The 144,179-nt window shown below is 43.0% G+C and overlaps 1 protein-coding gene across 2 annotated transcripts; it reads left to right on the forward strand.

Annotated features, from left to right (window-relative positions):
* The first annotated feature begins 30,312 nt into the window (after window positions 1–30,312).
* On the forward strand, window positions 30,313–99,718 carry JAG2 (jagged canonical Notch ligand 2). 2 transcript variants are annotated; one of them, XM_061376483.1, is made up of 26 exons: window positions 30,313–30,625; window positions 30,881–31,204; window positions 56,485–56,539; window positions 62,951–63,205; window positions 64,241–64,301; window positions 75,094–75,224; window positions 75,608–75,727; window positions 76,722–76,835; window positions 77,690–77,803; window positions 78,383–78,496; window positions 79,045–79,091; window positions 79,939–80,112; window positions 82,410–82,560; window positions 82,809–82,973; window positions 83,573–83,686; window positions 85,052–85,165; window positions 85,536–85,649; window positions 86,507–86,623; window positions 88,482–88,509; window positions 89,512–89,597; window positions 91,103–91,216; window positions 91,429–91,544; window positions 93,148–93,393; window positions 93,832–93,963; window positions 95,003–95,159; window positions 97,408–99,718. In XM_061376483.1, exons 1-26 carry the CDS (start codon window positions 30,545–30,547, stop codon window positions 97,878–97,880), a joined length of 3,717 nt encoding a protein of 1,238 aa, XP_061232467.1. In that variant the 5' UTR covers window positions 30,313–30,544; the 3' UTR covers window positions 97,881–99,718. The 2 variants fall into 2 exon arrangements, with proteins under 2 accessions (XP_061232467.1, XP_061232468.1); XM_061376484.1 differs by lacking the exon at window positions 78,383–78,496.
* Window positions 99,719–144,179: the final 44,461 nt, after the last annotated feature.

Consider the following 144,179-nt stretch of genomic DNA (forward strand, 5'->3'; position numbering starts at 1 on the left):
TTTGGGGTCCTTCTGTCCACAGCACCTTTCTCTACAGAGAGGATGTAGCTGATACATCTTCTAGGTCCCCCCTTTCAAAAAAGCACAAAATAACACTGGATTTGTCTCTAGGCTGGTCGATACTCTTATGTAAAACAGGTGCTTAACCCCTGAGGGCTCTTCTTTTGGCTCAGAGCCTCAGGATGTAGAAGCCAGATTAAAAAAAAATAAATCTCCTGATGAAATATCTCTGCTGGACTGGGGACCCATGATAGGAGTATAGGGCCCCAGCCCCAACCCCAGATTGCCACGGGCAGCACTGTGGTGTCAACCCATTTCGTGACTTGATCTGTCTCTGCCATAACCCATTCCACTTTCCAATGGCAGCTGAGGCTTTGGTGCTCTGCTTTTTGCACATACCAATACAAGCCCTCTGGGTATTAAATCCTACCTCAGGTACAAGTCTTTAAAAATATGTATCAATAAGCACCATTTCTGAAAGCCTACTGGAATCTGCAAAGCTGCTATTGTTGAATTAGAGATATTTGAGGGGCAAATAATAATAATGATAATACTATGTCTCAAATGGGCTGTTTAGGATAATGACTGTTCCTTGGGCTGTCATTGCAGGCAGGGCCCCACGTGGCAATGTTCCCCAACTTGCCCTATCCCCATGTTTGCTGGAGGCCATGGGAACATTTGGAACCAAGGAGCCAACTGTGGGCCACAAACAGCAGAGCATGGCACAAAAAAAGAGGGTGTGATTTAGCCCTGCAGATGTATTTTTAGACTTTCTATTTTGAACTACTCATCTCTAGCACAACATCTGTTGGATCATTTTATAGCTATGATATTGTTTACTGGTGACCAGCTGACACTGACACTGCAGGGATTCGGTAATAGTATTTTTTTCTGTGTAGATGTAGATACATGTTTCTGGAAGCAGTGGGGACAGGTAAAAGACCTGTATTTAAATACGACAGCAAAGGGAATAAGTTCTTAAAACAGTAATTTTCTTGCTACTTGTAGGATCATCTACTCTGTAAAAGACAAAAGAAGCATGCTATAGGCTAATGCTTGCTATTCAGAGATTACCTTGAATTTGATCCTTCTGCTCAACTGACTCTGTAGAAGCTGCTGAAATGGTCATGTCCGAATGCCACAGAGTCAATTAATCTGGGCTTTGAGGTTGGAACTCTTGTTCAGGGCTCCATGGTTTCGGCACTGTCAGCTGCTGTGAGAGCCTATCTGCAGGGCACATGAAACAGAGGAGTAAGGGGGCTTTAAATGATAAAATTGTGGATTATTCAACAAAAATGGAGGGAGAGGGAGGGAGAGAGGCATAGAGGACAGGTAGTTTCCATAAGAAGGGAATCAATCCAGGCAGAATTTCCAGCAAGGCACATTTAGATGCAGTGCGTAATGGAGATTACATTGATTTTCCTCCATTTACTGTAAGGTAACTGTGAGTGAAACTGTAACAGGAAACTTAGAAATGCTCTTCACAGAAGCTATATTTAGGCAGACACACTGACATGATACCACTGAATAAAATAAACATGCAGGAGACAACCAGTCCTGAGAGACTTTCAGCTCCATCCGCATTACATGCAGCAAGGCGAGTGGATTCTCAAGTCAATCTATGTGACCTTTACAGTAGAAACATACAGAAAACCAGCAGGCTGCTGGGCCACAACCTGTGTAAGCTGGGGGCATCTCACTTAAACATGAGGGTTTTGCCCTTCCCTGCTAAAACAAAATGCCTGCTAGATGGCCAGAGCATGGCTCCTTGGGCTGCTGCTCCCTTTTATGTAACAGGATGATTTACGGCTTGTTGTCAACAAGAAAAGAGCAACAATTTGTTTGCTGTGCAGTTTGCAGGAGATGAGTTTTCTCAGAAGTCTGGGTGTTTTCTGGAATTAGGGGGCAGCTGCTTCTTTAAAGCTTCTGGCATCGTCTCCTGCATGAAATTAAGCCGTACACCAGGTCCAGCTGCCTGGTCTCACTGATGCCATCACAGTGTACGCAAGGGCCTGATTTTCCATGGGGCATCCAAGGCTTTACCAGTTGCCTGTGCTGAATTCCCTATTGCTCCTTTATCACTGGCAAAGGGCACCTTTCCCCAAAAGGACAGCTCCTAAATTCCCAGGGAAAGCGAGCAGCCCTGTGCCCTGAGGCTTTGTTGGATTTTAGGTCCTGCTAGGATCTTCCCAGAGCAGCCATGGAGAAGTAACTTAGCTCCCCTGTAAGTGCGAGCAATGATGCTTTCCCTCCTCACAGTCTGCACGTGACACACGCTATGTAAATATTTAGCATTTGAGCCAACTAATGCTTGCCGGAGGGGCACAAGTGAATATCAGATCTGCAAACATTACGTCCAGGAATGCAGCAGAGAACATTGTTTATTTTTATGAGCTAAGTAAGTGCACACCTTCTCCCCTTTGCTGCAAAGGCTGCTCTGTGATGGGAGGGAAAAGTATAAATGTCTGAATGCTGTCCCAAACCGCACCTTATTCCTTCTTGCACAGCATCCACATTGAAGTTAGCCTCAGGCATTAAGGATGAGATGTGAAATTACCTTCCCACTAGGCTGGAAGACCTCAGGGTACCACCACGACCACTACCCAATAGCAGGGGAAAACAGGGAGTTTCGGCAGGTAGCAGTGTAACTCACTGCTGAGGCTCTGAAGAAATGGGTGTCAAGGCCAAATACCCTCAGACATAAGAAAGCAAAGTCAGAGGATGCTGTGGGGCAGGCAAGGTCTGCAAAGGAGGCACAGGGAGCTACGCCAGCTGGTATTTGCCATGATCAATGCTTGAGGCTACCTCCTGAGCAGCTGGGGAATAAAGATAATCCACACAGGCAGAGGGTATATTTCAACCCAAGAAGGTGACCCATGTAATCTACTCTTTGTTATCAAGCAAACCCATTGTTTCCCATCTTCTGGTTTATAACAAGTGCCAAAATGATGGATTCATTTGTGGGAATAAGCCACGTGAAATCAAGCCTTTGTTTTAGCATACCTAGGTTATGTCACTTCTCTGTGCATTAAAACAGGTTTTATCTATCTACCCACCAGAAAATAAATTTACAACTCTTAACCCAGATTGATTGCTAGGTTGGGGGGTGGGTTGCACAAGTAATGCCTTGCTCCATTTCATGCACGCACTTAATATCTGGTTACATTAATCATACAAAACTGATTGCTAGGTCATTTCTTCTGCCAGGCAGAGGCAGAACCCTCTTGTTCCATGGTTACAGACTGCAGAACACACTCAATGCTGAAGCCACAAGCTAAGATAAATATGTTGCACAGATATTTCAAACATTTGCAATGGCTCGAAATCCAACTGTTTCCAGGATGAGTTTCTGTATGAGTTTCACTTGTTACAGACAAGTGTCTGTAAGGCACATCTAAGGCTTTTACCATGTGTAAGCTCCACCTTTCAGATGACTCCTGTGCTAAACCAGCATGAGACATCTACTGTAAAAATCTGCTGCACAACAATTAGATGTGTTTGCTGGTGCCACTCATCCTCGCTATATTTAGCAACATGAGCACCAGGTGGGCCAGTGAGGGCTGACCTGCTGCAAGTGAGACCATGGGTGATCTCACTCCCCTGCAGCCCAATGGTGTGAGAGGGGAGGAGGAGGTGTCAGCAGAGGCCAAGGCGAACAAAGGATGTATGTCACTTTTCAGTTATTCTGCTGTCTTTTTTATCATTTGGTGTAGGTCACAGGGAGGCCACTGGCCAAGGCAGAGACATCTCTGACACCTCGTTGGGGAATGCTTCTCCACAGCATCAGTAGCTTGATCCAAGTGGCACCCGCTCAATAGGAGCCCATATGCATCAGTGCAGTTGGAACCAGTGGCATCTTTGAGCAGGAGAAAGAGCACAGTCCAGCGGTTGCACTCTCAAGAGATGGTGTGATGGGGCACAATGCTGGGGGAGGGAATTGAAGCCTGGAGAAGGGTGAAACATGCATAAGGAGCTGTGGACACAACGCAAGCCGTCGAGTGCCATCTGCTGCTATCTGGAGATCATGTTAGCTCTGCGAAGGGCACGACACTTAGGGGTCTGCCTAATATGGAAGAAAAAGCAGGAATGAGCTCAGTGGTGCTGCATCTGATCTCGCAGGCTATGGGCAAGCAAGGAAGGGGTCTGGAAATTGTATAGATCCACTAGCTGGCTCAGCACAGCCCTGATGCAGAGTGCAGCCCTGCCCCTGCTCTGGGGAGAAAAGACTTTCCAGGTGATGTTTTTCTTGCCACCAAACATTAATAACGTGGTGTGAGGTCCTTGCAGTCAAGCAACTGCTGCCCTTTGTCTTCCCACTGCAGAGCTCTCTGGGGTGATGTTTTTTGCTGCTGTGGCTCATTTTCATGGCCCTCGCTGACACCATGCAGGGCCTACAGTAGCAGAGAGGCCAGAACAAGGCTGGCGAATGACTCACAGGAGCAACGGGGCAGCTGTGACTCCCAAAATAGTTGGGTTGTGCCATTTCAGTCCCAGTAGGCCAAATCCAGCATCTATGTGGAGCAATCAGGAAGCTTTTTGGGCAACGTTTGTGGCTTGCACAGCATTTCCTTGTCTTCTCCAGGTGGTTGGAGCTGCTGCACCAGGGGACCTGTGGCCCACCAAGGGAACTTCAGTGCAAAGAGGGTGTGTGACAGATGGTTGCCTGTTCTCCCCTCCCATAGCTCACAGCACCCCAAATCATGCCTTAATCATGACAGAACCCCCCCCTTGCCCACGCCTGACTCAAGGAAACAACGCCTTCCCTTGACTTCCTCCTTGACCTCTCCCTAAATGCAAAGTGAAGTTCACCTCTGGTGTCTGTGCCTTGTCTCAGTGCAAGGTGAGCTGTACACACAGAGCTGAGGCTCCTGAGTTACTTTACTCTCAGACAACGCAAGATCTGCAGCTTTCAAACAAACGCTTCAATGACTATTTCATTGCAGCATCATGTGCGTGCGGCCCCTCCTGTCATTCCTTTAGGAAAGACTGACTCGGTTAGGAGGGTAGGTTCATTTGTCAGTGGTGTAACAGCTGCAGTTAAACACAGTTCTGCTCCCTACCGTGCAGCTGACCAACTTGTCCACAGGCCTACCCTGATCGTCTGGCCACGATACCATAACCCAGTCCATGCAGCACTCAGCACTGAAAACAGTGATTTCTTTAGAAATACGGATACATCACAGAAATAATGAGGCAGTTTCTGGGTGAAAAATGCTTTCTTTTCTATTGCCAGACTCCCCATGACCACTGCAAACCAAACCCCTTTCTTTTACGAGAGGCAAAAGAAACAATACAAATTGCTGGTTTTTCCACCTAGGAGGGGTTTTGGCTGCTATGAGCTATTTCACAGTGCCATTTCTGGGACCCCACCAGCAGCAGGAAAGCTTTGGGCAGAACCAGTGCTGTGGATGGGGGATGCGGGGTGCTCGGTACGGAGGCAGGGTGGAGAAGGCGGCACGTGCCATGTCTGCCAGCAGCACCTGCTCGCATGTGAGTCACCTGCGGGCGGGAGGCTCTTCAGAGAGCATAAGAAGGAAAGCAGATATTTAAGAAATTAGTCACAAGTATTATGGCTCAATCAAGAGCTCCTGGAGGCTGCTCCGGCCACCCGGGCTGAGACGAGGGCTGAGGGGTCTTGCTCAAGAGCATGGCTGGCTCTCAACGTTCTTGTGCCTCTCCACACCTAGTCCCTTGCCAGCACCAGGGAAACCCTCCTGCCATGTACCTGCCTGTGCGGCATCTCTGTGAGCCAGCCCAGGACGATGATACAGATGGAAAATAACAGGGAAGGAGAAAAACAAAATAAATCACAGAACAACAGAATCATTGGGGTTGGAAGGCACCACTGGAGATACACTAGTCCAACACCCACCCTGCCAAGGCAGGGCCACCTAGAGCAGGTTACACATGAACATGTCCAGGTGGAGTTTGAATGTCTCCAGAGATAGACAGCCTGCTACAGTGCTCTGCCACTCTCAATGTAAAGAAGTTCTTGCTCATGTTGAGCTGAAATTTCTTGTGTTTTAGTTTACGGACATTGATCCTCGCCCTGTCTATGGGCACCACTGAAAAGAGTCTGGCACCATTCTCTCGGCATCTAATAAACAAGAGGATTTTCCTCACAGCCAGATCACTGCTGTTGTCTTCACCAGATCCTGATACCCTCCTGCAAGCATGGTTAAGAGGATGGAGCAGGGCAGAAGCAAGTTACTGGAAGGGAGGAGTGGGAAGGGTTGGTTCGTCTGCAACTCAATGTGTCTGGGCTAATGACCCAGAGATGGGCCACTGGCCTGGGTCGGTGCATCCGTACCAGGTGTCACACCACCCCGTACCACAGCAGTACCTGGGCCACTGTGCTGAGCCATGCAGGCATCACTTTCAGGCCTTCAGTCTCCAAAGGAGACAATGCAGCAGTGGCTTCCCCTCCCTCACACTGCCTGATGCTCCTCTAGTTGTTTGTTGTTAACAGCAGGTCATATATCTATTTATTAAGACAACCTGAGTATCACTACAGTACAAACCAAGGGAACAGAGGGATGAGATGCTAAAAACATTTGCATCTTAATGCAGTTCACACTTGGAAACTAATTAGGTCTCCAGTGCAAAATGGACATTGAAGGTAAACCAAGTGTATCTCCCAAACAGGAGAATAAGGATTACTGCATGAACAAAGAAAATACAGACTTTATCATCTAAACATAAGAATTCAGAGATTGAAACTGCTTTGCATTAATAGCTGTCTATTTAATTTCAAGTACTGACTGAGATATACCCTACTAATAGATAGGAAGAGAGGACACACTGCTATTAGTAAATTTAGTTGAAACATTTCTGCTGAGACATTTTTTCTAGCAGAAACAGCAATTTTTACATTAAAAAGCATTTCTCTTTCCATAACAGAAACCCAAGTTTTCCTGAAGAAAGCCAAATACTTCAATGCAGCTAAAACTTCATTGTGTCAGAAAATATCTTAGTTGGAAAAGGGAAGGAAGAGATAAGGAGAGGATTTTCCTAGTCCACTGTAGCCACTAGCAACTTTGCTGCTTTGATATCTTGATTTCATGACCTCTAATAAAAAACTTAAGCTAGAGACAGGGAAAAGTCCCAGCACAATGAAGTTATTTTTTTTCCATCCCTACGAAATGCTTCAATAAATGTTTAGCATAAGGCAAGAAGTTCTGATAAGAGATATTGCCAATAAATTCCCAGCTGTATTGGGGTGTAAACATAAAAGACAATAAAGAAAAAAAAAAGGTAATGATTTATGTTAGGAGCATTCAGGATGGAAAAAGTAGTTGCTATAAACAAAACCAGAGGTTTGAATTAGATCTTTAGTTTGGTTAGCCCACCTACTTCAGTCTAGCTCAGGAACTGAAGGCAGAGTCTGGCTTTTTCAGTGTATTTCTACCATTTGCATATCAGGTCTATGAAAATGTATTATGAAACCTAAATTGTTACTTCTCATCTGTTGCCTGAATGTGAACTCTTTGCACAAAGAAGTGAGACTACATGGCCACATTTCACTTACAGTAAAATGAATGAGAGCAAGGAGGGAATAAAAGCCACCAGCAAAACCCACTCCTTCTGTTTAAAATTATAGATGTAAGCAAAGAGCCCAGGGAGCAGCCCATATTAGGCAAAGTGCAAGCCTTTCTTGTAAAAAGTTTGAAGAATTGGAAGCCTGCTGTCCCCACTTACAGTCATCAGTGCACTTGTATACTGCAAATGAAAACAAGAGAAGATGCAAGGATACCAGAGTGAAAGGAAGGGCTTTAAACTCCTCACTGTAGGGACTGAGGGGTGGATGGGGTGATGAGACGTGCACAGAGAGAGATCATGGGGTCACTCCAGCTTCAGCTTGATACAGCCAAGCTGGGGTGAGCATTGCTGCTGCACTCTCTCCGCAACCAAGAGGGGACCTTTTGGCCACTCTCCCCGATAGAAAGGGCAGCTGCAGGGAGATCTGCATCCTGGGGGTTTATCTACATTGCCCACCTCTGCGATTGAGGTAGTGGTGATGAGCCATGCTCAGTCCCACAGTTGATGGTGTTTTGCTTGGGAACCCAGCAAAGAGCACACCATGCTCCCAAAGCACCATCAGACAGACTGTGTGCACCTACAATACAGTACTCTGCCTGTGATGACAAAAGAGCTTGTTTTACCACTGAGAGCCTCACTGTACGTGACAGTGCTGGGTAATCTAGCTAGGACATTGCAAGTAATCAAACCTGTTCGAAGCATGATGTAACACTATACCTGGGTCAGGATCCCAGGTATGATTTTTGCCAGCTCTGTAGCTGAAAATGTGCTTTCTGGTATCTGGTCTCTATCAAGCTTCAGGGATCAGATTGGTTTATGAACCTGCTTATATTAAGAACAAACAATTTATCACTGCAGATTTTCCATGGAGTTGCCCTGATGTTGTTCTGGTTTCACAGCTACCTGCTCCCAAGAGCTTGAACCATGACCCATGGCTTCTGGGAGCTGTGCAGCCTGTGGTGACCCTCTGCATACCTCTCCCTCCTTCTGACCCTAAAGTACACCCCAAATCTGTCATTTTCAACCTTTCTTTTTATTATTCCTATAATTCTTTCTGTGAAGAGTCTTCAATCACAAACATTGCATGAAGGGTGCTGGTGGATAAGTTGAGCGAGAATGGTACTCTCTCTACCCTTTGCACACAGTTTTTTTTCAGTGTGTGCCATGGATTTTGGGTTGGTTACACCACAATCAGTAAGGTGTGTTTGTCTCCAGATAGACTCCGCATACCATACAGTATGTTTAAAATTGCTGCATCGACAAATCAAAGTAAACAACCTTCTCTCCTCTGTGAGATGATGAAAAACATAAATTATGTAGTCTTTAAACAAATGGTAAAGAGTTTCCTTATTAGGCTTCAGGGTCCTGTGTGTGTATATGCCCACTGTAAAATCCTTGTCATTCCGGGTCTGTAGGTCTGTATAATGTTCTTCACAGGTTCAACTGAGTGGTCAGCATACCATGCTTGGGCTTGGGGATTTGACATAGACACACACACATCATGCATATATATGTATTTATAAACTACAGTGAAAAAGTTAAAATCTCTGCTGCTTCTTTGCAGAAATTCTCTTGTGGGTGAAAGCTTGCCTTCCTTTCAGTTTATTTCCTCTTCCATTTACCTTCCGTAGCATTTTCTCCATTTCTTTGCTTGTATAGAAATGTCTTCTACATTTAACCTCTTACTTTACCAAGTAAGATGCAGGCTGGGGACATAACCTTCTTCTTCCCAGCCATGTAAGCTCCGGTCAACCTCCATCTCCCTCAGACGATGGTCACAGTCACATCCTCACCCACTGCCCTTCCCTGCCCACCACCTTCTCCTGGCCACAGCCATAAAAGCACCTGAAAACCAGGTAAGATCTTAGTTCAAAACTGAAAGAAGACATTGAAAACACTGAATAAAAATGTATCGGCAGCTTTTCTCAGTCTCTCCATAGCAAGCTGGGCTGTGGCAGACATTCGATGTGGATGAGCTTCCTGGGGGCAGTGCTTGGATAGGGCCACGAGGTGCTGTGCTCACTGCCCCATGGGCAAGGGACCAACCTGCAGGAAATGGCTCCTTTGAAACAGGACATTGCTGTGACCATCAGCTATCCCAGAGTGCCTGTGAGTATGAGAATCACAGCACCGGCCTTCCCTGCATAAATAATTTTGCTTAAACAAATAGCATCTAGTTCATTGTACTTGTTATGGGACATATCTTGAATAAGGCAAATACTGAGGTTATCAGAGAGATATGTCTTATCTAAGGCAAATGGCAATTTTTAGGGGGGTCATCACTGTTGACTGATTAAACATGATCCTGATGGGCTGCCTGGCATGTACTTATCCACAGATATGCCTCACTTCTTCTGGGTAGCCTTTGAGAGCAGGAGTCCTGATCTCTTGCCCAACTTCTATTTCCCATGCAATTACCTGTTATCTCAAAGCAAATGTACAACCAAGGAGGAGAACCAACAAGAACTTTGCAAAATGGGGTGCTGAACCACAACTAGGCCTCAAAAGATTAGAGCAACACAAATAAGGAGTGTGTGTAGCCAAACGTACTCACTATCTCACCACTCCAGCAATTCTCTATCTCCTTTCTACAGCAGCTTTTCACCCCACCATGTTGCTGTGTCTCGTTGGAGATGTAACTCACATTAAAAGCAGAAAATCTTTCAAGCTACTCTGAGTCAATGAACAGCCATCCCAGGACCAAGGCATGAAACTGCAATCTCTGACTGATCTTTTTCTTCCTTCTTATTTCTCATGGACTGATAAGAAACTGTTAGTATCTTTGAAACTACAAATGGAACTGGAAAACCAAGTACTGCACAGGTAAACCAGATGGATTAAGGATGTCTTCAACTACATAATCACCTCAATTTTCTTGCCCCATTGCTAACAGTTGCTCTTTGCAGTAGCTGAGCAGTTTGCTAGCACTGAGGAGCCCACCAGCATGATTTCCCAAGAGAGCTGGTGGCATTGCCTCTTTCTGAAAACTGGAAAAATAGGAAACCAGGATATTAAGGTCAAAATTGTCACTTTTCCAATTACTAGGAGTGCTCAGCTTGAGATTTTTCTGAATGTTCTGTGTTTTATAGCATGAAGCAGACTCTGTGGTTTAAACATAAAGAGTTTGCACTGGCTGTGGGCACTCAGACATCTGGAAATCTGAAGTCAAGTGTTAATCCAGTGCTTGTGCCCTTGCAGGCCTACTGAAACACAGCCAAGTCAATGGGTATCTCCTATGTCTCCCCTCTCTTCCCTTCTCCACTGCATGCATACATGCATGCTCAGCAGACCCATAAAGGGACAGGAGAGACAAAAGAGCAAACAATTGTTGATGTCCAGGGACTTCACCCTGGCTCTGCACGGGGAAGGCTCTTAGGTGCTATAAAGCATGGTAGAAATATATCACAGTAAAGTAAGTGGATGTCTCATACAGCACACATAGAAAATGAGGAATACACTAAAAAATTGCATGTGAGCAATTTGTGAAATTTGCAGGGTGGGAGGTGCAGGCAAAGACAGTTTCTCCAGCCTGGTGTTCAAACACCCTCCTTAGACCATCTCTTCTCCCTCACCACCTGCTTTCTTCAGCAGACAATGAAAAAGCCCTTCTAGAGCCCTGTGTGCTCCCACTGGAGCCCCCAGCCCTTCCTGGAACACCAAGATTGAGAGGATGGAGGGAGGTTGCATGTCACATGGAGGGAAAGAGTCTCACACCTTGTCTTACAATCAACCGAGTCTCCAGCCATCTGAATTTGCCTGGAGTCCAGGAGCAAAAGAGAAGGAAATCACCTCTGTCACTGCCATTGTGTGGGTTTGCCCTTGCACCCTGCTTGGCTGCCCATCCCCAGCCTGTGGGAGAAACCCTGGAGCACAAGGGATGTGAGCACTAGGTGGTTCACCATGCCATAAGAATATTGGCCATGTGGGAGATGTCCCAGCTGTGTGCTGAATAAAACCTCGACGAGATGGCACAGGGTCTTGACTGAAACCAGCCTCTGAGTTGAATTAGGGAAACAGTTTTCATTTAAATAGGCATTTTCTAAGGTGATGAGCAATTTGAAGGTGGTTTTTGGCTTTGATTTCTTAGCACTCACTGCAGTTCACTGCTTTTTAAACCCCCTGGGGTAAGACTATCCACATTTTTTCCCTGCTTTCATCACTACCAGTCTTTCATAGTGCCACATAATTTTTATCTGATTACTCTTGTCCTGCCTGATGAGAATCCCCTGGAGTTTCAGCCCTTGCATCCTCACCCTTGACTTTGAAGCAGAAAAGTGGGAGGAAAAAAGGCATCTCATGCAAGGAAAGCCAGAGATAAGCATTTAAAACTACACCATTTTACCTGAGTTGAGATTTTCTGACATTGGTAATTCAATGCAGTTTAACATAACATTAGGGACCTACCTCATGCTTCATTTACCTCACTGAAAAGCCAGAATAAACCCATTCTATTTAAAAGGTATTGGAGGTCACCAGTAGGCGTATGAAATCTAGGCAAATTTACATGATGTAGGAGTCCCCAGCTTTTCAGCCACAGTGTAGCTATTAAGTGAACGATCAGCGGTTCATTATATTAATGTTGGCATGCAGTACAAGGTAGCAGATGACTGGGTAACACATTTCAAACAATCGTTGTGAATCAGATTTAGCTCATGCTTTCGTTGAGGGCTGCTCACCATTATCTCCTGTGGAAACCATTTCAGGCATTAGCTGCAGAGGGGCATGTACTGAAATGCTCCATCCCTATATATCGATAGGTGTAGATAGAGCTGGAGCAGGAGGTCTATGATCTGCACACCTGTGCCCAGTAGGACCAGGCTGGGCACTGCAAAAAAGCAGCCACTACATGCACCAGCACAGCACTCCTTCAAAGCCCCATTGCTGCATCTCCTAACCAGGGTGGAAAGCACTGCCCATCCCCACACTCCCAGGACAGTTCGTGATGGGGCAGGACCAATAAATAGATGCTGTTTACATCTCCACTTCCTCCCTCTAAATGTCAAAAGGATTATGTGATATAGTTTGCTTTCGTACGCAGTGTTTGTGAAGTGCATCCCACATTTCCTGCTCAGTTTTGCCCATGCATGCACTGATTGTGTGGATACTGCCTTATCTTTATCCCAGCTAAGCTTTTTTATCTGGACTCTGCTGTTTATTGCTTAATACATCCCCATATAGTCATTTGGCAGCTGAACACATGCCTTGGGAAAGGAAGGAAAGAAGTAGAAGGGCACTTACAGTAGATTTAGAGACTTATTACAGTAACCAGCAGTTTGTGCCAGACACTATACAGATAGAGCATTGAATAGAATTTCAAAACCTACCAAAATCCAGAAATTTTAGGCTGATTTTTCTGTTATTTCTGTATCACACATTACTGGCTCAGAATGCTATTTTTCAATGTACAGACCCATACCAATACTACTTTTCCACATGGATAAAAGAAAGACTTTGAGCACAAGCACACAAGTCTCCAGCAGAGACTTGCAGCTCTGCACCTCCAAACAGCTCCTGGGCAGTGGTAGTGGCTGGACAAAGAACTCCCCTGAGCACTCAGGGAGGAGGAGCAGTGTCCATGACCCAGCAGTCTGCCATGGAGAACCACTAGTGGCATTTCTTATCTCTTGGCTAAAGCTGCTGGTGATCACAATTTTCATTTCTACCCATTCCCACCTCCCATTAGACCAATTTGTCCCCTGCAGCAAAGTGGAAGAATAAAATAGTTATGACACTGGTACATGCAGTCACCTCAGTGACCAGCATACCCAGGCGTGCAATGCAACTCATTTAAAAAGTCAGTGTCATGATTTAGAGGCATTATGGCTTTTTCTTTGTTTTTCTCTCGTCCCTCTCTCTTCATTCCACTGGGTTTTTGCCACCAGAACTTCTGGCTTCATTTCTGGCTTCCACCACAGGCAGAAGCACCCAGCTCTGGCTGCTGTGCTGCTCAGCCTGAGCCCACACCTGCACAACTCCTGGAGCAACAACATGCCTGTCAGGGACTGATGGTCAGGTCACAATGCTCCCTCCACATCCATGGAAGGACTTCAAAATAGTGTAAATGTTGCTGTGCCCAGTATCCAGGTCCAGAAACATGGCTTACAATCCCAAAGCAGGCACCTGGCCTCTCCAAACTGCTTTCTGACCAGGAGTTGCTTGCAGGCAGCAGGGCTGCATTGCTTACACTGCAGATTGATGTCCAGGTTGCTTGATTCTGAAGTCAGTTGTGCCAGATCATTGAATGGATAGGATAGTGAGAGTGTGGGAGCACCAGGGAAGCCTCTGGGGTCACTCTACAGTGACACTGTTGTCACGTCTACTGCACTGGCTGAGTGCCAGCTGTGGTCTGGCCATGTACTGTGTTTTCTTTATCTCCCAAAAGCTGGATGCAAAAGACAGTTCTCCAGACACATCACCACGGCTCCTTGCTTTCTTTTCCCCAGAAGGAAGTAGGCAGCCAGGGATTGGGCCCCTGGGATGATCCATGCTGCAGAGCTGGGCTTGGAGCCCCTCAAACAGCAGCAGTGCTTGGACAAAGCAGCTTCATTCCATCTGCAATGAAGACAGCCTGTTTGCAAATCTGGGTTTCAGCAGGTTTAAAAAATTCCAAAGTAAAGATATCCTGTGATTTAAATGGGACATATCTTACTTAAACACTCATTTGGGAAAGAGTTTAGCTCTTAATCCTCCCTTCTTGAGCCAGAAGGGAAGGCTCAGTCCCCACCGTTTTCCTCCAATTGTATATCAGCTCTGAAAAATCATTAGACCCTTAGCGAAGTTTAGATGGGAACATCACAAACTCCTTAGAAAAATAAATTTGCTTTGACTGTTGTAAGCTAATTGGGGATTTATTTTCCTTAAAGCTCCTAGCCTCACCTTTTCAGTGTCTGGATTGGTTTGACTGGGATTCAGAGAGAGGTCCAACATTCAACCTGGGCTTTGAATAGGATCCCACAAAGCATGTGCTTCGTTCAGACCTCAGATGTGATGGCGAGTGCCCAACAAGTGAGTCAGTGAGGTTCTGTAAATCTGTTTATCAGACAGCAACAATCATTTGTGGAAATGTCTTTTGTAGCAACAGAAGAGGCTATTTGATGGTAGCACTGACTAATGTAAATGAGGATTAATTAATGTTTTCCTGCAGTGATGTTGGCACTGATAGCGCCTTATTCATGTAATTTAATTTCTATTGACAGGCTGCTAATGGAAATGGAGAGCCATGGGTGTCTCTTCCATCAGGCACACTCTGCCACAAAAATAATTCTCCGAACTGGCAGTTGGACTCATTCATCGCTGGAAATGTGAGGCAGTAAAAGAGGACGAGTCAGAAATGGGAAACAAAGGGACTTACTGTCTGATTTGTAGCAATCAGATAAATCTGGGGCTTCAGGTCTGGTTTTGCCTCAGCTGTCCCTGAAGCCCAGTTGCAATTCAGCTCCAAGTCATGGTTGTGCAGCTTCACAGTGGGAAAGGGCATATTTAAAGTGAGCATGGGGATGTGCAGGCAGTCCCATAGCTCAGGGTTTGGGGGAAGAGAGGCTCAGCTCCTGACCTCCCCCTCACTTGCAGCCCAGCACTGCAGCCAGGGTAGGAAGGGTACAGCAAGGTCAGTGTGCACCAACTTGGGTCCTCCCCTCCCCACAAGGGAATGCTACATGTACAGATGCAGAGCAGGCCCTACTTCGAACGGGTGCCCCAGAAAGCCACTGGTGTTACTCCAAAGCAGTAACCAGAAGTGACTGCTGATGATCAGGGTTAGTTTGAGTCCAGCAAAAGACTCAGGTGGGTACCCCTGTATGAACCAAGATGTTTTCTTCTGGTGTTCAACTCCACACTGCTTCCAGTTGCTCTCCTTAATGTTTTGAGGTGGAATTAGGGAACTGCAGTTCATCAGAAATCATGGAATTAGGAAAGCAGAAGTAATCTATGAAAAAAAAACCCCAAACCCCACCCTCTTACCTAGCTAGTTCATGTTCAAAATCCACATACAAATATTTTTTTTCTGCTTAAAGTAATTAATTTTGCACATTGCTTACTTCTTGAGAAAAGATACACTTTCTAAGTGTCCTTTTCTCCATGGGAATTAATGATAAATTTCCAAGGAACAATGATTTTATACTGTGCTGAGGAAGCCTCACACAAGGCTGACTGAAAGGTCCTCCAAGTGATGGGGATTAACCACCCCATCACAGCCTGACACATGCCATCACCTCTCTCCTTGCAGAACTGAATGGCAGGAAACCATCTTTCAAATCTCTGTAACTTCAAGCCCCACCAAATGTCTGAATGAAGAAATTTTAACTGTTGAAGGTCTTTCATAGGATCATCCTGAAATGCTCAAGGCTGTGTTTTGGGTCATAATTGCACTCGTATGATAGTAGGAAAATACTTGGAAATGTGACATGTGCCTGGTCATAATAAGTGGGAAGGCTGTAACAAGAGCAACATACCAATCTGCCAAGACCAACCAACCGAAGCACAGCATCACCCCTCTGAGAGGAAGGAGCAGCCAAACCAAGAGCCCCCTGGCCTATAGCTGCCCAACAGTCCTGCTTGTCCTCACCTGTAAGGGCCTGCAGCTCTCCTAATCTGATCGCCCATGCACATGCTCATCATTAGCATTTGCTTAATCCCCATACCTTCACTGAACTCCATCTTTGTCCTTTCAAAGGGAGAGCAATAACCCCTGCCCTGCAGGTATGCTGCTGCTATCTACATTCTCTAACTAAACAAGAGGCTCTAAACATGCTTCTGCCGTACTCTGCCCTGCTCTGCAGCAAGAGTTGCAGCACCTTGGAAAATGAAATCTTTGTAATCTAAAGTCAAGCACCAAGAACAGAGGATTCTGAAGTCATGAGGGGCTGTGGTGTCCAAATGAACCCCAGTGTACACAAGGTATGGGTCTGGGTTAGACCAGCTCTGCTCAGGGCTGCACCCCTTGGTGGCGGCAGCAAAGCTGTGGTGGCCAAGCTTACACAAAACTTCCCAAGATCCTGGTAGCTGAAATCATTGCTGCATCCATTCACATGAGGAGCCAAACCCATTAGAATTCCCCCAGGAAAGCACCTGCTCCTGGCTGGGGTACGGCAGTGTCCTCCATCCCTCTTCCCACTGGTGCTGAAACAAAAATAACTGAGGCTCTTCTTAGCCAGGAGGTGAGGAGTGGAAACAACTCATCAGCCTCATGCTCAGGGCACCCATAAGGAATGCACTCTGCATTTAAAATTAAATAGGGGCTGAAAGAGTTGGGGTACCAGGGACAAGACTGCAGGGCTTTCCTCTTCCTGCCATTAAGCAAGGCCAGGCTTGTATGGAGATATAATGTCCCTCATCAACAAGCTCACATGGTCAGAAAAAAAAGGCAGGCTTTCTCATCTAAAAGCCCATTTTTGGGTTTGAAAGAGAAGCAGCAGTCCCGGTCTAGGGACACATGAGCACAATTAATCAAGTTTAACTTTGCTAATTACTTAAGCGAAAAGAAGGGTTAGCACCTGCACAGGGCAGAGGGCTATTAGCAAAGATTGGAAAAAATTAATTACTGCCTAAGGACGGCAAAGAGGTTAGTTCAAGGTAAGGCCAGAGGGAAAGTGTAAATAAAAGCCTGTAGAGACCTTGCTTTTTGCAGTCAGCAGAGCTATGGAGGCTGGTTTCCAGGCTCCCCTTTGCCCTCCCTTCCTGCAAGCACCTGCCTGCACGAAATCCTGATCATCCCACCTGTGACTGGGTATCTATTGTGCTCCCCTAAAAGGTGAAGGGGAGAGAGCTTGGACCCGTCCCTCTCACAGAAATGCTCTAATTAGGAAAGCAACTCTAGCTCACCTCTATTCCCTCACCTGCCTAGGACAGGGGCCTCAGCAGCACCTCCAGCCCCTTTTTATGGGGATGCAGATGGGGGTTACACAGTTTGGCTTCTCTTTCTTTTTTCAGCATCTGACAGCACCACGCTGCGCCTGCTGCCTGGATCAGGCCCCTGATTGCCAACAACATGCCAGTGGTGTTCAGGCAGCAGGTAAACAGAGGCAAGTAGGAATTCCTACCCAAACCACAGGTTTGCAGAGAACATCTGGGACAGTGGACAACACATCTGGGTGGTGGACAGAAACTGCAGCTGTGTGCTACAGTATGTTTGATGCTCAATGCTCCCAGTTTGTGCTCTGGCCATGCCTGCACCTGTCCCTTCTCTGGGGATTTGGCTGTGCTGGGGACTCACTAGCTGATCTTACAGGGCTGCCCTGAAGCTTTGCTGCCAGGGTATATGCATGGGCAGTTTGCACTCAGTGTGCAGCACCCATGGGACACCACAGCTAGGAGAGCTTCTGCAGAGACTGAGCATTGACTTGCTCCTGCCCGAGCAGTGGTGGCTGCCCAGCAGCATCCTTGTGTAGGCCCTGAAAGACTATCAGACTGACAGGCACTGCCAAGGAGGTTGGGCAGCTCTGGGGTGGGCAGGAGAAGTTTGACCATGGCTGCTTCCTCCTATGTTTATCATCTATATCCTTTGCTGAACGTAGCTTACAACATCCCTGCACCAAGTTACGGCTCACTGGAAGCATGGGATTGCTCAAAGGCTGGCAAATGCTGCACTGCTGGAACTGAAACAGTTGCACAGATAAGGGGAGGTATTTTGTGGAAATCACTTTTGTTATGGGATTCTGCATTTTGGACATCAACATACATCTTAAATACCACCTGCACACCTTTGATCCCAGAGAGGCTGAGCACTGAGCTTCTATCTGCAAGATTCCTTCTTTTCCACTTTCCTACCAATAATTTTGGTGTTTTTATTTTCCCTGTGCATTTGCTGCTTGCTAAGTGTATAACCTCTGTGAACACGGTCACTTAGACCCTCTGCCCAGTACATGTGACGAGCAGGATTTATTTTCTGCTGGATCCATCAAGACTACCTAGCAGCATGTGACAAGCATGCTTGATGATCTTCCAATAATAATACCATACCACCCTACATCTTCAACACTCCTACCCCACGCAGGCGTTCTCTATCTGTTTCATTTGCAGAACACAGTAATTACTTGTTTTACACATGCAGATACCAGTGGCAGCCCAGCATTGTTCAGCTCACAGTGTTTCACCATTACTCTCACAGCCTGAGAGGTAAACAAACAGCCTACTTAATGAGTACCAAATTCTGTCAGTGCAGGTAGTTGCTATGGTGAGAATTCCCAGCGCGGTGCTGCAGCCCTTGGTCACTCCAGGAAGACAGACATGTGCGTTTCGGATCACAACACTCTGTTTACTGAGGTAGGTCTGAAACGCACCGGAGGGGAGGGGTGGAGGTTGCTGGAGCAGGGAGTCTGCTAACGAAACTGCCAGAAACAAACACTTGCAGATGGGAAGATTTAGGAATAATCAGAAAACCAGCTCGGGTCAGCAGCACCGGATTCAGTGCTGGCTGAGAGCTGTTTAGTTTCTGTTGCATTGGTATTTTCAGGGCAACCCTGAGTGTGCCAGAGCACAAAACCCCTCAGCACAGCAGCTAGCACAGACACCACTAAGCAGCTGCAGATGGAGAAGTATCTTGCTCTTTCAGCCCTCGGGGAAGCCTGCAGAGGAGATGAGCAGGCAGATAGCACCTTGCTTGATCTGCCTGCTGCATCCTCGTGAGGAAGACTGCAGGCTCCAGGGCTGTCAAACAGTCAACTTTCACTTGGTTTGACAACAAACTCACTTCACATATATGGTTACATTTAAAGAAATTAAGAGGGGGAAAAAAGAAAGCTGTTGGAGCAAGTAATGTCCACAGATGCTTCCTAGAAGTAGAATGTTATTCTGCGATCTGGCACCAACATTTTAGCAGCCTATAAAAGGTAAAGTTGGTACTACAGCCAGCCATTTGTACTGTACAAATAAGAGCTGTGAATATATTCTGGAAGTAATGTCAAACAGGACCAGATGGGAAATGAGCAGCATTCATTCTAATTTAACAAAGACAGCTAACCCAGAATATGCATTAACATGTAGCATTTTTCATCTGCCTCCATTCAGAACAGATTCTCAGTATCATTTCCAAGCAAAGGAAGTTGAAGGAATACTTACTCCTTGGTGAATTACTGTTCTCTCATAATTGGAGAAGTTTGGCATCCAAAGCTAGGTGTAATATGTTTTGCCTGGAAATGTATGCAAGGACACAATACACCCACAAACCCCTGCGTGTGGGCGCACAGCCAGCTCCGTGTGTTTTGGTCCATGCTATATGGATCCAGGGTTTCGGAGGCCCCGGGCATGCTGCTGGCCTATGGAGAGCGACTTCATAGGGCACGGCAGCGAGGGGAGGCTGCACCAGCCCTATGATGGGTCTGACACAGGAGCTGGGGGGGATCTCACTCCATGTGGGACTCAGTTTGCACATTAAAGTAACAACGGGTTTGATTCCCTGTTTCCTTGCATACATACGTCATATCTTGTGTGCGACATGCTTTGGACACACAGTTTGAGGCAGCTACCAAATTCTAGATGTATGTTTTAAAATGCAAACTCATTTTCGGCTTTCCAGGACTGCATTGAGTAAGGTGAGCCTGTTTGAAGGGAGGGATCCCAGAGTACAATAAAATGGAATTTCTACATCGGTTTAGTAGAACCTCTGATCCTATTTTTAATCAAAGCACCATTTCCATTACCCATTTTCTATTTTCTTAAATATTTAGAAATAATAAGCCACAGAAAACAAGCCACATTCTGAACATTTTTTGTCAGCATGAATTCAGTATTTTTACTCAAAATTGTTCATCACTGGAACCACTCTCAACTTCCAAGCTCTTTCTTGTAATATTCCTTTTTTTGAAGTCCATAACTTCCACAGTTCCCACAAATCTTCCATGCCTCCACATTACAAAAACCAAAGTTTTCTAACATTCTGCTCAGTGGAGCTCTGCATTTAAAACATACCATTTATGTATGACAGCAGCGCAACTTCAGCACACAGTTAAGGAACCAACATCAGCTCCATTCCAGAGCACTTTTCCTTTGTCTGGAAAGAGAGACAGACACAGCCTGCTTTCCTTTGTCTGGAAAGAGAGACAGACACAGGTCCTGAAGCTTTTTCTCTGCCGTGCTTTCTCAGGCAGGCCCCAGGCCAAATCCTGCGTGGTTAGTGGCCCTTCCTGAACTGAGCATGGGGAGCCCTGCTGCAGAGCCTCTCATTTAGTAACAGCAAATGGAGTGAAAGCCTGAAAACCATTTGAGGTCAGACGAGATGACCATCAACTTTCCATCTGACCTTGAAAACCTGATCAAAATGCACAGCTCTGACTGTGAGTTGACACTGTACACAAAATGCTTTTTGTATGACTGAAGCATTTGGTTTAATGGATCTCTTCATTCCCTTAGCTTTTCTACACAAAAGCACATTTGGAGCAGCTACATGTAAATTCTGGTCAGTGATCTGCACCTGCAGGGCACAAATCCTTTCTCTCTCAATAATATCTACAATACATCCAGTTGGTGTGTGAAGAAGCCACTTTCAGAAGCAGAATTGGGATCTCCAGGTGAAGGCTACGCCGTAGATCCCAGGGACAGATGTACTGGCCTGGCTCAGTAGAGACCCGGTACACCAGAGACAGACAAACTCCAGAAGCAGATGCCAGCTAAGGTCTGCAGCCAGCACCAGGTCTTTCCCAGCAGACTCACCCAAATTCTGGCTCCCCCATCTCTGGGGTTCTAACCCATGGGTGCCTGCACCACTTCAAGGGTCACCGCACTAACACATATGTGCTGTGTAATTCTCCACGAATAAGATACAGCAGAGCCCGCTGAAAGCAGTGTCAGCCTGTTTCACGCTTTGTCACTGCTTCATGTGTTAAGCAAGTGCAAAATTGGCTACCAGTGAGAAGCGAGGTACACACCCTGAGGCTTGCTTGTTCATGGCTTTGAGAGTTTATAGAGCAATACTGAACAATGTGAGACTGCTGCTGTGTGAGCAGGCTAGGACCATCATGGCCAGAAACAAAAATGCAGGCTGAAAAAAAATCTTAACCTGCAGTTATGTGCTGTATAATGCACCAAATCTTCTATGCCCCACAAGCATTTTTTTCCCCATGCTTTCAGCCTCTGCAAAGCTCAGGTGCAGGTTGTATCCTATTCATTAGGGCTGGAGTAATGACTCACAATAGCTCCTGAAATCACTATCCTTGCTGGCTAGGGAAAAGAAAGCAGCATGAATCTTTATAGGCAAGAAAGGGAGAAGAGAGATTATTAGTCTTTCTCTAAAATCCTCCCTCACTCCTCCTCTCCCGGAACAAATACACTTTTTAAAAGGCTTTTAAATAATCTCATGTTCCTTAACAAAATTACAGCAGCAGTTTCCTCTTTCAATAGCACTCTTCTTAGTAATCTTGTTTTAGCTACAGGTTTTGATGGAGAGTGCTGGTAGATGAATCATCTGTTGCCCCTCTTGCTTATTTTGCCTGGCTCCAGGAAGAAGGAATTCTGTTTCTGAGCAAGGTCTCTTGTTCAGAAGAGGAAGCTCTCATTTATGTCTGCTTTTAACTAGGAGTGATAAAAATTTTATTTGAATGTTTAATCAGGGCATGAACAGATGAATTGTGAATGTGACTGTGATCCAGCACAATGGATGGCATGGTCCTAGCTCTGAGACACTTATCTCAAATTAACTGAGCTGTCTTCTGCAAGCTAGAGGTCTGCTCCTGCACGTTGCCTTCTTACAGAAAATACTGGAAAGGACTGGCTGAAAGAAAAATCAAAGCCTGACAGATCTGAGTGTTAATGAAGACAGCAGCACAAGTGTTTTAGTTCAAGAGCTATGATGTAGATGATCCACTCCTCTGACAACCTCAGCTATACAGAAGCTCAGAGATCATTTTTTTTGAAAGAGATCTGAATTTATTTATCAAAGTATAAGGTGCTGGAGGTGCCAGTGAGGAAAGAGAGATTGCAGGACCTTGCACATTAGATCAAATTATGAATCAAGCAGCAATTCAAATTAATATAAATATATAGAAAAAAAATCAGATCTCCAGCAATGTTGTAGCTACTGGTGTTGTTTTTTGTTGTTTTTTTTTTAATAAGATCTGTGTCACTGTGTAAGTGCATCACCAGACCTTTTTGCTGGAAGAGCTTCTCTTACACATCTCCGCTACTTAGGCTGGACTAGCATGAGGCTCACACTAGAACATCACCAATGTGGTGTTCAGCAGTGCCATGTACTGCATTTCCTTAGGTCTGACTGCTTTATTTCTAAGCACGTTGTGTTAGAGTGGTCTTTATGTGACAGAGAACCCTAATAAAAAGCACTTCCTTCCCCTCCAGCATTGGGTAGCTTTTCTAGGTGACCATAAATGTGGATAGTACCAGCTGAGGATGCTGCTAATCCACTGATGGCAAGCAGTAAGTATAATTTCAAATAAAGAAGACTGAATTATAGCTTGAAATACCATATTTTCTGTCATCTTCCATACTCTCCACCTTACTCACATTTAAGTTTAACAAGCTGGGAGCTGGTCAAGGCCAACCACATGGCTAAAGTGGTAAAATACATGTCTTTGTATGAAGAGAAATGTACCATTATACCTATGTACATATGTTTGATACCACGATACATTACTCCTTAACAATTAATCGTATAGACAGATGTCTGCTTTCCTCCCTGCTCATCGAATATATCCCTTCCACAGATGTGGATACTTTACTACGTCTTCCTGAATTCTGCTGCCTCCTCTTAGCAGGACCACAGTACCTCCTGGTCAACAACAGCTCCTGCTCTGCCAAGTGGTCCAGACACGAGGGGGATGTCAGGCCTCCCTCCTCTGACAGCAGATTATCCAGGATGTCAGTGTCTTACTCTGAATCTAGTTTAGGATCCGATTAGAATAACTTCTAACTGCATCTTGGATAATTTCCCTATGAATTTCCCATGGGAATTAGAGATCTGGCATGTTGGCAGTTGGCTAGAAACAACATATCCAGAGTGAGCTTTGTTAGCATTGGTCAGACTAGTTCATGTATAAAAGAAGGAAAGGAAAATTCCTTCCATGAATAAAGCACTAGCTATTTTGGTGATGAGTGGCATCAGCTACTTATAACTCTTTTCCTGGAAGTGAATGCATGGCTGTGCAGGTGGTATCACCAGGAAAGTTTTTATTTGCTTGAACCTGGATATTCCAAGTAAAAGAACTGGTGGTCAGAGCTGACATTCAACTCACAAGACAGGAAGAGCATCTCTGAGCCCTGACCTGCTGCATTAATGCAACCAGCATCCTTAAGGACTGTTTTCAAAATTGACCAGGTAAATAAAAGCATCAAGTATTTGGGCAGAGCCATTATAAACTAGGGGAAATACCTTACTTGTAAGAAAATCATTGGAGTGATGCTGAAGAGGGTAACCAGATGAAATAATGCAAACAGCATAAGAAATAAATAAGAAGAGATTAAAACCTTGATACAAAATCAAAATGAGAGCTAATTTGACTCTAAGCAAAAAGAAGGAACTGCTTATAACATGCAAGAGGAATGCAGCTTGGGTGAGAATGACCATGAAACAACAGGGTTCACAAGTCACAGGAAAAGAAAGAAGGAGAACAGCAAAATAAATACAATAGACTTCCAGAAACCATATTTCAAAAACCTCATAGAACTGTTAATCATGAGAAACAAGTCTCAGAGAAAACAAAACTCAGCAAAGATTGCAGCACCTTAAAGAAACAATGGTAAAGACATCAATTCAAACAATCCCAGCAGAGAAGGGAAAGCAATGGCTGTAAAGGAAAATTTGCTTAAATCATGACCACTTCATTGACCTCTAACACAAGAAATGGCATATTAAGAAAATGTGAACCAAATTTACTTGCATGTGAATGTAAATGCACAGGCTGAAGATGTAGGGACCAAACAAGAAAAGTCACGATGCAAAAAGAAATACAACCAACAGGTGGTATTTCAAGAAAACATAAAATATGTTGTCATTGGCATGAAGGCTGTGGAAGAACTAGCCAACAGGGAAGGAAAACTGGTAATTCATGATGTGAAGACAGTGAAAGTATTTGCCTTTTTAACTTAAGCCTCCAGTCAAAAGACCACTCACACCCAAATGGTTAACACAATTTGTGCCATGGATGGCAGAGGAAGATCTGTCTAGAAAGAAGAAAGAATAACTGAAGAATATTTCCTGTGCTTAGGAATATTATGTGCTTAGACTGCTTGTTAAAGCAATCTCACTGCTGTTAGCTGCTCTCTGGACCCCATAGAGAACCAGCAAGGTGTCAGAAGACTGGAGAAGGGACCCATAATGGCAGCAATGCAGTAACATACATTATCTGACAGCTAACCACTAAAACAGGTTATCACAGCAAAGGAATTCCTACTAGGGGATGTTTTTAAGAAAAGGACGGATACCCATCTGTTACGCAAGAAGCAGGCACGATTTGTCTTTCCTTGTGTAATGGGATAATCTAGATAATCTTTGGATAGCCCCCAACCTTATTTTCTGTGATTCAAACAGGAAAGCCATAGGTAGAGGGTTTTTTTTGAGGCTGACTGAAATGAAACTGAAGAGCAAAGGTTGGTTGTGAATAGTGGATACAGCATTATTCAGTCACTTTTGAGAAGCCTTCTCAGATGGGTTGTCTTCTGAACACCCACAAAGAAGGTAAGCTGCTATGAGAGCAAAAACTTCATATTAAGGGAGTGAAAGAAATCAGGTCAGCTGAGCTGCTTTCATAATTGACCACCACCAAGTGACCAGTTAACACATCCACCCTCACCCCAAGTGTTAATGTTTTAGGCAGGGTGGTGATCAGCTAGGAGGAACTCTCAAAGAATGCATTCAGTACACCTCCTTCATTTTATTAATACTGCTGCCCTGTACAAACTTTTTGGGCCAGGCTCAGCATATGCTTCTGCTGGCAGACCACCAGGCCCCAGAAGCAGAAATCATGCCAGGCAGCAAAGTTGAAATGATAGGAAACCACTTTTTTTCTGCTCTGGAGCCCACAGAGACTAGTGCCAGCTCAGAGCTGGGCAACCACTGAAAGAGAAAAGGGTGGTGCCAAGATCTCATCTCCTTTCCTGGCACAACTTCCACTGAGCATAACTTTACTTTCCTAGTAGTATTTGGGAAAAAAACAAATATCATCATTACCTTATGCCTCCTCCGCTTGATCTTCTATTTGGGCTGTACTAGCAGCTCAATCTTAAGAGAAATTGCTCACAGATTTTATACTGGAAGATATTTTAAAACACCACCTTTGCAGTTCAAGTCTGCTTTGCTTCCATGAAGAGCACACACATGCATGTACACATTCACTGAAAACATTACATGAGCCATACAAATCCAACAGGACAATTCAATCAAGAGAGAAGACAGGTCTCTAACCCTGCCAAGTCTACAACAAAGCTCAAAATACCTTGCTCCAGCCAAATTCCACAAAGAGAGAAAGAAAAATCTTTCTCTTCTGGTTGCCCTCTTGCTCTCTTCCTGAGCAGTCTTCTCCATTCATATTCTTAGTCCCAGCCCACTAAGGCTTCTCATGGAGGAGGAAAGAGAGAAATTAATTCTTCACAGCTGGTTCTGTCCTGCAATGCCTTGCTTTAAGGACAGGCAGCTGTAGCCTTTCTGGCCAGAAAGGGAGGGTTAACTCCTACCCTGCCAATTTTCAGATGGACAGCATCCAAAAGGATCTTCTTGCCTTTCACCTTCCCAAGCGGACACATTCTGGCCTAGGTAAATTTTATATATTCCCATATCCATACACATACTGACAAATGACATTCCCATACCTCTGCCGTCTCTAAGGCAAATGATTAAACCTTGCTCTTTCCTAGCTGCTATGATCCTCTGGGGATATTTTATGCAAATGATTTAATGGGCATACTTGCAAAGGATTTGTACACAGGCATAAACTCTAGCATAAGCACACAGCCAGAGCACAAAAGCAAAAATGCTGGCCCAGAGGGCAGGGAATGAGGAGGCGTGGCATGCCGGCACTCCACCCTGCCTGAGACTAGCGGTGAGCACATCCCTTCCCTGCCAGAGGGACTGATGTTCTCCGGTCACATCCCTTGTGCAGGATGAGTAACTGCTGACTGCAAGCTCAAACTCTGGCTAAAGTCAAACATGAATTTTCTCAGCCCTATTTCCACCACTCTTTCATGCACAGCCCTGATTCCCACTTACTACCATCAGCAGGGATTGCTGAAGAAAGAAGGAGCAGCAGCTGGAGGATGGAAGAGAGCAGCAATAGGAGGATATATATGGAGTTTTAATCTAGATCTTGACAACCCTTATTTTGGTGGGGAATGAAAGAATAGCACCTCAAAGCTTGTGTTTGGCATAGGGAATTTAATATCAGTTTCTCCTGAGCAGCAGGCAGGTACCCGCCTGCACAGGGCTGCATAGATGGCCCTGTGACCCAATGCAAACAAACATGGACCCTTCTCCGAGGAAGGTGAGGGGAAGATGAACTCAGAGAATGGCAGGAAGAGTCCTGGACTCACCCAATGGAGAAAGGACAGCTGCCAGTGTGGGGAGTAGCCAGATGCAGGACAGGCAGGAAAGGCAGCAGGTTGTATGACAGCAGGCTGGGCTGCAGGTGTGAGTGAAAGAGGAGACACGTTACACTTGGCAGCCAGGACCTCCAGCAGACCTTGGAGAGCACAGCTGATTGGGAATGAGTTATGGAGCCAGCCGCCTCCTGCATGCTTGCTCAGCACGGGGAAGCCCGATCCTGTGAGCTGTCCTGCGGCAGGGGTCCAGAGCCTGGGAAACGCTGGAGAGCAGGGGGGAAAATCCTGCCACTGCTCTCCTGGACACACAGGATGGCCTGTTGGAAGTGACCAAGGCAACATGCCAAGGGCTGTGCAGGACCTTTTGCTTTTCATCCTACCTAAGTTCATCTCCCTTAAAGGGTTGGTGGTAGGCAGCCCTAAATGGGAAGTCAGGGACCATGCTGGAGTGGTCTGCTTCTCCTTGGGGGTGGTCCTGCAGAGGCAGTTTGATCGACGCTGTCCAAGCTGCGAGGGATGGCTCCTTGTCACCTGGCTCAGCATTCAGCTCCAGATCTGGCCACCAGGCTTTTGTAAAAAGCTCAGAGTTCATAAGTTAAGAAACACTTTTCCTGTGTTTCCTGAAAACCATCTCTATCTGTGCATAACTCAAATTAAACAACTTTCCATATGTAAAGGAGAATAGAATGAAAGTCCATGACACTTAAGAAATAATAACCACAGTGAGAGAACTAAGGAGTTCAGGCTGAAAATGGGGCTGCAGCACCAAGAGGAATAAAATGAGTACTTTCCTGAGCAGAGAAAACGCCTGGTTCACCTCCCCTCTCTGCTCCTGTGAAGTCAGGTTACAGAAAGAAAAGGTGTCTTAAAATGGCACCAGAGTTTTTGAATACTGTAGAATATTTACCAACATGAAACCAAAGCACAAAACCAAGATGGAGTGTGCTCAAGGTAACAAAGAAATTCTGTGATACTGCAGGTAACCGAGCTCGGCTTTGTAGAGACTGAGCATATGCTGTAACTACTGGATCATCTTTCTTTGGTATTACATTTGCTTAGCTTGGTGATAAAAATATATCCTCCACAGGGATATTGACCACATAATGCTGAAGGTAGATTATGAGGTTTTGTTTGTTTACGATGGTACATGCAAACAAAATACCTGTCTTGCAAAATATTTTGGCTGCTATCCATTGCAAAATAATCAGACAGAAAGCTTGTCTAAGAAACTCCTCTTCACCACCAGAAAAAGTAATTTAAAACTAAAGAGCATTTGCCTGTCCATTTAGAAGCCAGCAAGCCATGCAGCTGGGCAAGAAGATGGGCCCAGCAGAGTTTCTGATTAGCAAAACACAGCAACTTTAAAATAACACCTCAAACCAAGGTAACAGCCCTCCCTCAGCTCCCCCTCCTTTTCCTTTGCCGCCTTCTAAAGGTGGTTGTAGCAGAGGTTATCTTAACCAAAAGAAATGCTTGAATGAAGTTATGTTGGGAGGCACAGTTTCAAAGACAGGACACATAAAATAATTAAAAGCAATATTCACTGTTCCACTTCAGAGAGCTCCTGTCTGAGCTCAGGAGGGATGAGAGGAAAATAAGAGATGCTTCCCAGAGAGCAAGTAAGGTGAATCAGAACAGCAGAGGGGTAGGATCAGGACAGTGGGGAGTTAGGAAACTGGAGCAGAATGTGGCAAGTGGGAGATGAGGGTGGGGAAGGAGAAACAGGTCTGTAGGTGGGAAGAAGGAAAGCAAAGGGAGAGGGGCGGACAAGAGGATTTTGGAGAGCGGCTAGCCAGCTGGCACACATATAGCAGCTGCTGCTGTGTCAGCCTAGGAGAGTAGCTGCAGCTGCACGCTGGCCATGAATAGCGAAGGAGCAGCGTGCCGGCTGGCTGCTGGAGAGACGGGAGGCAGCCGGGGCGCTGAAAAGGCAGGGGGAGGCTCTGTGAAAGGTTTTCTGCACAGGGGAACATGACAGCCCTTTGATTTTTGAGCTGTTTGTTCTCCAATTGTCCACTTTGGTGGGTAATCAGCACTAAACAGTTAAACAGGGAGGGGGCAGGGAAAGAAACAAGGCAAACTTAGATCCTAAATGCGGATTTGGGCTCTGATAGTGTATTCATAGCATGTCTGTATGTATAGTTTTCATAGTTGTCATCGGGGATCAAAATCACACGGTGCTTGAACTAAAGGAGAAATCTCTGCTCTGTTACTCTCATACTTGCTTGAGCCACCACTGGAGGAGGACATGATCCCACTACTTGGCCATCTGCTCCATGCGCTGCACATGTCACCAAGAGCACTCTAAGCAATATTGGGTGAACTACATGGTTGTGGGTTCACGCACCCTTTGTGCTTCTACATGAGCATGGGTACATGCACCCCATATACTCCTCCACAGCCATGCACAGTTCGTGCACCATGTGTTCCTCCACAGCTGTGGGTGCATGCAGCCCACACTCCTCTGTGGTGCTGTGGGTGCTCCCACTCCCTGTGTTCCTCCACAGCTACGGGTGCATCCACCCCATACACTCCTCCACTGCTGTGGGGGCATGCACCATGCATGCTCTTCCACTGCAATGAATGATCCCATGCCACATTCTCTTCCACAGCTACGTTTGCATGTATTGTGCTCCTACATGGCTGCCGGCACCCCCAACCATCACAATCCTCTATGACTGGGAGTGCACCCTACTCCTCCACAGCTGTGGATGATCCCACCCTGTGCACGGCTCCACAGCTGCGGGTGATCCCACCCTGTGCACTGCTTCACAGCTGTGGGTACATGAATGATGCTGGGGCACTCCTACCCCAAACACTTTTTGGCTGATGTGTTTGCACCACATGTGCTCTTCTATGCTTGTGGGTGCATACACCCTGCACAGCTCCATCAGTGTGGGTGCACATATCGCGTGCTCCACGTCGGCCAGGGCGCTCCTCCGCAGCCACGGGTGCGCATACCCCAGGGGTGCTCCTCTAACACTGTGAGTGCGCGCTCCTCCGCGGCGGTGGCGCGTTCACACCACCCCGCACACCACCTACATGGGGGTGCGCGCACCCCACTTGTGCTCATCTATGCCCAGAGGGCGTTCCTCTGTTCCCTCCTCCCTCCTGGGGTTGGCAGACTCCCCACTACCAGCGAAGTAGGGCAGGATAGGGGGGCGCCGTTCCCACCCGCCGCCCTTTAAGAGCCGCGGCGGGAGCGGCGCTGGCCCCACCCGCCGGCCGCGGGGCCGGGCCGTCCCCCTCATTAATATGAAGGCGGCGGCAGCGGCGGCGAATGGGTAATGAAGCTGTCACTCCGGCACCTACTTGTTGGGTGTCTGCGGAGCTGAGGCGCACAGACAGCGAGCGGAGCCTGCGGGAGGGGAGCGGCGGCGGAGCGCTCCGGGCGGCCCCGCCGGCAGCCCATGCCCTGCGCCCCCCGGCGCGCTGCGGGCGGCTCCCCCGCCGCCCATGCCGCGAGCGGCCGCCGGTCCGTGGCCGGTGAGCTCGGCGGGCTCCTCTGAGGCGGCTGCGCGGAGCACCAGGCATGCGGGGCGCCGGCCAGCGGAACCGGGCCCCCTGCGCCGCTGCGCTCGGCCTGGCGCTGCTCCTCGGCTCCTGCGTGCAGGTAGGGGGGCGCGGGGGGCTCCGCTCCCGTCCGCGGGCGGCGCGTTTATCTCCGCTCCCTTTCCACCTTGCGCATGTCCTATGTATGCGTGATATTTTTGTTTCATAAAGATGTGCCGTCGCCGCGGGGTTAAAATCTCCAGCCGACGAAAGTTGAGGGGGCCGCAGCCTCGCCGCAGCCCCGCGCTCCCGGCGCTGCCCGCCCGCCCGGCCGCGGTAGTAACGAGGCTCTTTCCCCTTTGATTTTTATTTTTAGGTGTCCCGGTCCACGGGCTATTTCGAGCTGCAGCTTAACTCGGTGCGGAATGTAAACGGCGAGTTGTTCAATGGGGAATGCTGCGATGGCATGAGAAGCCCCCAGAACCTGGACTGCGCCCGGGACGAGTGCGACACTTACGTGAAAGTCTGTCTCAAGGAATATCAGGCCAAGATCACACCGGTCGGACCCTGCAACTACGGATTCGGATCTACCCCCGTTCTCGGTGGAAATATTTTCTATTTGAACAACAACAAGTACTCCTACCAAGGCAGAACCCCTGAGACGGGCAGGATTGTTATTCCCTTTCAGTTTGCGTGGCCGGTAGGTTGTTGATGATCGCGCTCTTGTTACCGACCGTGTTTAATGTCCCGTGTAACCGCCCCCCACCTGGCGGGGGTTCTGCGGCGCTGCCCGCTCTCCCGTTAGAAGACCGGGTGAGCCGCCGGTGCGCTGCCTTGAGCGGGGCTGGCCGCTTCCCGGGGCTGCGGGTCACGGTCGGCGGTATGGGGGATGCGCAGCCCTCGCCCCGCCGAGGGGCGCAGGGGCCGCGGCGGGGGTTTGCTGGAGACGGCCCGGGGTGCTGGGGAGCGGCTGCAGGCTGGCCGCACGACGGGCTCCCTCGCGGGCGGTGAGTGCGGCTTGTGCGGCAGAAATCGCGGAAAATTAACGTTTCCTAAGGAAACCACTGCTGGGAACCGTCCCGGGAGCACAGGCGCGGCCGCGGCGCTCGGCGCGGTTCCCGGCAGGGGGCGCTGCCGGGCGGCGCAGGTGGGGGCGCGGGGCGCGTGCCGCGGCTCGCGAAGGGCGCGAGCTGCCGCTCCTCCTGGGGCGCGGGCGGGGCTAGGCCGTTGGCGCTGGGGGCGGAGAGGGCGGGGGCCCGGCGCGTGCCCCGCGCAGCGACCCCTCCGTTCTTCCCCCTTATCCTGCGCGTCGCTGCCCCCTCCGGGCGGCCGGGCCCTGCGCCGCTCCGCTCCTGTCACAGTCCGTGCCTCGGCTCCGTGGCGGCGGGCGCTGCGGCTTGTGCTGCTGTCCCGTGCCTCTCTGCAGCTCCCGTCCCCCGGGGTACAGGGGGTGGCTGCTGCTTAGCCCCATCTCCCGTGCGCCGCATGCTCGAGGGCGTACACGCGCAGGGGCTGCAGGCCAAGGCTTGTCCCGGCCCTTGGAGGACGGAGCGCTTCCTCCTGCCTTTCGGGGACGCGGGGTGCGGAGAAGGGCAGTGCCGGGGCGGGCTGGGCAGGAGGAAGGACCGGGCTTTCTGCCCGGCTGCAGGCAGGTAGGGCCCTGCAGCGAGGTTCACAGCTGCTGCGCGCTGCCCTTCCAAGTGGGCCACGGGGTGGAAGCTGGCAAGTTGGGAGGTGCCGAGGAATGGGAATGGTGCAGTGTCTCGCTCCGGAGGGAGACGAGTATCGGAAGTCCCGGTACCTGCGGATCGCGCTTGGTACCTGGTGACCAGTTTGAAATGGCCCTTGCCCTCCTCTCGAGACATGTAACGTGTGGGATCTTTGTTACTTGGAAAACTGCTGCTGCTCACTTGTATTTTGTGCTGAAGGAAACCAGTCCACGTGCATTGCTTAACTTTCTGTGCTGCCAGGGACCCTCCAACCTGATGGTTGTGCACCTCAAGTTAAGAACTGATGGCTACTTGCAATAAAGGGTTTTGCTGGACTTGGGTAGTTAAATAATACAATTAATAAATTTCTCTGCACAGAGGTGCTTGTGTTCTGGTTGCCTTTGTTTTGTCTTGTGGCCTCTTGAACTTGGGTTTCTGTTAATGGGTATAGTCAATACCGTAAAACCAGGGTATTTAGAACTGTACTTGCAAGTTTCAAGATCAAAGGGAAAATTAGGATTCTTTCTCATCTTTACTGACCATTTAATGTAGGTTTCATGAAATCGTAAACTCTTCAGTAGGAGATTTTTGTACCATTAGCACCTCAAACTTTATACGTTATCTACATGAGGAAGTAAAGGTAACTTAACTCACACTTTTATTTTGCCAATTCTATTATTGCTACTTGAAACTGGAGGAGAGTTTGATAACCTGTGCAATGCAGGCCCTGAAGCCCAATCTCCTTTGTCTTTTCTCTGTTGGAATAAGCACATTCTTACCTTGCAGCTGCCAGATACTGTTCTATTCTCATCCAGTCCTAAGAAAGGCCTGTTTGACCTGCCTCTTGCAGGTGAATTGCAACAGTGTCTCTAGCATACAGTGCCTCATCTGATGCTGTTTCTTGTATTGTTGCCTCCAGTGTTTTAAAGGACTTGGTATTTGGTCAGTCTTTTCACTGGTTTTAGGTGTTGTTTTTTTTTGTGTAGCTATTACAGATCAGCCTGTAAGTTATTTAAACAGAGCCACTGCAGTTCAGTGGGTGGCTGGCTGATTTTTGGAAGGTTTACTGAATACTCTCCCTGCCCACCCTTGCTTCTAAAAATAAGGTGTGGAGTAGTTGTACTTTTAAAAACAGTCCCTGTACTGCAGTCTGCAGATGTGCCTATGGAAAGATATTCTCCTTTATGTTGTTACACCTTGAACTCTGCGTGCTGGGGGATATGGCATCTTTGTCACAACTGTAGATAAGCCATACAGACTCTACAAGGAGAGACTCAATTGTAATGCTAGTTTAACACAAGGGTTTTTTAAAGTAGATTGAGTTCCTGAGTTGAGTTTCAACTCCCTGGGGTAATCTCAAAATTGTTCTCAAATATTCTCTCTCTACTCACGTTTGCAAAGAAACAACAACAATATGGACATAATCTTTCCATATAATGCTTTTTTTTTTTTTTTGCTATGCAACTGTAATGAAATTAATGTTCCTTTATTGAATATCCTGGGAAGGAACAAGACTAAACAGAATCAGAAATTATGCTCTTCACTTGTGAAACACATTTGCCTTGGTACCAGCAGCGAGCAAAGGACTTATTTTGGTAGTTCTGTATCGGATTTTTAAGACTGAGGAATCCAACCTTAATGAAAGCCAGCATTGGTGTATGCAGGCTTCTTATTGAACAGCATCTGAATGATAACTCTCTCATGTGTGGAGGCAAATGTATAAATTGCTTGAGGGAGGCTTTCTTAATCTGTTTGATATTGCAGTGTCCTGAGCTAGCAGTAGCTGTAAGGAAAGTAGTCTTGAAAGGTGGAGTCTTTGCCTTGGTTTTGTTATACTGATGTTCAAGGCCAGGTTGGATGAGGCGTTGGGTGATACGGTTTAGAGCGAGGTGTCCCTGCCCATGGCAGGGGAGTTGGAACTTGATGATCTTAAGGTCCTTTCCAACCCTAACTATTCTATGATTCTATGTCTTTTTGATTTATTTTTTTTTATTTCATATGGTAAAATTTTTCTCTAAAATACGGACAAGTTGCTTCTGTAAAGCTGTAGTACCAGAGCTTAGTGACTTCTTGATACAGTGTCAGTTATCCAGTTTATTCCTATTTCCTGTTTCTCTCTTTTTAATATCATTAGTCTGATCTCTGATTTGCAAGAGAAGCTTGGGATATTGCCAAAAAGTTCTTAAAATTGCTACCTTGGGATACATCATCCAAAGAAATCTGGCAGTGGGAGAGGCTGAGGAACAGCTAGAACAATACAGCTGTCTTCTTCACCCACCTACCTCGTATTTTTTTTCTTTGCCTCCTGCTGTAAAACTTGAAGCTTAATGCTCGTTTGAGACTAACAAATAAATGATTCGGTTAAAATTTATGTGGAACTTTAAAACAAAGGAAGACAAAAGAATTCAAGTAGCTCTGAAGGATTCTGATCACTCACACAGTTTAGGTCTGTTAGTCTTCAGCATTTCTTTTTTTTTTTTCTTTTTTTTCTAATGGAGCTGTTTGCTCAGGGACTGAAGCTTCAGAAGTACCTTGCACAGCAATATTAATTACAGTTAGGTTATTGGCAAAGTTTTAGGTTTGGATTTAATTGAAGGTTGCTTCTGAAGATGATGTTTTAAAGTTATAGCCATTCTGCGGGATGGGTTATGAGGAACCATTTTTCATACTCCTTTGCTAGATGCCATGAAATGGAGTTGTGTGTGTGTGGTTTTTCCCTCCACCCTGTTCCTTCCCTCGGGGAATTCGCAGCTTTTCCAGCACCATAAATATTGGTATGGCATCTATTACTTCAGCTAATTAGTCATATAGAGGAATTGTTCTGACAAGTTGTGGATGTTGAAACCATGTGTTACGGTATGCATCAATGTGTCCCTTCAGCCTGTCTTTTTCTGATATTCTAGTGTGACAGACAGGGCAGTGTCCATATGGGGGGCAGTATGCACTGAACTCTACAGGCTAAGATCCAAATTCAGGGCCTTGGTGATAAGTAGCAGAAAGAAGCAGTTTCACTTCTTTTTCCTTGGTACTTAGCTAGGACTTGTCTGAAGAAGGGGTGGTAGAGGTTCAGGCAGCCCTTGCAACTTGCTTGGGTAAAGGGTGCTTTCCCCCCTAGAAAGTGGGCACTAATTTATTATTTTTGTAATCCCTGATCTTAGGTTTTTTCTTACTCCAGATGTGATTGTAGCACCTTTCTCTAAGCTTCTGAAGTACTATTAACTTTTGGGTAGATAAAAATGTGTGAAAGTATATAAATGTAATACCCAGGTTCTGTTTGAGTTTCATCCATGTGCAGTCTACATGTCTCACCCAAATGCCTGGAAGGGTTCAGTCTTGATCTAAAACATACACAGGAGTGTGAACCATCAAATGTGTGTAAAGCTGTTGAGAGGATTACTTGGCTGCAGCAGTAAATGCTGAATTTCTTAGAAAGCAGCCCCTCTTCTGCCAAAACCTGAGCAGGAATACTTGACCTTATAGCTTTTATTACTTAATGAATACAGTGTTTTGCTCGTCACTTTCAGATGTCTGCTTCAGTATAAAATTCTTTATCAGGGTCAGTTCTTCTAATTTGAAAAGCAAAGGTGGTCAGGCCCTGGAAGGCATCTAGTCTTGGAGTGTGTCATCTGGGATCTGTGGTGCTGGTAGGGAACTAGATAGCCTGAGTGCAGGAAATACTCTTCTCTATTTTTGTCTGGCTGGTAGATCCACAGTTGGTCTACCTTCTGTCTTAACACAGCCATCACTTCTCTGATCAGTGCCTTGAGGGTTTGTAATGAAAATATCCTGAATTAGGTTACTGTGTGCTCCCTGGCAGAGTAAACATGCATCCTGTCAGCTTGAATGACGATCGTAGCAGATATGCTTAAATTAGGCAGGTTAAAGTTTGGCCATTTAGCACTGAAAAAGGTACACAGCTGTACCTGAGGAGCAGTAGGTATACTTTCCTTACGAAGAAGATCAGGATTTCACAAGTGAAGCATTCTCAAGTTAAATACAGCAAGCTTTACCTCTGAGTAGTTATTTGCCCCATTGAAACTTCCTGTTAAAAATAATGTGTGCAAATGCACAGTCCCAAGCAGGACCTGAAGGCAGGGAATAAGAAGTGAGAGCAAGACCTTGAGCCAAAATTCACCTGGTATAGTGATGGGTTAGTGTGCATGCATCACACCTGTTAGGAGGTCAGGAGGGGGAAAAATGTAGTTCATCAATATATGGCTGGCAACTACAAAAAAGTTTAATGTCTGACTTGTCAGCAGCCTAACTTTTTCCCCCAGGTGGAAGCCTCTGCTGATAGCACAAAGCTTCCTGTTTGATACTTAAACAGTTTTTTGTTGTTTGTTCTTCCCTGATCTTGCTGCTTGCTTGCTTGCTTGCTTGCTGGCTGCCTGATGGGCTTGTCTGTAGACTTGGGCTCTGTTGAACTGCCATACCAAAGCACCTGTGGTTCTTGAGCTTGTAAAACATTCCCCTGCCTGTTGCTTTCAGGGACAGATACACTGTGGGTTAGAAAACATGGATTCATGCTTCCTCAGTCCTGGGGCAGTAGATAAGACAATTGAATGCTTTTACCTGCTCAGTACTGTGACCAAAAAAGTTTTTAAGGTAAGCATAAATGAAAGGTTGAGGTTGAGGGACTGGTTTATTTTAAAAGTGATATTTCTTTAGTTTCAAGTGACACGTGTGAAGAGTGGCTTTCAGGTTTTGTTGTGCTGTCTTAAAGTAAGGTAATTGGGTGATGTTTTAGGGGCTGACTTCAGTGATGCTGGGTAGTGACAACTCTAGTTGATTTCAATAGCAGCTGCAGGTGTCACCTCTAAAAAAGAATCAAGGCCTTAATGTTGAGCACTTCAGAACCACACTTGAAAAAAAGGATTTATTATTGGCATGCTGTGTGTGCCAGCAACTATTTGCAGCTTGCCCAAAATAGGAAGCCTAAAGGCTTATGTTTCATGTAACTATAGAAAATCTGTCTTCTAATTTTAAGCAGAAATATTCTTTGCACTCCTAATCTTTTGTATGTGGATGTCACTAAATCTAGAATTTCTAATGTCTTTGAAATTAATACACCTCAGAGGACAGTATTCTGCTAACTATTTATGCTTTTATACCTTAAAGTTCTGGGTTTTTTTTGAATGTCACAGAGATGGTCAGATAGTAAAGAACACTTCTATTTATACTCCTTGAAAGTTTCCTTAAATAAACACTTGCTTATTTATTGGAAACACTGAGGCTAAACTCAGAACTCACAGACAAGCTACCTTACCTCCCAGACACTGAGAGTGGTATGCTTATACACCTCTTGTCAACTTTCTTATCTTTATTCCAGAAAGTACTCCAGCCAGCCTATCTGTGAAATGCTACACTCTTAGCCATGCAGCTGGTGTGGGCATTAAATCTTTGACTGAAAATGGAATAGGTATTAGTCAGGATTACTCTTACAGTAGAAGATGTGAGCTGCAGAAGAGGGTGAGGTAGAAACAGAGCACGTTCAATTCACTGCAGTAGGGTGGAGGCTTTGTAACACTGTCTTTGGGTTGTTTGAAGATGTTTCAAACACCGTTTTATATTAAAAAAAAATTCTGCATATGAGAGGTCTGCTAAAGACATGACTACTTACAGCTTTAATCTTAAACAACCAGATTTATCTTTAACATAGGTGGTTGGAGTAAAACCATAATTGGTTGTGTTTATATCAGGCTTGTGATGTTTGCCCTAATTGGGCTCTCTTCCCACTGTATTGTAGGCTTTCTGAGTGATCCTCTGAAGTTCAAGGAAATCTGTTGCTGCAGATGTTGAGAAGCTTTGTGTTGTAAAAGGTGCCTTCTGTGTTTGATGCTAATGCTTGTATTCCTTGCATGAGAACAGCTCCCTTCGAGTTACTACTAGAGTTCACTGTTTGTCAGCACAAAAACTGCAGAAAGTTAAGCTTTTGTCAAACAATAAAAGATGTGAAATTTTCTGGATGTAAAAAAAAAAGGGGGGGGGGCAAAAAAATGGTGTAGTGCATTTTTAACCTGCTTGTTAGTTGTTATAAAGTCTGTCTTGTGTAGGGAGGATTGTATTTGAGACAGATGTGCAAGGTAAATGATAATTATTTTTTTTAACTTCTAAAATTACTTTTGTTTGTGTTGTCCCTCTAGGCCCATGGCTGTCTGCCCCCTGTTTTGAGAAATGCCGTCAAGTCATTACCTGTATGTGAGATGACTGGAATTCATCCTTTTTGTGCAGTCTGTCTTCTCTTGTTTTTTCTGTAGGTGTTACTTTGTGCAAATGTTGGCTCTGAAGTATGTTCTATGAGCATCCTTTAGAAACTGCTGTTAAGTCTGTAAAGCAGCTGTGATCGCACTATATACTTAGTCATCTGCAGAAGCTTTAAATTACTGTGTGCCTGAAAGCTTCTCTCCCTCCTGTTCTGAAAACAAGACCAGTGTTTTGTCAACTCTGTGTGGGTCCTGAGCATTGCTTGCTCTAGTTCAGAGCTGCTCAGCCTACTGAAAAAAGACTAAAAAGGGGGGTAAATTTCTTGCTAGTGAGCCAATTTACTTTCCTTTGGTCCTCTCCAATTCTAGCTGCTAGTAAACCTCTGATCTGGAATAAGCTTGGGAGTTCACTTCGGGGAAAGAGAGGCTACTTAAAGGAGTGAGGGATAAGGGTATACCTGCATTGCTTCTGACTCCTTAAAGCTTAGCCAGATACTTACCCGAAGGATAGTTGCTATCGTTTTTTGACAGTAACTCCACCGTTCTCTTCCTCTTCAGCTCTCTGATCTACTTTTGATGGGCCTTTTGCTAGAAACCTGCTCTGGCTTCTGGCTGCTGGGTGTCTAAAACTAGTGAGTCTTTGGCCAGAGGTGACTGCTGGCAGTACTGTGCCATAACCAGCTGGTGAGTTTTCAGCTGCATGTTCAGCTGTCATGTGAGCAAGAGGCAGGCATGTAGCCTGACCACTGCCCCCAGGGTTGGAGAGTGAGTCAGTAGAGATGTCTAAGACCATCTGTGCTAGGTCAGGATGGGCACCTGCTGAACTTCTATGTCCTGTGGGGTGGTGGGACACTCTCAGAGCTGTGATCTTCCCCTGCTGTATATATCACAGGGAGGGTGGTAGCTGCAGAGAGCTGTGTGATAGCTCTTGTGTAGATGATCTTGAGTCAGGGAGAAGTGGCCATCCCTGATTTTAACCAGAGACTTTTGGTCCCTTTGCTTTCTGAATTAGGGAAAAAAATACAATTTAATCTTTAAGACTGCTGTCTTAAGTGGAGACTGTCTACTGGTAGTCCACTGCTGTTATAAGTGAGCAGTGATGCTAGACTAGGGCTGAACCAATGGATCTATTTTTCAATTGCTCAGTGCCTTTGGCTTTTTTTTTCTGGTCTGATGGCTAAAGCTTTGTTTGGATACTTGATTTTGGAAAACCAATGCGAACAACATCATAGATTTCAGCATCACCTAAGATTTAAATACCATCTAGCTCCAAGATAAATGCTTGCTATTTACCTGAATGTGTCTACTACTGCTTTGATATTAAGCTTTTTTCTTGTAATGATATTTGAAGATGTTGTTTAAGAGTTGAGCTATAGATTATGCTCATTTATTAAACTTTATTCTCAAGGCTATTTATTTTATAGCTGTAGTTAGCCTTTATTTTGTATAAAAACATGTAAATTAAAGGTTTATTTTATTAATTGCTGCTTCAGATAATAAAGTGTAAAAAGCATTTGACATGGAGATCATCTGATAGCAAGTGCTAAGAGGAACTCTGAGCTGAAATACATAGTAAGCACGGATTTTTATCTGTGATTGAAATGACAACCTAAATAACAGTGCTATTGTAGACGGAAGGTGCAAGGCATTTCAAGGCTAAATGACAATCTTAGTCTTACTTGATTAGAGCTTGCAGAGGTTGCTAAGGAACAGCCTAATAGTCCTTGAGTAACCAATTATATGCCCCTTGGACAGATGCACAGGTGCTCATTCTCTGAAGTTGTTTTTTTCCTTTTTTTAAATCTGAGATAAGACTGGAGTATCAGTATATAAACTGCAGTCTGTTTACATCTTGCTTCAGGCTTGAAAGTCCTGAATATATATTTCTCGTTCTCATCAGGGCTTCTCATGTTCAGTACATTATGATTTGCTTATTATTGCACTTTTTCTTCCAATGGCTCTTCTATTTCCAGGTAGCCCATTAGGTATCTAGTCTCTGCTGCTTCCTAGCTCTCTGAAGGTACCAGGTTATGTAACTTTTAAGTATCTAACATTTGAATTGGATAAATATTACCTTTCTGGACATTCAGTGAGTAAGTGATGTTAATATTGATGCAGTATTCAACAGGTGGTAGAAAAATGCCTGTTTGAGATAGAGCTAGCTTGTAGTGAAATGCTGTATGTGCTGGCAGTGAACCTAAAACATCAAATTCTTTAAGTCTTCTTTCCTCCTTACCCCTCCCCCAAAAAAATATATTTCTGTTTATAGCACTGTAAAGTTGAAATGTCTACCTTAAAACACGATCTGCGTTTTTAATATTAAAGGTCCAGGATTCCAGCTGGAGAATTTAAATTCTAGTTAGGGAGCTTGTTCATACTTGGAAGGCTTGACCGAAATGTGCTTTAAGCAGAAGTTGAGAAATAACATAAATAGCTTAATTATTGATCTACTCCAATAAAAACTGAAGGGAAAGGTTTTTTAGGGTGTGCAGTTCTTGCTGCCACTCACTGCTCTTCCTGTCGATTTAGAACAATTTTAGTAGCACTGGTCTGATAACTTATGCTGCTGCTTAATAGATTTTAGTGGTAGTTCTATTCTCTTACACCATGTACGATTTTTTGAGTGCTTTTGATAGTTCCAAGTTTCTTGTGTTACAATAACATGATTTTTGTTACCTCACGTGAAGCTTTTACTATAACTGGCTGCATGTAATCAGCAAAGTCTAGAAGTCAGACCATGTTTACTTGGACTACTAAGAACAGGTATAGCCATCTGCTGTCCTGCACCAGTTTTGTACACAATAGTGAACTGATAGCACCTCCTGTGTTGGTTATAAACTGTTGTTTAAACCATATGTTTATAAATAGGCACAAAATGCTTTAGTGTTGTGTTTGGCTGTTGGAAAACTTTGTAGAGCAAAGCATTGTTTCAGTGATTCATAAACATAGACCAGTACTTTCATCTATCAGAAAGTGAGAAAGGGAAGGAAGCCGAGAAACTGAAACATTTAAACTTGCATACATACTTATGATGCTGCCTGTCAAATATTTAGTGCTCCTTCAGTGCCTTCTGATGTTTGCTGTTAAGCTGTGTTAGCTTTGGGATTGTATGGTTTACAATTAGCCGTCACTTCATATCTCGCTGTTCAAGAGTTAGAGGGGAAAGTGGTTTCTCAAACCCAAATGATAGCAATTCTTGAGAGGTTAATTTCCAGAATTCAGATCCCTTTTTGATAACTCTGCATGACCTGGACTTAAACTGTGGATTGTCAGAATGTACTTGCTGTAGGGCTTGGACAGAAGAATAAGCTGTTGCATATTAACAGCTCTTGTCAATCTGTTCATATCTACTCCCAAATCACCACAAATGTAAGGTAAATGAAATAAGTTTTAGCTGGCAGGAAAAGAGCATCTTGACTTGTGGCAGCTTGCTATTAGTGATTATTTGTTTGTCTCTAAGCCTTTAGGATGGATTTTCAAGATCTGGTAGTCTGTGAAACTTCAGCTTGCCAAGGAATCTGGAGAAGACAGAGCAGTGAGAGCTGGTGGCAAATGAAGTACTAAAGAAACTGAATAGTATTCACTAGAACATATTCTTGAGTTACGAGCCTGGTTTTGGAGTAGCAAAATTAGTCTCCAGGTTATTTTAATGTTGACTTATTTTATATGGCTTTATTCTTTTTTTCCGTTAATGTTCTTCCTTATGAGGAAAGCTGTAGCATTGGTTCCCACCAGAGGAGTAACTAGGGGTCAAGGATGAAATTAACTTGAAGATTTGCTGAGATAATATACCTTTCATAGCTTCCAGATGCATGTCAATTGGAGGAGAAGGGAAAAAATAGAGAAGCACTCCTATTCACTTGCTTAAGAGTAAATTCACAGGGGAAGCACCTGCTTTCAGAGGGTGTTACGTGTACTCTGCTATACTTATTACAAACCTTTCCTTCCAAAGGCATGCCAGTCTGTGAGTTTTGTCTGATTTGTAGCAATACAAAGCTATGTCAGATCCCCTCCAGTTTGTTAATCTGAAAGACATGATTTGATGTTAAAATTCTGATGCTGCTTTGTTATGGTGATTGATTTCCAGCCTTGGTTGTCATATATTCAAATGGGTACCATGTAATTGTAGTCTACATAGGCTGTTGTATGCTGTGTTTATTTGCTGCTGTAAGTAGTTCCCTTTTAATAGTAGTTAAGTACAACATAGTGGTTGGTGCTGCAAACATGGGATAGAGGATTACTGCAGCCATGAGGTATTTTCAGGAGATTCAGTCCTGCTGCTCGAATACAATACAAGCATTTGCTTTGAGAGCATACATATGAATTTAGATTTTTCACAACTAAACTCTGGAGCTACAGCATATATTTAAGTGTTCATATTTGTGTGCAGAATCCCTGTTTAATCCTTTAAGTTCCTTGTGTGTGTTGATCTATATTAAGGAACTACACTGTTTTACAGTTGTGACTTTTTTTTTCTGCTCAACTTATTCCTGTAAATTCATGGAGAACAGCAAAATGCACATATAGCTTTGGTTGTGTCTGCAGTGTCCTGGTCCAAATTGCTGAGGAGGGTGTAAAGGAAGATGAGCAGGTGTCTGTGAAGATGAAATAAGAGGTTTTCTTTGTTTGTTTCTCTGCCAGTTTCTTTAGCATGTGCAGAAATTCAGAACTGAGCTGGTGTTCAGTTTGGAGCCCAAGTGAAGGACAGCTTGAGTGCATTATATCCTTTCTCTGGACTAATGACTCCTGTTATTAGCTGTGAGGAAATCTGCAAACTGTTTGGAAAGTCTCTTGAAAATGTGAAATACAGATTGACTGAAACTGTTGTGCGACTCATGTATCAGTAAAACCTAGACATTTGTGATCTTTTACAGTGAGAACACCTATGATGATACCTGTGCTCAGAGCTAATGCCTTTGGAGGAAAAGATTGCATCTTGTTTGGAGCTATGTGTGTTTAATCAGTTAGCTGTTGCTATCACTGTGGGCCAGCAAAGTCTTTGCTTCACCTGTCTGTGAAGTGGGATGCATGCTGCCAGCTAGCCCTGGAGTTGATTCAGTTAGGTAGGACTGATGGGAGAGTTGAAGAGGATTTTGAAAAACAGTGCCCTAATCTCTGTTCCCTTAGGAACAGAGGTTGAGTACAGGCCTCTTCTCTTCCCAAGGCAAGACTTCTAAGCTCATTAGCTTGAATTGGTTTTGAGGGCATTTGCTTTTTCAAAAACAAAAGGGAAGATTGCAGTGCTATCACATCTAACATTATTCAAAAAGGTTAAGATTAAAACAGTACTCTGCTCCCAGGAACTTTGCATACGTAGAACCGGGGGGCATCTTTTTTTTTTGTATTTGCCTACCTTTTTAATATGCATATTTCCAATACAAAAGAGTGCATGCAGGTGTTCTGGGTTTAGAACAATAATTAAAGTATGTTATTACATAGTTAGTTAAATTCCCTCTTGACTTTAAGTCGAAATTATAATGATGCTTAGCTTGAAGTGCCCAGAGGACACTAATATCCGTGACACGTGGAGTGTGGAGGGGAGGGGAAGAGCAGTATTAATTACCAGTTCATCTTTGAATTCTAAATGTAAGCATAAAATGAGTCTTGCACTAACTCTTAATGGGTCTTCATGGTTGTTACATATACTTCAAAAGAGGCAATCTAGCTACGCTTTCATTAATGCAGCAAGAAAGTATATGTATAACATGCTTAATTTATCTTGGATTTCTTCCAAGTCTTAGGAAAATAGTAGGATGTGGATGCTTGGTTAATATCAGGTTTGTCTGAAACGGTTCAAAGGTGGTAGCCAGGCTGAAAGCTTCTGCTTAAATCTAATAAAATCATGCTAAGATAGTACCCAACTATCTGTCTGGTGGTGTACACATAATGTTCTAAAAAGCTTTTTTTTTCTTCTCTAATTTCATCAATACTTTCTTCTGTTCTTTGAATTAACTAAGTGGATTTCTGGAAACTCCAGCTCTGGAGCTGAGTATCTTAATAGTTGTGAAATCATGAAAGTATCTTAAGAGGTAAATAGCTTGTTTATTTTCTTCTGTGTAATGATCAGGCAAAATGACTATTGAAGCTTATCCTGTGACCCTCCATCTAAACCAGTGGGGGTTTTTGTTGGGATTTTTTTTTGTCCACTAAAATTGGATATTAGCAGAGGAACATCTGCTGGAATTGCTATTCGTTTGTGTATAGCTTCCAATTTCATCTCAATTTCTAATTTAAATTAAAAATCAACACCTTGTGTTCTTCCTGAATAGGATGGGAGGGTAGGCTGCTATTAAGATTCTATCAGGTTTGCAGAGTTGATACTGATGCAGGTGTGATTAATTTAATTTTCTTTCCTACTGCTTCTGCTTTAGAACTGTCGAAAGAGAAACAAAACCTGGGGAGGTTACTCTAGGCTCTTATGTTTGAGAGACAGGTGTAATACAACCTGTGGCATTTACTCAGGTAAATGAGTAAGACATCTCTTCTTTGTATGCTGTGGTTGTAGGATACCATACCAAATTCTATTGCTTTAGTAGCTGTTATATTTAAAATAGTTTTGCTTTGGTAATTGGCTGGCTTTTCTACTATGTAATTTCTTCTAAGGTATAGAAAGAAAGCTTGCTGATGCTATTTTATATCCTAGTTTGCTTTTGAGAAAAACTCATTGGAACAGACACAATAACACCTATATTAAAGGATATTTAAAGATGAGTTAGCTTCTAATCAGGTTGCTTAAAAGTTTCAAGTATATAGATGTGTTAGGTAAATTAACTAGCAGAGAGGAGCTGTGGCAGTAGGAAGGATAGCTAATGCTGCTTCTGAGCACTGGTATTTGCTGATTGTATTAGTCTTTCATGTTCTATGCTTATCACTCTGATCAGCTGTTTGAAACAAAGCTAAGTGATGAGCAGAGTGGTTTGAGTCTCTTTCCAGGTAGCTTTTGCTTTGTGTAGGTATCATCCTTCTCAGTAGTGTTAATTATTCTTCCACAGTGGTCATGATGGACAAAGTGTTGCAGCGCTCAGGCAGATGTGGAAGAGCTGGCAACTGGGAGAAACTGTCCTTTTTGAGGCCTGTTTTCCACATGCCAAAAGCTTTTTGGGGGGACACTAGGCCTTTGTCCAACAGATACAAGAACCTCCTCCAAGAGGCAAGTAAAATCTGCTGTGCTCTTTGCAGATTAGAGTGTGCATGGAGGGATGGATTTCCTTTATGTAGAAGAAAAACAGCTTTACTGAGTTATTGAGTGGTACTGAGTTTCTGCAAGTCTTTTCTAGTGACTTTAGAGACCTGAAGGAGAAGGTCTTCTGTAGGTACCAAGCAAAAGGCATTTTTTTTCTCCTACTGGACAGTGTGCAAAAGTTCAAATCAAAGAAGTTTACGTAAAATAGGTTTACCTTAGTAGCTATGACTCTAGAAGGCCTGTGATGTCTTTATTCCTGCTTCCCAGTCCTTATTAATTTTGGTTCAAAACTTGATTTCCTGAGGTCACTGAGGATTCTGATCTCAACTCAAATCCTGAATCTGTGTTGTCTGAGGCCTCGGCTGAGCCTATAGCACTGGCAGGTACATAGCTATTGCAGCACATGCAAAGGGTCCAAGTGAGTATGCCTTATTGAGAGTACTTTAGGTATCTGTGCAGTGTATTTAGGAGCATTTTTTAGAAATCTAGGCCGTTAATATGGCTTGCTCTGAAGAGACTGGATCTTCCTGTAGTTTGTCTGGTATCTTGAGTAAAGACAAGGATTCTTTACAACATTTGAAGGCAAGTTTGACGGATAGCAGTGTTGCATTTGAGGTAGTTAAGTCAAGTTGGGGATAATTCTGCAGTAAATCTGTGGCTTTTGTCACTTTATATTCCTTTCCAGCTTCAAAGTTCTAAAAGTTCTTGTTAGCTGGTATTTACAGACTGTCACAGATGCTTTTGACTTCACAGCTTTTTCACCCATCATACTAACCTGATCTTCACCCTTTCTATTCTATTCTTTCCCTAATTCCCTCTGGAGAATGCAAGTAGTGTTTTGAAAGCTGTTGGTTTGTTGTTTGATTTTAGGGGTTTTTTCCTTCTTAGACAGGCTGGCTCCTGAGTGACTAAGAGGTCCAGCTTTTAATGAGGGAGCTATTTCTTGCTTGCTCTACAGCTAGTGTCTGTCTGGAACTGGTATTTGGCTCAGCAACTTAGTGCAGAATCACTTTCTTAGTGGAGAAAGACTAACTAGGACTAGCACCAGCCTTTATCCATGCTAAATAGAAAACACAGTAGGTTTTGACTACTGTAAAGAAGATAGCTGAAATTTGGAGATGAATTGCCTAGTTATTTCAGTTGCCTTTCTTTGTAAACCTCAGTTTTATTTCCCCCAAGACAAGTACTGTTTTTCTTACAGTAAATTGAGTATTTTTATCACAAATGTAGTGACAGATTTTTAGTCTTGAAAAAATGCTATAAAATCAGTAAGCTTAGTATTTCACTTGGCACTTATCAATCTTCAGCTAGTTAATAAATGATAAATGCTGTATTTGTGCATTTCTCTTGTTTTAGCTTGGATGAGAGTATGTTCTGCTTTGTGCCACCTGACTTAATCACTCTTAAAAGACAGTCTGGATTACTTTTCCCTCAGGGGAGCTTTCAGAAGCCTATAGTCCTCTATCCCTTTATTCCAAATACTAAGATCTCCCTGTTAATAGCTCTAGCTCAGCTTGTCTTTTTTTGAATAGCATTTGTTGCATCTACTGCAACAGGTACTTGGCTTGCTATGCATCTATCGCATACAGGGTTTGATTATTTTTTTTTCAGTTATTTTATGTGACATCAGTATTGCAGAAAGAACCTTGATTGAAAGCTGTGACAGAAGTCATAATTGAAAAATCCAAAGAGGAGTTCTGAGTCCATAATTATAAATCTAATTTAGAGCTCTGTTTTGTTTCTCCTGGCTTCCCTTTTTCCTGTAAAGTTCCTTTGTCATAATTTTGATTACCCTGGGATAGATACTAGTGACTCAGGCAGGCATGCAGGATTCCACAGTGTAACTTGCTGGTTTGGGTTTTTTAATACTCTCATTTTAATGTCAGAAAAAGTGGAATAATTGTTTCAGCAGACTTCAGGGAACATAATATTCATGGGAGACTAAAGGCAAGAATATGGAAAATTTCTCCCAAACTTTGTTTCAACCTGGGAATTTCATGAAGTAGTTTTGGTTTCTCCGAAGTATTTTTGTCTCAGTCTGCCCTTGGATCCAAAAAGCTACTAAAACCACTTCAGCCTTAGGCAACCTGTGTAACACTCTGCCAAGCTTTGTATGAACCGCTGTCTTCTCTTATTTCTGTTGTTCTGACCATGGCTTCTGTTGGCTTAGTTTGATGCCCTTCAGTTCTTGTCAGGAATGACAGGTGATCTATTTCTAACCATCCCTATAGCCTTTTGTAGCATTCTAGGCTTCTATCACGTACTTCTGCTGTCTTTCAGGCTGAGGAGTTTTGACCAACTTTTTCATTTCTTCCAAGGAGGTGATTTGATTCTTTGTTCCTTCTTGTTGCTTTTCTCTTGACCTTTGATTTCTAACATCCCCCCTCTTGGGCAGTGTTATTCATACCATCTCTTGGGAGAGGGAGGAGAGCCACACTGCTTCACTCCATCTTCAGTTACAGAATCATACAATGACATAACACTGAATGTAGTCTTCCTTCATTCTCTAGTCTCCTGTTCTAGCCAGGGTGCACTTTCCAAATGATTTCTGAATGTTAAGCAGTCAAGGCATGGATGAGGGTGGGAAGCAGATCTCATACTGGGATCTGATCAAAGAACTTGTGTTGAGCTTTTGGCTTTCGTGGGTTGAAGGAGTATCTGTTTATGGAATTGACAGGTCACAAGAGGTTTTTTTGTTTTTTTTTTTTGAAGCTTTGGTCATCAGTACAAATTTGCACAGAAGAACAAAGTCACAGGTATTAATGCAGGGTTCTGTGGGGTGCTCTGAAAATCATTTTACATTCAGGAAGGTCAGAAGTTCAAATCACAAGATTTGAAATACTGTACTGCTGTTCTGACAACTGGTACATAGAATTCTTTAAAAGATACAAATTATTTTTCTCTTTCCATGGTAAGATAAAACTGTACATGTTATTCTAAGAGCTAGTTTAAAGGTCTCCTTCAATACCACTTTTCTAGTCACTAGAATGAAATTGTAGTTCCTGATCATTCAGCTAAGATTATATTGTTTACTTGTTTAATAAGCATTATGCTTGCTCATTCAGTGGGGAAAAAAAAATCATCTGTGTCATTGTTGATACGTTGGTTAGTTTTAGAAACCAATACTTTTGTTGAGACCTGTGGCACAGGAGATCCCTAGAGATGGCAGAAACAGAAGACATTTGCAATAAAATAGAAGTGTTTCAACAAAACTGGTAAATGTGGTAGCTGATAGCATGGATTGGTACTAAACATAACATTTTTCTTCTTTCTTGCTGGAAAATCATAGCAAAGGCAAGTTTATGACTGGAGCCCATGTACCTGAGTAGCTAAGTTTTCATTGATGGTTGTTGTTGTTCAGTTCTGAAAGTATAAGGAAAATAAATGTTTTGGAACTCAATCCTATGCTGTTTGCTCAAATTGAAGTGACCACAGTTGACAGTTTGAACTTCAAAGCTGGAACTTAATCTCCGTGAATGCAGCAGAAATGTGTATATGCTGGGGTTGAGGAAAGGGGAGTGGAGTAGGGTGGAGATGAATAGCAGATAGCTATAAAAAGCAGAGGCAGGAATTGATTCTATTTCATAGGACTAGCACTGCTGCTATGTGTGTAATGGGGAAAGGACCTGCTTTAGAATAGGGGTGGGCTCTTCAAGAACCTGTGGAGTCCTATGAACTGAGAGTAGCTATCAGAACAGCTTTTCTTCAGGTGAACTCCAGGCATGACTACTGCCTGGTCATATTTCCTGCAGCTCTTCTAAGAAAGAAGCTACTGACTTGCTTCTGGCACTGTGAAAACTTGGTGAGGTGTGTGCTTCCTATTTACTCAGGGGTACTGCTGCTCTGTCTGCGGCAGCTGTCTGGCAGAGGGTACTGCAAAAAGGTCAGGGCCACTACTTAGGTACCAGGAACAAATACTCTGTTTCTAAGACTTGTCACAAGGTTGAATTGGCTGAGATTTGCTTGGGTAGGGTGCTAGGATATGAGAAGCTTGTGGAGTCTTTCTTCCTGTGGTTTAGCTTCTCCTGTAGATGGATCTCCCTTTGTGTGTGGTCTGAGGTGGCTGTATTAATGTGCTCCCTTGAGGAGCTCTAGTCAGTCATGGCATTTTGGCCTTCTGTGGTATACCTGAAAATGGGTCATTGTTTCTACAGGCATTAGCTAAAGCTAATAAGTGACTTCAGATGATTTTTAGAATGCTACAGGTAAAATGTTTGCTGTCCTGTGGTATGTCAAGACCCCCTTATATTGGGAAACTCTTGTTGCAGTCTGCCATTGCACAAGGATCAGAGTATCTTCAAGCCTTCACTTGAAGATCTTTCTACAGATATATAGTCTGTTAAGGTATAGGTATGTCATGATCTAGTAGCTTGATCACCTTGGAGAGAAGCATGCTATGGTCCTGTTTCACAAAGCAGTAGGCACTGCCAATTTGATGTTGACATACCCCTTTGAGTTCCTCCTTGAAGTTGTTTTATCTTTTAGATGCATGCAGCTGGTTGATGGTAGGATTCTTCTACGTAGTTGCTGTGTAATTTTCTTTAACTGAAGGTGAGTATCTACCTGGGTGTTAATTTTGACTTATTCACCTGTTGTTTTTATTTGTGCTCCTTTTGCAATGAAAAGAGTGTTAATAGTCTAGACATCTAGGTTTTCCCCTGCTGCCCCATATGTGTGCACACATACACACCCCTCCAGTTTTGACTTAACTTACTCTGGGGGAGGAGGGGAATGAAGTGTTCAAATTCGGGTAGGCGGAGGTACCACCTTGTTGGCTGTTAACCTTGGCAAAAAGTAGCCCCCTCTCCTCCTGGTTTTGCAGACTTCCTAAAGATTATCAGGTGGAGCTAATTTATGAGGAGTCACCCTCACACAACAGTAGGGCTCCAAAGTTTGTAAACATCATCCTCTTTTGTGACAGGGCCAAGAGGAGTATAACTGCAGTAATTACGCTCAAATAGAAAGCTTCAACTTGCTCAACTGCTTTCTGCTGTCTGCTGCTGCTGTTTGCAGTATTCTGTCCTGGCCTTCTGCAGCACTCCTAACTAAATGGAGCTGTTTAGCCACGTTTTCTAAAGGGGAGGCTTTTGTTTAGGACTTGCTATGCCGGTGGTGCTTACTTCTCAAATGAAAAATGAGGGTTTAGAGAATAGGCATGTCTTTATGATTTGGTGTGGTGAAATGGCCTCTTGAGTTCAGCAGACAAGTTCTTGCATGTGAATGTGGCCCGCAAGTTTCAAAACACAGCCCTCTCTCCTCCGCTCCCCCTAAATGGGGAACATTTATTCCTTCAGTAAAAGTCTCCATTATGGTTTTATAATATCTGCTTGTAAAAAACTGACCTGCAGGCTTGTTCCGTCTGTCTGCTATGAAAGTATCTCTGTGTTGATGATGAGTCCTGGACATTCTTAGAATCTTTCTTTATTTCTTCTGTACTCTGTTTGCACCTCTGAGTTAGTTAGTTCATGAGGAAGTTGTAAGAACTTGCTGCAGTGCTCCTGGGGAAGGAAGTGGAATATGCTTTCCTTGAAGTCAGCTTTTTCCATGGGAAGCAGGCTGCCTGGGGGAGGAGGAGAAGTGCTGAAAAAGGTGGTGGTGGGGGAAGCTTCACAAGGAAACCCAAGCATGAGAGTTGACTGTGCTGATCAAGACTTAATGGACTTGGTTGCAAGGAATATTGTTGATTACTTATTCCAGAAGTTACAGAAAAACTAGACTAGTAATAAGAATAGTGATACACTGCTGGGTTTTGACCTGGCTTTACAGTAGGAATGTTCTAAACCACATGTTGCTTATCCTTGATTGAGGTTTGAAAGGAAATTCTATTGACTTCTGATGAAACCCTGTGTTTACTCTGACTGTGGAACAGGAATAGAAGGTGGGCTCTGGATTTGTTTAGGAGCCACACTTTTTATTTCATAGCTGATTCCTGATTTCTTTTGAGGTTTTTCTTTGTAGGAACTCTCATCAGTCCTTTTATTCAGATGAAACGGATAATTCTTTGTCTGTTAGAATAAAAGTATTTTAATGCACAATAGCATGCTATCAATGCAGAAAATTCTAGCTTCACTTTTTTGCTTTTTTCAGACTTGGAGAATTTAAATTCTATACCAGACTGAAAGGGCTGTCTGCAGATTGTTCATCTTTTGGGGATGAAAAATCTGACATGGCCTGTTCGCAAAAAGTAAAATCCCACCTTTTAAATGCTGGTTTGCAAATACCAAGGTAATAGTTCATGAAAAGGCAATGCCAAACCAATGTTGCAGGTCTTGTTCCCCCCCTCCCCAGAAAGGAGGTCGCCGGGATAGCACTGGGAGTGTTTTGTTTAGTGTAAACAGTGAAATAATGCTTTGAAGTTGTTTTTGTCAACACCAATCCTGAGGGGGGGAAAAACAAAAAAACCCAAAACAACAGAAGCAGCATAATCAGGATAAACAGGCTTTTAATTTGTATCTTTCCAAACTCTTTAGCGTATCTATTTAGTCAACTCCTGCCAAACGGTTCTTTCATAAAGCTGTACTCTTCTGCAGAAGTGTGCTGATGCTTTTCTTACTGGTAGCCTTTAACGTCCTCTGGGTTTTTTTTTTTTATTTGATAAACACAAATGTTGTCATGTTTAATTCTTTCTGGAAGATAAATCTACTGACTTCGGTGGCTAGGATCAAGTTTATTTTCAGTGCTGTATGCTCACCCTTATCCCATCCTGCTCCAGTCTTATGTGTTATGGTCACTTTTCAAATATTTCCTAAATATTTTGTTAGTTACTAGATGCTACTTCACAAAGCTTTGTTGATACATGAGAGTAGACTGGAATGTGCTTGTCCTGCTGTTGTGAGGTGCTAGTCATATCACCCTGTAGCAAGCTCTGTGCAAGTTAGAAAAGAAGTGAGTGTAGCTGTGTGCGTGCATTATTCTTAAAAGGCTCATGAATTTGGGGCATTCTTAGGATACTTGGTAGAAAACTGTAGAATTTTCTGTTAGCTTTATGCAGAAATCTAGACACACATCTGTATCAGTAGTCTCTGTGGAGACCTTTGTACTTTAAATAGTTTTTAAGCTAACCTGTTCTTATTAAAGACACATCAAAGAGCTAATACACCACTGGATGATGTGACGGGTTTACAGATTTTGCAGTATGGGCAGACCTTATATTCTGGACAAGAGCTAAATTCATGTGAGTTCTGTTATTGTTTATTGTAAGTACAACTGAAGAAAGATGCATGGTGTAAGTATCTGTGCTACAGGAGAGTTACTTGCAGCTGATGCTAGCGGAGGGTGTGCTGGGTAGTCTGTGTTAGAATTCCATACAAGTAACGGCTAATGCAAGACAAGGGTAGAGCTTTTATAAATGAGTGTCCATTATGTAAGCTGAAAAGATTCTTCAGCATTTATATTCATTAATGTTATTCAGCCTATAGCTCTTTGGTTATTGGACAAGGTGACAGTATGGGTGAGTGTATGCATATTATAATTTCCACTAATAAATGTTTTTGGTAGTCAAGCATGTTTCTGGTAGTTGAGCAATCACTGGAAAGCTCTCAGTGCAGCGTACCATGAATGTATTCAGCAACATGGATGCTTCTTCATAAAGTTTTAGCTGCTTTAAAATGAAGTGTGAAAGGTTAGTGTGAGACTTGATACTTCTGAGGGAGGAGTGGTGATGGTGGTGTTTGAATCAGGAGGTTAAGAATCAGTTTCCTGTTTTGAGGTGTGGTAATTGTAACATAATGATCCAATGTGCTACCACAGAGAGGAATTCTTCTTTAAAGTTATTGACTAGCTGGAGGTGAGGAAGAGATGACCAAGTTGACTTGGTAACCTTAACTGTCTTATCTAGAGGTAGAATAACCACAAAAATCAGTTTCTCTCCCGGTTGTTTTTACTGTTTCCTTTAAGGGGGTTTTGAAGCATGACTGTGTAACTGTAGGAGAAAGCTGTAAGTTGCACAACTGAGAACTGTCCCAGCTGAAATGGATCTTACAGTAAATATGCATTTGTCCATCAATACCATTTACTACCATTTGAGTAACATCTCTAATATCCTGCAAGTATGACTGGAAGCCTTCCTAAAATGCTGCTGCACTCCATGTGATTACTCGTGTGTAAATGGGCAAGTGCTTCCCTGTTACCCATAAGTAGACATGGGGAAACTGAGGCTATGGGATAGCAGTAAGCAAAAAGATTGTCTTTGTTATGTATGTTCTTTAAGCTTTTTATAGCTGGGCTTATAGTTTCTAATGGTCACCAGTGGGAGGACAGCAAAAGCTTGAGACCAGGCCTGTGCAAGCTGGGGCTTGCAGAGCTGTGTCCCTGCCCTGCCTGACACCAGGAGGCAGTGTTGGCTTCAGGGGTCAATTATTTGGACAGAAATTCAGTTGTTCCACGTCGTGGAACTATAGAGTAGTAGGGGAGTACTTTCAATTGCGGAGTGTGTGGCAGCTTAGATGGTTGGATTTGCCACCGAAGCTATAGGACTCCTTACTTTGTGTCCTAAAACTGGCAGAATGCCTGTTCATACGTTCCACCGTGAGCATGCTGGAACAGTGTATTGCGTGGAACTCTCTTTACCCACAAAAATTCCCTAGCATCCTAGGCGAAGATACAAATCTGTTTTCAAGTGGAATGATGGGAAGGCGTAGTTAACTGATCAGTTTCCTAAGACAGCGAGTCCAGCTTAAATTTTTTTCTGCCTTAGCCTATGTGGGCAGTCAGATAGAACAGCCAATTTGCAGTAGGAAAGCCCAGCCCTTATATAAGATGAGTAAGTGGACATCTGGAAGCGACTGAGCACCATTTTGTACTTCAAATATGAATCGGTGGAACACAGGAAAACTGAGGGATATGTTAGAAGATCAGTTGTTAAAGACGGGAGAGGTGGATAACAAAGCTTTAGATCACGTGCTGGTTTGCAGAGTTCTGCCTAAGCTAGAAATTTCCTTGCCAAGTAAGACTTTCACTTGCCAGAAAATAAAATTAGAGCAATGGTACGTGCTACTTTCTAATACTGTTCACATCTATTTTTCAGGTAGCTGTTTAGGGAGAGGGGTGTAGGTAGTGTTTTCAGAGTATGGTAGGACCCTACCTATCCTTCTTCCCTAAATGTGAGTTTTGGGGGACAGGGTAGAGCAGGGAGTTGGAGGGTGAAGGTACTGAAATGCTCCATTAACATTTGTTTTCCAGAAATGTGTGGAGCTGTGGGTTGTGCTGTGTTGTCATACCTCACAAGCAGAGGCATTTACTTTCTCAGCTGATCTATCCATTGCCCTTTTCCAAAGGCAGTTCAAGCTCAAGTATGCCTCTGTCCAGTATAGCAACTGCTGAGCTTCCTTTTTCCCGTCCTTCCTTCAGTGTAATCTAAATGTTTGCCACTAAACTTTTTATCTGTTTCAATGATGGAAAAACACTTTCCCTAATATTTGTTTGAAGCTGAAAGTACAGAAGAAAGTCTTCTTAAAAGGCATAGTTTGTGGTTTATGTTTCTGTAACTAAGCCATAGAAAAAAAAACCACATTTGGTTAAGTAACATTTCTGAATAGACTGATCCCTTGCTGTAGTCATGAAAGACCTTGGGCAAAGAGTCTTTCTGCTTAGGGTGCTTCACTGATTTTTATTCTTGCTGCTGCTGTTCTAAAATGGGAGCATTTCAGTGTTAGGATCAACCCTCCTTCGTGGGGAGGTGAGGGGCATACAAAGCACTGATGAGCTATCTCAAAGTAAAAAATATACACCTTCTGATGTAATATTTAAATAATGCTAAGTACCCTAGGAAAGATAACTGAATTCTTACATAATTCTCCTCCTAACAAGGTGCTCTTTCCATATGAATTCATAGATCATCAGCCTGTGGATTCTGTGCACATTAAGTCTTTGATCTGCAGTACTTAGTTTCAGTTTTTGGTGTGGCTTTCCTCTGAGTGCAGAGGTGTGTATGTGAGGGTTTTGGGATGGTGGTGCAGTAACTTTTTCTGTTGTTAGAGGCTTTTTGCTTGGTTTTAAATGTATGTGAGAATCTCAATGTTAACTTGGACAACTTGGAAATGCAAAGCAGGTAAACATTATATGTATGCATGTAGTAACTTAGGAAAAAGTTCAGTATTTGGATGTCAGTATCTATCTTATGTATTTCTTTGTAAAACTAGGATGCCTGAAGCCTTGCTTTAGTGTGAAATAAAGACTTAATTTTATTTTTTTTTTTTACAAATAATTTTTTAAGTTGTCTGAAATGGTTTTCTTTCCTCACGGAAAAGTATACTACTGAGTTTGCTTCCTTTAACAGTTACATTTCTCCTGTCTTTTGGAGGTCAATTTTTCACACTAACCTTTTCATCAGAAAGAAGTCTAAATTCTTTATAGATGCAGGGTGGTCTTTTGTGTGTTTCCTTTGTTTTTCTAGAAAGCAGCAAATTGATAAGTTATATAGACTGATCTTTTGTGTGCTTTTTAAAGGATGGTTCTGATTTTAGTCCTTTTGTTTTTTAAACTTCATTGCTAAGTCTTAAGTATCCTACTTCTTTCCCAATGTTAAGAACCCCCCACTTCATTCAAACCTTAGGGCTACTTCTGAAAATTATTTCTGTGGCTAAGCAAAGTTGAGGGTGAGTTAGAGTGGGAGGAGAATAATAATAATTCAGGCCTTGGAGTGTGTGGGGATGTTTTTGTTTTGCTGTTAGCATCCTTTGCCCCATGGTTTTTAATGCTGTTACATTTCATGCTTTTGAGAAGATGCCTTCAAGGGCTTTCGCATGGCAGCAGAGAAGTGAAATCTTTAACTGCTTTCAGCTGGCTTTCTTCTTGCAGCAGTATCTGCTTATTCCAAATCACTGTTTGTCTGGTGTGTAACAGTAGTTTTTTATTACTGTCTAACTGGTGTCTTGTTTCTTTTCAGAGATCATTCACATTAATAATAGAAGCATGGGATTGGGACAATGATACAAAAGCTGGTGAGTATTTATGTAAAACTTGTGGTTTTCACTTTGTGCTGTAGGTACACAGATTGGAGAGGGGAGAAGTGGTGTGCTGCTGCAATTTGTCATCCCTCCAAGTCAATCTGAATGTACGCCTGCTATCTAAGTGAAGGGCATCTACAAATCGAAGCAGTAAATATTGGGTTAGAAACAGTGAAAAATTACTGATGATAGGAAAAAGAATGGACAATAGTAAGTCAATGTTGTAATACTTTCAAAATTAGCTTTAAAAGAAAAACGTTTAAAAATCATGGTAGGTCTTTTTCTTTTTCTTTTTTTTAAAGGAAAATTGTCTGTGCTACAGAGCTGCATTTCAAAGTCTTTCTCAGTTTACCTGTAACCATGTTGTGCAATACTTTTCATGATCGGCTAAACAAATAAGCGTTCTTGCTTCTGATAAAGAAACCATACTTGATGTTTGTGATGAAAGTCATGGGATAATTGCTGTTTCTCCCCAAGTACTGAAAGTTACCTTGCATTTATAGTCTGAAAATGTAATACTCGGTATCAGAGCAGGGCTACTGATCTGAAGGAAAAGCAAGATTATTGTCTAAATACTTCAAAACCATGGTGAAGGTGCTGGTAGCTGCCTTGTTACAGAAGTAGGACTCCAGCTTGAACCTACTCCTTAGTACTGATTTACAAACCTGCTTCAAATAATAATTTTGGCTACAAGTTTTAAGTGAACTTCAGATTTTCATTGTGATTAATGATGAGCTATTCGACTTTGGCTGGGATCAATGTAGAGGAAGATAAGTGTTTGGACATTAAGATAGCAAAGATTTATGTCCCATATCAGGATCAGTTTCTAGTAGGTTCTGTTCTCTGCTGCTTCATTCCTGACTGTTCTTACCAAGATGTATCAAGCATAAAAATTCGATGAAGCTCAACTGATAGTAAGGTGATGTTAGAGTTTCAAGGTCCTTTTCCTTGAAGATTGGGATCAGCCCTGCTTGTGTTTTCCTGGCAAACTTTCCTAACTTAAGAGATTCTTCTAACATATTCTATCTCCAATGATAGACAACCTCATGATGAGTTTGTAGTTTCTTCCTGAGCCCTCCTTCTCTTAGAATTAAGCTTTTGTCTTGTTTAACAGCTCCTTCAACCTTTTGTAATAGGTATATTTTCGTTAGATCTCTGGTAGTTCATGTTGCTGCAATCCTTTAGTTGGTTCACTGCTTCCTTGAATAGCACTTCCCAAATTTGGACATGGTATTCAAAATGAGATTTTGAGTACTAAGCAGAGCAAGCCTGAATTTTTAGTTAAGTTTAGACATCCTATGTAGCAACAGATTGGAGGAGTCCTCTTGAATGTTCTGTTCACAAAGGACTACACGAAACTAATTCCTTTAAATAGTTTCCATTTTGAGAACAATTTACCTGGGGTAGCTAGGACAGAAAATGTTGGAATATTCATGCCTTAGTTCTAGATGGCAGATCAACTCATGAAGTGGTGTAGAAAGGAGTGAACATGAAGAGCCTATCCTGCAAAACAGACCTGTATCCATTTAAGTGGTGAATTTTGGTTTTTAATAAGCTCCTTAATAAATAATGGTCTTGTAAGTTGCTATATTTATGTCTTGGAACCTGCAGAATCCTCTTGCAAACCTGTAGATATAGAACCCAGGTTTCTATTTAAATATGCTTGATATGGGGACAGTTACTTTAGGCTTAAGTTTTTCTGTAGTTTTTAGGTTTTTAACATGCTCTGACAAATCTGTTGACTTGCATTGGTGACCCCTTTTTTTCTCAACTTCAGGCCCACAGTATATACAGCATCTTCTGGAGGCCCAGTGGGCCATTTCCTTAATTTACCAGTTTCCATGAACTACAGGAGTCTATGCAAGTGTCATGTTACACAGTTTAGCTGTCATGAGAAATTGCTAATGGAAGGTGAACTTCCCTATAATGTAGGCTACCAGAGAGGAGCTGTTAAGTTGTATTGCATCTGAAACCTAGCAGGCTGGTAAGCCTACAGTTTGACAGAACGCTAGCTAAACACTTGTCTCTGTTAAATACTTCTGTAGTCTGTCTACTGATTCCATGATAGAGACCTGTTGCTTTGCCATGCTGCAGTTTAGACTTGTATGTTGGATTTATAGGAAGAAATCCATTCCATAATGCTGAAGGGTTTTGGTTTTTTTTTTTTTCCCCCCTCTTCTGTGGTCTTGGCAGGTCAAAACCAGTAGGTTTTGCCTTGTGAATCTGTCAAGATGCAAAGATGCTTCCTGTGTTTTTCTGCAAGGATTACTGAACTGTCAGACAGGCACAGATCAGTAAAAATTCGTGTGTAAAAGGACAGGAAATGGAATATGACAACTTCTCCAGGGAAAAGACAACAATATCTGTATCCTGGAGGGGTGAAGAGAGTATCTGGAAATCTGAACTCCCTATCATATCCTGAACACTGTGCTGATCTTCAGATCAGGTTATGTGTGTCTTCTGTTGCTACTGTAAGATTAATCAAAGTAATTGCCAGAGTCTGTTTATAACCTGATTAACTAGTTCCAAAGTCAGGTTTTGCTTTCCTTTAGTGGGGATGAGTAAGGCTGAAACTTACATGCAGGTCATGTGTTCCAGCTTGGACTTTCAAGTGGGTATTTAAGGAAACCCCAAACCAAAACAAAGCTGAACCAAACCAAAACCTACCCCAAATACCCAAACAAAGTAACAAGCAAACACAAAGATCCCCAAATCTGGAAAGAGAGGAGTTTCCAGTGAACAGTTTGAAGCTTTTAGAACAGTTGCCACTCTTCCCTCCTTCTTTGTCCTAGCATCCTGTGTTCCTTCCTTATGCTCATTAAAAGCAAAGCAGGGTTGCTCAGAAATCTGTGAAGTAACATCTCAAGAACCAGTCTGCCAGGGCGAGTGTTTCCCCCGTACTTAACCTTAAACTACAAACCAAGAGACTTGCAGACCCCAGTTCTTGAGCTACTCCTGTACTTTTTGTCCTCTGTGCTGCAGCACTGGCTTGGAAGTAAGCTTGTGGCAGTATAATGTTACCACTTGTTTGCTCTGGGGGAATGTAGGAGGGGAAGAGGAAACTGTCTTAAATACAAAGTCACTGTAAAGGGCCTGTTGTGCCATCTGTCACAGCAGTTCATGCTACTTTCTAGAACAATCATTTGACTTGGTAAACTTCTGGACCCTAGCAGAGGTCTTAGCAATGCATAACCCGGTGCTGCGTTATGAAGCAAGCTGGCATCTTCATGTGTGAAGTAATTTTCCATTAGGTTGTCTACCTCAGGGATGCGGTGGTTTCCTTCCTTCTTTGTCTTACTCATATGTATGAGACTTGTGCAAATACTTGTGCAAAAGCAGTCTGCTTTTCTAGAAAGGCTTGTAGAAAACTTTTTAGTGATTAAGGAAAATAGGCCTTATTGCTTCTGAGATGTGTGGAGGGGAGCTTTGAGTAGTGTGTGCCAGTAACCAGACAAATTCAGTTATGTAGCTTATTGTCTTTACTGAGACCTAAAAGTAATGTGAGTTCCTAAGATGAATTTTAATGGAAAACCAGATGTAGGGAGAAAACTTGCTTCATCAAAACAGTTAAATGTGGGAGAGTGGATATCTTCAGAAACACATTGTCATGGTGGGGGAGGAACCTTGACAAACATGTTCTTCCCTGCAATTACTGATCTCTTTGGAAGATGCATCTTCTCTTTGGGATCAGTCTTAAATTGGAAGTGAACCAGAATTTTCATTTTGGTACTTAAGAATTTAGATTAGAAATGAGATGACTTGGAGCTGATTTCCTAATGCCTTTTGTAGTTCAGGGTAAATTATTTGGTTTGCTTATTTAGGTTGTTAAGCCCTATCTTTACTTGTGTAAGGCAGAGGAAAAGCTCTTAAGACTCAAAATCTTTTTCAGAGGAGTTTGTGAAGATAAACTTTGAGTGCTTAAAAAAAAAAAGGCACTGTTGGGTTATTTCCCCTGTTCTTGACCCCCAGGTATCAAGAGGACTGTTCTGCATACGTATATTTGCAGTAACTGTAATACTTGTTCCAGTTGTTTCCACTTGTTCCAGTGATGAATTTAGTCTGAAGATGCTTGATAAGATTTTTATTACAAAGGAGTGGTTTATAATCTCAGGATGTGTTCTTCAGTCCATCTGATGCACTTTGAGGAAACAATTTTATAGCAGTGGCTGTTACAGCCATTTTTAATTAGCCTGTGTTGCTTATAGCTGGAAAACAGCTCTAATAATGTGTATTTTCTATTTGTTCAAATTTCTTGACCACTCATGATTCAGCATTTTTCCTTTATAGTTTTTCAGATCAATAGTCATTAGAGAAGAATAAGATTATGAAAGGATGCTGAATCTAATCACAAAGCTTTTAATGGTGACCAATGGTATAACAGATACTGGTTCAGTCAAAAATAAAATGCAGGCAGCCTTTCCTAGCTTGCACATTTCTTGTCCATGCTGCTACTGACCATGTGCTGCTTGATGACAGAGGTCTTGTTGTATAAGAATTAAAGAGCAAGGATGGACTTCAGCGTGTCATGTCTAGCCATAAAATGTTTTATGAAGACTAGTCTAGAGAAGCAAAAGTTGTGGCCTATACATGGCAATAGCACTTTAATATTAAAAGCAGAGATATCCTTTGAGTCTAAATATTTGGATGAACTGTCAGTGCTTAATTAAAACAGCTTTTTTAAAGTTCAGTGCTCATTAATTTTAAGGGAAAGGTGTTTTTTTGGTTTGTTTCTGGTGGTTTTTTTTTTACAGTAGAAGCAAGCTTGAAAAAAAGACATTAACAAAATACATTCTAGAGTCTGCTACTTCTGTACCTTTCCTTTTTCTTTAACATTAGAGTGACTGAAAATTGTAGCTCATCCTTTTACAGTCTGAGGGGGAAGTGCAGCTTTGGTAACAGATGCACAGGATATACCCCTATGCTATCAATAACTTTCTAGGTGAGAAACAGTCACTCCTTTGACTTACTTTCTAAACAAATTAGGTTAATGAATAGTGGAAAGTAAGAAGGTGAAATCTATTTACTGAAATTGATACTGCTTACTAAGAGCTTGGCATGTTCTATATTATTAATAATCTGAAGTTTATACTTCAACTCACTACCATTATAGTCTCTTGTGTTGAAGGTTTTGGTGGTTCTTTTAGCATGCATTTTAAAGAATCTCTTAATTAAAGTGAATGCTGAAACTTTAAGCTGGAAATGTTACAGCTATTTCATAAATGGGTATGAAATGCACGTATACCAGTGGAGCTTTCATATATTTTTCTTGTCCTTAAATAGTGTTTGGAGTTCTAGCTGTGGTTTGCAGTCACCTAAGAAAAACCCGTGCGGTAGGATGTTACCAGATTTGAGTAGTGAAACCTTTTGAGGACTTCTGTCCCTGGGGTTACTCACTGTCTACCCTTATCCTTACTGTGCTTTGCTTATTCTTAATGTTTGCTGAAGCAATTGTGTAATTTTGTTGTATAATTTAATTCAACTGACTATAATTGCATCTTGTCTCCTATTACTGAAGTGTCTGTGCTTCTGTACTAGGAGTAAAATGACTGAAAATACAAAGTACATATCCATAAATATTAAAATATTTTGGCAGTTCCATAATCTTATGTCCTAGAATCTTGTCCTATGTGATAGGTAACACATTTGGTCTCAGTTAATGGAACCTGGCAGTAGCAGTGCCACTGCTTTCTATGAGGGCAAGGCAGGCTGCTTATAAGAGTGTATTGCGACACTGATCACAATTACGAGTAGTTCCACTGGGGATAAGCAGGATGCAGAGTTGAGAGGAGCCCCTTGGCAATCCTGGGTTCGCTTGTATATTTCCTGTCAAAATGACAAAAACTTGCTACACAGTGTTCCATGAAATGTTTATTAAAGATGTTTTACCTTTAGAGAGAATGATTACATGGAAACAAGCTAATTTATGTACATAATTCAGGTCTGCCAGAGCATTTACTATTGCATAGTTTTGCAGCAAATATGTTTTGCTTTATTTTTAAAATTAAACTTGCACCAGAGAACTTTAATATTTCAGTTACAAAGTTATGCAGATTTTGCAATTTTCTAAGGAAAAAAAAGGAGGTGAAAAGAGCTTAAAATCAAGATAAAGCTGCTAGTTGTCAGTGTGTGGGTGTGGTATGTTTGGCTGCCTTCAAAAATAAGCTATTTCCTATGGATTATGTTCCAGGGTTTTTTAATTTTTCCTTTGGGACACTTTTTTAAATTGGCCTTTCTGTAATGAACTTTGCAAGGCAAAGGAAAATTCAGTTATACAGTAGATCTTTATCATCTTCATATTTTCTTTACTAGATTTTCTCTTAATGGTTTGAATGATTTTGATTTTAATATATATGCTATTACGCGCTGTCAAACTTGTAACTTCTTGAATTTATCATTTTCAAAAAGGTGAGGACTTGCTAATAGAACGAGTGGCACATGCTGGCATGATCAACCCAGAAGATCGATGGAAGACACTACAGTTTAATGGTCCTGTTGCCCATTTTGAAGTACAAATAAGAGTGAAGTGTGATGAAAATTACTACAGTGCTCTGTGCAATAAATTCTGCGGCCCTCGAGATGACTTCGTTGGTCACTACACGTGTGATCAAAATGGAAACAAAGCCTGCATGGAAGGTTGGATGGGAGAAGAATGCAAACAAGGTAGTATTGTTAGCTTTATTTCAGATTAGATTAGCTCTAGTGTGTATATATAATAGGCATAAAGTGTAGTAGATATTTCTGTGGTGTTGGTGATGTAGCATACTACTTTTAATACATATGTACTTTGTCCTTTGAATACAAATCTTTGGAAAATCTCTGAAAAATGACAACAATGAAGAGTGGAGCCCAGCACAGGGTACAGTGTTACTTGTGGCCTATGCTATGAGGGATACATAATAAATTTAGGATTCCAAGTAATGAAACGTCTTTTTTATTGACTTTATTCAGAGTTGGTGTTAGTTTAAAGCAAAATGATGTATTACATCTGTTAAGGTAAGATTTTATTTAACAGTTATGATATCAGTAGTACTGTAGACTTTCATCCTGTGAAAATTCCCTTGTAGCACTATTTTTGCAAATGAAAAAGTTTTAAGTGTAATGTATGAAAAGCTGAAAGCTTTTTGATAGTTCTTAATGTGAACAGAAATTCAAGTGTAGTCACTCCTTTTTATAATGTACCACTCAAATCTTGCTGCGTTTTGCCTTCAGTCTCAGTGAGTAATTATGCTGACATTACTTGACATAGTCTAGTCTTCTGAGAGATTTTTGGTTTTCTTTTCTGTTTCTTTTCAGTAAAAAGCCTGTTAATGACAGGGGAGACCATTTTTAAGGCTTATGTAAGGTCATGTGTGCTTGGGAGCATGGAAGCTTGGGATTTCTGGAATAATACCATGTTTAAAAAGTAACTGTATTTGAAGGTTTCAGTGCTGACAGTCTTCCTGTAAACCTATTCATTAGCAACTTTTTCAAAGAGTTATCCTAAGTAATTTTTTCATAAAGAGCTGCTATGGGATTGTTTTGTGAAATAGCTAGCTGTAAACAAAAACTATTTGAATGTGGCAAAAGACAATCTGCTTTGCATGAGCAACAAACAGAGTAAATCACAGAAGATCTATCTGAACAGTTCCACGTTGCTGCTGTACAAATGGATACCTAACTGCTCAAACTGATGCCTAAATCTGTTTCTGTTTACAGCTGTATGTAAGCAAGGATGTAATTTGCTCCACGGGGGTTGCAGTACACCTGGGGAATGCAAGTAAGTCTATGTGCTTGAGTATCTTTTCTGAGTGCTGACCTTTCCAGCATTTTCCATGTATGTTGCTACTTTTAAAATGTCTGCTTAAAATGGAAAACATCTATGCAAGAGCATTGGTGGAAATTGATCTGAAATAGATTTCATGTAAGAACTGCATATACTTAATACTGTTTTTCAATCCTGTTATTTTTTTTTGCACATGTAAGACTGAACAGATTGGCTTCATGTATTCCAAAACTATACCTTCATCAAATGAGAGTTATGTTTTTCTTTCCCCCTCTTTTCAAAATCCTTAGGAGCTCTGATCTCTATGTGCTAATTGTTCCCCTCAAATAAAACGGGGAACTTCTTCTTTGGATTGTCATGGCTAATAAATGCTCACACTCCTAGAACACTCAATATATGTATCTTTTCACCAAAATATAGTAAACTTAACTTTTCCAAACAAAAAAGGTGGGGTTTTTTTTGTTTTTGTTTTTGGTTTTTGTTTTTTTTTTTTTAGTACTAGTGGATGTACATTAGCAACCCCAAACAGAACTTTCTACCCCAGGTAAATGTGTTTTGGTGCCTAAATACAAGAGAACAGTATCTGAAATGTTCCCTTAACTTTCTGATGAAGCCTGAGTAGACTGCGGTAGCAAGAGGAGTTGATTGTTTCCTTGTTAAAAGTTCAGGCATCCAGTGTGGTAGGACAGGGGGAAGTGAGTGTTATTTTTACACTGGCTGTTGAAGACAAGGGAGAGGTCTGCTTGGAAGCTGGGTGATCCTGTGTAAGTTCTCAGTTTTATGGTGGTCAGAGTTGTATGAGTAGATTTGTGAAGTGGCTCCTTTTTAAGTTGTGTTGAATCTGCTTGCTTGGAATGATGTGAAACTGAACTGGCTGCAAGAACTCCTGAGAGCTGACAATTTATTTGTGGCAAGCTGTGATAGTTTAAGGCAATTTTGCCTTCACCTCCTAGAACTACAACAGTCATCACAGAAGTGGTAGAAATAAGGTGCAGATCACTTAGCTTTGCTGGGCTTAGAGCTATGCTGGGGTTGAACTGCCAGTTTTGAGTCATGGTAGGTGACATACAAACAAGTCTCATCCTGCTGGAAAGCCTGAAGTTTCTGGCAGTGAGGTATAGCAGATAACAAAGTCTTAGATCATTGCACTTCAGAGATGTTTCTTACTGCCCTGACACTTTCATCAGATGCTGCTGACTTGTAGATGATGTGGTATGTTGCAGCTCTCAAATCTGTATGAAAACTGTAAATTCCAGTATGTGAAGTGCAGCATTTCAGTGCATGTGCAGCTTCACTTCTGCAGAGCTATAAAATCTCCCTTAAAAGATATTTTTTTTCCAAGGCAGATATTTAACCCATGGCTTCCGTTCTGTGAATCTTTCTGTTTCATGTTATTTGTGATATTTTCATATCAGTAAATACTTTATTTGTGATTTAAAGTACTGTGTGTTCCTACTGCTGTTGGTGATTATTTTGTTTTAGGTTACAAGTAGAAATTGTGGTTGAGAGTTGGGCCAGTATCACTTCTGTCTGAGTAACAAGTATTCTCTCCCTTGAGCCTTCCAGGAGCACATTTTTCTCCTTGAGAGCCTATTTGGGTATATTTTTGTTCATATAAAGGTTTCTAGAGTTCTGTAGGTATCAAAGGAGTATCCTAGGAACCTAGGAATATTTGCTTTTTGAATGCAAGGAGCCTTTGAATAAAGGTGGAATAGCACCATTTATGCAAATGCACAAGAGTACCCGGGGGGGGGGGGGGGGGGGACGGGACGACATGACGCAACACAAGGGAGGTGAGAGGTGGTGGTGCAGTTTCCTTCTTGGCTTTCATTTCTCTGATACCAGCTATATCTGGGAAAACAAGCTGGAGAGGAAGAAGAAGGTTTAAAGAAGGAAATAAAAAACATTTAAAGACGGGGGCTTCATCACTGTGGTACTTTAAGGTATCTGCCAATAGGCAGTCTCATGGGCAATGCATACCCCTACAGTATGTCACTTGATACTAGAAGTATCTAGTGTTGTAAGTCTAGGTGCCCCTTCTAACCTGCCCAGTTAAATTAAGCTCACAAAAAAAAAACCCTCCATTGAGTCTGTTGAAGGAGTCTGAGCAGAAATCTTGCTATTTTGTTGGATGGATTCTCTCATCTGAAAGAAGATACCTTGGAAGGAAGAGGGAACAATATTTCAGGTGGCTTGTATGCTATCTGCATTGTTTCTTAGTGCCCATTGTTTCTTACTGCCATCAGTGATAGATCTGTGGTCAACAGGTTGAAGGAAAACAGTAGCCTTTCTATGGCTACTCTATTTGCAGTATTGCAGAAGGTTCTTAGCTTCCTCTTTAAATATGATTTGGTAGTTTGAGCTTGTTCACTCAGATATCTTTAACTGGTATTCTGCAATAGTTATGAGGGTAAATTAGTAATGTGCTTTTAACACAAATGGATAATATTTTCTGTAGAAAAATGATGCTGAACTAAAAATAAGCAAGGCTTACAGACATGACCTTTATCTTCAGCAGTACAAAGGAAGCTGTTATTTAAAACAAACTGCTATGTTTGGTGCTATTGAATTATAATCTAGATTCCTTCATCCTGGTTTTTGGACAGTTGCCACTGTCATTTAACAGGTGAAAACAATGTCCTTTTTTTAATTCAGAAAGAAAATGAAAATGCGAGAAAAACATGGGTGTGAGATGTATGGAAATCTACTGGTGCCAATAGCTACTTGGTTGCCAAAATCTGCAGTGGGTTTTATAAATATAAAAGTTGGAAAATGGTTTCAATCTTTAACTTGCATGAGCATGCAGGTAACTTGAGCAATGGCTCTGAGGCTTCAGCCTAACTAATACAAAAGATCTACCCTCCATGCTTTGATGTTCCAATGCAATTTAGAGCTCTTGGATTAAATTTTGTACCAAAACCATCTTAAAAAATAGCTAAATGACTGCAGACTGTTAATAAAGAATATGCCATTAGCTATAACTGTACAGCATCTGTTAGGCAAGTTCATGTAACTATTGTTTTGAGGAAGTATGGTATTGTAAAGTTTGCCCTTCCTTTTGTTGAGCTTTCATCAAAGAAATGGAAAATAAGTTGAGGATGACCTGATGTATGTAATGATTTTTGTGGTGTGGCTGGGTCTGGGTGATAGGTTTGTGTAATTATGGAGGCAGTTCAGCGAAAGTAAAAACTTACTGATTAATGAGCAAAAATAGTTCCTTGAGGAAAGCAAAAGCAACATAGCTGAATCTTGCAAAGATTGGAAATTTCTATACTCTTAAAATAGTGGTTTGGGGTTGGTTGGTTTTTTTGTGGGTTTTTTTTTTTTTTTTTTTAATTTTTTTTGGGGGGTGGTAGTTTGTTTTGGTTTTTTGTTTTTTAATGTGAAACCCAACCAACCTTAATCTACATCTGGACAAGCGTAATCTTTTTTTAACCTACAATGGCAGACCAAATGGTCTTGTTTGAATTCACCAGCCCAAAGTAGTGGGAGGATTGTCAAAGAAACAACATTGCCAAGCCATGATAATTGATGCTTATTGTATGTTATTGGTGCTTATTGGATGTTATTGCATCATCTGAAGTACTTTGTTAAATTGAGTTAAACTGTCTAGAGAAGAGTGAAGTTTGATCTAATGGCTTATACCTGGCTTAGGCTCAATCACCTTATGAAATTATCAGAGTTAAATATAGAGAAACCACAAGTAGCAGTCTCCTTCCTCAATTACAACTGCTGACTTGAGCATTCTTGGTACCATGCATGATCGTCAGTAGGCTTAACGACTTAATCTTTCTCTTCCTTGTGATGCAGAATGGTATGGGTTTGGCAGAAATCCCCATATGCCTCATATCTGGCCTACATTGTCATACTCCTGCCAGGATGATGGTATTTTCAGAAGCCTTTCCACTTTTCTTGTTGCCTTTTGAATGTTTAAATTCCTCTTCCAAAGCCAAAATAAATTAAAAAAGGGGAGTGGGGGGGGGCCTGCAAATCCCCAATACTATTCAGCTTGCATTCAGCTTCTGGAGCTGTAGTAGGACCCATGTTATGTCCTGAAAAATGCAAGTCTTCACATAACTGTAGTAAAAAAAATCTTTAGGATGTGTAGAGTAGCTGAAATGAACTAGAAATGCAATCATTAATGGTACTCTAATGTGAAATCGTGCAAGTATACATGTTTTAAAACATTTGAAGTAAATGAATTTTTGCTTTTGAACTCTTACTCTAGAACTACTTTTGAGCTATGTGACAAAATTTTGATTTTTACAATATTGGTGATTTTCTTGGTTGTTTTTTTATCACATCTTAGGTTTGTCCTGTTGAAACAGGTTTTTCAAGCTTCCTGTCTAGTGCCATGTCTTTTGTAGTCCTGTATTTCACTTCAGCCCTGCTTGTGAGGCTGATTTCTTGTGTCCAACAGTGCCTGCAGATGACATAGGCCTCTCGTAAGGGGTTTTGCTCCCTTAATCTGTCACTATGTGGGCCAGAACCTGCTCCGTTATAAATCAGTACTTTATGAAGATGCAGGAACCAAAGCTTGAGTTGCAAAAATGTGGTAGGACAAAGGGGGGAACAGTGTTAAACTGAAAAAGGGTAGATCTAGATCAAACACTAGGAAGAAGTTCTTTACTGTGGGGATGGTGAGGCACTGTCACAGGTTGCCCAGAAAAGTTGGGCTGCCTCATCCCTGGAAGTGTTCAAGGCCAGGCTGGATGGGACTTTGAGCATCCTGGTCTAGTGGAAGGTGTCCCTGCCCATGGCAGGGCAGTTGGAACTGGATGATCTTTAAGGTCCCTTCCAACCCTAATCTGTGACTCTTACAAGCTACAACTACCTGGACTGTTGGAGTTGTTCTAGAGATCCTTTGTTCAACATTATAGACCTGCATAGTCTTCCTGCCCTTTTCAGCAGGAGGCCTACCAATATCACTGTTTTACTTCTGTCTTCATGACAGTTGGGGGGATAACATGAGAAACTCTGTCTAAACTAGCAACAACAAAAAAAAAAGCAACTGAATACTTGTAAACTTATTCTTGGGCACAAGGAGATCTGATGCTTTCGAAAGATTGTACAAGACTAACAAAAGTGTTTAGAGATTGGTAAAGAAAGGAAATAGAATGCTTGCTTTTAAAACTGGGAGAAAGCAAGAGATGGAGAACTTCCATACCAGCTAGGTATCAGCCACTTCCAAACAGTATGGCTTCCTTCCCCAACTGTTGCAGAATGGGATTATGAGAAATCTCATAAACTGCTCTTAACAATAAACTAGGAAGACTTGAGTAGAGTGCTAGTTGCTGTGGCATCTGACTATTTAAATTTCTGCAATCCTGGACTAGTTTTGATCCTGGAGGAGCACAGGTCTATTGTCTGGCCCTACAGGAATGCCCTTCATACCAGTACCTGGACATCTTCTCTTGTCTTCTCTTTGCAAGGTGCTGTATCACAGCTTTAAGTTTCAAAGAACTTGTAAAATTTTTTCAGTTGCTATGTGTCACATCATGTAAGTTCTCCTTGTTATCATAACCAGTATCCTTCTATTATCGTTTTCTTTATCCTAGTCTTAAGCCTTCTGGGATTGTTGGCAAGTATTTTGCAAATAGACATACTAAGTTAGACAAAAAATCCCATGTTTTGTTTTTTTATTGGTCAAGGAACTGAGGCACGCTTCCTTGGATGCACTCGTTTCCTTGGATGGTTAGTGGGTAGAAGGCACAGAATATACCCTAAAGGTGTATGCCTCTTCCAGAAGAATGTGTGAGAGTGTACAGGAAGTAAAAACATGTAATCCTTTAACTTGTGTTGACAATAGTAGGTAGTGCAGACAAATTAGAGCAGTAGATCAAAGCGGTGTTGAGAAGCTAATGGCCATATTAAAAACACTTCAGCTCTTTTAATTTTAAAGTAGCTTTAGTCTGTTCTTGTGGACTGAATGCCTGTTTGCAGCTGGAACACATTAGGTGTGCTTCTGGCATAGATTGTCTTACATTACCTTAGTTTAACCTAAAAGGCATCCAATTCTTTTGTTCCAGAACAGCTCTGTGATGTGAACCAACACAACATCAACAGGAATTATAAGGCCGTTCACTTAAAAAGTATGCTTCTAGTGTGAACCAATGCAAATGCAGGCACACCCGTAGAGCCACTTACTGCAAGTTAACTGAATGATGTTTCCTCCTATGTTCTGGCTGAACAGTTTTGAACCATTTCTCTCTCAACTCCTTCACAAAACTCTATAAAGTATTGGAGTGAGAATGTTACCTTTCAGTAGCTTCCTTTATTAGAGGAGAAAAAAGTTTGTAGGGAAAGGTTTTTATATTTTGAGCTAACAAGAATGCTGGTGGTGAGAAGAAAAAATGGCAGGCTTTCAGGTAACTAAATTATTGCAGTTCATTAATGAGCATCTTTTCCTTCCCTAGTCAAAAAACTATCATGCCTGTTTCAAAGGTAGAAAAGTGGTGCAAGTGCCTCTGTGATGCATCTTAGTGAATGAGTACCGTACTAGCTATAACACTGACTCCAAATGCTCAGAATTGTAGGATCTAACAGCTAGGCCATATTGCTGCCTGCTATGCAGCAACTAATCTCTTAAAAGATTAAACAGGCTTTCTTATAGTTATTTTAAGTAAATAACTAATATAAAGCTATTGTTCTGGCCTATGCAACACCATCCTGTTCACGTCATTAGAAAATTTAGTGGTTTTCCATGTAAGAGGGTTATTTCTCCCCCACCCCTTAATGATGCATTTTGCTTCTGCTCTTAATGTCACTGTTTTGCTTCATTTTTCCTGTGTTGAGTGTTTTGGCCACGGTTTCCACTTGAAATATGAGTGGGAGAAGCTCCCTCCAAAGAACCTGCCTAAAAAATTATGTATAAATATGTCATGAGGACCTTCGCTTTGGCGTTTGTACGATGTGCAGTGCACCAATATGTAGAACTTCTGGTAATTAAAGGCTCATACTGTGCTGCCTACATCCTCTCTAGAATTTTTTATTTTAATTTATTTTTAGGTCCCTTATTCTGGCCTAGACTTCAGAAGTAGTTGTTGGGTTGGGTTTGGGTTTTGGTTGTTGGTGGTTTTTTTTCATTTCCTTCCTTTCCTTATGTGTATTTATGCATTAAGTGCTGGCAAAGCTCTGCAGCAAGGCATACGACAGTTTGTTTAGGTATCTTCTTGTTCTAGTGTATTATGAGCCTTTTTGTAAGGTTAACAGAGTAGATTAGTGATTGCATGAGACCTGGAGTATGAAGTTCCTTAGCTAAGCTCTCTGCACAGGAAGTTCGGGACTTTTAAATAACCAGAAGGGATTGAATGGGGAGAATAAACTATTTGTGAAGATAGTATGAAACATACAGGTTGGTTGACCATTGAGAACACTCTAACTTTTTGCTATGTAACAGATTTCTTCCTTCTGGATAAGGAGTTGATCACGTGAAATGCTTTGGGGGATCATGGTTTACAAACCATCAGGATCTGGCTATGTTTCTTCTCCTTTCCATATCACTTGTGTAAGTACTATTACAGGATTTCCTGTTAAATCACGGAGTTTGGAAAGAACCCCCAGGATCATCTTGTCCCACCTCTGGTCTAGTTAGACCAGATTGCTCAGGGTCTTATTCTTGCAAATGGTGAATCTGTTTACATACAGTATTTTTCCAGCACAGTTGCAGTTTCTCTGATGTCAAGACTGAAATGTTACCTAGAAGCTTTTCTAAGGTTAACTCCTACCACCTTCCCTTTTTCCAGCCTTGTATGTAAATTCTGATTTTTCTGTGCCGTCAGTGTCTCATCTAAGGAAAATGGAAACTGTGAAGTGTGCCTGTAGAATTACCAGGATCTTCTTGGCAAGTTCTTGGTTTCAAGATAACTAGCAATTGTTCTTCTATTCCTATTGCACCCTCTCTGTGTTAATCCTGACCTGAAGGGATGCTTTGGACTGGGAGCAGATGCCTGTACTTCAACCTTACATCAGGAAGCAACTAGACTGTAACAATCTATTTATGGTAGCCTCTTTTGTACTGCTAATAACCCAGCAAGGGCTAAGATTAAGCCATCTCTGATTTTGTTTTGTGTGTGTTTGGTTGTAAAGACAAGTTAATGCTGATGAAGTCAGTAGAGGGGAAGGACAAAGGAAGTAGAATCTTGATTCCAATAAGTTTTCTTTGTCCGTTGAACAATGGGAATCCGTATGAATTCTCTACATTTGGCTTTCTTCCTTAGTCAGATGTGAAAAATTTAGGATTGCAGAAACTTCCAACAGATTATTCTCAACTGAGGGTAGGGAGGCAGGGAAGAAGTAACATTAGCCCACTGTTTACTGCACTAGCTGTTCCCTGTTGGCTTTTACACAAGTGGTTGTTACTTGAAAAGAAATTCTAGTTTGGTTTTCTTGTTGATACTGCTTTTGTCTCTGTGCCCTTTGGGTTTCTCATAGTGGATCATTGACCTTTTTTCATCCTTGTGTCTTAGCTTGATAGTTCTCTCATAAATGACTGTGCCCATCTCTGAATTTAGTTAGCTTTATTGATCACATCTTGCTGTAGGGGTGAGTTCAGATCTGTGTAAACATTATCTTTTTTAGAAGGAAGTGGAATTAAAGCTGCTTTAGCACCTGCTAATGTAGGATGCAACCAGACTTCCTGTTCAAGAGGAAATCCTAATTTACTCTTCCTTGTAAACTGAAGGCTGATCAGCTTACCACATAGTAACCTTTTGACTTGTAAACACTGTGTTCCTTTTGGACTGCTTTTAGCCTCTAGAAATGATTTCCCTCAGGCGCATTGGTAACTTTAACAGTAAACTTTGTGTTGAATGTCATGAAAAAGCAGCAACGCTTTTCTGCTAAACTAATTTTAATTCAGTCAAGCATACCTACAAACTCAAGTAGGTGCTTAAGATGCCTTCAAGTTCTAAGAAGGTGGCTGTATTTTTCTTTGCACTCTTAATCACCACTGCAGTGATTAAGAGTTAAAGAAACTTGTTATCCACTGGGTATGGAAAACAAACCAAGTTATTGTGATTATTTGCTTTGTGATGCAGTCTTTCAGCCCTTGAAAATGCTTGTTATATGTGGGTGGGGAGTTGGCCCTGGCTAGGATATTGTGGTGAATCACTGGCAGTACTGCCAGGTTTGCCATGGATGGAGATTTGGGTTGTGGCCAGTAAAGTGAGTTAAAGTGCTTTTTTTTATTGTTTATTACCAGCCCCGAAAAGATTTTTCTGTCCTTGAGGAGGAAGGAAGAGATCAAATTTAGCAGGAGCAGTATTTGTTTCCTCTTACTGCTAATACAGCAAAAGAAAGCTGCTTCTGAAATACGGATATTCTCCAGGCTTCTGACAGACAGCTTTGCTTAGATGAGCGATTGGAGGCCTCTGGACTAGGTATGCAGCTGAGGCTTGTCTTAGCGATCCCACAACTGTGAGGTTTTGAAGAGCGGATACTGGGACTAAGAACTCAAAGGAGTTCTTGAACTTTATGTATATAAAAATAAGTAAAGATTGCCTTGCGAAGATCTGCATGTTAGACTCCTTCTGCCTATGCAAATAGTAGAAATTTAAATAATATGCTGCCACCATAACCTGCTCTATTGCTTCAGGGATTGATGCAACTTACTGAAAGGGTGGAAGTGTATTGATTCTCAGGGAACCAAGATTCCTTGTCTTCTCTTAATACACCCCAAAGAGTTAAGAATTTATTTTCTGTTCTTTTATGGTTTTTAAAGCATGTTGATAATAGAATAATGGTGTTAAATCCAAAAGAAGTAGTTTACTTTCTAATGCTATTTTCCCCCTAGGCATTAAGGCTCTGCTGGCATGCATGTGCCTGATTCCCATTCAGTGTGGTTTTTATGCATCAGTTTGTTGCTCCTATGGCTCTTATCTTGTTCGTAAGAAATACTATTTAAAGAACAGGCATAAGGGGTTTTTGTTGGCCCAATACAGCAAGCTTACTATTTTTTTTTATTAAAATGTGTATAAAATGTACATTAAAGAAAAAAAAGAACCATCTGTCTGTCCATTCCCCCCCCCCCCCGGTGTTCAGACTTCATCACCTTTCCTGTAGCATAAACAGGTACTTTTATTACTAGAATTATCTTTCAGATAACACAAAGATGCTGATATCTGAAGAAACCTTGTATCAAAATTTCAACTGTTTAAAACAAATGACTTATTAATGGATTTTGTTTCTGTTCTCCTCCTTTCTCTGAAGAGCACTTTTTCATCATGTCACTAGAGAATGCTGAGGGTATAAGAATAAATCTGTAAAAAAGATTCTCTTGAGAAACTATGTCCTGAGTAAATTGACAAGATGGCTGTGTTTCTGGCTACCGCGGTCTTTCAAAACTAGCACTCTAGAGGAAGCTAGCTAATATCTTGAAATCTTCACAGACATTAAAAAGCTGTAGTGCTTAATGCAGTGAGCCAGTAGTCTTCTTTTGAAAAGTAATTTCAACTTTTTTTATCAGTCACAGTTCTTGTCCTACTGTGAGATGATTATATGAAGGTGGGACTTGTTGTATAAGAATATGTACAGTTCTCATAATGCATAGTACTTGCTGTTGCTTGTTGCCATGATATGTAGTATGGTTGAGCAAAACGAGTTCCAGTAAGGATGTTCAACAGGACTAGTATGTTCCTTCTAAACAGGAGAAATAGTTTTGTTATCTGTTGCACATTGAGTGGTTGACCTTGTTCTTGAGAATGGTAAGTGTAGTATTCCAAATACCTGTAATGCTGATAATTAAGCATCATGTTGCTAACTTTTAACATGTGAACTTACGTCTTAGGTGCCATTATGGTTGGCAAGGACAGTTCTGTGATGAGTGTGTCCGCTACCCAGGCTGTGCTCATGGGAGCTGTAATGAACCATGGCAGTGTAACTGTGAAACCAACTGGGGTGGCCTGCTCTGTAACAAAGGTACTTAACATTAATGTACAGGAAAAATAAGTAAATTTGCATGATTAACTGATAACTCGTTAACCATTTTTTTTCTGCTAGTGTGCAGCTAACTGAGCATTTCTGTGCCTAATTCTTTTATGGCAGATGGTGCTTAAACATTTTAAGTGTAAGAAGTTTAAGACAAAAGGCTTGGAATTGTCCTGACTCTTCTAACTCATGTAGTTGGCTCTTGCTTATGCTTCCCTGTTCTGTGGATAGTCAGCAGGTGACAGGCTAGCTAATGGAATATGGGGATGATGTGGGTGAATGATGTTCAAGCCAGAAAGGCATTTATTTGACTAGGAATTAAAATGGTGAGATTTGTGTTCCCTGTTGATTGATTGACACTTTTCTCTGTCCAGATCTAAATTACTGTGGAAATCATCATCCCTGCCTGAATGGTGGAACCTGTATGAATACTGAACCAGACGAATATCGCTGTGCTTGCCCAGATGGCTACTCTGGAAAGAACTGTGAAATTGGTAAGTTTTGGGTATTGTGTGTATCTTCAGAAATGTGAAACTCTTTTAGGTATGCCTACGTTGTAGTTGGCCAGATGGCATTTTATGATCATTGCTGCCCATGTGTTTGGCTTTGTTGTGGTTTGTTTTTTTTTTTGTTTGGGTATTTTTGGGGGTGGTTGTTTGTTGTTGTTTTTTTTTGGGGGGGGCTTGGTTGTTGTTGGGTGCTTCTTATTTTTAGAGTAGAAGAGCTGTTTTTCTTCTCAAAAGCCAGCTTGGTTTCTGAGAAGGGAAGTGAAAAGTGATAGCAACAATTAGAAAGTGTTACCTAGTAAATACTCTCCTAGTAAGGGATTGTTTTCTTGTTTCCCAAAGCTTCCTTACCTTCTGAGTGAGAAAGTACCAAGGTGACGGCATGCAACTTGTCTCTGCTCAACCTGGTTACTTAGTGCAGTTTCTGCAAATGTTACAGCCCTACATGGGGTGACGACAAGCAGTGCTGCCTGTAATTGCAAGCTCTGTTCTTTGCCGTTTCCAAGGAACAGTATTAGAGTGAAGCTAAACAGACCTTTGATACTTTGAATTGCTACTACTGTTTAGACCTCTGCACTTGGCATATCTGTTTTGTCTCAGAGAGCCGGGGGGGGGGGGTGAGGGGCAGGCAGGAGAGCAAAGTGCTGGAGGATTCTGGAGCTGGAAGTGCACAGCTGGGAGCAGTAGGTTAATGGGGAACTTCTCTAGTACCTGGGATATTGAGGTAGTGTGCCGTCTTTAAGCTTTCTAGGCAATAGATAGGAAGGATGACATGCACCTTCAGTAAAATCCTGCTTTGGTCTCCTGTTGGGAATCTTGCTCTCTGTAGATAGGAGAGGGAGGTTCCAAACTTCTGTACAGGCAGCTCTCTGCTGCTCATGCTCTTGGTCATTTTTAATCAGAACACAGTTTATAACTGTAAGTTCTCCTCAACTGTTACTGAAAGAGCATTTAGGAAGAATTTCTTCTTCTCTCTTTCCAGCGGAGCATGCTTGTGTATCTAATCCCTGCGCTAATGGTGGAATTTGTCATGAAATTTCATCAGGCTTCAAGTGTCACTGCCCATCAGGGTGGAGTGGACCAACATGTGCTATTGGTGGGTATGCATCTTCTGATGACTGACCCGTTAGGTTGGAAGGGCTGATACAGATTAATTGATAATATCATGCTCTGTTGGTAATGGATTTGATGGTAGTCTTTTACCTTAGTTTTCTAATGGCTATGGTTTGGGGTACTCTGAAAAGATTAAAGGTACTGTGCAGCCAGAAGTATCCATTTGATGGAGTTGAGGTCTACAGGTTATCAAAAGCACAGCTGGACCATAGCCAAAGAAATGCCCTGTTGCCAAAGTATGTAGGACTATTTCTGATTCTTTAGCTAAAGCAAAATCCAGAATGGATTTATTTTAAGAAATACAGAATCATAGAATGGTTTGGGTTGGAAGGGACCTCAAAGATCATCTTGTGTGGATGTGAAAGTTCTCCCCTTCTGAAAGTAACAGAAAAGTATATTACTTACTTAAATATATGTGTTCAGAAGATGGGGAAATAGTAGAAATGTATTGTGGTATTGGCTTGCATTTTGCCTTTGATTTGGAGCACAGGGGTTTTATCCATTTTTCAACAGCAGCTATGCTAAAAACCCCCCTACTGTGTCATGGTCTAGTAACATGACTGTCAATTAACGTGCTCATCACTGGTAGATTAACTGAATTTTCTTGCTGTTTGCAGATAAGGGAAAAAGGAACTTTGAATTTTTCAAATTCAAAGATATGAAAAAAGCCTAAATAAAAATTAGGCTAGAAATGTTAGTCTGTTCCTAAGTTTGTGTATTCTTCCCCTTAATCTTAAAATAACTTAAAACCCAAACAAAAACCTCCACACAGTAAGAAACAAGCAGGTTAAGCAGAATTTTAAACCATGTAATGGAAGGCACACTTTGACATTCCAGATATTGATGAATGCGCATCTAACCCTTGTGCCCAAGGAGGGACCTGTATTGATGGTGTTAATGCATTTGAGTGTATATGTCCACAACAGTGGATTGGAGCAACATGTCAGCTTGGTAAGTAATTGCCTTCTAAAGTTTTGAAGACAACTGCAGATAATTCCTAAATAATTATTATGAAGTAATTAAGTCTGGAAGCATTTCTGACATTATTTTCACTGAAAAAAAAACACTGAAGATGTGTTTTGCTACTGGTATTGTAGCTCTGCATTATTAGATTGGAAAGCCAGCAGTTTCAAGTGAACCTGTAACTGTTTAAGCCCCAACTTAAGCCTACTTATAATAATTTTTCTAGAATGCCTGATAACTTTCCTGTTTCAAAATACAGCATCGGTGATGGTAGCTCCTGCTTCATGGTGGCAAAACAGTGACTATAAGCTTATGGAGGCAGGGAAGAGATTTGCCCTGACTAACATAATACCTTTTCGAGGTTCGGCCAAAGGAAAAGTAAAATAACATGCATGTGCTACTATAGACAAGTATGCATTAAAATCCTCTAGTATGTAGATTGTTTTATTCCCTTACCTATGTATTATATGACCTTCTGATGCTTGGACTGCATGGGAACTTTGCTTGGTGCTGTGGTAATCTGTTTCTGGGTTTGTTCTTTATTCTTTTCTTTATCTTCTTTCACAGATGCTAATGAGTGTGAAGGGAAACCCTGTGTTAATGCTTATTCTTGCAAAAATCTCATTGGTGGATATTACTGTGACTGCATTCCAGGATGGACAGGAGTAAATTGTCATATCAGTTAGTATTTTTTTAGTATATATGTTGACCATAGGATGCTTAATTATTTAAAAAAGGGCATTATGATGAACATAGGAAACATACGTGTACAAGAGAAAAATACCTGTTGACAGGTTTCTTTTAAACTTCCAGCAATGTAAATTAAAAATACAGTTTGAAAATTTATTTGGAAGTGCACTTGTTCTGAGCTTAAATACGCACACACATATCTATTAGTATCTCCCTACTCACTCAGCCTTGATTCTGAATGATGTCATATACTGATTCAATTTAAAATACTTTTTAGTTAAAATGTCAGGTATGAAATTAGCTGATAGCACTTAATTAGATTTCTATTAGAGTGTAATAGAAATGTCATATGGAAGATGTATCTTTGTATTATTATTTTTTAATAAGAAATCTAAGACATCAAGTATCCTTGCTTTCCTTTGAAACATCTAGAAAAGTCCTTCCTGAAAATCATTTGTTCCCCATTTTTATGCTAGAGATGTACTTTACAGCTTAGTGTTCCAGTATGAATTCTAATGCCTTGCATATTTTATCCATAGATATTAATGACTGTCATGGACAATGTCAACATGGAGGGACTTGTAAGGTAACTTTTGTTTATTCCATGCCATGTTGAAAATTAATCTTGTTCTAGTTATAAAATCTATAGTTTGGAGTTGTAGGTTGGTTAAATAAGGCTTAATATAAAAGTATAGTGTTCTAGCAGCCTTCCAGTATCTGGGGGAGCCTATAAGGCTGCTGGGGAGGAACTCTTCCTTACGGACTGCAGTGATAGGACAAGGGGTAACAGGTTAAAACTTAAACAGGGGAAGTTTGGATTGGAACTGTTGGAACAAGTCCAGAGAAGGGCCATGAGGACGATCAGGGGACTGGAGCACCTTGTGTATGAAGAGAGGCTGAGAAAGTTGGGGCTGTTCAGCCTGGAGAAGAGAAGGCTGCATGGAGACCTCATAGCAGCCTTCCAGTATCTGAAGGGGGGCCTATAGGGATGCTGGGGATGGACTCTTCATTAGGGACTGTAGTGAGAGGACAAGGGGTAATGGGTTAAAACTTAAACAGGGGAAGTTTAGATTGGATATAAGGAAGAAGTTTTTTACTGTGAGGGTGGTGAGGCACTGGAATGGATTGCCCAAGGAAGTTGTGAATGCTCCATCCCTGGCAGTGTTCAAGGCCAGGTTGGACGAGGCCTTGGGGGATACCGTCTGGTGTGAGGTGGCCCTGGGTGTGGCAGGGGGGCTGGAACTAGATAATCTTAAGGTCCTTTCCAACCCTAACTGTTTCGTGATTTGCAGACTCTTGCACCATTTCAGAAAATAATTTTGTGGTGCTATTGCTGTTCACAAATCCAGAATATAGAAATAACTTGACCTCCTGTGTGCAAGTTTTATCAATAAACAATTTTTTCTACTTTTTCTTCCCCCTTCCCCATGAAGGATGAAGTGAATGGTTACCACTGCTTATGCCCTCGTGGTTTCACAGGAAAAAATTGTGAGATGGAAACCAATGAGTGTGAAAGCAATCCATGCCAAAATGGAGGACGTTGCAAAGACCTGGTGAATGGATTCAGTTGCCTGTGTTTGCAGGGTTTTTCAGGAGTCTTCTGTGAGGTGAGGGCAGTGGTGACATTACTGCAATGCTTCTCATGGATCGAATTCTTTAGAGAAACATATCTGCAGGTTTAAATGGGAGTAACCCAAGGCTAAGGCATTGCTAACTAATGTAGCTGTTACTTGATACTCTGAATAAGTAAATTTGTTGTGCAGTGCTGTCATAGGAGCTGTAACACTTGATTTTGCAGCCTGACAAAGTGCAAGTTGTTGCGCATACATGTTGGCTCTTCTAAATGTTTAAGACTGCAAGTATTCCTTAAGCTTGAAACTTTTACCTTTGCAGTTTTCAGGACCTGTGGTTTTTTGCTCCACTAGAATGCTTTAGTTCTCCATCCTAATAACTCTGAAGTATATAATTGAATTACCTTCCAAGTAATCCTACTGCTGTTGGTAAGAGCATCCACATAATTAAGAGCAGGCAGATACGCGAGTATCGGCTCTCAGAACTTTCTTTTTGAGATCATTTTGAGAAACGTGTAGTTCTAGTGCTTAAATAAGAAATGAAATACTAAAGTGCTAGAGATAATTCTAGTTCTTCATAGGGAGAAAATATTAGACTTTTCAATGCAAAGTTATATTGCCCAAAATGTGTACTTTCCTGCTTTCACTGATAGCCAAATTCTTCTAAGTATTATGGCTTGCAAGACAGACATCAACTGGAGACACTGGGTTGGAATTTTGTTGCATTTCCTCCAGAGTTTTTCATGGAGGACATTGGAATGAACTCTCTTAAATGGTGAAGTAATTTTATTCTATATTTGTATTATTAAAGGAACAATGCCCTCCTTTAATTCAAAATTGAAAAGGGTTGCAGATACTGACCAGTGTAATAAAACTGGTGCAGTACCTAATAGCTCATGTACCATTACATAAAGATCATAGCTTGAGTGCTTTACTCTTGGCTGATTCATACCATACCATGTAATTAAAGTTTTAGCAAATCTGTTTGAATAATGGGGGGAGTTGGCTGCTTGCCTTGTGCATTTTGCAGGAAATATCTACCATTGATTCCAGATGCTAAAGCACCAGCTACTGAACTTGCATTGCAAAGGGGAAATTTACACTAATGGAAGGAAACAAATGGAGACATCTGATAGAGGAGATCTGAGAATCTTTCTCAGACTTTAACTATTTTGTGTAGCTTGCTTTGAATGTCCCACGTGAAAACATAAAATAACCATGTAAAAATCTTTCTATCGCAGCTGGAATTGTACATGCTGCTCTCAGTTAAAAACTTAACACTATTTGTGTTCCTTCTGCTTTAATTAGCTTTGGATGTTTAACCTATTTAGCTAAGAACTGCTGAAAGTAGTGAGCAAATCCACCACTAGACTTGGCTTTCTCAACCTTACAGACATAAAATTATCATGAGAGATGTGAAGTAGGAAAAAATTACTTGAGGGGAAAAGGCAATCCTTAAGAATAACAACTTGGAGGAAAGATACTGTGATGTAACTATATCCCTTTTGGGGCCGCTTTGTGGATTTTGAGGCCAGTTTAGGGCATCACCAGTCAGTGATCTTGCATGCCAGTCTAAGATGTAGAGAAGCAGGATTGCTTTGCTATAGCAATTTGTCTGTTTTAAGGGTGATATTATGAAAGCTAGGTTTAAATTTTACTTTTTGAATTAGATGGCAAGAAGCTTTCAAAATATACCTAATATTTCTGTGTGTAAATTGGTATGATGATAGTATTTGTAAGAATAAGGCCCCTGAGCAGCTTGGTCTAACTAGAGCTGCTTTGAGCAGGAGGTAGGAAGTAGCTGACCTCTAGAGGTCCCTTCCAAGCTGTGGTTCTGTAAGAAATTCTATGTATTACTTGAGGTGGAAAGAGAAGTTGCTGTGGAGAGCAGGGTTTATTGTTTGGTAGGATTTTTGAGTTCTCTGTATTTTAAGTGTGTTGTAGACACAAAGTTGACAAGTGCATTTCTATTTAACTTGCATTATAGCACTTAGTATGTAGATGTGAAGGACAGAGAAGTGACTTGTAATAATCCAGAATCATCACGTTAAGATGTCTTCATGGCTTGTTCTTTGCTAAATTATTTCAAATGTGCTTATTCAGCCTCCTGCAAAGGAATGTTGTCTTAGGAGTGTTAGAAATGCTCTATATTAGGATTGACTAAAGTAACCTGAAATTTCTCTGTTGCACTATGAATGTAATATATATGATTCATAAACCTTAAAACTTGAGGTTCCTTGTACATTAGCTTCGTCTGCATCTTTGGCACACAGACAACGCTGCTTGCTCCTGGGAAATGAAGCAGCTGGTGCTAACTATGGCCTCTCTTACAGATGGATATTGATTTCTGTGAACCTAACCCTTGCCAGAATGGGGCTAAATGCTATGATCTGGGAGGAGATTATTACTGTGCCTGCCCTGATGACTATGATGGAAAGAATTGTTCTCATCTCAAGGACCACTGCAAGAACAATTCCTGTAAAGGTACCTGCTGTTTTCCAGAAATGCTTAATGCAGAAACATTTTTATTGTACACGCTTGGACTTTGTGGAAGTGAGGCAGCCAGAAGAAATGCTTGTAGGCATCCTAAGTTTTAAAGAGGTAGAGGGTAACTTAAACTTGAACATAGCTTTTAAACTGTGATTAGTCCTAATTTTTGGTTGACATTTTAAAAAGTAAAGACTGAATGGTGATGCAGATTAATAGTCTGATGATGTACTTCTCATTCTTAGTAATAGACAGCTGTACAATAGAAGTCTTCACTAATGCTACCCAAGAAGGAATCCGTTTCATTTCATCTAATGTCTGTGGGCCTCATGGACGGTGTATTAGTCAGCCAGGAGGGAATTTTACTTGTGCCTGTGAAAGAGGCTTTACTGGAATATACTGTCATGAAAGTAAGTAAGAATTTTTTTCAGATTATTTTGTTGCTTTAAAATTTTTTTGTTATGAAGCTTTACAAGCTTGAAACCTCAAGGCTTTAAAAAATTTGTGTAGAGCATTGTTTCAGTTGTACTGCTTGAAATCTGCTTTTTTTTTTTTTTTCCTGGTAACAGTTGTCTCATCTCTGTAATGGTGTATACTTCCTCTGTGAAGGAAAACTGGTTTTAGTCCACCTTGAATGCAAATGTGTCTGTACCCATTACCTTTATGTACAGTCTTAAAAGAAGCCATGGATTTTTCCAATACGGGAATGATGCAGAAGGGACAGACACATTAACAGCACAGCTTAGGAGCATGTGTAGTGCTGTTCCAGGTATTTTTTTGAACACCTGGATACTTTTGCCAGGTAAACTTAATGATTTTGGTTCAACTTGATATGTGAAAGAAAATAAGTCTAGAAACCTTACCAGGCTTGAAAACAGATGTTTGAGTTGTTCTAATGGAGGTACAAATGGAATATAACTTTGCTCCTTTTCCTAGAGACACAAGTGTGTATAACTCCTCTAGGTAGGTGAAGACAGGCTGTGAGCAATAATTGTTGACTTTGTCATAGATATCAACGATTGTCTTGGCAAACCTTGCAAGAATGGTGGGACTTGCATCGATGAAGTTGATTCATTTAGATGTTTCTGCTCAAGTGGCTGGGAAGGAGAGTTGTGTGACACGAGTGAGTACTGCTAAGTGTAACAGTCAGATACTAACAGTTTTGCTGTAAGTTAGTGACGGTTGGCGCATGAGTAATAATAATGAGGTAGTTTCTCTGTTCTGTAATTACAGACTACCCAGTGTTGTTTTCAGAAGATTTTGGGGTAGCATCTCTAAAAGTCCTTTAACAGGAATGTAACCTGATTCTTGGTTATAGTACAAGAGATCTCAGGAGGAGAGAATTGCTTTTTTGCCTGAGAAGCAAAAGTGAATATACCTTGTTTTAGGGGTCTACTCGTACTGCTTTTATTGCTTTAAGGATACATACTTTTTAGTACTTCCTGTACATACAAGTTTGTCCCTTACCCAATCTACTCATACATAGTAGTTTCAAAATTGAAAAGCTTTTTTTGCTTTAAGCCAGTTCAAGCTATAAAGCGTTCTCACCTTACTGAAGGAATTTATAATCTTCGTATCTATTTCTTTAGTAAGAAAATAATAGCTGAAGCCTGAATTTTTACTCTATATCATGAGTCAGTGTTTGTAGCCTGGGTTCTGCGGAAGCAGGTGTTTGCTCTTGCTGCCCTGGCTTGAGACACATTGAGTCTCAGCTGACAGAGAAGTGTACTAGGCTGGTTCATGGTTAAGTTATCTCTGAGGAAACTGCAGTTGGTTCTTTTTATGCTCTGAATGAAGCTGCTTCAAAAACATGACCACAAGGACTTGCTGAGGTGTATTACAGGACATGTACTGATAAGATACGAAATAAAGACTGAGAAGCTTTTGGCAGGTGTCGCTGTCAAAATAGCTTTTTGTGTGGTCTTGATGAAGTTTGCCCTGGAAAAAATGTTCTACCTATTAAAATGTTCATCTCAAGTAAGGAGAAATTTCTCTAAAATCCATGTATGTGTTTAATGCATGCATATGTTTAATATGTATACACATGTATATGTGTATATGGTTAAGCTGTCTAACGGCATTTTCCCTGTGTGTGTTAGACATAAAGCAGGACAGGGAGACTTAATTGTGCCTCATGTGGATGTCCTGGGTTGGGGCTCCTTTTCCAGGACATTGTGGTCCCTACTAGAAAGTTTCTTCTGAAGTGCAGAATATGGCTCTTTGGAAAAATAAATCTACACTGGTGCTCTGCAAAGAAGCTGCAGTGAATAATACTTTCTCTCCTAAGCTGTCAAAGAATCTTTCATAATTCATTTTGTTCTGTATTAAATCAGTTTTTTTCCTTGCATATATAAAGATAACCCCATAATAATTAGGAATGCTCCTCCTAAACAGTATACAACTTATTGTCTTTATAAATGAGTTTTTATATTTTCTCATGGCCTTGGCTAGGCTGGATCAACTAATTTCAATAACTCTTTTTTTCTAGATTTCAATGACTGTTCTCCTAACCCGTGTCACAATGGTGGCCGATGCATTGATTTAGTAAATGACTTCTATTGTGAGTGTAAGAATGACTGGAAAGGCAAAACTTGCCATTCACGTAAGTGTTTTTTACTTTGATCTTTAGTTTAGCCAAAGATTTGTTTTCTTTCTTCTCATGAGACAAGAGTTCCTGAAATTTAAAATAAAACAATTGCACTAAAATAGACATATTTTCATTACCTCTTCCAGTTTCCCAGCAACAAAATGGAACATTTAAGAAATCTATTCCTTCATATAGTGAAACAGTGTTATAAGAGATGCCTTAGATTCAGCTCTTTTGGTTGCTTACTGTGATACAGCAAGTGGAACTATGTATTTCTAGTTCTGTTGCATTTAAATATGAAAAATAATTTTGTGATTAACATGTACCTGGTCTTAAAATTCAGCAACACTAATGGAAATTGAAACTGCTTTGTTGTGATGTATAGGTGACTACCAGTGTGATGCGAATACTTGTAGCAATGGTGGAACATGCTATGATGATGGAGATACATTCCGCTGTTCATGTCCTCCAGAATGGATAGGAAGCACCTGCAACACTGGTAAGCTTTTAAAATTTTCTACAGATAAAGGCAGAAGAAGTAGAGAAGTGTTTAAATAATGCCTGTTTTGTAAATAGGCACACACTTGTTCTAGCTGTTCCAGTTGGCTGGTGACTGAGGTTTAGAGTAATTTCTTCCACTCACCTGAGGTGGTACTGATTTTCAGGAAACTGTTCTTTTCAGGCTGTTCACAGGGTCTTTTAAGTATCTTCTAAGCAGATTTGGAGCACCTGTGTCTTGTCTTCTGTTAGTCTTCAGATACCATGTGTAAAAGTTTTCTTAGGAGCTTAGTTTCCTGCTTTGCTTGAAGGTTCATAATGTGAATAAATTTGTGACTGAAAAGCTTATGTGCAGGCAGACTTGAGAGAAAGGAAATGAAGTGGTTCTTGGGGACTTCCAGGGTTACTGCTTGCTGTAGGGAGCTACTCTTGATCTTTTGGGGGTTTGAATGTAGTCTCCACGATACATTTTTCTAAATACGAAACTCCCATCAGGACCAACAAGTTGGATGAAGGTAACTTAGTAGGGATACTAAAGAGGTTTTTAGATACAATTGCAACATTCAATCAAAATCTGAACTAAACTAAGAACGTAGCAGTATTTGAGGGATGTTTAAACAGATGGGGAAAAATTAGATAATATCTTTTATGAAACTTCATGGTTCAATTAAACAATTGAATTGAAATGATGGTGAAGGTGAGAAGTGTGATGTGAGAATTTATGGAGTCTTTCAACCATCCTGTAAGTCTTGCACTGTTGACTTAAATGCTGTTCAGGGTAGTGATATTAACATATCTAGATGATAAATACCACTTATTTTCTGTGCTAAATAGAGATTTCTTTTTCTCTTTTCAAAGCTAAAAATAGCAGCTGTATTCCAAACCCTTGTATGAATGGTGGAACATGTGTTGGCAGTGGAGATTCCTTTTCTTGCATCTGTAAAGAAGGATGGGAAGGACGTACATGCACACAGAGTAAGGCTTTTCTCCTTTTTTTTCCCTGAACTCCCCTGTGCTATTAGGAGTGTCTGGCACAGAGTTGTTAACTGAAACAAAGCAAGTTTATAGTGTTCGTGTGCCAAAATATCTGAATCATTCAGGGTGGGAGGTAGGTAAAGATGATGATGCTCAAGTAATGAATGAACAACTTGTTGTGATTTTTTTTGTACCTAGTCTGTGCCAAAATAAAGCTTTCAGCCTTTCTACAGAAATACAAATTTTTTGAAACGTGCAGTGTAAAAAAAAATGTCCTTATAGAAATACTTGACATGCTTGTGAGGTGGGCTGATGATGTTTAACCATGAAGTTTAACCATGACAAGTGCAAGGTTCTACACCTGGGTCAGAGCAGTCCCAGGCACAGCTACAGGCTGGGCAGAGAATAGATTCAGAGCAGCCCTGTGGAGAAGGACTTGGGGGTGCTGGTGAATGAGAAACTTAGCATGAGTCAGCAGTGTGCTCTTGCAGCCCAGAAAGCCAACTGTATCCTGGGCTGCATCAAAAGGAGCATGACCAGCAGGTCGAAGGAGATGATCCTGCCGCTTTACTCTGTTCTCGTGAGACCTCACTTGGAGTATTGTGTGCAGTTCTGGTGTCCTGAACATAAAAAGGACATGGAACTGTTGGAATAAGTCCAGAGGAGGGCCACGAGGGTAATCAGGGAACTGGAGCACCTCCTGTATGAAGATTGGCTGAGAAAGTTGGGGCTGTTCAGCCTGGAGAAGAGAAGGCTGCGTGGAGACCTCATAGCAGCCTTTCAGTATCTGAAGGGGGCATATAGGGATGCTGGAGATGGACTCTTCATTAGGAACTGTAGTGATAGGACAAGGGGTAATGGGTTAAAACTTAAACAGGGGAAGTTTAGATTGGATATAAGGAGGAAATTCTTTACTGTAAGGGTGGTGAGGCACTCGTATAGGTTGCCCAGGGAGGTTGTGAATGCTCCATCCCTGGCATTGTTCTAAGGCCAGGTTGGACAAGGCCTTGCGTGATATGGTTTAGTGCGAGGTGTCCCTGCCTATGGCAGGGGGGTTGGAACTAGATGATCTTAAGGTCCTTTCCACCCCTAACTATTCTATGATTCTACTAATTTTAATAATGAAAACTATCTAGGAAGGCAGGCAGTAGTGTATATTCCATCATTTTCTGAATTTAGAAATTAATTACTTTGACATACTAATCCGATTAGTTGGTTAGGTGGGGTAAAGCCTGCAACTTCTATTACTGTTGGGGAATTTTTTGTTGTTTTTTTGTGGGGTGTGGTTTTGATTGTTTTTTTCTTATGGTGTAACAAAGCAGGAGTGGGGCAGTCTAAATTTGAGCTCTGTTTTTGCTCTAAATCTGTTGTGAAATTACTGTTGTATTGACGTATGCCCTAGTTACCTGTTTTAAAGCTGACCAGTGATAAGTACAAATGCTAGCAGTGATGTTGGAGCAGTTTATAATGGGAAAGATTTGTTTAAGAAATCCGACTAGTTCCATGTACATTATGTATAAAGTGCCAAAGCAGTAGTAATTCTTTAGAAAGCTCTTAGAACCTGGTTGAATTACCCACTACCAATGCAACCAGTACCTTTTTTATTTCTGTTATGTTGCCATCATGCTGCCTTTCAAGATTGTGCTGTTGATATATCAAAATACACTGAAGTTGTGAAGTCTGGCATTTGTCAGTCTATTCATAAATGTTAAGGTCTGTTAGGTCTAATTGAACTTGGCAAGTGTGGAAGAAAATGTTTATTTCTGTATTGGTCTTCTTTGCTTTCCTGAGCTATAATATAATATATTAGACAATAAATATGCCACTAGTTATATTAGCTTGTATTATTTTTTTATAGATACCAATGACTGCAACCCCCATCCATGGTAAGTATGCAAACTTCAGTTCTGTGCCTACTGTGAAAATAAAAGTGAGCACTGTAATATGGATTGCCATTCCAGATTAGAGCTCTGTCCAAAAATAACTGAAGCCAACCTGTGTTGAAGTCTTAAAACATTTTTTTGCCATGCATTATCAATTCCTTGGCAGAAAATAAAAAAACAACTACAAAACAATCCTACTTGATTCATGTGGTATTTAGCGCTGTCTTTGTGCCAGAGTAAATTACTGTGATATGAAATGAATGAGACTTGTGAGCATCTCAAGCACCTCCATCTCAGTTTTAGAATAAAAAAATAAATTAAAACCTGTTAGTTTAAATAATTTTACATAATATAAAAATGTCCTGCTAGATCAAATCTGATGTATAAATATGCTTTAAAACCAAAACTTTCTGGAATATGCAGTGGGAGTATTTTAGAAAGAAGTCGATATTACAGTTGTAGGGGAAAAATATGGATGAAGAGAATCAGCTACCTTATCTTTCTGTATCATCCATTCTGATGCAGTAACCTGTACTTCATATATTAAAGAAAACCAACCTTGCATAAGCTTATGCTTTCTCCATATTCACTTTACAGTGAGGTTTTATCTCCTTGAGTTCCGTTAATACACTTCTCCTCCCCATGCATGCACTTTTATAGGATGTTGCTGTTCTAACAGGTGACTAAGATACTTTGTTTATCTAATGTTATGCTTACTTTATTGATGGGAATAGACCATCCCCCTAAACAGCACCAGAAGTTTTAATTAACAAGCTTTAATTAGAGACCAATGAAACAAGGTAGAAGGCTTAAGTAGACTTATATCCTGAATTAGCAAAGACTTTTTAATTCTGTGGTGCTGAATAGTGAGAAAGTACATGAAGAGGGACAGTAGAAATTTGCATTTAAACACACCATATGAGAACTGCCATTTTTGCTCATCTTTAGACCAGTGAATCTACCCTGTGAATGCTTTGTGTAATAATAGGTTTGTTATTTTTACAGTTACAATGGAGGCATCTGTGTTGATGGTGTGAATTGGTTTCGATGTGAATGTGCACCTGGGTTTGCTGGCCCTGACTGCAGAATTAGTAAGTACCTGTCTTGGGTAAAGACCTCGAAGGCTGTACTGTTCTGATGCACAAATCGGAAAGAACGCCTGTGACCCTTTTTGCATAAAGTTGGCTAAATTGTAAATATTGAAGCAGAACCCACCTATCAGTCAGCCAGGTACTGATACTTGTAAATAATGGCAGGTTATTTTCCTTTCTTCATGTCACTAATGGGACTGAAATGAGTTGGCTTAAAAAGCTTGGATTTTGCTGGATTTTGTTTGACAATTCCGAAGGTTCTGGGGTACTGACTTCATAGAAGCTTAATTAAATTTTAAGTATTCTTCCTGATAAGCAACTCATTAAAGAAGTTAAAGAAGAATATGGCCAGGTGTCCCATTTAACATTAGAAACTGAAATACACTGAGACACCTCAAATGAAAACAAAAATATCAAGAGTGTTCTGGCATGTGAATAACAGAGAAGTGTATGGTGAAGGTCCTTCAAAGGTATAAAATCTGTTACACTTATGAAGGAAGCTAGAATAGAACCAAAAGCCCTTCCACAACCAATTGGTATTTTCTTTTGCTGACGTGGATGACAGTTGCACTACATTTATTGTATTCACTTTCTAAGTCCAGTCCTTTAAACACAGAAGATGAGCTGATACTGTGCATCAGTCAAGAACTGGTGTTTAAACAGTTTTTGAGGGACTAGAGTGGGCCTTCACTTACAATGGAAAGGAAGCCTTTAAAAAGATGCTTTGCAAGGGAATGGTTGTGGTTGAAAATGAAGTAGTTGGTGCCGCTGGCTCACAACTTGACAGGTTGGTTTCTGTTGCCTTTGTTGGTAGACTGTTGCATAAATTACTATTGGTCACTTCCTCAGGATAACAACACATTGCCGTGCATTTGAATGAACTATGCTTCCTTGCCTCTTTCAATAGATTGCTATGCCCAAATCTCTGAATCTTTGAATATTGTTTGTTATAGGCTTTTGTGCCAACTGTATGTATTAATCTACTCACTATTTCATGGTTATTAAGAATAAGTAACATCAAATGTCTGTTACAAACCAAACTATTACTTCTTCCTTATGGTGAACAGCATAAGAGTCGCTTCTTTTGAGCATTTTTGAGCCAATTCGTTGTTCAGTTCTTGCATTGTGATAACTTCCTGAAAGCATGTGCTTTTCTAAGAAGCCTAAATGTCTTGAGATTGGTACGAGAACAAGATGTGGGACTTAATTTCTGTAGCTGAATGTGGAGAAGACATTAGCACCTTCAACTGTCCAATACCTCTGCTCTGACATGAGTCAGCATATGACTGCTGATTTGATCACCAGAACCTCAATTAGGGTGCAGTTATGAGAAATCTGTTAGGTTACTGCTGAAATGGTAGAACTATCCAATTAAGGGATTAATTCTGAAGCTTAACTGCCTTTTGCTTATTAAGAAAGCAGGTATTACCAGATCACATCTCGGTAGATGTTTAATTACAGTGTTCTGTGCCCTTGCCATTGAGTTTTACCTACTTTCTATCTAGATATTGATGAATGCCAGTCTTCGCCTTGTGGATATGGTGCCACTTGTATAGATGAAATAAATGGATACCGATGCACTTGTCCTCCTGGAAGAATTGGTCCTAGGTGCCAAGAAGGTATTCCTATATCTACTATCAGTCTTTAACCCCAAACCCAGTAGGGTACAATATAGCCAGTAGAGAGTTTACATACTACAGTAGTTTGATGTGGAAGAAACAGTAGCTAGTATTTTTATTTTATTTAAATTTGTATAGCTTCAGTAACTCATAGTGGTGAAGTGTCTGAATTAGTGTCTGAAAGTTCCCTTTTGGATTTTTTTTTTTCCTAGTGATTGGAATTGGAAAGCCATGCTGGCTTAAGGGAATGACATTTCCCCATGGCAGCAGGTGGGATCAAGAATGCAACAACTGCCACTGTTTGGATGGCCGTATTGACTGCACCAAGGTAGGTGTTTTGACCAATTTTATTAAATCCTTCTGGCTGAAACAAGCTTAGTGTTCTTCATGTACAAGTTCATCATTGTGTCCCAAACTGCCTTTAAAAAAAAAAAATAGCGACTTCCTGTAAAAAATACTTGTGGGATTGTCTCTAATTATAAACTACTGTCCTGCTCTCTACCTGCTAGAGCAGGCTGTTTAAAAGCAGAAAGGCACTTTTGCAGAAAAGGAAGTATGAACTGGAATGGAATAATGATCTTTAAAAGGATAATGAATGACTGCTAAATCTTTGCAAACACAGTTTTAGAGCTTCTAATTTTGTGAAACATTAGTTCCAAGGTAAAGAACATGTAGGCAGGAAAGTTGTTTCAGCGGGTAATAGTTGTCTTCTTTTATTATGCTTCAGAATGTTTATGAATTGACAAATGGCACCTTTTGTGTATTTATTATGAACCGTATCCTGGTGGTTGTGACTTAGGAAAATCAGACTAGCCTAAATGCAGATTGAACATGTTAATGTGTGCTCTAAGCCTTTCAGCTCTCCTTAGATAGACTTTCTCAGTGGATTTGTGGTACCTGTGCAGCTTTACATCACAGGTGTAGAGACAAGATCAGTGCTGCAGAAAAGTTGTAAGGCTAAGTGGGTGGCTCCAGATGAGCAGAAATAGTACTTGAAACCCTGCCTCACACGGCAGTCTCCCACATTTCACTGGAAGCACCAGTTTAAAAACCTCTGGGTCCTATTATTATTCTATCCAGCCTTAATCTTACTTTGTTTAGCTAGGTGTGCACTGTAGGTGAAGTTATAACTCTTGCAATTAGTCATTTAGAAACACTATTTTAGAACCTTTGTGGTGTTGTGATTTCAAGTTTGAGATATCTTCAGAAGATAACAGTACATGAAGGTAACTAGAATCTCAGAAACGTTTGTGGGGTAAATACAGGCAACTTGCCCATATGTGGTGTTTGGTTCTTTCATGGAACAAACATGATTTCTTGCTGACAATTTTGCTTTAAGAAATCCATAAGTACCCAAACTAATAGCTGTATAGAATTTACTGTATAGAATCTTCAAGGTTACATCATGAAATGGAGCTGTTTGGAAGCTTGCTACACCTCAGTAACTTGGTATCAGCATACTGTTTTCTTTTGGGAGAGTGGTTGAAATGATGGTGCTTATCAGCAACGTGCATCAGCTTTTCATATCTTCAGTGTTCTGTGGTATGGATTGCAGTATAAATATTGAAGAGACTTCTTTTGGAGAGGTGTTTCTAGATCATGGAAGCTTAGATGACTAGTTTAAAATAAATGCTTGAACTTCTGTATAACTCTGTTACGGGGGACAAATCCGTAAGCCTCCAAGGAGATATGGCCAGTCAGTGATGTTTTGGGTAATTCTTATAGTTTTTACTCTTTTGTCCATATAGTGTATCTTTGTGCAAGAGCAACTCCATCTCCTACTAGGACTGCAGCAGTATTGAAATAGATTTATTTTTTTTTTCCTTTTGCAGTCAGTAGTAGAACATGACCATTTTATGAAAATGGCTTACTTTGATTTGATGCATAAACGCAATTAACTGCAACAGTACTTTGTTCTTTTTAATTTCTAGGTGTGGTGTGGGAAAAAGCCTTGTCTGTTACATAGACACTGGGATAATTCAAATAACCAGTGTCCCATGGGTCAAGAATGCCGGGAGAAGTATATGAAATGTTTTCAGCCACCATGCATGGACTGGGGAGAATGCAGTGCCTCTGAACCTCTGCCTGCCAATATCAAGTGTCTGCCTAATTCTGGATACTTGGACAATGACTGTGCTAGAATTACTTTAATTTTTAATGGAGACAAAGTCCCCCAGGTGAGGGCAAAATTGTGACAAGATATGTAGGAATATATTCCATGTCAAAGCTTGGAAGATTAATGTTTCTAATATGATTTTTTGCCATCATAAACTTGCTAAGTTTATTGTTAGGCTCTTCTTTTGCTATTAATTGTGCTTTGTCTAAAAGAGTGAGGCAAAATAAGGGTTTGTGCTGAATATTTTATTTTCTTCTTTAAATCTCAAAGAACTGCTTTCTCACATTTTAAGATGGGCTCACACTATACTATGGTAGTCATGTAAGATCAGTTTCTCACCCTTCATTCCAAAACCCTTTTCTTCACTTTATTGCCCTTTCTTGCTGCCCTGTTTGCTGCCTTCATCAGGCCTCAGTAACTGCAAAAACTCTGAAGATGTTTATTTTTCTGTACTATTTTTTAGTTAAAATAGTCATACAATCTCCTTTGCTTCTAACAGGGTACTACAATTGAAAATATCTGTTCTGAAATCCGGTATTTGCCAGCTACTAGGAGTGTTTCTAGGGACAGAACTCTGATAATATTATGTGATCTGTCTTACTCCACAGAGAATGCAGTGGAAGTTGCTATTGTAAGTATGAGACTTGTATTAATATACACAGGATTATTTTTTTCTTATTAATTTGAGCTGGGGAAGAGGTAGTTTAAGCTTGTTTCACTTCAGTGCAGTTACTGCAATCTGTGGCTTAGTCTGACTGCAAAGCAGTCTTGTGATCTAGTGATTTCCTGTAATAGTAGATATTTAAAACTGCAGGTTTCATTAATGACAGAAGGCTACCACAACCTCCTGATCAATCACTCTGAAGTCTAATTCAGCTGAAATTAGTGAACAGGTGCCTACCTTGAAATCTTGGGCTACTGACCTTCTCAGTAAGGAGCTACAGTTGCAGGTGGCTGGATTGAATCTTATGAAGAAGTTTCTGCTGTGCATATGGAGTATGGTTGCTGGAGATGTTAATGGCAGGGGGGTTGGAACTAGATGGTCCTTTCCAACTCAAACCATTCTCTAATTCTGTGTAGGAAGTGGAAGGAGGTGTAATTTGAGTAGATGAAAGTAACCGTTGCCCTGTTGAGGTAAAGACTTGCTTTAGAAAAAAGTGAACCCAATCTCTCAGTGCTTGTCAATTGCTTAATTTCCAAGAGTGAGTTTATTTTTATAAAATGTTTTATCCAGGTAAAAGCTGAATTGTCTGTCTCTGAGTACTGTAAAGAACATGCTGAGCCATGATGCAAAAAGCGAAGCATATGCTATAAATAGAGCAGACTGTTACTAGTCCAAGCTTCTATCTAGATAATCCACATGTCTTGAAGTACTCCATACGATGACTAAGTTTAGCTCAGCAGTGTAAGTAACATGGAAGTCAGCTGCCGTTTATTTGAGGTATGCTAGATTATCAAGTAGGCATGTTATCCACCAGGTCTTGATGCTGCCTCTGCAGTTTGGATAGTCAGCCATGCTGTTGCTACAGTAAACTTTCTGAGGGTACTATTTGTAACTGCTGTAAATTCAGCCTAGTGAACTTAATTAAGATGTAGCTAGATTTAAAAAGTAGATTTCCACAGTTAGGTGATTGCAATAACTTCTTGGTTTTCCTCTTCTCTCCATTTAGTCTTTTGTCCCGCATCGAGATGAAGAAGATAATAGTCTCATACAGAATGCTGCTAATATAATAGTAAATGCAATCACTAAGCGGCAAAACAGCACTGTTATGTTGGCAGTAACTGAAGTTAAAGTAGAGACCATCGTTGTTGGGAATTCATCATCAGGTAAGATTTCCAGTGCATGCATCCTCTGTGTGCGTTAGCATCCTCTGTGTGTGTGAGCATTTTCTGTTCCCTTACTGTCAGTCTTATCTTTACACATTGGGGAAAATGATAGGTTGGGTTGTTTAATTAATTGCTATTACTAGTTGAAGAGAAAGTGGCTTTAAAATGAAGGTTCTGTGCTTATGTGCAAGTTTAAACTTAACCTCATCTCTTACATAGTATTTCCACCTACCCTTGCCACTATTTTGGCCCTGACTTCCAACCCTATTCTCCAGTCTAAGCATATCTTTTACAAGATCAGAAGCTCTTTACGTTGACTGTTCAAATCCTTTCCAGTTCCTGTGTTAACCTCAACCCAACCTCATCGCTTGAGGCTGCTGTGCTGTAGGAGCTGAGACTCTGAAGTAATAAAAATATGGTGAGAGCAAAGACACAGTATGTGATACCAGCTCTCTTCTGAAGCACGTATTATTTGCCTTCAAAAGAGTTAAAGATGTGTAATATCTTACAACAGTTGGTCATGATAATGTTCTCTTTCAACATGCGCTTCTCACTAGTAGACAGCTGGTTTAAAAAGTAAGGGTCATTTCTCTTAATGAGGATATGGTGTGATTGGAGAGATCTTTATCTCTGAATACTGGCTCTCCAAGACCAATGCCAAAATAAGCAATTGAAGATTTTTGTATGCTTGTGTTACTCTGCCTAGGTGAGATGGGAGATGCTCTTGTTGGAAGACCTCTGGTAGGCTCAAGTTTAACTAAGCCCCAGAGTGGAAATCTTACAATGGTGGGAGGCCCTCCCAACTCCTTCCTAGACCTCCCAAACATAATCTGCTGGAAGGTCTTCCACCCGTAGTCCAAACAATTAGTAAATTGCCAGGTTCTGCTTCCCTTCTGTTTCCCTTCTAGGGAATGCCTTTCATCTGTTAAAGCCTTTGCAATAGTGATAGTTCTTCAGATCTCCTGAAGGAGTGTACCAGCTTTGTTCTTTCCTTGAACAGAAATTGTGTGTAGACATGAAGATTCAAGCTGAGTCTCTGACATACCCCATCTGCTTTCTTTTGATTCTGTGCTAAGTGCTAGGCCAGAAGGGATGGGGATTACTTTGCCTCCTACCTCAATAAGATTCAAAGATTCTCCTAAGGAAGTGGATAGACTTCAACTTCTTGCAGCTAGGGGTAGAGAATGGTTTCCAGACTCATCATTTTAACGTAGATGCTCAGTACTGACCACTGGCCCCTAGTCCTTTAATAGGAGTTGTTATGAAATAAACTGTAACCTGGACTCTTGTATTGCTTGACTTGGTTTGTTTTCTTGTTAGCCCTTAATTGGGTGAGGTAGGTGGAAAACTATTATAAAATGTGATGTAAAGCCCTGTGTCTGTGTTGAGAATCTCGTTTCTGTGGGATGCGCAAGTGTCTAGATGGGGGTGAGCATTTAGACATAATTGATTTCCTCCAGCTTTAAGGAAAAAAAATATTCTGAATCTGGAATCTTTATGCATGCAGGAATGATTTCCTAAAAAAATAACCTGGGTGCGTGTGGCTGGGAAAGCACTAGTGGGATTTTGTGATTGGAGTGTGGAGAAAAGCAATTGCCTCAACCTACTCTGCTTATTCATTGAGCAGTGAGGACTCTTATCTCTAGTGAAAATATGATGCTGTCTTACTCTGAAGTAAAACCAGAATACCCTAAAGAGTGCATGACTGATTTGGTTACATAGCTCTAACCTGAATTTTTTTTGAGATAGCTGATACATAAATATCTGTGGACTTGGTGACAAAGGACTCTTCTTTCTTACATGCGGGAGATAGGTCTGATGCAAGTGCTAGTTCTTCTAGAGCAATTTAGGGGCATAGTACTCTCTTTAGCCTGCCTCCTACAAGGATAAACTTATTTTTTTCTTAAGAGTGTTACTGAGTTTGTTCTGGGCTGATTAGTATAGATGCTTGTCAAAGAGATGCTGCTTGTACAACCAGTTTGTCTGTTGGAGGGGAAAAATATCCAATGTAACATCATCAAGCAGGGAAAACCCTGCCTTGGTTTAAGTTGGTAAAGCACATCTCTAGATGGAATAGTGTGTTCAAACAGTTATCGTGCTGTAATGGCATCTTCCTCCTAAAAATCTTTCTAGTGCTAACCTGTAGTTATGTATGGATACTTCTTTTGCAGATGCCCAGTGCTATATATCTAGTTTTATTAATTCAAATCTTTGATGCTTTTGTGTGTGTTTTTCATTTGTCTTCTAGATTATTTGGTTCCAATTCTTTGTGCGGTATTTAGCATTGTATGGCTGACTTGTATAATCATCTGCGTGTGGTGGACTCGGAAGAGAAGAAAAGAGAGAGAGAGAAGTCGTCCTCCCAGAGAAGAGGGTGCCAATAATCAGTGGGCGCCTTTAAATCCCATACGAAATCCTATAGACAGATCTTACAGTAACAAAGACATTCGTTATGAATGCAAAAACTTCATATCTCCTCAAAAAAGAACTTGTGATGCAGTAGAGGAGTATGTAGAGTATGAGGAAGAGGAGGATGAAGAGGAGGAAAGAGATGAGGAAATGGACAAATTCCTCTCTCACAAACTTGCAAAGCCTTTGCCCACAAAGGCATCTGACACATCAGAGAGCAGTCCAGTAAAGAAATCCCATCAAATAGGCAAAATGGACAACAGATCTGTAAAAAATGTGAATGCATCAAACTTTGAAGGCAGTAGAGACTAACCTGTATTTGGAATGTAGGCAGACTGTGCCTACACTTACTGGGGAGGGGAAAAATTAACATCTCCACTTTGCATCAAGGACTAAAAATATCTGGAGTCAAATGTTCATAGTTTCTTTATTTTGCGTAAAAAAATAAATAAAAATAATAAATAAAATTTATTTTGTTTCTTTAGCCTTGTATAAATTATTCAATGACTGTCAGATAAAAAAATGAGTAATCTTTGATAGTTGCTATTTTTGTAAAGTTTACTTATAATACACTCGCTGTGTGGCAGAGGAGAGGTTGTATTTTCAATATGTGTAAAGTTTATTACAAAAGACTGTACACTGTTTACAGAATGTATTTCTTTTTATTACTTGCTCTAATTTAATGGTGGCTTTAAAACCTCCTGGTTGAGGAAATTGTGTGAACTTTAAACTGCTTTCTTGACTTTAAATCTCTATTAATGGCAGCTCACTGCACTTGTTACGTTAGTAGCTTCTGTGAGATTTTTCCAAATTTGCCTTACACACTTTATAATAGGAACAAAAAAAAATAATAGAGATCTTTCAACTGTGGATTAAAAGTGGCCTTTTTATTTCTGTTGAATTACTTTAGAATTGCAGTATTGAAGCATGTGACAAGTGCCTTGAGATTAAACTTTTTCTATAGCAACTGTCAAAGACTGCCATATCAATATAGTAAAATTGTGAGAACTGTAGGTTCCCCAACTGACACAGTTTATTTTCTAATAGTTAAAGTGCTTTTTTTGTAAATATGTACATATTAAATGAATCACTCTGTATATTTGATTTAATAACTTAAATATTTTGGTCTTTTTTTTTACATGTCATTCCTTTTAATTTATGTTGCAGAAAAAGGAGGCTTTATGGCAGTTTATAAGACTTTTTTTTGGGTATTATGTCCAGATTAGAAAATGATGTTAATACAATCAATGTTAGGAATCTGTTGGTAATTTGTATTTAGGAGCATAACCACTTGCGTGTAAATAGATCCAGAAATGTTTTGTTTATCCCCACGTTCAGTCCATCTCAAGAACACTAACAGGTGCATCTACTGTACAGTACCAACATAGCGAGGCATTGTTGTTTTTCTTTTGTGAATATGTTAATTACATGTGGTATTACTTTTTTGCATTTAAATACAGGCCTAATGAAGGGAACAATATTTTCCTCAATCTTGTTTCTGTTGTGCTTTATTCATCTTCTGCTCTAAAGAAAAAAGGCTGGCAAGCTCAGAGGATGGGAGTACCACATTAGAAATGGGTATTTGTCATGGAAGGCTTACGCGTTTGTGTTGTTGGGGCTTTATTTTTTTTTAAAGGCTTTTATTATTGCTATTAACTGGGCAAACTATAAGTTTATTTTACTTACTGAAAAAACATAACACTACATACATCTAGTTACCCTGCCAGTGAGAGAAGTGGATGTTTGAGAGTATAAACTCTGGCCCATGAACAAAATGTAAACATGAATGTTTTGAAATCAGTTATTTTATACAGGAACACGGGATTTGCTTTGCAGGATCTTCTGTTTTAGTACATTTTTTGACATGTTCTTAAAAACTTTCAGAAAAGAAACTATTTATTAAAGCATTTTATAATGGTGTTTGTTGTAACTTTTTTACTTGTGCTAAATATTCAGAACTTATTTTGATAGCCTGGTTAGGAGTTAGTTTAGAAAAGGGTACTATCCGTCTCATGTTCCCCAGTATAATCCTGAGTATTTAAACCAAAACCACTTCTTTTTTTTTTTTTTTCTGCTACTCTTGTAACTTTTTGTACTGTAATGCTGCTGTCTTCCATAATCTAATAAAATGATTCCCTCATTGTGTGTAAGATACTTCAGATCGTGTTTGCTTTCTAAGCGCTTGGAGTTCTGATGTGATGAGGCTAAATGAAGGAGGAGTGACAGTCCTGATTTAATACAGGGTACTTCCTGTAACCTTATAGCCTGCACACAAGTGCCAGTACTTCCCCAGCCAGCTTAGCAGCGTTGTCCTCTGCCCATTGCTGCAGTGCTGACTGCACAGGAGGTGATAGCATCCCACATGGGTCTAGAGACATGGACATCTCCAGTACCTAACCCAGGACTATCCCTGTGTTGCCTCTTTAAAAAGCACAAAGACTGGTTTTAGCTGACAGGTACTGACTGTGTGTATGATGTGCCTTTTTTGAAGCTGCTGAATAGAGGCTTGTGGAAGCACTATCGTCTTACTTCCTTGGGTGATAAGAGAGATGTTCAGGCATGCAGGGACGTGAGGTGTTCTTGACAATTCAGTTGGGTTTTAAAGTAATACCTTTCTGTTCTGTTCTGCAGCTATTCTGGCCTTTGATTTGTCATGTTCCAGTTTCAGTTTAGTAGGTCTATGCTTGCTTCTTATAGCGACTTCAAAAGCTTTTGTATAGAATATTCTCTGTAGTAAAAGGTAAACTCTTACATAGGATAATGTGGAATATGAAAGTGGAATTTTTCGTAATAGCTATCAACCTCCAAAGCAGAATTCTAGACCCTAGCAGAGTTTTTATTCCAGGCATCATACAGTTACCTTGTTATTTTTCTCAGAGTATTGGCATGTCGTTCTCTTGAAAATCGAATTCTATTGTTATCTTTGATTTTCACTTTCCAAATGTGTCTCCTGTCCTTGACAAATGACTTGGGGGGGGGGGGAGGGAGGGGATCTAAAGATGAGATAACCAACTTTTTTTCTACATTGGTGACTTCCTAAAATCAACTCCATGGTGCCTTGAAAAGACTTAGTGACTGCTGTTAGCTCCTCAGAAATAGTGGGAGCAATGCTATAACTGTTCAGGAGAGTGACAGGTTTGAAAAATGTCTTTTTGTAAGGTTTGCTATTCCCAGAAGCTGCAGTTATTTGTGTGTCCCTGTTGCAGAGAGCAACTTCTGATACTCAAAATGTACTTAAAATAGCTGAGAGAATGCTCCTCGTTGGAAGTTTTACATGAATGCAAATCAATGTAGTGGGTGTCACTGCTGTAGGCAAGGGGAGAAATAATAGGGGGTTTTATATACATTGAGAATGAGGCTGTTGCTGTTCTGTTATGCAGCAGTGAGCTGCCCCACTGCTCCTGTAGGTGCTAGTTTGGCTTCTTTCCCATTACTGAAGTGCTATGTAAAGCAGTGGCATCACAACAGTGGGTTATCACCCTCTGCTCCAAACAAAGGGTCAGAGCATTCCCCTGTGGCTGATGCTGTGTCCAGGACGCAATCCCCTGGGGATTCACAGAGCCAGTGTGAGTAAGTGTTCAATGTGGTAGTGCTGTTTGCCTGACAAAATGAAGAATTAGTTTATGCCACCTTCATATGATGACCAAGGGCAAGTTATGTAGACTGGGATATATGAATTATGTGAAATAAGATTAATAAAAGAGGAGGGTGAACAAAAAGTAAACTTCAGCTTGCTCAATTTAACCTCGATCTGTTTTTAATGCAGGTTTTATTTCTGTGCTGCTCTTAAATTAATTGCATGTCTTCTCCACTTGCTCCCTATCACCTTCTTCAGTAGTTTTGTTTCTATTTTACTTATTCTTACATGGAATGTTGAACTTGTATGTGTCAACTTTATGCTGGTGCACATGTACTAAGCAATATGTTACTTCCAGAATAATATCTTTGAAATCTACATGATGAGGAAAGTCAGTGAATGGGCTCCTCTTAGCAATTTTTCGCTACGATTAAGTAGTGGTTCTGGGTTAATTTGTCTCCTGTGATGTTCTTTTCAGGATCTGATGCTAACCTGAAACCTTTTGGCCATTTGCTGTTGTCTGGCTTGTTCTCCAGCAGACCATGTAATTGGTCCTTTTGAAGCCAAGCAGTGCTTGGATCGAAGTTATTTTGCTGTATGAACAAACTTGCTGCTGCCCCATACTTCAAGAACAGCCTAAGAGTTGAAAGGCATTTTAGTCACTGACTTGAAAGCTGCAGAGGACACTAGTTGCAATGCCAGCTGTGAGGTAGCTTGAGCAATAAAGGATTCGGGTATTGTGGAATTAAATTGTACAGGAATTTAGGTTTAATTTGGTCACACACTATTTCTGTATCACTGTTCACAAGTGCTGATGGCTGTCATGGTCCTTTGGATGCAACAGAGGAATGGTGAATATGAAGAAAAGTTTGAGTAGCTTGTGAACCATCCTAGGCAGTTCTTGTACCTTCTATTAGACAGTCTAGCTGTAACCGTTGGGGGCTGCTAGTGAGTGAGGAGGGTTGGAGGCTGGCTTTGCTTTTTCTCTGTTCTCAGCAGTAAAGTAGGTGTTTGAGTTACTCTTGGTTGGGATCTTACTCTTGCTTTAGGAAAAATACGTGAATCTCAGACTTACTCTGTTCAGTGCTGCAAAGTGGTTCCTAACTAGCCTCTTGTCCTTATTTCATCATAGATGGTGACTTATAAAATAGTAAAGGAACAAAAGGTTGTGTTGGGAATAAAATACGACTAAATCCTTCCCACGTTCATCTCTTTTAAGCACCCATTCTCATGCACACAATGTTTCAGTACAGATATGTGGAAATTTTTGCTTTTGCTCTGTATGCAAGTGATTTCTTTCAGCATGGTAGGGACTTAAACTAAGCAAAAAGCCTCTCTCTTCAAACACTTGACTGTAAACATCTGCTTGTGATCAAATGCTTGTAAGTTAATGTCCTAAGTAATATTCTTAAACAGGATGGTTTTTTGGTTTGTTTTTTTGTTTCCCTGCGTGCATCGCTAAGTTTCATGCTCATTGGGTCAACTTTTCCCCTGCAAAAACTACTAAAATCTGGGTGGTTTATATTAATCTCCTTTTTATACTGTATCTACTACTTCTGAATCACAACAAAACAGATTGTACAGAGAAGTGTGTGTGTTCATAGCATGTATGAACACTGGTAAGTCAGTCTTACTGATTCGTTGGACAGAGGCCCAATGCTTCTGCCTCAAAGTTGACAGTCCATGTTATTTGCAGAGAATTGGCATGATTTGCACAAGGTATGCAATTTCCCAAAGACCTAAACACTGCAATTTGATTCTTGCTGCCAGTAACAAGTCCCATAGTTCATACCTATAACCTGTTCCTACAGCTGTGCAGATGGAGCACATACGCCTCAGAGTAACTTGAAATAACTTTATGAAAGGTGTATATAAATCAACTAGCTTGGGTGAAAAATGACCAGGTCTTTAGAAACTCATAGGAGATAGTTTAGTTTCTTCCCCTGGCAATAAAGCTGCTTCAACTTTTCCTAGATGGGCAAAAAAATCATGGAAACAAACAGGCTGGTTTTGGAAGGTTTTATACTTCTGTGTTAAATGCACCACTTTGTGGATACGGAATTGGCTGGATGGTTGCACTTGGAGATGTGGTCAACAGTGTTCAAGTAGAGACCAGTGGCTAGTGGTGTGTTCCTCAGGGGTTGGTATTGGGACCAGCACTATTCAACATCTTTGGCGACACGGACAGTGGAATTCAGTGCACCCTCAGCAAGTTTCCCGATGATACCAAGCTGCGTGGTGTGGTTGACACACTGAAGGGAAGGGATGCCATACAGTAAAACCTCCACAGGCTCAAGAGCGGGACTCACGTGAACCTCATGAAGTTCAGCAAGGCCAGGGGCAAGGTCCTGCACCTCGACTGGGCAGGACTGAGGAGAAGGACTTGAGGGTGTTGGTTGAGAAGAAGTTTGACATGATCTGGTAGTGCATGCTTGCAGCCCAGAAAGCCAACTCTGCTGGGCTACATCAGAAGAAGCGTGGCCAGCAGGTCCAGGGAGGTGGTTCTCCCTCTCTGCTCTTGGGAGACTCCATCCATGTTACTCTTCATAACAGCAGAGACATAAAGAATCTTCTTTTTCAGTGGTGGATAAGGCAGAAGAATAACTTTGCAGATGTGTGACAATCCTGTAAGGATGCAAGACTGATTAGGGAGTCACACTGTCTTCTGGTCTATGTGTTCTCAAGCTAGAGTATTGCTTTCAAGTGTTCTGTCAGAAAAACAACCAAATGCAAACCTTTCAGCCCTGGTTGGTAGGGACGAACTTGTTAACTTGTAGATCTTTCTCAGCTGCTATCCTATCGTTTCTCCCACCCATCTGAAGGAGGCTTGGATTAGAGAGGACTTCTCCCTGTGGCAGATTTGGTGTGTGATAGGCTACTACATATGAAAGAAGGTTAAGCAGGGAGCTGTGGAGCAGGTTTGGAAACTGCTGTGGCAGCGGCATACATAAGGCCCTTTGAAGGCTTGGCCCATAACTCTGGGCATAACTTCACCTGTTAATTAACAAAGCCCTACCTGTGGGTGGGAATTGATTCAGCCACCAGCTGTACCGGTGCAGATCAAAGGTCCATCTATCTAGTATCCTGTGCCCTGCAGGGGCCAGTGGAAGACTTACAGAAACTACAAGAAAGCAGCAAATTGTAGCATTAGCTGTCCTCGTAGCTATCCAGCTTCTACAAATTAGTGATTTAGGGGCTTCCTCATGCTTCTCCAGGGGCAATCTTTTTATGCTTTAGGTCTTCACAACATCCTGTGGCAGAGTTCCACAACTGCACCGTGAATTGGGTGGAAAAGTGCTTCCTTCTGTTTGTTGTGAACCTATTCCTTTGCAGGGGGTTTTAAAAACAGCAAGCAGTTATTCCCTCTCTACCACCTCCACCACAATTAGGATTTACAGTGCAGACACCCCTCTCTCCCTAAGTCCTAGGGTTCAGAATCCCAGTCTCTAATGTCTCCACTTGCAAGGATACTGTTCCACAGCTCTAGCTGGTCTTCCTGCTCTTCCAAATTATTCTCTGCCACTTTTGAGTCAGGATGACCAAACTGAACAGCATCTGATGCATGGGCACCCCACAAAAACCATCACTGTTCTCCATTTGGTTCATATCCTTTCCTGGCAGTCCTGGTGGGTTGGTCATTTCTTGGCCCCTGCTGGTTTCAAGGCTGGTGGGGAAATGAAGGCAGTTGTTTCATGCCTTGGCTTTGCATGTGCCTGGTTCTCATTAGAGAGAGGTTTCAAAGCAGTTTGGGGTGTTGGGGTCCCTGTAGAAGCTTACTGTGCCCATGAATGTCTGTAAGGAGCAGCACCAGGAGGTGGGGTGAGGAGGTCCATGCTGGGTCTGAGCATTGCAATCCTATTCATTGCGGGGGTAGTGTATATGCAGGTATGCCAATGGCCAGAACTTGTGTCGAGAAGGCTACTGGAAGAACTGAAGAACTAACACTACAGCCTCCTTAGGAGGGAGGAGGCTAAAAAGAGCGTGGGCATCACTAAGTGTGGAAGAGGACTGTGTTTCAGGGAACATCAGCAGGATCCAGAGATGAGGGTTAGGTAGTTATCCCTCCTCAGTTTCTCTGCTGCTGAAGAGCTGTGCAGGTCACATCTGGCACAATCTTTCTCAAAGTGGTGTATTCTCAGCCCTGTACTCTCCAAAGTGAGGCTACAATGGCCGTGTTCATGCTGCACCACCAGCACTCCTTGGTTTGCTGTTGAAGAAGCAAAAGAGAGAAGGAAGAAGGGTCGGGTGGCTAGTGGGATGGCTGTTGTCCTGTGCCCAGCCCTAGGCAGACACATGGTTGCTCCAGCTAGGAAAGCAGCCTGGATGGATTCTCCACACTCTTATCTGACAGAGAGCAGCAGCTCCTCATCATCACTGAGCTGCCTGTTACTAAAAGGTAGCTCACATCTAAGAACTGCTGCAAATAGCTCATGGTTTTAGGAGAAGACGAAATAGCCTGGCAGGGCTTTTCCAGGTCCTGGTACCTGCCAGTGCTGGAAAAAGCAGCGACATCACTCAGACATGGCTAAAAATTACCATTTTGTATATTTAGGACCTGCATTCTTATATAAAGTTCTAAGTGTTACATTGGTTTGAAATAGAATATGATAGCTGTTGTGAAGAAAGGGGTTGACCCTCCTTTTATCATGTAATCATAGAATAGCTAGGGTTGGAAGGGACCTTAAGATCATCCAGTTCCAAGCTCCCTGCTGTGGGCAAGGACACCTCACACTAAAGCATCTCACCCAAGGCTCTGTCCAACCTGGCCTTGAACACTGCTAGGTAGCATTCACAACTTCCTTGGGCACCCCATTCCAGTGCCTCACCCCCTTAACCGGAAAGAATTTCCTCCTTATATCCAATCTAAACTTTCCCTGTTTAAGTTTGAATCCATTACCCCTTGTCCTGTCACTACAGTCCCTAATGAAGAGTCCATCCCCAGCATCTCTATAGACCCCCTTCAGATACTGGAAGGCTGCTATGAGGTCTCCACGCAGCCTTCTCTTCTCCAGGCTGAACAGCCCCAACTTTCTTAGCCTATCTTCATATGGGAGGTGCTCCAGTCCCCTGATCATTCTCGTGGCCCTCCTCTGGACTTGTTCCAACAGATCCATGTCCTTTTTATGTTGAGGACACCAGAACTGCACACAATACTCCCAAGTGAGGTCTCTTGTTAGATTCAGACCCAGGAACTGACCTCTCTATGGGGTAGAAAGACAGGGACAGTTTGTATGTTTCTTCTCTTGCCATGTGGCTTATCTAGTCTTTCCCTCTTTGTGGTCCCTTCACTGATGTATGTTTACACGCCTGGGCTACACTTCAAAATCCTCCATGTGTTGCTTAACAAGGTGAAGAGCCGTGCTAAAGGGCTGTTTGGTGCTGAAACCCTCAGTCAGCCTGCACAGGAGATGTGCAAGCCAGCCCTTGATCCAGCCAAGGTGACAATTCTGACCTGGCCTGTCTTCCGTGGGGCTGAAATTCCCCTGCACTGAAGGTTCAGCTGCTGCAGTATTTTCTAATCTCCCCTTCTCCAAAAAAGATGGAAATGGAAAGTGCAGCAGCTTCTCAACAGGAGGTAAAATAAGACATTGTTGGAGTTGAACACTTGAGCAAGTTAAAAGGTAAATGTGGATCAGCATGCTCTCCTCTCTTTTTTTCTTATTCTTCCCTTTTATTTTTTGTTTTTAAATGACAAAATTATAGCAAATCATAAATTACAGCAAACAGTTTTTTGACTCTTTGAAGAGAGATGCTGTGAAGTGTGAGGTACTACCTTGGCTCCCTGGACCCAGTGGGCTGCTGGGTTGCCTGGATGCTAAGCACAACCTGTTGAGGGTCCCCACTTGGTGGCACAGGGACAGCCCTTGCACACGGCCCCCAAGACATGGCAGGTCAGCAGGGAGGTGTTCTGACAGCCCGCTGACATATCTTTCAGTACTGATAAACCAGCGAGGTTATCTTAAGTGCAGCAATATCCTCTAAAACAGTGAGGAGGAGGACCTACTTTGCACTGTGTCACCATGGCTAAAAGCCTGTTAATGAGCAGCAGTGGTGGGAGCTGAGGCCCAGCACATTCTACAGGCATCATGTGGCTGCAGCCTGAGTGCACAGGACCCGCAGTGAAATGCAGCAGAGGGACTACATGGCTGGCATTTTCCAGCCTGGGTGTTTGAATTTTGCTCTATATTTAGTGCCCTAAATGAGTGCTTTGATTTGCAGTGTTTCCAACCACCTGCTGCTTCCATTGACTCTGGTGGTCTATATGGGTCCCAGCAATCCTCAGGGTTAAGCTGCTCTATCTACATGCCTAAATTTGAGTACTTGGGATGGGAGCTGTGGGTGCTATATTTTGCTTGGGTTTGTGTTTCTCCTGCTGTGGGGTTTGGTGCTAAACTGAGTTTTGTGGGTAAAGTGTTTTCAAAACAAGGGTGGCTTTGATTTGCCAGTTTCTGGTTCAGCTCATGTGAGTGACTGATCATTTCTCAGAGCAGAGAGTCATTAAAACTTCTGGGAAAAGAAATTAATTAGGGTGGACTATTTTTTCCTAACAGCAGATACCTGATGCGTGTGTAGCTCGGGTACTACAGTGCATCTCTCTTGCAAGGGAAGTGTTTTTCATGGCCTGTCTCCTATAGACCTAGTGGAAATGCTGAGCTGCAATAGTGAATGCAACCATCCCACTGTCAAAACCTCCAGCTGACTGCAACAGCTCAGCAGGGCACTGCTGCCAGTGGAGCTTGCACCTGCCTTTAAAGGAGCCCTGGTCTAGAACCCAGTACAAACACTTCTTTCATGCTCATTTCCAGGGCAGATAATGAATGTATCTTGGTAAGCACCGGCAACCATGTCCATGTTTCTGTCCCTCTGTAATATCCTGTTGTTGCTTTCCAGAGAAAAATACCAGCAGACATTCAAGGTTACTTCCTTGGCATGCTCTGTGTGTTTTCAGCCTGATTGTATCTACACTCCTTAGACATTTCCTGACATGCTGTATCTCCCCTGCTCTTGCATCACAGGCTGAGCATTAACTTTGCATGCTTTGTTGCAGTAGAACTTTCCTTCCTAACTATGGCCCCAGTTATCTTTCAGAGGCTTGCTTCCAGCCACGTCCCCTCCTTTCAGCTACTCCCACTTTCCCAGATTGCTCCTCAGATATGTCTTTATGGTGCTCAATAGACATTGGATGTTCAGGCAGGTCTTTACCCAGGGCAGGAGATGCAGAGTGAACATGGCATGCATCAGATGCCCACATGGGTGCTGGAAAAGGCACTCTACTCTTTTCAAGAAAATGATATCTCTCAGAGGTGGTTTAGAAAGTGACTCATCTGCTCCAAGGCTGCCTCCCGACCTTGCTCTGGTTCTCTGCAGTACCTGGGTGAGATGGAGCAGCCCTGGGATCCTCATGTGTGCCTGTTGCTGACCTGACACTGCTCCCTTTGCTCATTCATACCCCAAGAAGTGTGATTCCAGGTTTGCCATTCCTTATTGCTCCAGAATGCTTCTGCTTCTGCCTTGAAATTCATTACTGAGATTTAGAGCCCGTTCCTGTCTCCATTCCCAGGCCCAGGCTGAGGCAGTGCAGTCCAGCCCCCAGCACAAAGCCTGTATTGCATGTGATGCTACAGATGAAAGCCATTGTTTGTTTACAAGCTTTCCTCAATTAGAACTTATTTGCTGTTCACACTGTATTTAAAAGCTCATGTTTAAATCAGTGCTGGTGATTTAGGAGTGCCTGTTTTGTTTTTTTTTTTCCTAGATAGGTACGATAATTCCTCCACCTGTTAAAAACCTGTTGCTAATATTTGCTGACAAGTTTCTTTTTCTTTTCATCTTTCTTTTGCTTTTCTTTATCTTTATCTTTATTCAACAAGGTAAAGTGCTGGGTCCTGCATTTGCGTTACAACAACCCCGTGCAGTGCTACAGGCTTGGGGAAGAGTTGCTGAAAGCTGCTTGGCAAAAAAGAACTTGGGGTTGCTGATTGGTCCTGGGCTCAACATGAGCCAGCTTGCGCCCAGGCAGCCAAGAAGGCCAACAGCATCCTGGCCTGCATCAGAAATAGGGTAGCCATCAGAGCCAGGTCAGTGATCATCCCCCTCTACTCAGCACAGGTGAGGCCATACCTCGAAAGCTGTGTTCAGTTCTGGGGCCCTCGCTACAAGAAAGACATTGAGGTGCTGAAGTGAGTCCAGAAGGGTCTGGAGCACAAGTCTGGTGAGAAATGGCTGAGGGAACTGGGGTTGTTTAGTCTGGAGAAGAGAAGGCTCAGGGAGGACCTTATCACTCTCTACAACTGCCTGAAAGGAGGTTGTAGTGAGGTGGAGATTGGTCTCTTCTTCCAAGTAACAAGAGACAGGACAAGAGGTAACAGCCTCAAGCTGTGCCAGGGGAGGTTTAGATTGGATATTAAGAAAAATTTCTTCACAGAGAGGGTGCTCAGGCATTGGAACAGGCTGCTCAGAGCAGTGGTGGAATCACAGTCCCTGGAAGTGTTCAAAAACCGCGTAGAAAAGGCCCTCAGTGACATGGTTCCGTGGTGGCCTTGACAGTCATGAGGTAATGGTTGGACTTGATGACCTTAAAGGTCTTTTCCAACCTAGTTGATTTTGTGGTTCTATGATTCACATTTAAGCCAAGGTCCAAGTGCTGACCCCTGTTTCCCACTCCCACACTGTGGAAGTTAACAGAATCATTCTGTATTTTCTGCAATGTGCATGAAAAAACTTTTTTGTTCCTTTCATAATTTTTGGAACTCAAATGACTTTGAGGATGCAGTCACGAAACATAATCTTGAGTAAGATAGAAAGAAGAAAGTCAAGTCCTTGTTGTATCTTCCATGCTATTTCCATCTCCAATGTATTTCCTCTCTCAAATTGCTTCTCTCCAGAGTCACACTCTGCCAGAGATAACTAGGTGGCAGTGAGTGAAGAAAGGAACGTCATTGTCTACAGCTTTGAACCATGAATAGCCCTTGGAAAAACAGCAGCAGGGAGAGATACAAGTTCACGTTGATAAAGCAGGTTGCCAAGTGACAGAAGACTTAATCGTGTTTCACTGAAGTTGGCTGTGAACTCCCACAGATTTTGTTTTTACCACTGCTCCCAGCCCATCTTGGGTACCATCCACCACCAGCCTGTGCAGAGCATGGGCAGAGCATGGCTGTAGGGATTTCTGCAGAGATGGGGCTGGCTTTGCTGGTTGAGCATCCTGCTGCTGCAGCTGCTGGGGCCAGGTTGACGTGCACCCACGAGAAGCAAGGTGGGTTACCTGAGGTTCAGCAGCCTGGGGGGGGCTAGATGAATAACTGAACTGCAGCAGCCTAATGGATTTTGGAGGCAGGGGGAAGTGGGACGGGACATGGCAACAATTTGCTGAGAGGCATGTGGGGAAATGTTGTTGCAGCTATGAAGAGCGGGAGATGGAGTAACAATGGCTCTGGTTTACATTGTGCTGCGCTGGTGCTGTGATCTGCTGCCAAGATCAACCCGGGAGAGAGGAACTTGAAAATAACATGAATAGTGTGGCAGGAGAGATACCCTACAGCATATCCTGCTCCCTTGGACTTTGCCTTTGAGTCAGGAGTGAAATATTGGAGCTATTGTAGTGAAGTAAGACTTAAAAATAGAAGAAAAAGTTGCTGCTTTTTTTTTTTTTTGCCTTCTTTTTTTTTTTTTTTTCCCAAAGGGACACTAATTGTTTTAAGCTGTGCTACTTCTAGTTTGAGTCAAGAAGGAAAACACTTCAAGGCATTGAAAAGGCTAGAAAACATGTCACTCATCAGCTGGTGTGAGGGCTGCCCCTTATCTCCATTGCCATAGTGATTCTGCTGCTCTGGTTACTCTCCCTGATGGGTTTCACACCGCTCCCCACATTACCACCCATGCTTGAGATCCTTTCATAAGGGTCCTGGTTAATACCATGAGTCTTACAAAAACCTAGAGCCCAAGCTCAGCTTTGGGATTGTGGTAGCCTTTCTTGTTACCCATGTGTGTGCCCTGTGGAGGAGGGGTTGGTGCCAGGGGGTTCTGCACAGGAAATTGTGCATAAACTGGAAATTGTCCTCTGTCTTGCAAGAGCAACACTCTGGAACCAAACTGGATTTGGGGAGTTAAGAAGCTTATATTTATTGTAGTGGTATAACCCATTTGTTTTTGCTTTTTTTTTTCTTTTTAGTTGGTTTGGGTTTTTTTTGTTATTGTGGGGATCAGAGGGCTAGGGCTTGTTCAGTTGGCTAGTAAAGCTTAAGGGGCTCTGGGTGTTCAGAGAACTGCATTTACATGAATGTTGGATAAAGCAGACCATCATTGGATCTGCTCACAGCAATGTGGATGCTGTTTATCTGACATCTTCAGAAACAGCACACCCCTCTGTGTTAGGCTCCTGTCCAGCTGCTGCAGGATGCTGCTGATCTTGGAACTCTTAAAGGTGCCTTTCCATGTGCGTAAAACCCTCCCTCCCTGCCTCTGAGCTTCCTTGGGATCAGAGTGGCTGGGCTGGGGTGCCAGAACCACCGCTACCCTAGGACAGCTGTGGATGGCCTCCAGCTGCCCTCCTGGGGAGTGCTCCCCATCCCAGACCTGCTGCCACCCATTGATAAGTGAGTGCTGCCATGCAGGGACAGGGCTGCTCCCCTACAAGTGGAGTACTGCACTGGTTAGTATGAATACGTCACATGACATTTATGTCCAAGTTTATCGAATTCAGCCCTTTCCCACAAGTTACACAGTGAGAACCAGCAGGGTCATAGCTTTTATGGCCATAAGGAATTATTAAATCTGTATTTATGCAGATCACAGAGCTCAGCTGCTCAAGCTCAGTAGCCTGTTTTACTAAAGCCACATTGCTCTGAAGACACTGGGAGATGGAGTGACTCATTTCTCTTTCACTAGTCACCTTTGTTGTTTAATCATGTGCTTTGCATCTGGTTCAAATATGCTTGTCCTTAACTCAAACCACCTATGCCTTTGGTAATGTTAAAGATCCCAGTAACACTGAATATTTTCATCCCTTCAAAGCATATATATCGGTCCATCTCCCAGTCCTCTTTGCTAAATTTAAAGAGACACTCAGCTTCTTAAGAGACTGCCTGCAAGGTCTGCCCACCTGCCCTGTCCTCCTGTCCTCATATTGCTGCTGTGCCTCTTATGTCCATGATACGTATGTTCCATATATCCATGGCATTCAGCATCATAAGCCTGGTCTCCCACAAACAATTTCCAAAACTGAGGATGTTTCATTTTTTTCCTCAGGCTCTATAAAGGATCAGTGACCAAACCAGGTGCTTTGGCGTGAGTTTAACTGAAGACATCCCTATGGCTGAGATCCTCTCAGCAGCAGATCCAGAGAGAGCACATCCATGATATGTGGCCACAACTGATGGTTTCTGTGGGAGGTGGAGGACATGGCCGCACCTTGCCCAAGTGCACATCTCCTCCAGTATCTCAGAGGAGCCACCATGCAAAGGCTCATTTCTGCAGCATATTGAATCAGCAGAAGGAAGTGAATAAAGAACAAATGATGGCTTTTAAAAGATGGAAAACAACCCATTATTGATGTGAAGCCTGACAAAATACCCAAGTAGTGTCCAGAGATGGCATGACTTGATAAAGGTACACAACAAAGGTACACAGCTCAGGGCCTGGTATCGCACTGGACACGAGGGCTGGCATCCCAGATGGGATCCCTGACCAGCCAGGGCAGGTCTGATGATAGTGCTGTGGGGAGCGGTCAGTGATGTTTTGAGTGCATCACATGCTTGAGGATGGTATTGGCTTAAACACTGAAAGAGGAGCAGACTCAAGTCATAGGGGCTTTCAAAACCCCTTAAAAAGAAGGAGCAAAACAAAACCAGCACCCAAACACTGGAAGAAAAATGAGTCATTGTCTAAAAATCTGAGCTACTCATGCCAGGTTATGGCACTGCTTTTAGGCCTCAAAGCTCTGAGAGAAGGCTGGGGAAAGGAAATTCACGAGGTAGGACCTTGACTGCCAGAGATGCTCATTGGAGAAAGAGGTTTCCTTTCCAGAATGTGTTTTTCAGTTCAGCACCCAAAAGAAGCCTCCATGCACCCTTCCTCCATGTTTGACCTGTGGTGTGAAGACTGAGTGGTTATCTTCCTCCTTCCCTCCATCCCAAGGCAAAGGCCAAGGGCTGCACTCACCTCAGTGTATCTTTGGCTTTGCCCCAGATGAAGAAGAGTCAGGAGCATCTGTGATTTGCACCAGGGACATGGAGGAAACCCCACTTGCCCACTGGCTAGCTAGTACCCGGTTAGAACAGAAAAATTAGAAGTAGAAGGGCTCCTGGGACCTCTGTCTGGGTCCAGGCCTTAGTAATACATGGTGTCACCTCCAGATTTGGAAGTGAGAAACCAGGCAAAGATCACATTCTATCTGTACCATGGAGCACACTTCTGGAATTTTCTTTCTGTTGCTTTCCAGCTGCAGCTCCTCCCTGAGCTGGGTTTAGTTCACTCACAGAACAGAAACATATCCCAGAGTCTACACACTCCATTAAGATTCACTTCATATTTTCCTGTTGGAATTTGCTCACTTCATGGAACAGTGACATGTTAACATCCTGGAGCAATGACATGATGTAGTCATGGAGCTAGCTGTAACCAAATCCTCCCATGAGCCACAGTAATATTTATTTTATCAGTAGACCATCACAATTGTGGCTTGTCAGTTTTGGCACAGTGTGATTTCATATGAACATGCAGGACTGACTAAGAAACTAATTGCATCATCGTTGTTGTTCTTGTTGGTTTGTTTGGGGTATTGTTTTTTTGTTTGTTTGTTTGTTTGTTTGTTTTTATATCTTAATTTTTCCACATGGGACCAAGTAACTAAGTTCATCTCCCCCCCCCTCCCCCTCCACCTTTCTATCCTCTAGGCACAATTACTGGTCGCCACTGAGCTGTCCTGCTACACGAATTCCTCTTTCAGTGCAGATCCTGTGTGGTTTTATTTGGTTCATCAAGGGATAGAAACATATGCCACAGCCTGCATTTCCCATCAGAATGTGCCTGAAATTGCAACAATCAACAAAACAAAAAAAACCCCAGCAAATCTCCCCACCCATAACCTGCCAAGAAAAACCCAAGTCCATTGTCAATAATTCTAATGAATTCATGCTGACCTCACTCATGTTCACCAAATTCCTTGCTGGGAATTATTAGCTTGGTTGGAAGTAGGTGTTTTCTTGCCCTCTGTGCAGCGTTGTGTCTCAGATGACAACTTAAGAATCATTTGCCCACGGACAGCTGACTCAAGAGATGTGCAATTTACCATTTCATCCACTGATCCACACAACAGTGTCAGTAAAAGGGGTCACAGCATGAGGTTTGTTTGGTTATCAAATAATTTTTCCTTTAACATATGAAGTCTCCTCAGAGGAGTACTCACACCTTTCTACTACCCTGCTGTGAATCATTCAATCTTCAGAAGAAGGAACATTCACTATTTGTTGCTTTTAATCTGGACAGGAGACCCAGCAGCCTTCTCCTGCAAAGCTAATTGGATACCAGAGAGCAGCCCATGGCTTACAGAGATGAGAAACCTGTCTTCCTTATGACTAATCAATAATAAAATAGATCCATCTCAGGCAGAGGTGTGCAGTGATTCAGCAAATGCTCCAGCAACAGCCTCGGTGGTACTAATCAACTGTAGTGTCGGAAATCATGTGTGCAGTTGTCTCATAAGCCAAGTTCATGGCAGCAACTCCTGCACACCTCTGAGTCAGCTGCAATTTTGAAACCTCGAGGTGCTAAATTTCTCAAGTGACCTCAAGGTGGTTTCCCAAATAGCGAGTCAAGTGCAGAGGGTTTGGAGCCCACACATCTGCAATGGGACTGGGACACCATCCAGCTGTGAATCTCCTGTCAAGTAAGCCAGCCAAAGGGCTATTTGTGTAAATCTCACCCAAGAGGAAGAATGTCATAGGAGAGGAAAATGTGCAAAAACCTCAACTGTATGAGGTCAGTTTTTAGTGCAGCTTCTTTCTTCTGCCTTTCCCCCATGTATACAGAAGCTGAGTTACTTGATGGAGAGTCAATGAGACCTTCTGAGAATACGTGCTTGGTTTCTGGCCATACAGAGAGATGCTCCCGGGCTTGCTCCTTAGGTCTGGGCTCGTATTTGGGTCTGGAGCCAGCCATGAAGGAGGGATGCTCTGCTTGCCTCTGACCACAGAGCATGCCCAGCAGCCCAGCTCAGTGTTGCTGGTGTGGGACCAGCTCCTGGCATGGGCTGTAGCCATGCAGCATCACTTTCCACATTGTGTTGTGCAGCTGCCATGTCCATAGAAGCCTCCAAATTTTGGTAGGGCAGGTGAGAGAACCCATTTGGCAAGTCGTCCGTGCCCAGGAATTTGGGTCCCCTCTAATCTGACCTCAGCTGTGTGCCTGCACTGATCTTACAACAGTTATCCCCTCCTCAGAGAGTCTCCTTCCTTGCAGCTGTGTCACCATGCTGGGGAGTCTGCAGGTTGGCTTCCTGATGCCCTTTTTGACACCTCTGGGAGTGGAGTCATGAGAAGGGCAGCTGAAGAAAAGCACCTCTGAATATTCTGCTTTTCAGCATTTCTTTCTGCCCACCACGACAGTGTGCCATGAAGCTGGATATTCCCTCTTCAGCCATCTCCTCATCCCCCCTCCCCCCCCCCCCCCCGAAAAAGCATTGGGCATTATTTGAACTAAAACCAGAAAAGGTTCTGGCTGTGCTACCTGCAGCACCACCTCATCAGGGGATGATAACAAGGTCACTGCACCCCTCTGCCTTCCATGCATCTCACAGATATTCCCCAATAAATTTTCTTTTGCAGTCATTCTGAAGCTCAGTCAAGTGGACATTGACATATTTGAATCAGGGCAAGATCTCATGTCCTGATCTGATACCTCCAGGTTTTGATTAAAGAACATCCACATTTGGAGGTAGTTGATGTTCAGTTTTTCTTACAGGCTTTCCCATTTCCCACAGCCCACAGGTGGCTTTCTGCCAGCTCTGCAGCTCCTCACCCCTACGCCTGGCAGTGGCGCTGGCAATGCCACATTTTGCAGGTCTGCGAGGGAAATGAGTAAAACTGCACAGGATGAGAATCTCCTTTGGGGGTGGAATTTAAGTGATTTTTGAAACTCATCTGAGTTTGAAATATTGGTTTCAAACCGAAATTTAATAAAAAAAAGAATTGTCTGAAATCTCCCAGAGGTACGAATGGGACTTCAGATGTTAGAAGAACATTCTCTGTCAATACAATCAATGCTCCTCATTCCAGGCTCAGTCCTTTCTGAGCTGCACTGATGTCTGTAATAGAACATGCATTAAAAATTAATGAAAAGTTATTAAAAAAAAAAAAAAGAAAAAAGGCTCTTGGAATACGATGAGGGAATATCTCGATGTTGGAAGGAAAGTGCCAGTGCAACTTCTCGCAAAGTCACTTTTGGTTGAAAGCTCTATGTTGCCGCAGAAAGCTTCAGGTTTTTTAAGAAACAGCCCTTTCCTTTTTCCTTTTGTCCTTTCTCTTTTTTCCTTTCTCCTTTCTTTCTCTATTCCCATTTTCCATTTCCTCTTTCCCATTTCCCTTTCTCCTTTCTTTTCCTTTTCTTTTTTCCTCCCCTTCCCTTCCTTTTCCTTCCCTCTCCTTCCTTCCCCCTCCTTCCTTCCCCTTCCCTTTCTGCCTGGGTATTTGCAGGAAGCTATCTAAATAAGCTATATCAGAAATGCCTTTTTATGACACTAAAATAATGAGTAAATGTTTTTTGGTCACTGAAGTGGATGTACTTAATACCATACATTTTCCATCTACACTTTTCCCAATGTATTTCACAAAGCCGCTGGGCAGCGCACATCTCTGCTCAGGAATTTCATCCTGGGGGTTTTGCTCCCATCTGAACCTTGTGCTGTCATTTCATCCTCTTCCCTTGTAGGACCAAACATGAGCCAATTGCTTCTTCCCACTTTTTCAGCAGCCCGATACCTCTTCAGGGATCGTGGCCATTTGTTCACAAAGTGTGTATTGGTGCCCACAGGCAAATTTAAGTCCCTAAATGCTCTCTAAATGCCTCAGTGGTGCATTGAATCTGGTTCAACAGTATCTTAAGCAACAGACTCTCCATAAAGAGCCAGGGATGGGCACGTCCCTTCCTTTCCCCTGCAGTTTTCCCTCCAGGATGAATAGAAGCATCCCAGCTTGTAGCTGATGATTTTTTTAACACTGGAGACATCTGCCTGGGAAAGTGGCTGCCTCCCCAGGATCCGCATGTGTTCGTGCATCAGACACAAGTAAATGGAGGGCAATTTTCCAGAAAAGTTGCTGGGCATGTGTGTGACAGCTAGGAATTGCAGAGAGGCCCTGATGGAGCAGGGAGAGAGGCTGCGTGCCATAAATGACCTTTCCTGAAGGAGGAGGAGTAGTAAGGCAGCAAGAAAGATGGATGAGGGAATCCAGTGCAACCACTGTGCCCTTTCTCCTTCTGCAGACATGAAAGGCAAACACCAGTCCCAGACGAAGCTGTGAGCATGGGGAAATCCTGCACTCACTTCCAAAGATATGGCAGATCCGGTGGCTGAATGACCCAAGCCCTGCAATTTTCTCCCAGTCCCTGTACAAAGAGCTTGTCCCTTGCTCGCCACATCCCACCCTGTGACTCAGCCACGATTACAGAGCATTTTGGTGGCTTTCCCTGTTCACACCACTTGGCTTGTACCCTACATCACAAAGGAACCTTGTAAAATAGGGAGCAAGAACAGCGTTTGTCCCTCCAACCCCTGACCCTCCAACAATTTAGTTAATGATTCTGGTTATCAGATATACACACTCAGCAGTGCATCCATCACCAAGCTGACAGGGATTCAATCCTATAAGGGGAGGGAATGTGCAAACACATTCAATCCTGCCCCAGCCAGCTCCCAGTGTGCCGCTCCCCCTAAATCCAAGAACAAACAGAGAGTTTCCATCAGGGAAATACCTGCTGTGATTTATTGTAAAATAATATATAGGAAGGAGCTGTAAGTTCTGGCAATGCAGAACAAACCCAGGAGATGCTGGTTAGCTGCTATGCTCCTTGCAGTATATTGAGAGAAGCAAACGAGCAATGGTGCTTTTCTTTCCACAACAGACTTTGCCCATTCCTCTGCAATATTTTAATTACACTAGGTTCAGTCCTGCAGCCCAAAACTGAACTCAGCAGCTATCTTTGCTGAACCTAAAACTTACACTTTGTATATGTACTGTTTCAATGTCCCTGTTCACCATTAAAGCCTCTTGCTCCATTTGTTTTCAGCCTCTTCCCAGGACACTCTGACCCTGTCTTGTCCAGTTTCCCCCTTTTGGTAGATTATTCTGCAATAAATCACTGTAGTCTTCAATGATGGAAAAGCCCTGTTTGTTCTTGGATCTGGGGGAGGTCGGTAAAGATGCTGTCAGCCACAGCAGCCCCAAAGGCAAGTGAGGAAGAGAGAATTGGTGATGCAACAGCAACAGCCCAGAGTCAATTTGCCAACACTTACCCGACACAAAGCTTCCTAAGGCTTGCAACTGCTAGCTCACTCCTGTATTTTTTGCTATCACAGTATTCCCATGGTGAGCAAGGTCTTAGACAAAACACAGAAATACATCTGCTAAGCTCACCAGGTATTTAATGGGCTTCAACACTTTTTGAACAGGCAGTGCAGAAACAAGACTAAACCCAGAGTCTCTAAAGACCAGTCCCTCCTTCTGCTCGAATGCCATTAGAAATCCCCACTCCTGTTTCATTTTTTTGCCTCATCACGTCACACGTGTGTGGAGTGGGCACACAAGAGGCACAGGGCCTCTCTCAGGGTGTGATTTTTCACCCTCCCAGCTCCTCCATGTGGAAGAAACCCCTCCAGAGGAGAGGTTCAGAGAAACCATCATTGAACCCCAGGCATCCAAGGAGCACCCAGAGACAACCTACGGTAGAGTGGGGTATGCATTAACCACCCCAGTGTGCATCTGTTTTGCACAGCCATTCTTTCAAATAAAGCCAGGGTTAATTGGCTGCTGCTTGGTGCTGCTGCCTGAAACAGGCCTCTTTCTGTGTGAACTGCAGCAGCACAGAGCAAACCTGGTGCTTGCCTTCACTTCTGATGAGAAATCTGACTGGGAACCCCAGCCAGGCTTTGGAGGAGTAACAAACACCATGCTGAATTTATATCTTGCTTTGGACCCCTCAAGCTACCCAAAACTTTGGCTTAGCCTTCTCAAAGCTCACTCATAAGCAGATAACACGAACACAAGAAAGCTGGCTGTAGCAGGAATAATGCAGCATAATCACCTTCTGACTGATGTGTGCTCTCTAAAGAGTGCCAAGGCACTCTTCCTGGAGGTCCTTATGCTTCCTGTACAGGCTCATGAGGATTCAAAACCCCCTTCACTGGCATTTACAACATAGCTAGGTGCAGCCTAGCAACTGCACACCGCATGCTTGCAAAGGAGAGGCTGCCCGAACCTCGGAGCAGCACCCAGCCGGAGGGAAAGCTGTGACAAATGCACGGGTTTACCCCTGCACTCTTTCTCTTCCCTCCATGCTTATATGGGATCCCTGAGGAAGCTGAATGTGGCTCTCAGTGCATGGAAGGTGGCCTGAGCCATTTCTGGGTAGTGCTGCTGTGCTGGAGACTCTGGTCCCACACTGGCAGGCTTCACACTGACTGGTCTCAAGGGGACCACTGCGTTAGGGAAGCTGCACTGTAGCTCTGCATGATACGAGCAGATAAAAGAGTTCCTGCTGTGATTACAGCATGACCTAACAAGTTTCCTGATTCCATACCTATGCCTGTCACTCCTTGAGACAATACTGTTATCCCTGGCGGGAATGTACAGACAAGCAGGAGCAAACCAAAGCTGCAAGCCCAGCTGCCCTGTGGCAAATAAACATCAATACGTACCTCATCCCATGTAGAGGGCTGGCTCAGGGATTGAGGCAGGGAGATTTCCCAAGGAAATGTCCTGGAAGGGCAGAGCATCCTCACTGTATCACTTGGAAGGGACAGGGAAAGGGGAATGTACAATGAAAAGAGAACAGGATGTGAACCAATGCTGAAAATATGACAAATAGCAACCAAGAGTGCAGAGAAACTTCTCTATTTGCATAGCTGCAATTTCCAATGGGATGCCAGAGGGGAGCTAAGGCTCGCAGAAATGGAAACGTTCTTCCTTCCCAGCTCCACCATGATGATACGGCTGCTCCAGTGTGGTGGTCCAGCATGCCCTGAGCTAGCCACCCACCATCTTGGCCTGACCACCTTGTCCAGCAGAAATGTGCCCGGAGAAGTTATCTGCAGCTTTGCATGTGTGGCCTGGGCTTTGTTGGATTGGTTGCAAGAGAAGAGCCTGGCTGTCAGACTGGATCAAGCCTTGCCAGTGCAGTCCCTGCTGTCTCAGAATAAACAAGGCTGAGGAACTCTCAGTGATGTTTTCCTGTGGGACCGTTCATTCGCATGGGCACTGAGCTGGGAAAATGCTCATACTCAATGATACGCACATCATTGCAGGCTGGTATTGGTACATTAGGGTAGGCTACGTGCTGACCCCTGTGGAAATTGCTGAATTGGGACCTCACCCACAACATTTTGCCTGCCTGATTTCTCGAGCCTTTGAGGAATTATCACTTTTCTTTAAAGTGAGCTAACAGCTTTGTGATGCTTTATAGCTTAGCTGTTGTCCCAGCAGCAGACTAAAACAGAGAGCCCACACACACTCAGGACTGTGCCTTACCAGTCTCATATGTGACTTTAGAAATATATGTGATTTTAGAAACAGGTATGTTGCACAACTATCGTATATCCAAGTCCTACTCTAAGTGTATAGATGCTTATCATGTGCTCCTTACCCTGTTTATACCGCAGTGAAGTCATCAGGGCTTTGCCTGTGGAAAACAAGGGCAAATGCAGCCCAAGCAAGGCCTGCACCTGTGTGACAGTGTACCGCTGAAAGTATTTTCTGACCCTCGTGGTTTTGCAAGCTCAGTGCATCTGCACTCATTTAACGTTAGTGCCCGACATGTACTCTGGACAAAGAGCGTAACATCATGCCAGGGTGTGCATTCAGCATGTACAGTCAGTACAAAGGAACAAAAAATGGCCCATTAGACCAATGTTTAGCAGAGCCCACAAAAAAGAGCTTTCCAGCTATCCTAGAGGGCTCATTTGCATCAAGAGAGCCAGTTTGCTTCTCTGAGCTCTTCCTGGCCTGCCTGAACAATGCCACCCCAACGGCTCTCAAGAAATGTTTTAATAGGTACCACTGGATAAATCTTTGTAGCTGAAAATCAGAAAGGTGACCATAAAAATTACTCCGAAGTTCTCTTTTTCTCCATTGAGGGTTAATTTGCATAAATACAAAGCTGGTTTTTGAGCTAGTTTCTGCAAAGGACCAATAAGGTAGAGAAGATCTCTTCCTCTCACAAGCAGAGAAAACGCTCAAATAAATACCTCTGCAGTAGTCCCAAGGTGCAGTGGTTGAACATAAGCTTTTTCATGTATCTCCATGGAGCACAGAGTCCTGTGGAGACCTGCTGGGCGAGCTACCTGCTTTCATCATAAAAGTCATTGTGGTAGAACATATCTCGTGTTTTTCCTCTTGGGAACTGCATATTGGCTGGGAGGTCAGAAGAAAAGAAAGCTGTGTGTGTCATTGGGGAGCTCAGACCCAGGAGATAAGAAGGTGTGTAGAAATGAAACACATTAGTAATATACTCATATGGTGGTAGTGATTTCTATTTTACTAATGAACCACCTACCAAGTCTCCTGATCTCTATCACTACTCAGCAGATGTGCAACTCTAGTGTCAGAAGAGTAGCAATGATACTTTATCATGATTAAAGGTGCAATAGGTCTCTCTAGATGTAATTAGGTGCTCTCTAAAAGGAAGACACTATAGCTAAGCCTTGCAGGCATGTTTACTTGACCACATAGGGCCCTCATCAGAACATTCAGTACTAATATATTATCCCTAATGATGACAACCAGCAGTTCCTTCTCCCCATGAGTTACAATTACACATTCTCATTTGTCTGGAGAGTCAAATTTTTCACAAGGAAATTTTTTCAGTCACATGGGCCAAGAAATATAATTATTTTTTTTTTGGAGTCTCCATTTTCCACCACTAATTCCTTTCAAATTATTTCCAGCATTACTAAATTGGTGTGAATGATCACCCACCACTTCTCTCTTTCACCAGCCCCCATGTTTCTAGACGTTCCACATTCTTACAGTTAGCCCAAAGGCTAACTGTAAAATGTCTGATCTCTTAAACCAGCCATCACAAGAGGGTTTGCCAATCTTTACTTCACCATCCAACACTTTTCCAGTATGGCATTTGACATCTCAGCTATGTGTTCTCTCACTTCAAGTTTACCTTTGCAAATGTTCCTGCTCCAACAAGCATATTTTTAAGGACCACTGCTCTTAAGCCTTGTGCTACATCCTATACTTAACAAATTACTCCCTAAAGATCATAGAAGGCTGAAGCAGTTTTGGAGGAATGTTGCCTATCTCAATGCAATCCAGAGGTCTGGAGATGGCTATTACCCATGTGTATTAACAATGCCATAACTGAGCCTCCAAAAGCTGTGCACCTTAGGAGGTCCTGTGAAGCAAAGGTAATGCCACCAGCTCTTCTCACAGCTGGAGGTGAAACATGTAAGAGGCAGTAATGTGAAGGGAGCCACAGAAGTATTTCAGTTAGACCCCAAAACAGGTAAAAAAAACCAAGGCAGCAGCACTAGGAAAGCCTGAAACTGACTGAAGGAGAAAGTCATGGCAATCTCAGCAGGCTCTGACAGGCAACACTGATATTCTGAGCTGCTGTTGGGTTGCCCAAGGAAGTTGTGAATGCTCCATCCCTGGAGGTGTTCAAGGCCAGGTTGGACAGAGCCCTGGGTGACATGGTTTAGTGTGAGGCGTCCCTGCCCATGTCAGGGGGGTTGGAACTAGATGGTCCTTTCCAACCCTAACTATTCTATGATTCTGTGGGGAGGTATTGCATTATCTGGGCTGAAACCACCTTTCCAGCTCTGGTGAATCCCAGCATCTCTATGAATCATATCCTGAAGTGCACAGACCAGAGCTCAGCAGTGTCTGCTGTCGTATCCCTCTGGGTGGACTGCTGTTGCAGGTAGACAGAGGTCTGGAACCACCTAGGGGAAGTCCATTGGTACCCAGCATGGCAGCCAGCACCTAGTCCAACCTCACTGTCCCAGCTAATAACATTCCTTCTGAACAAGATTTGACTCCCTGTACCTTCAACAGAGTCTCCGGGGTTAGCAGGCTTGCTTTGGGGTGCTGCTTCACCACTCATCCATCCCCTGAGTGATGAAGACACTAGTCTGCCTGTGACAGAGGTGTCTTCTGCTGTGATGCAGAGCCTGCATTATAGGTTCACTATCAGAAGTAAACCTGCTTTCAGGTTGTGTGGATGTTAATTCTAGGCCTCTTCTAGTAAACCTCCTCTTTTATTTCTGTCTTTCCCACCAAAAAAAAAAAAAAAAAAAAACATTAAAAAGAAAGAAAGAAAGAAGCGTGCCAGCAGGCCCAGTAAGTATTTTTCTTTCTTTAAGATGTCCTGGCTAATGCAGCTCTCCAGGCCCCAGCTGTACACCAGAGAGATGAGGAGGTGCTAGCAGCAGCCAAGGTACTCAGCAGTGGAGTTATTCTGCCCCTTGTGTAACATGCTTCCTCCTGCCCAGGATACCCAGAGAAAAGCTGCCCGTTTTGTGCACCCTCTTGTCTGTGGGGCAGGAGGAGATTGCATTCAGTTGCTCTGTCTTGTCAGGCTGAGGGACTGTGCCTTAGGAGTGCACATGTGTATTCACCACTCAATCAAAGAGCAAGTTGCTGCCTAGACAGGCTGGGGGCTGCATCTTTCAGATTGAGGTGTCTGTCCTGTGGAAGAACTGGGGTGGAGCCAGCACTGGACCCTTAGCTTTTACCCCACACCCTATTTTGATGTACTTCAGAGAGCTTAGACTCAGCTCTGAGAGCAGACTGAGGTTTTTGAGCTCCCCAGCATCCCTTATCATAGCTCCAGTCCTAGCTCCAACTGCAGAGCATTGTTACACCTCTCTGCTCCTATGATTTTGTAGCATCCTGACAAGTACCTATCTTAGTAACACTTTCTTACTTAACAAACCTCTGCAGCTACTTCCTATTGTCATTTGCAGTCACTTCACTACACTGAACTCTGCTGGCAGCCTGTCACAATTTCAGCCAGGCAGCTGGATCTGACCCTGAGAAATCAGGGCATCGCAATCAGTAGGTTTCGTTGCCTGTAAAATGGAGATGAATGCCACCCATCTTTTTCTTGGAGACTTTGCTTGGCTTGAAGGTCCTGCTTCAGCCTGCCGTGGAGCCTGTCCTGCACAGCAGTCCTCTCTGTCCTGCCTGGATGGAACACAGCCTGCTGGAATCTCATTCATGCATCTGCTGTTGCACCGCTGCTGCCAATCCAGCTGAGACTTTAGGAAAAGGAGAACATGATCGCTTTTCAGGGTGCTGGTGGAGTCACCACACAAGCAGAGAAGACCATCTAATCCTCACATTCCTGCAGGAAAGAAAGCCCCCAGTGAGCTAAACATAAATGGCCAACGGTGTGTGTTATTTTTAAGTCCAAAAGCCTGAAGGCAAGGTTTAAAGACGAGTCTAATGGCATTTTTTTCATGAGCTGTCTTAAGTCCCCTTGTCTCTTGCCTGGATTGTGTCAGCCAGCAGTGAAATATTTTGGTATGGGAGTTGTCTCTGTCCCTGTTCTCAAGGCACTTTAAGTCTCCATATGTGGTTGGAGCAGACAAAATGAGACACAGAGCAAATGCTGGCTTCCGTCTACGTATCTTGTCATCCAGGATTGACAGAGACCACAGAGCGGCCTCATGAAGGGATAAAGTCAAATGATCCTCCTGCCTGATGTTTCACGTTATACCCTGCCTCTCCTCCCCAGAGCCAAGGGGAGACTTCCATGCCCCACAGTGATTTCCCTGACCACCAGCTGTCCATCAGTGGCTGCAGTGAAAGGCCTCTGCTGTATCCTCCCTGCTGCCCAAGCAGGAGCTGGGGATGTGGAACCTCAGCACATACCCTTCTTCTCCCCACTGCTTTGCCAGCCATAGGGAGCTGGGGCTGTACCATCCCTCCAGAGCACCCAGGAGCATCGTGATTTCCACTCCCACATGCTCTGCTCTCACAGCAGTCAGAGCACCATGTGTGTTCCAGACAAGACAAAAATCAATGGCCTTACACTATGGATATGACTAAGCCCCATATTTAGTCGCTTTGTTGCTGTGTGAGGCAGTGTTAGGAGATGAAATGACGGTTGCCAGTTCAGAAGGAGGAGCACAATGGCCCAATGAAGGCCATTCATTCAGCGCACCCAGACATGGCAACTGGCTCTTACTGTGCTTACTTTGTCATAACTGAGCATACCGGATACATACCAGTACTGCATGGCATTAAATAATGGGCTCCTGTTTGACAAGTCCTCCAGTGGAAGCAACTGTAGAGACAGTTGGATGGTCCCAAACCCTACACAATATCTGCTGCACTAATGCTTTTAGATTTCAGCAATCATTGTGATACAGCTCTGCCATAACTGCAAAATATAACCAGCTTTGACTTTTGCAACATTTCATACCCTAAGATGAATATTTTCATTACAGTACAGACAGCTCTTGCTGAAACAAGCAGACATTGAATCTGGGATGAAACCCGGAAGGTTGATGAGGTTATTTTTTGGAAGGAAAGATGACAAAGCAGCCCAAGTTTTTCTCATATATAAGAATTGGGACCAAAGTCAAAACCAATCATACCACAATGCCAACAAATGTAAGAGGTAATGGGGGCAGCCTCAGGGCTGAAGGCTGAGTGTGGATTCCAGCCCATCTTTCAGGATGGCCTCACCTATCTACACACTAGCACAGGCTGATACTTAATCCTGAAATCCTGAAATCCTTAGCTTGTGTACCCTGCTGCTCTCATTCATGCTTCTCAGTATAATGGAGATACAGAGTCATATAACACAGAAAACCATCACTGATGCTTTGTTTTCTGAACACAAACTTGTTCAAATGATCTGTCTTTCTTTGTTGTTCCTTTTTATCTTTGGCTACACCACCTTCTTGGTTGCCCCACTTTTCAGTGACCCTGTGTGGTTTTTTTTCTCTTCCTAACCCTGTTTTTACTCTCCTATCTTCTGACACATGAACACCCTAGCTCTCAGACAACAGAGGTAATTGAAATCAAATATATATCCCTCTACCCACCAGATCAGCTTCCAAAATTGTCTTCCTGCCTCTGCTGTACCAGGCTGGAACAAATGTGACTGATCTGAAAGCAAAATCCCCTGCACGAACAGGAGAAGGGCCTGCTAATATGGGCCAGTCTCTGCATCTCCAGATGAGTCTAGAAGCAGCAGTGGCTTGGTAGTGGTGGTGTGATGTTCATGCAGAAGCACTCGGGCTTGTAAGCAGGGAGTCATCCCTGCTGTGTGCGGGAGTCTGGGCAGACACTAGTGTCTGGGCACCTTCTTCAGACTCCCTTGGAACAGAGAACTCTGCAGAGAAAACAGAGGAGAGGCAACACCGGCATCAGTTTGGGGGTTGAGGCAAGGGGTCCTTGTTTATGAATTTTTTAACTAGTTGGGTCACGACAGTGAAAACAAAATCAGTTTTAAGAAGCCAAACTGATTTTATTAGCCATGCAGCTACGAACGGACTGCCTTCCTAGGCAGAGGGAAAGGCCTCATCTTCAACAGTTTCACTGAAATAATGACTTCTACAACCCCTCCCTCCCCTCTCCCCTCACAATAGGCTCTCCCTCTCCCATGCTGGCGACTGTGCTGGGATATGCCCCGATAATCTTCTGCTATCCTGGGGGCCTGGGAGGCAGGAAGGCCATGGAAAGAATCCCAGCGTTTCCATCTGTCGAATTCCCGAGTGGCAGAAACCTGACCCTGCACGGAGCGGGTTCTTGCTGCATTATTGCTGCTGTGGCAGAGCAAGCAGCCTGTGCTCCTTGTCATGCATTATTAAGGAGCTCAGAGAGAAGGAAAGACACCAGTGAGAGGGTGAGTGAACCTGGAAAGTGGAAAAGTCAAATGTATCCTCCTAATAATAAAAGAAATAAACCCAACCCTGAGCAGACTCAGCAGCTGATATTGCAGCTGCATTTATGGGCAGAGCTGACCTGACATGAGTCAGAGACATGACAGCCATGCTGATGGTTTGCTGCAATAGCATAGGGTTTTCCCATTATTTTACCAACTTCCTAGAAAGGGAAGAAGCCTGTGTGAAAAATGAGGCAGCAAATGTTGAAGTCTGCTATTCACTTGTTTCTGTCCTAATTAGCCCAGAGCTAAGGGACTGGGACAACTTTGCCATTGCATCAACTGCCCCAGATCCAAACCCCACAGAAGTGGTACAATCCTATACAGTCATGTACAGGCTACAAGCCTGGCCCAGATATGGGTGGCATTGCTGGTACCTGAGGCTGGGAAATACCTCAGCTGGTGCAAAACAGTTCAGCTTTGGCTCCTCAGGCAGCACATCCCCTTGCTTCCAAAACACATTTGGGAGTCGTGGCAGGGCTCCTTGCCCCATGCAGGGCCCTGCCATGAGCACAGCACTCCTAAGCCATCAGATGAGACTACCCTGAGACCCACATTTAGCTGTGCATGTTCATCCCAAACTGCTGCACCATGAAACTGCATTGCATGAAATACAGGGGAAGAGTGTGGGCACAGGGTTTGTCCCCTGGGACTCCATCATTCATAGAGGTGGATGGGATTTGATGGGGTGAGAGAAGGAGGACCCCAGCCATCACCTGCCTCTGCCCAGCTGATCACCCTCACAGCAACAGCAGGAGGGTTTCAACCAGGAAACACTGAGCTCATCTGTGGGGAAAGGCCACCACCAGTGACCAGAGATGTAAACCTGACCAGGTATGTATGTGATCCCTTCACACTCTTTTCCCAAGCCTTTGTGGATGCTTTTGCGGATGCTTTTGCCAATTTTCCAGCCCAACTATTCCTTATATGGAAAAAGAAGAGTGTACAGGAACTTAATGTGTTTCTAGCTGCATTTAATGAAACATAATGACTTTTGTAAGGAAGCAGAAACATCCCACCTAATTCTTCCTGAACCCAGGGCCCATAACCTGAAAGGCTGTCTCAAGCAGAACAAAAATGGCCTCTCCTGTTATTTGCAGAAGAGGCAAAATTGCAAACGGCCAGGTATTGCAAAACCCCAGGTTCTGCAGAAGGTGATTTATAGTTACCTGCAAAGACGTGACTAAGAAGCTCAGGAATCCCAAGCTGAACAACAGTCCATTGATAACCCCCAAGACACTGCAGGCCAAACTCTTGGCTACCCCCCAGCTGACCCCTGGCAGTATCCTGGGCTTGCCCAAAAGGCAAATGTATGCAGGTGAGAGCATAGGAGGGCACTGCTGCGGGCCAGGGGCTCTGCACAGTGTGATGGTTTGCTTTTGTCAGCAGAGGATGGACCAAATCCATCGCTGGAGGCAAGCGGCTTCTTGGCTGTCAAAGGGGCAAGGGTCAGACCTCTTCTAATAGGGTTGTGTTTTTTTCAGGGAAGTTTTCTTTCCACTTGTGCTCTTGGAAATGGAGACACACAAATAGAAAAGGAGAAATCAATAAACATTTATGAGCCTTGAAAAAGCTTTTTTCTTGCTCAGGTAAAATCTTAGTTGTGCTCTTTATGTGGCTGGGGTGTTTCATTATGCTTCCCTCTCCCCTGCAGGCAAGCAGAAATAAACAGGAATACTTTTCAAATTCAGAAAGGACACCCTCTCTCTCTCTTTTCCCCAGTATTACTACAATTTTCTCCATACCGCTCAAATCATTCTCCCTAAATACATGTAAACTCCAGGTTGTGCTTAGTTTGCTGCAGCATAGCCTGGAACACAGGTCTTCCCAGCCATGGATACGCCCCTGATGAACAGTTCATTTCCCTGTGCGCCAAAACCCTCCTCCAGTCCCCTGAGCTCTGCTTGTGCTGTTACTGGAGTTGAAGGCAAAACCACCCCTGGCTCCAGCGGGAGCAGGGGCACGTTCGTCCATCAAACCCACACGTATCGCCATATGCTGCTTTTCCTCCCCGTTCTGTTTTCCTTTCAGCCCTATCTGCTTCATCAAAGAACGGGAGCTGATCGCGGCAGCCACGCGGGGTGTTTGCACAGAGGCGGTAATTCAAGCCCCGGCGAGAGCTGTTTTGGCAGCGTCGCCTAGGCACCGCGTGTTGTTCCAGCTGACCTCTGCGGCGGCGCCGGCCCGCGTGCAGGTGGCTCTCGCAGCAGCCTTCCCCCGGGTGTGCGCTTAAAAACCACTGCTCTGTGGCTGGCCTGCGGGTGAAGCGGCTCCTGCTCTGCTCAGCGGGCGCCTGGAAGCCCTCCCCGCGCGTGGTTTGCGCCCTGCGGTACGTTTAAGACCCTGAGGGGCCAAGAGGTGCTGGACAAAGGCAGCGAACTGGTAACAGTAAGAGCGGGTGCTGCCACAGATCTGGCTGGCTGGGTCTTTGCTTGGGCAGGACCACTGGCCGGTCTCCATCCTGCTGCACATGAGCATGCACCCATCACACTCACGGGACCCAGCTACCGATGCCTCCACCATCTCATGATGAGGACAGGCATTTCGGAGGAAATAATGACCTCCTTTCACATAACCCTCTCTATGAAGGTGAATCCTCACATGGTGGGAGGCACCCCAGCCTTTCTGCTCATCCTTTGCAGTGGCCCGGGACGGTGCTCTCTGGCCCTTCCATTGTAAAGACTTTATTCCAAACCCGTTGCCATCATCCAAGGTCTTTGTGGTGAGTTTGTTGGCCATGGATGGGTTTGGAGAAAGTGCAATGTGAAATTCCTTTTAGCTGCATGCCTCAGTTCAGTTTCTCCCCACTGCAAGAAATTCCAGGCTGGAGAACAGTCAGTTAGATCAAAGAGAGACAATCCCAGCTGAAACATGCATGATTTGCATATTCCATTAAAAAAATCAAAGGGGAGGGTGTGTAAAATATTTGCGCCCTGGAGCATATACAGTGTATGCCCCAACAAGATGCTCCATGTAGGGCTTATACCTATTTATTCTGATGCTTAATAACAACAACAACAACAACCAAAAAAAAAAAAAAAAACCCAAAAAAACAACCAGAAGAAGAAGCTGTTGTAATTTTCATATCTGGCTCATCTGATACGCAGACCAGCTCCTTGAAAGAAGCACAGATGCCCCTAAAAAGCTTGGGCTGACTTTTGGCAAATTGCTTATTTTTGAAGGTCAAACTAAATACATTCCTTGTGCAGTGGGAGGTCCCCCATTGATAGAAATCTTTATTGCTCTGGTTCTGCCATTTCATTAAAGTTTTGATAGGCCACAAACACAGGGGAGGTGAGTGGAGGATACATGCACCTTTCTCTGCCAAATTTTAGAATGGTGCTGTAAAAACTCAGAATGGCAAAGCTGAGTTTGTTTTAGGCTAAGAACAGCATGGTTTGTGAATTTAATTGTGCTGCTGGCTCTGCTGCCAGCCAGCTGGATGACAGTGGCAAGGTCACTGATCTGTGCCACTGTTTCTCCATCTATTAAAAAATGCTATTGATCCTTTTTTGGAGTATTTTGGGATGGACTGTTGGAAAAAGAGCTTCCTGGTTTATACACCATTATTGTTAGCATTAATATTCTTACTGCTTTTCATTACCACTGAGATGGCTATTAACACTGCTAGCCCATGCTGCACCATGCCAGCGTCTGAGCACAAGCACAACCCTTTTGCAAAAGGTAGGTGATAATATTTGTGTGGAGAGATGTGACCTGTGCTGCTTATCCTGATTCTAATGACTGTGTTCTTCTCTCTACATGCAGTTTCCTGCTTCAAAGTCTGCACTGATCTGCGCTGCCTTCCAGCAGGAGACAAAACATAGAGGACCACCTTGCCTGTGTTCTCCATGGAGCAGTGGGTTGCAGGGCTGCTCTGGCAACCCCCACCTCTGAAGCCTTTCTTCCAGCTGTGGGTCCAGTTCATACATCAGCAGGTCCTGAGGGATGCAGTAAAGGCTGTGAGGCAGCACACAGAGGAGAGGCAGGGAAAAATGATGGGTGCACACCCAGATGGGAAAACACCACTGGCAAGAGCTGAGCATCTCCTCCCGCCTGTGTCTGCCCCAGCCCTTCTCCAGGCAGGGCCACAGCCCTTGGGTGTCCTCTGCAGAGCTACAGGCTGGAGGAGGCACTATGCTCCTCTTCCCCACAGGGCTTTTCTCATGGTTAAAGCTTACCCATGCCAACACCCCACACTCACCTGAAAACCTGACCAGCTGAGTGCCTCATCCCATGACCATGGCTGCTGTGCCTCACTCCAGCCTCCCCCTAGAAGTGGTCAGGCACAGCAGCTGCACATGGTAATGCCTAAGAAAGATGCCAGCTTCTTCCCATTGAATTTCCTGGCTGTTGGCATGCCACAGCAGCTCTGTATTGATTTGCTTCAAGGCAGTGGTCGAGTCCCTCACAATTTATTGAAAACCAGCCGGGTGGTTTCTGCTGACTCCCCATGCCTTATGTGGCTCACATTAATAGCAATTGGGTGCCAGTAAGAAGTTGGTTTTGAGACTATAATCCCTCTCACAGAGCATCTTCCAAGAAAAAAATAATACACAGGAAGAATGCACCTCAAGACATCAAGCGCTTTGGCGTTGGTTTGTTTGCTTTTTCCCAACAGCCTGCCTTTAAGGTACATAATTTCTGGCATCAGGTTTCTTCACGTAGAGACCATTTAAGTGCTTAAGGTGCTCTCTATGTACTCAGCCAAATGTTTTGCCAAGAAACTTAGAATTTCTTTGCTTTAAAGGCATAAAGTCTTCTATCTGAGTTTTAATTATAGGGTTGAATACACAATGAAACTGCAGCTAAGCCCCTACATGTATGGAATGTAACACCACTTCACTGTGCCTCACCTGAAAGACAACTTGTAAAAAAGCCACAGATGAGTAATAAACTGGAAGGACACTCATAAGAAATAAGAAAAGATTTAAAGAAAAAAAGAATCCCTCCAGTAAATAATTAGTTCTTTTCTGATTATGCTCCTCCCGATAAAAGACAAAGGGCTCTGTCAGGAAGTGACTCCATCTGAGAACCTACTTCCAGAAAATGTGGTTTTAGTGGTCTAGACCATCTGCTCATGGCCAGGGGAAGGGTGGGTCTGAATACATCTGCATTCAAACCACTCCAACACAGGGCCAAAGCTCTCTTGTATTGCGCTCTTGGGCTGGGTGTCCCAGGGGAGGCAGCGGGAGCAATGGAGTCCTGAGCCTCCCCTTGGAGGAGGAAGCCCAAAAGCCATTCCTGCTGGGACATGTCCTTGGTGCTATTAAAGATCTTCAGTGCTAGAGTCAACAGGAAATTTGCCTGGGTTTTTGTGGGCTTGAGGTCAAGCCTATCTGAAAGGCTCCTTTTGCACCTGGGCAGGAGCCAATGTGGCTCTAGGGATGTGGCAAACCCAGATGCTCTTTCAGGGCTGCCCCGGGGCTCTCCACAGCACAGCAAAGCTGTGGGCAGTGGTCTCATGGCCATGCCTGGGCCAGCCGAGGCCCCAGTGGCATTATGCCAGCTCAGCTCTTGCTCCCCACAACACTATTTCTGCTTCTATGACTGTGCCATGGGTTTTTGGTGTGGATAAAAGGGATTGCCCAGCTCCTGGGAAGAAGAAGGCGTGTATGGGCTCTGCTTCCCAGTGAAAGGGGTCAGTCTGAGCTGGGGCAGTGCATGGGGTGGAAAGCCCTGGAGAGGCAAGTTTGTTCTCCACGGTCACAGCAGCCAGCTTTGCCTTTCCTTTTGGGTTACATGCTGCACAGCACAAAGAGCTGAAAGGCAGAGGGAAGCTCCCTGGATAAATCCCTGGCATGCCCAGGTCGTCTGCTTGGGGACAGAAGCAGGGGATAACAAACAAGTCAGTGCTGCCGTTACTTTGAAAGAAATGTGCACTGCATTTCCTAGCAGCAGCAGAAGCCTCATCAAAGCATACCTGAAAGGAGAGAGCTTGCTTCACCCAGAGCACATAATCTTCATTTTTAACCTATAATTTATTTTTTCCATTGAAAGATCAAATTAGCTGCTTTAACTCTGTCCCTAATTAAATGTTTTTCTTTTTTCCTTTTTCCAAATGGCAAATTCCTGCAAATTCAAACAAGTTATATCACCTGGCAGAATTAATTTTTAGTCAAGACATGCCTGTCATTCCAAACAAATTAGATATCTGAAGGGGTGGGTTTAGCTGCATTTCTGTGCACTAACCTAACTAAGTGGTTATGATACACACAGGGCCAAAAACAATGTTCTTCAGGCGAGAGCAACCCCTATGCATATCAGCACCTCACTGAATCAAAGAGTAAACATCCACTGTACCCAGGTATATGCCGCTGTGGGTCTCTGAACCGATGTTTAATGACCTTGTCAGGGTATGTGTGTGCTGTACCCTTACATTTTTAAGACAGCATAATGGTGCTTTTGTCTCCTGTTTTTTCCTGTGTGGCAAGTTGCAGCTAGTCCTCAAACTTAGCTTGAAAACTTCACTTCTTCAGTTATTACTTCTGGACAGTTCTCTTGCCAGTTCTGTGCTTGCATTATTTTATTTATTTTTTCCCTTTTCATTGGGGTGTTTCAGCAGATATAAAACTTTCTTTTTTAGTGCTGTAATCGATAGTTTGCAAACCAGTTGTGTGTCTGTTCCTGTGTGTATCTGCAGACTCACAGTCTCCAGTTCATTGAACAACCACAAGGCAAGAGCATAACTTCTCCCCCAAAACCTAAAATAAACAGTAATGCTCTTTTCAAAGGGCCCTCGTGTTTCCTTATTCAGAAGGGAAGTTCAGTAGGTGGCTGCCTTTCAGCATGTGCCAAAGTCCCACTAAATTAAAGACTCCACAAGCTTTTACAGACACTGAGAACTGTGAAAATGCAGGATTCACAACCAAAGGTAAACTTTCACTCCTCCCCACCTGGAGGCTTTCAGGAGAACTTAAGAGCTCTTTTTGCCCATGATTGTCTGGGTGTGGACATGGGTGTGCAAAGCATGCCCACAGCTTATCAGACTGCCCTAAAATCTACAGAACTGGAAAGTATCTAAACGTGCAGTTCAGCTACAGAAAGGGACAGTTCATTACAGACAAGATAACAAATTGTGCACATACACCCAGAAAGCTGAGACGGAATTTTCATACAAATTTCGTGAAGGCTGCCATTGGGATTGGGAAGTTCAGGAGGATGCTTGGGATTAGGAGGCAGTAGAAGCTACTCACCTGGAGCAATTAGAAAGAAGTCAAGGCTTTTTGATGGCTTTTTCAGTGCAGCTGTGAATTTTTCATAGTTCCTTACAGTCTTCTTTTAACCAACTTTAGTTTCTGGAGAAAAATGTTTGTGGCACAAAAGCAGGATTCATCTCACAGCATTTTAGACATTTAAAACACTGTTGTCTTATCAGAGCTCCCTTCACAGACACGTAACACCTTCTAGAGAAGGATGGATGTAATTGATATTGGCATCTATTTTAGTATGAGATAAATCCCACTTGAAGCCATTGACTCTAAAGAGACAACAGCAGGCTAGATGGTAATCAGCTAGATGGAGGTACCTGGAGCTAGGGAGATTTATTTCCCCCTAGGTACAATTTAAGTGTTGAGCAGGTTTACCAGCCAACTGCTTTTGCTGCAAAATTTGTAGGAAAATTAGTCAGGGAGCTGGAGGAATCCGGCTCTAGGCAAGGAGCGTTATCATCTCCTGGCAGGAAGAAGAGGCACTGGGAAGGGAACAATTAGAAAAGTGTATGAATATGGCTCCTGAGGTGCATGTTAACTCTGCTAATACCTGAATGGAATGGAAGACACGCAATGGGCATTCCTAAAGATGAGTATAAAAAGTAAGGGAGCCTTTGTTAAGATGATTTTACTTTATGACCTCTAATGCCTCTCTGGAGCAAATATCACCCTGGAGGGCAGCTGAAGCAGGGAGAGCCAGAGCCCTTATTCTCAGCCATGGAGGATTGCTCTTCCAAAACCACCTGAGAGCATCATAAAGCATGCTGAAGTGAGGGGGAACCCTGGGAAATCTCCTTAAAGATTACGAGACTTGATGTAATGAAATCGCATAGAGTCAAGCTCAGATGATTTTCCAGGACTCAGACACATTTGGTTTTGCTCACATTGCCTGGATGAGAGCTGTGCAGGAGGCGGGGAGGAACCAGAAAGGTGGGCTGAAGGACCCCTTTCTCTCCTTATCACACAACCACGTGCCACAAACAGGGCTATGAAAGAGAACCAGCTCTGCAGGGTGGACACTGGTAAGAGATGAGATGAAGAATGGAGAGACACAAACAGGAAGGTAGGAGGAGGCCCTGAGGGTGTGATCGTCTGTACAACATGCTGGGAAGGGGATTGAATTTCATCACTCGTGCCTCACCTGAGTGCTTCACTTTTCACTCTGGATCAGGAGTTGCTGACTCCATACACCACATCCCCATGCCTTACACTGAAAGTCTCCCAAGAGCCTGCATAGGAGCACCATACCATGCTCCAGGGATGGACACACAGCCGAGCCCCAGCATAGCCGAGAGATGTTACTGTGGGCAGGATGTGTCCCATCCTCCAGCTGGGATGACGTGGTTCATCAGACCCTGCATCCAGCCCCATGCCTGCTGGTCCGTCTCCCCCCACCTCTCATGTACTCTCACACCATCATCCAAGGATCACAGAAAGCCACATCACGCAGTCTGCCCATGCGTTTGAGCACACGCTTTCATACGTACCTACAGACAGAGCTTTGTAGGTTTATGAATACAGAAAACTCCTAAATCTTTCCACAGTGCCATAGAGGACAATTACATATAATTTCAGAGCATTAAGGCCAGCAGCCTGGGCTCTGCACAAGTGCCTCACATGAAGAAAACGCCTCCTATCCCAAAGCACTTACAATCAAAACATAAGAGCAGGCTCTGTCAAAACAGACAGCAAGGCTGGAGGGAAGGACCAGGCAAAAAAGAAACCAAGAAATGCATACAGTGCTGGTGCAGCCGAGCTTCTCTTTATTGAGATTGGGTTTGCCCATTTCTTGCAAAGAATTGCACCAAAAAATTCACATGCTCCATTCTGGGTTGTACAGATAATGGTGAGATGAAAATGAGTCAGACATAACCATACACTCAAACACTGGCAACTCATAAGGGCTTGTGTCCTGTACAGGAGATCCTAAATTAGATATTTTTGTTTAAATGACACTTCTGCCCTTACAGCTTTTCTCGCCAGCTGTCCTATGGAGGACTATGTTCTATATCCGTTTGTTTACCTACTCTGCTGTAGGAACTGTTCCTATGACAGCTCCTATTAGAGGGAACACCTGCAAGTCTGAAACCCCGCACTCCCTGGTTCAGAAATGGATTGTTCCTCTTGATGGGCTGAAGCCTGAATCATTTCAAAAAGGGCACAATCAAGAGTTTCCAAAAAGTGGTTAGAACTGTGTATGCGAAGTTACATCGAGAAGATGGCAGTTGCAGATAACAATTTACAGAATTGCCCTCTACCAGCATGGTACGTGATGGATTTGAAATGAAAGTCTGCAGTTCCCTTCCTTTGCTAAGTACCTGTCTTACCGTAGGTCTCCAGGACCCCTGGACTTGCGCTAGCAGGCACTGTGCAAACACACAGAAAGGACAGAGCCCAGAGTTTACAGTAACATCACAGGATGGGCATTTTATTCTATTATGTTCATTAGTCTTTTTTTAATTCTGCTCATGAATAAGAGCTGGGAAAAAGGTTACTTGCAGCTTCACACAGCTCAGAATCAAAGGGCAAGGCCAAATCCAGAAAAACAAATCTCCCACTTCAATACTTCTGCATTGTTAAAATTGAACTGAGGTCCAACGCAGAGTTAAAATTCTGGCAGTATTAGACACCAAACATCTAACAGAAGACACTGTAAAAGCAACCAAAGATTGCTACACCAGCAAACACTCCAGCAGTTGCATCTAATACTGGTGTAACCTTCTTCATTCAACAAATACCCACTGACTGTACCAAGGAGGCCAACCTGGACTACAGCATCTAGGCTGGAAATCTGCTGTTTAGCCCTTCTCTACCTGAGAGAGGACTATTCTTGGGCAATGCTTGCTAGGAGATTGGGCTTGATGTTTAGCAAGGCTGTTCCTGTCACTTCCCCAAGACACATTCCCATAATTTCCTAGAGTGAAAAAACATGAAAAGACTTTTTAATGGGTGAATGTTTTTTGCCTTATCTGTGTGTCTTTCCACACAGCAGGATGAAGCATGACTGCTGCTGATGTTAGCACACTGCTGGCACATCTCTAGCAAGGATGCCATGATAGTGAGCTTTATCAAGTGCAAGTAATAGAACAAACATGCTATGGACCCGAGTCACAATCACATAAAAGCAGGGCCATGGTGCTTTCTTTGCTCCATTCCTCCTGCCAGTTGGATTGGGCATATTACAGTGACCACCTCCTCTGCAGCTTCACCCAGGCTTTCATCTCTTGGCTAGTAACTCCTCCTTATCATGGGCTTTCTGTGCTCCATGATTTGAAGGCTCTCCTCCAACACCTTGCTTGTCACTCCCTGTGGGCCATAAGTCCCATGGTGGGAGTAAGAGGCAAAGAAAAACACCACTTACTCAAAATTCCAATTTCTTCCCTTTGTGTCTGCCCTGGTAGGATTCATGAAATGGCTCTTCAGGTATGTGCCTGCAGCTGAGCAGCCATTCCCAGAGCTGACCTTATGCACTTCATGCTGGTGGGTGATGGCAGGTCGAAGAACAAATGAAACCTCTGCAAACAAACCCTTCTGTCTTAGAAGCACATCATTTAACATTCTGGCTTTTAGGGTCATACAGCTGAGTCTCAGAACCATGAAACACCTTGGCAGGGGTTTGTCCCAGAGGCCAGATTTCAAGAGAGACCTGAGAAGTCTCTTTAACTTTACTCCCCCACTATGAAAGACAGCTTGGGAAAATGAAACTCACATATCAGTGTCAGAACCACATATCTGGGGGCATATGGTGGCCCAGCAAGCTGCTAAAGCAAACACTGGCAGCTCTACCCCTTGACTCGCCCTGTAACACAATACAGAGCAGCTCATAGGACTGATGCTTTGCAGTGCCGTCACCCAAGGAACCACTGGACTCTGCCGATAAACTAATTCTTGAAGTGAGGCCTGAAGGGCAAAGGGGAGAAGGGCACACTGAGGAGGATAATCCCGATCTCCTTTAAAAATTAAAAGCTGTGTTCCACTGCTCCAGCACTGGGCAGCACTTTGCTTGGCAAATCACTCACAGAAGCCAGGAAATTCCAGGTGTGAAAGCTGTTCAGCTCTTAGTTAGATGCCACCTGAATGGGCTTGCTTGAGTCCCTCTACATAGGCAGATCCCAGCCACCATAAAGGACCACTCACTCCATGGTCCCAAGCACCTGCCCTCACAGGGAGCAAACACCCCCCCAGAGAGTCCCAGCTAGAGCACTCAAAATTGTATCTTCTACCCATAGATAGTAAGAGCCTGCTTTGCTTAGGTAGCTCTGTATTTTCTGTTTCCAATATTTTATCAAAACCTACTCCATGAGAGACACTTCCCCATCAGCTCTGGGACTTCAGAGCCTGTGCAGCAAGCAGCATTGGTGATCTCAGGGCCCAGGGATGACAGCCAGTGCTCAGATGGGACCAGTGCTGTGCATACATCCTTGCTTTCACAGGCTGCCACCTCACCGGGCTATATTTAGTGAGGCATCTGTGGTGACAGTAATTTTTCCAGTATTTAGGAAATGTAAGTGCTGTCTTCTGGTTGGCTGCCAGGTGCTACTGGGAAACATGTGTTGGGATTATTTTCGGCGCTCCCACCACCAGAGTGCCCATCAATCATGCCTGTAGGGCTGCTTCAAGTCTGCCTGGACCACCGCAGCCTCACAAAGTCCCCCTGCCTGCCTGGGGCGAGGAGACTGTGAGCACAAGAAGGCTCAAGGGAGGCATGCAGACCATTTTATTAAGAAATTCCTGTCATGCCAGGCTCAGCTGAGCCCACCCCAGGCTGCTGCAAAGCCTGGGGAAAGAGGTGACGTTTAAAAGGAGTTGGCCAATGCTGGGAGCATGCTCTGGCTTCGCTATGAAGGCTTCCTTCAAAATGGTTCCCAGGAGGAGAAGCCAAACGAAATACCCTCCTTCCCCAATTGCTGGCTCACAGAAGGGTTTCAACTGGGGTATTGCTTCATATTGTATTGGCTTCTCCCAGGAAGCAGCTCCCAGTTTGCTCTCTGCAAGGGTCTTCCTTCTATTTAGAAGGCCAAACGGATTCCATAATGTCTTGTAACTAAGCAAGGCATCGGAGGCCAGCAGCGAGCAGAGGGTTTGTAAGTATTGTTGTTACATAATTGATATGCTCTGTTAAACCCTTTATTTTCTTTTACTTTTTTTTTTTTTTTTTTTTAGTGTACTTTGGCCACAGCAGCATCAAAGCAGCATGGTTCAAACAAACACTTCTGCCAGGTCTTGATGTGCTTTGTCCAGGATTGCGACAGCCTTTGCTCAATGGCATTTGCAGGATGCATACCTGCATCTGCACCTCAGTTCCCACCACTTCCCACCAGGGCTTTTCCTTTGGGTCCTTGGTGCTCCCAGATTTTAGGTGTTAGTCTCTACCCTCCCTCACAGCTATGCTGAGCTGCTCTTTCTGCTCTCCTGTGCACATCTGTCTAATGTGGGACAAAAGCATGCTGAAGTTGTTTAGCTGGGGAAGGCTGCAGTGGCAGTGGCTAACCTCACCAGCATTGCTCCATGGGCTCACACCTTCAGTGCAAACCCCTGGGAGGATAGACTGCAGTCATGAAGGCCTTTTTCAGAGAAATCCACACCCAGGGAAGAACAGAGGGTTTCTCAGGTGGCTGAAAACAACAAAGACCACTCCCCAGCCTGGGATCTCCATCAGGGACCAGAGTTGTGGCCTTAAGCCTTTGCTCCAAAGCCAGTTCTGAGCTTTATCTCTTTCTCCCACGAAGACTTTCTTCCTTCCCTGTTGCGCATCAATAGTCCTAAAACAACATTTTAATCTCCATGCTTTGGTCTGCTGCTCAATTATTTTTTCAGTGGAACATATACATATATCAAGCTGCTTGTAACTGTAAAAATGTCTTGTAAATTATGTCATTAACAGTTACAAAGTCATGACTTTAAATTAAAAATGATTTATAAAGGAAATCTGGACACTGTTTAGAAGAACTGATAAGATACAGTTTTGCAATAGGTGTGTGAGACAGAAAAAGACGCAAAATTTCCCAAACACATTGCTAGTGATGGATGGAGTCGTCACTGTGTTGTATATCTTGTTTCAGCTTCTGCTGGATGTGGGCTCAGAGAACCATCTTTTTATGAAATCGCTCATAAAAGTGTTTAGGTTTCCTGAAGGTGATGATTTCTTGGTCTGCACTACTACTGCCTGACCAATTTTGTGACCTTCTATGATGGGGCTATGGAACTGATGGACAGGGGGTAGAGCAGTTGATGTCATCTACCTGGACTGTAGTGTTTGACACTGTCCCACATGACATCCTTGTCTCTAAATTGGAGAGACATCAATTTGACAGGTGGACCACTCGGTGGATAAAGAACTGGCTAAATGGCCGCACATGAAGAGTTGTGGTCAATGGCTCAACATTTTCCAGCTGGAGACCAGTAACGAGTGGTGTCCCTCAGGGATCGGTGTTGGGACCGATCTTGTTTAACATCTTCATTGCTGACATGGACAGTGGGATTGAGTGCGCCCTCAGCAAGTTTGCTGGTGACATCAAGCTGTGTGGTTCGGTTGATACGCTGGAGGGAAGGGATGCCATCCAGAGGGACCTTGACATGTTTGTGAGGCGGGATGATGCCAGCCTTATGAAGTTTAACCATGCCAAGTGCAAGGTCCTACACCTGGGTCGGAGCAATCCCAGGCACAGCTACAAGCTGGGCAGAGAAGAGATTCAGAGCAGCCCTGTGGAGAAGGACTTGGGGGTGCTGGTCAATGAGAAAATGAACATGAGCCAGCTTCAGTGTGTGCTTGCAGCCCAGAAAGCCAACCGTATCCTGGGCTGCATCAAAAGGAGTGTGACCAGCAGGTCGAAGGAGGTGATCCCGCCCCTTTATTCTCCTCTCATGAATCCTCACCTGGAGTATTGTGGGCAGTTCTGGTGTCCTCAACATAAAAAGGACATGGAACTGTTGGAACAAGTCCAGAGGAGGCCACGAGAATGATGAGGGGACTGGAGCACCTCCCGTATGAAGACAGGCTGAGAAAGTTGGGGCTGTTCAGCCTGGAGAAGAGAAGGCTGCGTGGAGACCTCATAGCAGCCTTCCAGTATCTGAAGGGCGCCTATAGGGATGCTGGGCAGGGACACTTCATTAGGGACTACAGTGATAGGACAAGGGGTAATGGGTTAAAACTTAAGCAGGATAAGTTTAGATTGGAAGGAAGTTCTTTACTGTGAGGGCGGTGAGGCACTGGAATGGATTGCCCAAGGAAGTTGTGAATGCTCCATCCCTGGCGGTGTTCAAGGCCAGGTTGGACAGAGCCTTGGGTGACATGTTTTAGTGTGAGGTGTCCCTGGGTGTGGCAAGGGCGTTGGAACTTGATGACCTTAAGGTCCTTTCCAACCCTAACTGTTCTATGATTCTATGATTATGGCAAAAGCAGATAGGGGATGGATGATGTCCTCTTTTGCCAAAAAGAACATTAGATGCACATCCCTTGCAGCTGATGTTTTTATGATTCAAGTGGGCTTGCAGGGGTCCCTTTGGCTATGTATGGTGTTTGCCATTTTCAAAAGCCAATCACACCATGCTATTCCAGGCAGAAATTGCTGAATCACCCAGCTCTTTAAAGAGTCCACATAAGTGTTGGAGCAGTGTCCACATCACCTTTCACACCTAACACTGATGCCCTTTTACTTTGTTCTCAAGGACGCTACCAGCCATCAGCTCTACACGAAATGCTGTTTCTCTGATGGAAGGCAAAGACACGTTGCACAATCAGGCACAGAAAGAATTTTCTACCTGTCATTACATCAGAGCAGCATGAATGTCCATCACTGGCCACATCAATGGCCAATCTTGCAGGCCAAAACACTAGTTCAAAGTGGAAGTTGCCACCCAGTGCAGGATGGGAAGGCACTTTGGGGCCATCCAGTCTAGTCGTCACAACCATGTGAGCACCAATCGCTTCTCCAGCACCACTCTCTATTCCCCAGCCATGCAGTGCAGGATCAGGGCTGCTGTCAGCACCCAAAACACATTTCCAGTGGAAAGCCCCAGGTCTCATCCTGACAGAGGAAGGAAGCAAGAGGAAACAAATTGTCACCTCTGTCCTGGGCCTAGACAGTAGGACGGCTTTAATAGATGAAAATGTCCCTGCTGAAACATACCCCATTGCCAAACCTCAGAGTACTCAAGCCCCTCCCTAGTTATCATTTCCTGTGGGAGTTCTTATCAGACTCTTGCTGCTCCTCCCCAGATGAAGAATTTTTGGCAATAACCAGGTTCCTTCACAGGGTTTCCAGAAATAGGTGAGAAGGGCTCTGCAGTTCAAGTGCACTCTCACACAGGGACTCTCAGCTCACTGACAGCATTCCCAAATCCTAGAGGCTGGCCTTGGTCATCTTAAAGCAAGCTGTGCATGCAGTATGTGGTGAGTACATTGACTGCACCCCAGACACTTTGGACCTGCTGTGCACAAATGGTGGAGGAGATTTATATATGGTCAGGAAGCTCCACCTGTGCTGAAGACATCGCATTTCCTCTGTTGTGCTTGCTCCAGCAGCCTGGCGCATCTGGCACTGCTGCTGCACCCTCCCTGCATTGTGCAGTTTCTCTGCCCATACCCACCGTGTCTTGCCCAGACTCCTCTATGTTCTCAGCTAGGGCAAATCCACTGCCCTGCCTGAGCTTTGGACCACCATTATACCCAGATGCAGGACCTTTGAAGCAAATATTTTAAAACTCAAGGGATTTATCCTGTTCTTGCAACAGGAGCATTTGCTAACCCAGGAGTGATGAGGAGGAGCTAATGCCTTCAATGTGTGGAAAGCATAGAAATGCTCATGCCTGTTAACCTTATGAAACTTGTCCTCTGAGGACAGCAAAGAGTGAAAGGCCAGTGCAGCTGCTAACTATCCACTGGAGACTTCGGAGACCTGAGCTTTGATTGGCTTCCCATGGAGCCCCGGCTGATGGCTGAGACCCATCTGACCTTGGGCACTTCATGGGGCTGCTAGATGGGAATTTTGCCTTTGGAAACCTTGGAGGTGTGCAGCAAGAAGTCCTGCTTGGCTGAATTTTCCCTTTTCTGAGGAACAGGAGATGGCTCTAGGATACCTCCATTGGCCTGGACACTGCTTCTCTGTTCCCATGCAGTGCTGTGCCACAGCAGCTGCTACTGCCCACAGTACCAGTTGCAGGAGGCATCCATGGAAAATAAGCTTCAAGCAAATGAATCTTGAGCAGTATTAAAGGGTTAAATAATACTATTAAAGTATTAAAGGGTCTTTTCTCCTGATCAGGAGCTCCCAAAGTTGCATAGCTCAGAGATAGTTGCCTGCAGTTACGGAGTATTGCTGGAGTGCAGCTCATTCATTGACAAAATCAGTTCCTGGAAACACTCATGGTGGGTTGAATTTAAGAATGGCATTGCTCCTTCCCAGAATGGGAAGTTATGCTATTTATTATTATTTTTATTTTATTTCATTTCATTTCATTTTATTTTTAGGTTTTGGACATTTCTCAGAGAAATGTTTGAAGTTGACATATCATTTAGGAAATGTGCATGACTGACTTTATTGCAGTAATATAAACTGGAAAATGAAAATGAAACAAAGTATTTTGGCTTACAGGGACAGAAATGTTGAATTAAAGCAAAGTGTTCAGAGTGTCTTCAGAAGTCCTTTCTCAGCCAGGCACCCCGCTTACTCATGCAGTCCTGGGGGATGAAGGAAGGAAACAGGGACA

This window comes from Neopsephotus bourkii, unplaced genomic scaffold (genome assembly GCF_033783945.1).
Source record: "Neopsephotus bourkii isolate Nb327-2 ecotype Australia unplaced genomic scaffold, CSIRO-AGI_Nbou_v1 NB_1707, whole genome shotgun sequence".
Classification (NCBI taxonomy): domain Eukaryota; kingdom Metazoa; phylum Chordata; class Aves; order Psittaciformes; family Psittacidae; genus Neopsephotus; species Neopsephotus bourkii.

What these genes read in the sequence shown, in the direction of transcription:
- JAG2 (XM_061376483.1), top strand. Translation starts at nt 30,545, where the DNA reads ATGCGGGGCGCCGGCCAGCGGAACCGGGCCCCCTGCGCCGCTGCGCTC. An exon ending in GGGAGAAGAATGCAAACAAG is followed by an intron (nt 63,206 to 64,240) that starts GTAGTATTGTTA and finishes TTCTGTTTACAG; the next exon opens with CTGTATGTAAGCAAGGATGT. An exon ending in TGGTCCTAGGTGCCAAGAAG is followed by an intron (nt 91,217 to 91,428) that starts GTATTCCTATAT and finishes TTTTTTTCCTAG; the next exon opens with TGATTGGAATTGGAAAGCCA.